Consider the following 112,383-nt stretch of genomic DNA (forward strand, 5'->3'; position numbering starts at 1 on the left):
ATAAGCCTTTCAGTCATAGTCTCCCCTACATGGGGTTAAACACAGGAAGCTCTGAAATGGGAAGTTAGAAGAGAAGACTGACAGAAACTTGGATCCTGGTGGAATATTTGTGCTTTGAAAAATGAGCTTTGGGATGAATAATTTTCTCGGTGGAGGTGGAGGATTGAGGGGGTGGGATGGGAATGGGCACCAAAGCCCTGGCCTTTTTGTAAGAGATCCTCCTCATTTCTCCTTTGGAGTAATATTGGTATTGGGCCCTGGGGGGAAAAAAAATAGCAGGACTCTAATTAACAGCTCAAAGGGAGTAATCAATTTACAATTGTGTGAAGTGCAAATTCTTTTGTGCACAAAACAAATAACAGTATTTGTAAATAATACAGCACTTTTGCCTGTAGTCCAAAGGCTTTGGGTGCTGACACAAAGAAGTCTGCAAAGCAAAATGTGAGAAAATGACCTATTGTCTCAAGAAATGGAATTTTAAAAAACAATTTAGTTTCAATTGAATCCTCATTTAGGAAACTAAATGTTATCCTCCCATTCTGAGGTCAGTAGAATGAAGATATCTAGAGAAGTAAACAACTTCAAATCCAAAAGTCACAGCCTGTTATTAACAGGGTAACTTCTTTCTAAAGTACTGAACATAAAAATTTGCCCCCAACCTTAGTTTGTGGCAAGAACTTTCATTTTATAAAAGAGAGAGCAGATCTGGGCCTTAATTACATTCAATGTCAGAGAGAGAATTGGTGACAGAAAAGGACATAAATCCAATCTCTCTGCTCCACAGCAATAGTGTGTGTGTGTGTGTTTAAACATCCAATTCACAAATATTGGGACCCTTTTATAAGATCCTGTAGTTATTATTAGAGATTCAAAAGTGATGCCCTAGAACCATGGTCAGCAAACCGCAGCCAATCAATTATTTTCTCTCATCATTGATGTTTCTCGCTCTCTCTCTCTCTCTCTCCCTCTTCCTTCCTCTCTGAAATCAATAAAAAATATTTTTAAAAAATTTTCAAGTTGTTTTCAACATTGGTTCCAACTTTACTCATATCCCACATTCCTAAAGTTCTTTCTTGTTCAGACATACAAAATAACAAAAAGGGTGGAGTTTCTCTTTGCTCTGTGTGAAATCAAGAGAAGTGGCTTTTGTTTCATTCTCTCTTAACAGTAGGAGGAATAGAGTGAAGAAATAAAATGGAGTCACCATAACCAAGCTGCTGAATTACTAAAATGGAGTAGGTTGAGGTATGAGGAAAACAATTCTATTCTTGTTCTAACTAGCCTGGGAACTTAAACTTTTATGTTTTTCAGGATATACACCAAAGCTCCAGATAACCTTCTGATTACCGACTGAAGGACCCAGGAAAGAATGTTCGTGACACCAGTCACCTAGAAGATTACCATTTAGGACCAAGCCAGAGGCTTAGATTGCAGAACCGACTCTTCTTGAGAATGTACTTTTTACTTATAAAGAACCTCAGCTTTTCTTTCTTCTTTTAAGAACTCTGGGCATTGCCTAGTTGTGTTTCCCGTTTGCAAACCCTAAGACCCTTGATTAAATCTTTATCAGTATTTCTAGCAAAGCTTCCAAACATTTTTTCCATTCATTTGGCATATATGGCGCCAGTGTGATGGAATTTGAAGAACACTCCACTTTGATTCTTGTGCCACAAGTTGGGCTTGAGCCCTAGTGCTGTTACTTCCCCAGCAGCTTTGGGATTTCAGTGGAGAGTTCTCTCAGTTCTAAACCTCCCTGCTTCGGTTGAGATTCAGAGCTTTTATTCTTGGGTCCTTTGATACTGTTTTTTTGTTTCTTTGTTTGTTTGTTTGTTTTTAATGGGGTGCCCTATTTCTAAGGCTATGATGGAGGTCCATTCTGGTCCATTCTCTGCTGAGTATTTTTAGATGGGCTTCTGATATGAAGGACAATTTGGATTTACAGTGAGCACTCTGGGGATTTTTGGAGATCCCTAAATGAGTACATTTCTGTGCCAATTAGAGAATCTTAGAAATGTTAAACAAGCTGAATGAGAAGCATTTTTCAATTGCTACTTAGAGGCTTCTAAGAAATTAAATTATTCAAAAATGATCGCCTTAACTGCTCTTTCGTCTTTGTGTCCAGCCATGACAACTTTCAGGGACATTCACCTGTAGCGTGGGACCTTCACCCTTTAGTTGGGAACTCCAGCTAGTTATATATACAAACATTTTGGTTCCTTCTCTTGGGCTTTTTTAATCAAATGGACCAACTTAGACAAAATAATTTAAAACTCTAATGGCCATTCAGGAAATCCTTTAAGTCTACACCTCAAGGGCCCTCCTTAGAGAGAATTCCAAACTTCTTGGGAACAACAGAATGCATTCTTTCATTGACAGGCACAGATTCTAAAAGACAAATTGACTTTCAAAATAATTCTAAAAGGACCCTAAAAGAAACTTTGCAGGTGCTTTAAAATTTCTATTTCTCCCTCCTGAAACCTGATATTTCAAAAAATGTAGTAACTCTATAATCAGAAATTCGGCAAAATTAGAAAATAAAGATTCAAAGCCTAATAGAAAAATGTTTAAAGACTTCTCCCTTAAACTAAAATAAAACTATGTATCCAGAGGGAAAGAAGCAAACTAGGAAGATGTGCTTGGATGGGTAGATATCAAAACTACATGGTTAAGTTACAATCCAATTCTTTGGAGGAACTGAGAGCAACTATCATGATCTTATAAATTTTTGTGAAACCAGAAATGCAACTCTAAAAGCAGTTCAAAGCCCATCTATCTTTACCATCCTCAATTCCTCAGACTGAAGAAAAAAAGATAACAAGGGTTTTTAAAAACACTAACTGTTGATCTGGCTCCAAGATTTCTGGCCAAGGGCAAATACAAATCTTAATTGTCTTCTGCACAAACATTAATAAGAACAAAGCCTTAACCATCTGAATGAATAAATGTAACTGTTATAAATTAGTGGGTTTTGTCTTATTATACCTGTCTCATGGCTAAAATTTTAAAAACAAATCAGTTATGTGTTTACCTCTGTCTGTGTTGTGTGCTATCTTCTACTTTCAGATGATATTGCTAATTTGTAAAAGCTGTTTAATTAGATTAAATGAATTAAGTGCTTATATAAAAATTCTCAAAAATAACAGAAACTAACCCACATGCTTTTCAGAATCACTTGATCTGAGAAAATATTTCATGGTAAAGCTGTTTTGAGCTTGGTCTGCTAAATAAGAATGTCTTTAGAGTTATAAGAATTAAGTATAATACTTTTATTTTACCTGGGATTACAAAAAGAAGTTCATATGATCTCTACTATAAAATTTGTCAGCAGGAAAAATACCTTGGGATAATAACTACTCAATTATAATTATTGCTTGATATCTCCTGGAGTTTTAATGGGTAATCTAAACATAATTATTAAGAACTAATAATCTAAATAGATGTATGTAAGATAAAAAATTAGATAAAATGTTTTAGCAATAATTATGTTATATATACTTAAAATTGTTTCCCAAAATCTTTTGATAACTTGAAACTTTAGTTTTACTAAGTTAAGTTAAATAAGTTAAATTCATTGAATATCAAGATAGTTTTCAAGTAAGATAAAATACTGAATCATTAATTGTTGCGTTAAATAAGTATGTGTTTATCTACTTTTGACTTCTTATTAAGAGAAGCTGTAAGATAAATTTGGATTTGCTAATGAATATGTCTTGTGTTTTGTTGAGGAAGCATATGTTTCTAAAAATTAGGAAACATATTTGTCACTAAAAGAAACTTTGTTTCTAAAAGCTATGAAGTGTATTCATAAATTTGCCAATCTAAAGAATGCTAATTGCTTACTGTTTAGTTGTCATTAGAAATTAAGGTTTCTAAAGGTTAGGAGTTCTAATTAATATGGAATAATGCATTTTCAGCAGAATAAGGTAAAAAGTATGGAAATGCTGCCCAGCCTGCATGGCTCAGTGTTTGTGTGTCAATCCATGAAACAGGAGGTCACAGTTCAATTCCCAATCTAGGCACATGCCTGGGTTTCAGACTCCATCCCAAGTGGGTTCATGCAGGAGGCAGCCGATCAATGATTCTCTCTCATCATTGATGTTTCCATCTCTCTCTCCCTCTTCTGTTCTCTCTGAAATCAATAAAAATATTTTAAAACAATAAATAAAGTATGGAAATGCATTTTTGAGAGAATTAAAAGAAAATGGTTTATTCTAAAATAAATTGATTCTTTCTGAATGAGAAAGAAGAGACAAACTAAGAGAGACAAGGAAAGTTGTAGAAGATTTGGGAAAAGAAATCTTGGGGAAAAAATTTAATATGTGACCAAGATGAATAAGACTGAAGAAATTTTTTAAAAAGATTTTTTACAAATAAGCTTTAATATCAATAGTGTACTAAAATAATAGTCTTTCATCTGCTAAAAGGAAAATGTCTTCTTGGACTATTTGTCTGCTCTTATTAAGATATTGTGAAAAGTTTTCATCTAATAAAACAAAGTTTCTGTGTTCTATAAAAAAAAATCTGTGTTATGTTGCCTTAATCAAGTCTTTGATAAGTTAAGAAAACTGAATCTTCTCAACGATAAGAGCTAACATTCTGTATTTGTCTTTAAAATCTTTTATTGTTACTTTGGTTATATAGATAATTGTGTTATTTTGTAATAATTTGTGACTCTATTTAAGTGTATAAACATTAAGCCTTCTTTATGTTGTATCTGTATAGTGTATGTTATAATTGCTCCAGAAATTGTGTGAAAATCTGGAAGTCGGATATGTCCTGGCTTAAGATGTCTGTCACCAAAACTGAGGCTCACATTAAAGTGACTGAACCTAAGTATCAGGATAATGCCCTGGTTGACTTACATACAAAAGCAGCAGCAACAACATCTATAAAGACTGTGGCACATGTGGATGAAGTCTATTCTGCTTCTGCAGAAATGACCCCTCAGTGCCAGACTTTAGTCGTCTTGATGCCCTTGTACCATGGCAACAGTCTGCTCCTAAATCAGAGAAACTAAGATAGAGACACAGTGGCTGTACATGAAATGAACAGTTGGAGTTATGGGAAACCCAAGACAACCTATGGCATACCCCATTTTCAGTCTTTGCATTCCTTCATCCAGCATAGTGCGTGTAAGCTGGACTTCATCCAACTGCCACTCAGTATAGGTTATCAATATGAATGTTTTCCAGATGGTTTGAAGCCTCCCTCTGCTGTAAGGCCGATGTCCTCACAGTAGCAAAGAAACTATTAGAAAATGTATTTCCCACTTGTGGATATATCTTCCACAATTTCTAGTGTTCAAGGCACAGTTCACTGGGAAAATCATACAAGCCGTGATGGAAAGCCTTACAAACTTCCTGGAATTATCACTGACACTGACACCCTTAATCATGAGGCAAAGTTGAGAGAACAAATGGAAAAACTGGATTCATAAAACTGTTAACAAAAAGATCAAGATCAACAAGAATTAATAACATGGGACTGATAAGGATAATTATCACTTTTATGACTTTTTGTTTGAAATATTACTGGGTCTTTAATCTTCTGTTTACCAGATACAAGGAAACCTTTTCTCTTGTGCTACCTATGACTTAGAGCAATTTGGTAAACTTCCCTATGTGAGCAGATATGAAAGATTTGTCTTTTTATCCCTATTTAATACCTCCAGAATTCAGAAGCTCTCAGTGAGTCTTCTTATTTTTTATGGCAAATTTACATAAGTTCAATAAGAATCTGTTCTCCTTGTAATAGGACATAATTGGAAACTGGTTATATTACCAAGGCTTTGACTGAAATGTCATATTTGAAGAAGACATGCATAGACTCAGATATGAGCAGACAGCTTTAAGGAACTGTCTTACGAACGCCAATAAAACCTTTGGGTATATCAGCTTGGTACCTTGCTTACAAGATTCCCAGCAGCCTTACCAGGTGAGTCAGGTAGGTCAGTTCCTGGCAGTGCAGGAATCTTAAGATATTTGGGGGATATTGAGAAGAGAGAAACTCACCCAAGTATTGCAGGCAAATTTTCCTTATGAAAAATTCCAGAAAGATTTAATAGAGCCTATAAGGTTAATTATTATTTTTCTGCTCCTATGTAAATAACAGGCTGTTTATTGAAACTAGAGCCATTTTGCAAACAATTTAGTATTAATTTGGCTATCGGTGGTAAAAATGAGACTGATTTAGAGAGAAAAATTGTTTTAATCATATACTTTTGTGGATGTTAGAGTCTAATGCTGTTCATTATGTTTTAAGGTTTTGCTCCTACCCATAAACTGGACTGGATCTTGAATTCTTCTAGTTTCTCCCAACATCTGGCTTATTCTCCAAACTAAATTTCTAATTTTTCTCTCACCCTTCTGATATAGAATCATTGAGAACTAAAACTGCCCTTTTTCCAACACTGTGCAAGCTAAAATGGAACAACTTAATATAAACTTTTCATATAGAGATAATAATTTGCCTTTTGCAGGAAAATCACCAGGGCCATTCAAACTGCTAACCAGGAGAATCTATCAGATTGCCACTGCCTGCCTTCACTCCATCTGAAGTTGCTTCAACCAGACATCTCAAAATCTTCTCAACTAGCTACCTTTAACACTCAGAAACTAGAATTATAGTGTGCTTAAATTAGACATTGTTTTTATTTATTTTTTTTTTTTGCCAGATAACATAGTCATTTTTATTTATTTATTTATTTTATTTTTTGCTAAAAGTATTACAAAGGGTATTACATAAGTGTCCTTTTTTCCCCCCCACCCTTGACAAACCCCTGCCCTCCTTTACCCCCCAGTGTCTTATGTCCATTAGTTATGCTTATATGGATGCATACAAGTCCTTCGGTTGATCTCTTACTCCCCTCCCTCCTGTCCCCCAACCCTCCCTGGCCTTCCCACTGCAGTTTGACAATCAGTTTGAGGCAGCTCTGCCTCTGTATCTATTATTGTTCAAAAGTTTGTAATGGTCTTTATTATCCATGAATGAGTGAGATCATGTGGTATTTTTCCTTCATTGACTGGCTTGTTTCACTTAGCATAATGCTCTCCAGCTCCATAGACATTGTTTTTCTTTTGTTTTTATAGAGATGCCTCTTATTAAATACCTGATTGCTTGTACCATAGGCCTAACTTTGGGAGCCACCTGCATCGTTGACTCCTGAGATGAGAGACAACTGTTTAATTGAACTGACCTATTCTCAAAACTGAGACTGGTTTCTAAAACTGATATCCTAACATATAAAACCCAGGGTCCAAAACGCCCAAAATGACTGAAGGCTCAACCTACTGGAAATCAGTCCTGAGTTGCCATGGTGACCCAGCACTGACTGCCCCTGCTGCGGGCACAGCGACCCAGCACTGACTGCTGAGGGGGCTGTGGATCAGGCCCAGAGAGAGGCCTGGAGAGAGAAGCAGGGTCTGATCCATAGCCTCAGTGGCAGCTGTTGATCAGCTCTTGCCTCTCTCTTTCTCTCCGGGCCTGGCCAGCAGCTGCGCCTCTCTTTTCTCTCCAGGCCTCTGTTGGGGGCTTCTGATCAGCCCTGCCTCTCTGATCAGGTCCGAAGATAGGCCCATAGATGCTAACTGGCATAGAAACCAACCAATCAGAACTAAATCTAGGTGAAGTGTGAGGAGCCAATGGCTGCCTAGGAGGTGAAGCTTTTGACGCTGACTGGCATAGTAACCGACCAATCAGAACCTAATCTGGGTGAACTGCGAAGGCAAAACCTAAGGTGGGGGCTGAGGAGGGGTTTTAAGGGCAATAGCTGTTTGGTGTAAGGCGTAAGAAAGCGGTTCAATTTTTTAATGACCACTTTGACAGTATAGTGCATATGGCTGGTTATCAGTCCAGATATAAGGATTATGTATTTTTGTCTGCCAAGAGCATCTCCTCTTGCTGAAAAAAAAATCCCCCCACCCCATGTAAACAATCCTATCTTAGAGAGACCAAGATGGCGGCGTAGGTAATCACCGGAGACCGCTGCCGCAAACAACCATTTCAAAAATACAACTAAAAGACTGAACGGACATCACCCAGAACCACAGGAAGGCTGGCTGAAGAGAGACTCTACAACTAGAAGGAAAGAGAACAGCAAATCGAGGCTCAGAGGCGGCGCAGTGTGGAAAATACAAAGGTACCGAGGTGCGAGCGCAAAGCGGGCTGGTGGCTGAGGGCGCAGTTGTCGTTTTCTGCCAGGAGTGAGTCTCAGACTCTGGGCTCCAGATCCGGGCGAGTCTCTAGGGACCCAGACTCAAACGGGAGAAGCGGGATTATCCGGCATCAGTTGGGACCTGAGGGCAGCTTTCTCTCCGAGGTTTGCAGCGGCTGCCGGGGTTCTGAGAAGCAGAGCCTCTGGGAACGGGACTGAGCGTGGCCATAACTGCTCCCTCCGCCCGCCCTGTTGATCCCGCCCCGCCCAAAGCCTGCGCACAGCCATTTGCCGATTGCCTCAGGCAAAGGCTGGATTAGCGCCTCCCCAGAAGGCAGACGTTTTCCACACAGCTGATTTCCACAGCCAGCCGGCCTGGTGGTCAAACCCCTCTAGTGTTAACTACAACAATTAAGGCTTGGCTAGAACAAGACTGCGCACAGAGACCACAAGGGGGTGCACCAAGAAAGCATAAAAGATGCGGAGACAAAAAAACATGACAGAAATGGAGGATATGGAGCTAAGAATCGCAATTTTGAGGGCTTGCCATAAATTTGTGCAGAGCCTCACGAAAACTAATGAGACCCTCGATGCTACGATAAAGAAATTAGAAAGTAAGCATACACGGACTGAAATAAAGAATATTATACCCAATAGCAGACCAGAGGAGTACAATAATCAAACCAAAGATTCCACAAAAAACACCCAATTGGAAAAGCAAAATGAAAAAAGAATCCGAAAGTGTGAAGATAGTGTAAGGAGCCTCTGGGACAGCTTTAAGCGGTCTAATATCAGAGTCATTGGAGTGCCAGAAGATGAGAGACAGCAAGATATTGAAAACCTATTTCAAGAAATAATGGCAGAAAACTTCCCCCACCTGGTGAAAGAAATGGACTTACAGGTCCAAGAAGCGCAGAGAACCCCAAACAAAAGGAATCCAAAGAGGACCACACCAAGACACATCATCATTAAAATGCCAAGAGCAAAAGACAAAGAGAAAATCTTAAAAGCAGCAAGAGAAAGAGGCTCAATTACCTACAAGGGAATACCCATACGACTGTCAGCTGATTTCTCAACAGAAACTTTGCAGGCCAGAAGGGAATGGCAAGAAATATTCAAAGTGCTGAATACCAAGAACCTACAACCAAGATTACTTTATCCAGCAAAGCTATCATTCAGAATTGAAGGTCAGATAAAGAGCTTCACAGATAAGGAAAAGCTAAAGGAGTTCATCACCGCCAAACCAGTATTATATGAAATGCTGAAAGGTATCCTTTAAGAAGAGGAAGAAGAAGAAAAAGGTAAAGATACAAATTTTGAACAACAAACATGCATCTATCAACAAATGAATCTAAGAATCAAGTGAATAAATAACCTGATGTACAGAATGAACTGGTGATTATAATAGAATCAGGGACATAGAAAGGGAATAGACTGACTATTCTTGGGGGAAAAAGGGGTGTGGGAGATGCGGGAAGTGACTGGACAAAAATCATGCACCTATGGATGAACACAGTGGGTGGGGAGTGAGGGTGGAGGGTGGGGTGGGAGCTGGAAGGAGGGGAGTTATGGGGGGAAAAAAGAGGAACAAATGTAATAATCTGAACAATAAAGATTTAATTTAAAAAAAAAAACAAACAAAAAAAAACAATCCTATCTTATGTAATCTATCTATACTAATAAAAGGGTAATGTGCTAATTAGACCGGGTCGACCAGCCATCTTCTGGACGTCCGACTTCCTTCCGGAAAAAGCCATGGTGGTGGGGGCTGAGGCAGATGCAGTTAGGGGCAACCAGGCCGGCAGGGGGGTGGGCAGTTGGTTGTGAGATCAGGCCGGCAGAAGAGGGCAGTTAGGGGTGATCAGGCAGGCAGAGGGGTTAGGGGCAATCAGGCAGGCAGGCAGAGGCACTTAGGGGTGATCAGGCAGGCAGGCAGGTGAGCGGTTAGGAGCCAGTGGTCCCAGATTGCAAGAGGGATGTCTGACTGCCAGTTTAAACTGGCATTCAGACATCCCCCAAGGGGTCCCCCATTGGAGAGGGTGCAGGCGGGGCTTAGGGAACCAACCCCCGTGCATGAATTTCATGCACCGGGTCAGTAGTATAATCATAATGTCTCAATTGGTCCTTTCCCAATGACTCAAACTAAAGTACTGAGCTGACTATAAATTCATATATAGCAAGCATGTCTTTAATCCATATACCCCCTCTGATAAACCTAAGAAAGGCATTGCCATCTTGCCATCAGATGACTTCAAAATGTTTTGTTGGATCTATGATGTTTTCTGAGAGGAAAATCCTGATCAGAGGGGGAAAACGAGGAATAGAGAAAAGAAATAGAAGGGAGTACTATAGCAAACTGCTAAATTATTAAAATCAAGTAGATTAAGGTATGAGGAAACAATCTATTCTTGTTCTAATTAGCCTAGGAACTTAAACATTTTTTAACTTTCTTGTGCTGCATCAAGGTCTGAATTTATCCTATCTAATAAAAGAGAAACATGGTAATTAGCCGTACATCTGCTACCCTTCCCATTGGCTAATCAGGGCGATATGCAAATTAACTGCCAGCCAAGATGGCGGCCGGCAGCCATGCACTGAAGCGAACAGGGAGGCTTGCTTGCTCCAGTGACAGCGGACTCCAACGTTCCCCGCCTGACTTGCCGGCCTCTCAGCTGCAACTCTAAACAACTATGTTGCAAATATAGAAGCTAAACAAAACCCCAGAAACCTGCTTTAGTCAGCCGGGCTTCAGCCAGCCGGATCGCAACATTGTATCAAATACAGAACGTAAACAAAGGCCAGAAACCTGTTTTCAGCAGCCGAGGCCTCAGAGCTAAAGCTGGCCCAGAATAAAAAAAAAAAAGAAAAAAAAGGAACAGTTGGGAGCTTCAGTCACCCACCAGCCTGAAAATGGCCCTCAGCCCCTCAGCCAGACTGGCCAGGCATCCCAGTGGGGACCCCCACCCTGATCCAGGACACCCTTCAGGGCAAACCAGCCAGCCCCCACCCGTGCACCAGGCCTCTATTCTATATAGTAAAAGGGTAATATGCCTCCCAGCACTGGGATCAGCGTGACAGGGGGCAGTGCCCAAACCCCCTGATCGCCCTGCAGCTCTGTGTGTGACAGGGGGCGGGGCCACAACCTCCCTATCCACCTTGCTCTGTTCCTGACAGGGGAAGGTGCCCCAACCCCCTGATCAGCCCTGCTCTGTGCCTGATAGGGGGGAGCTCCCCAACCACCTGATCGCCCTGCGGCTCTGTGTGTGACAGGGTGCAGTGCCCCAACCCCCTGATCGGCCCTGCTCTGTGGGTGATAGAGGGCGGCACCCCAACCCCCTGATCCACCTTGCTCTGTGTGTGACAGGGGGCGGTGCCCCAACTCCCCTATTGACCCTACTCTGTGAGTGACAGAGGGGAGCTCCTCAATCCCCTGATTGACCCTGCTCTGTGTGTGACAGGGGGAAGCTCCTCAACCCCCTGATCGGCCCTGCTCTGTGTGTGACAGGGTACGGAACCCCACCCCCCCTGATGGGCCCTGCTCTGTGCATGACAGGGGGTGGCGCTGCAACCTCCCCATCGACCCTGCCTTGAGTGTGACAGGGGGTGGTGCCCCAACCCCCGAATCGGCTGTACCCTGAGCGTGACTAGGGGTGGCATCGCAACCTCCTGATCCGCCCTGCTCTGTGCATGACAGGGGGCGGCGCCCCAACTCCCCCATTGGCCCTGCTCTGAGCCCGACCAGGGGCTGCACCTAGGGACTGGGCGTGCCCTCTGCCACCCGGGAGCAGGCCTAAGCCAGCAGGTCGTTATCTCCCGAGGGGTCCCAGACTGCGAGAGGGCACAGGACGGGCTGAGGGACCCCCTCTCCCCGCCGAGTGCACAAATTTTTGTGCACCGGGCCTCTAGTATATATATTTCAAACCTCCAGATGACCCTCCGATTATGCCCTGAAGGACTAAAGAAAGAATGTTCATGGATCCAGACCACTTGATGTCCAGTGTCCAGACCATGGGCCATGGAGAGGATTACCATTTCCCCCCCAATCCAGAGGCTAGGATTGCAGGACTGATTCTTCTCAAGAATGTACTCTTTACTATAAGAACCTCAGCTTTTCTTTCTTCTTTGGAGAACTCTGGCTATTGCCTGGTTGTGTTGCCAGTTTGCAAACTCAGAACTTTTAATAAATCATTATCAGTTATTTCTAGCAAAGCCCCAGACTCTTTTTGAGTTGGATCGACAAGTGTGATCCAGGATTTATTTGCAAGTTGCTTATTTTCTAAGTCCCACTCTCTCGATGATATCCAGGCTAGCTAGGAAAAGAAGGGAGGCCAAGTGAGGAATGGATGAGACAGAAAGGGTCCAGACGCTGAAAATTACCACAGAGTGGAGAAGAATGTATGGTAGGGCTGAGGTGTGAGAATCAGAAGAAAGGATGGTTGCTGTGCATTGAGAATGAGTTACCAGATTGAAATTTTCAGGCGTGGTACATAAACACATATGTAACAGTTCAACATAAGAAATGTCACAATACAGTACATGGTTAACTGTCAATAAATGGCATTATAGACAATTAATGTTATAAAAACTTGGGGAAGTTTGGTGGAGAGAGCCATCATTAGGTCACATACATGTATCTGGCCATGGATTAGTTTCGATATTCCTTTAAAACTTCCCTTTAACAATCTTTGTTAGAGGGAATAACTGTGCAGGGATGAACTCTTCTGCCATTCTTTCTGGGAAATTTAGTTACTGAAGAAGTTTAAGGGCTTCATTGTTAAAGAATTTTATTTATTAAGTAAAAAGAAATGTTATAAAAAGAATATGCTAGAAAATAATTAGGGCTCAGTTGGTTAGAGCATCTTCCTGATGTGGCAAAGTTGCAGATTCCATCCCTGGTCAGGGCACACATAAGAATCAACTAATGAATACATAAATAAGTGCAACAACAAATTGATGTTTCTCCCTCTCTGTCTTTCTGTCTCTTCTCTCTCTCTCTCTCTCTCCAAAAATCAATCAATAAATAAAACTTGTGAAGTGTTTATTTCTAAAACAACCAAAAAATAAAATAATTAGAAGCTAATATGCTATTTGAGGAATTTCAATCTCTGCACAAAAACTGACTTCATCTTTCCATTTCTTCTTTCCTTTAAAATGTATTCATATAAATCTTCTTTATAAGACAGAACCAGTTAGGAGTGTAGTCCAAGAAATTTACCACTAAATTGAGACACATACATATTTTAATTCTGGGAAAACAGGGCCTTGCTAACTTTCCTCCCGAATTTCTTAGTTGTTTTTTTTTGTCTTTTTTTTTTTTTTTTTTTGCATTGGAAAATATTTGGTAATTTCCCCCGTTGCTGAACTTTCTTGCTTTTACAGTTTCTCCTACCTGAATTTTAAGCACCTTGTCCACTCTATTGCTATTCTAAGCTATATTCTAGTCTACATAGCATTAAGACTAGTTAGCTATCACTAGTTAGCTAAATGGATCAACACATTTACCCAACCACATAACTTAGATCCTTTGGGGGTTTTCCAGTCTATTTAAACCCAACACTGGCAGATTTCCACTTCCTTTGTTCCTTGTGTAGACTTTGGTTTATGCCTGTTGGTCTCTAAAAAGGGCAGAGAGGAGGCAGCTGTTGAAAAAATGAGATTGGCAGTTTTAACCACACAGTTTGGTCTGATAGCTTTGATATGCTAAATTTGCTAGCTCCTCCCAGTGTACCTTTCTGATTTTGCATCACAACACCACACTGAATCCCAAAGGAAACCGGGGTAGTTTTTTAAATTAAAAAGAAAAGAAAGAAATGCAAACCAGCGAGACGGTTCTTCTCAATCATCACAGACTCAATCTGCTAACTGCAGGCCTTCACAAATCTGCGTGCACTAGCGACCTTTAAAACGGGAGAAGCCGAGAATACTGATCGTGCTCTAAAGAGGGAAAACAGGTGATGTCATAGCGCACAGTCCTGTCTGGCTGCAGCCCAGGTCGGGCGGGGAGTTGGGGACGCAGAGCTCCTCGTCAGTGGCTGAAACAAGTTATCTCCCGGGCCCCAGGACACCGGTGCGGACCCGGCACCAATCAGGTTTTTGCTCGGCGCCTGCCTTTGTTTTCACTGGGGAACAGGTTTCGGGATGTCTAGCCTCGGGAACCGCATTCGACCCGCACGCGCATTGCTGGCCTCCTTGGGCGATCTGGTTCTCCCATTGGCCTTGTCCCCCTCCCATCCGGTCAGCCAGAGCTTTCCCCAATTACATCTGCCTTCTCTCTCCAGGGCACGAACGCAAAAACCCTGACTCACCATTTTTTAGCTGTGGAAGAGGCCGGTACAAACCAATAGTTTTAAAAGGTAATTTGTTCTCTGCAAGTATTTGACCAGCTGCTTTAGAAAGGACTTTTGGGTGAGAAAATAAACCTGTCTCCTTGCCCCTTTAGTGCTAGACAAATAAAGGAACTTCCATTACCGAGAGGACTGCGAAAAGGGGCTCCAGATGCAGAGGAAACCGCGAAACCAGAGGTTTTGTGTCCTCCCCCACCTTAACTGATTAATGGTGTAAATATACCTCGAGCATCCCCTACTTTACGCTCTTGCCTCAGGTAACTGGTCTTTTGCAAACCGAGACTCACGATAAATGATGCATAAAGTTCTTAGAGCTCCCTGGATGCAAAGCGCTACGTGACTGCAGTCTTCTTTACAATTAAGCTAACATTTGGGCAGAGAGAAAGCCTACCCACTGACGTGATGGTATGAAAATTTTAGTTCCCCACCCCCACGCCACCTTGCAAACCTTTCTCAAGAAATCATGAAATATTTAGTTCAGTTTTAGATCAACTAGCAAGCTCTAGCTCCCAGCTATTTATCTCACTCACTATTCCTGCAGGGACCTAGAGAAGGGGGCGTGGCTTGGCTTCGGGGAGGGCCTGGACTTCCAGGGTTAATTTGCATATGACACACCTTCTTCCTCCTATTGGCGGAGCAGCACAAACTGTATCCCCTCCCACCTCACAGCCTAACTAACCCGCCTTCTCCCTTCAGTACTGAGCCGCCGGGATGAACTTAACTTGCCCAGAGATTCAAGGCATCCTCGGCCTCTGTGATTGGCCGGCGCCGCTCCCGACCGAGCTGTAGTTGCTCATAGGCGGCGGGCTAGCGCCCGGGGGCGTGGCCGGAGCTGTCCGATTGGTGGGAGGGGGCGGTACCGGAGCGTGAGGTGGTGAAGGTGGTGGGGAGGCAGGGGCGGGCCCGCACTGAGGCGCTGCGGCGGCGGCAGCGGCGGAGGCAGCGGTGGCGGCTGCTCGTCCTAGCCAGGCGGGGGCGGGGGTCTGGAGGATGGGGGCGGGTGGAACAACGGGCCGGTGAGGAGCAGCCGCCGCCGTCTCCGCCGTCGCTTCGGCAGCCGCCGCGGTGGTCGCCTCGGACGGCGCCGCCTGCTCTCGGGTCGTCTCGCCTCCTAGCCCGATATCCCGCCGGAAGAGCGCGGCCGGCGGCGCGGGGACCGTCCAGCTCCGCAGCGGCGCAGGCGGCCGCAGTGACAGCCCCGTCCCGGCCCGCCGCCCGCCCTCGGTGCCCACAGCCACGATGAACCGGGGCGGCAGCAGCCCGTCGGCCGCCACCAACTACCTGATCTGTACCAACTGCCGGAAAGTGCTGCGGAAGGTACGGGCTCGGCCTGGGGTCCGGCGCCGAGGGGCGCTCTCCGCCGGCCTGGGCTCGGGCTGCTCGGCCGGCCGGGAGCGCTCCTGCAGCGAGGCTCCGAGGGACCCCGGGCACCTTCCCCCGCCGAGGCCGGGAAAGGGGGCGTGGGTGGAGGGTGCGGGGTGGAGGCTGCTGCTTTGTGGCTCGGCGGGGACAGACTCTGGTCCCGAGGGGTTGGCGATTTTTTTTTAACTTTTTATTTTTTTGGTAAGGGGGTGCTGTGTCCTGTGTTCCGGCTCATCTTACCTAACCAGCCGGCTTCTCGGGCGCAGGGCAGGGAGCGGGGAGGACCTGTTCGATTCTCCTGCCGGTGCGGTTGATGGAGGCCGGAGTGAAGTCGGAACGGCCAGGTCTGGTCTGGAGGAACCTGGCTCCCTCCCTCTTCGCGGTGGCTCTCTCTCTTGCGGGTGTTTTTGTTGACTCGGTTCCCTTCTGCCTCCCTGGCGTGCGCTCTCTCCCCTTAACACCCCCCCCCTTTTTGTTTTTTTTTACATTTTTCTGATGGTCGTCTTGTGCCTATAACTCAATCATGCAAGGAATTGGTAAAGCAGCTTGAACTTTATGCCCATGGGAAATGCTATTCGACCTTACAGTTCCTCCGGCAGGGATGGGGCTGGGGGCTGGGGGCCGGGGGGGGGGGGGGCGGGAGGAGACAGGGGTGAACCGGAGTGATCCCTCTTTTAGCAGCCCCTCCCCCGCTCGCGTGTGTCCCGAAAAATCGGACGCACCACCAGTTTATTGCTTCCCGGAGTGACTGATGGAAAGTTTACTCCGGTATTGTTTGGCTTACTTGGCTTAATCGCTCCGTTAGAGGGGGGGGGGGGGGGGGGGGGCATGTCGCTTTAGACCGAGAAGAGCTTTTAATCAGACTTTAACACTGGCTACTGGGTAATATCATAATCAATCTATTCTTTCCCAAACCCTATTTTTTGCATGTCGTTAAGTGGGGACATTCGTGGCGGTGCTTCTGTTTACCCAGGACAAATGAATTAAAATTGCTGAGTTGTGCAAACGCGTCGGGACTGAAGGACTAAGATGAATAGGGCACCGTTTTTTAGTCCACTTCTCTAAATACAGTTCAGTTGGGATTGCTCTTTATATATTAAAAAAAAAAAAAAGAAAGAAAGGAAGCAAGCATATAAGTAAGCAAGCTCAAATATTTGCGCTCTTTGTCCAAAAACTGTTTTTCTTCCTCTGTGGGTCAGGCCAAGTGCCAATCAAAGTTGTTTTTCAAGCCTCTTTTCCCTGCAGTAGGGCTGCTGCTGCTCTCCGCCCCCCCCCCCCCCCCCATTTTATTGGAGAGCATGAAGAAGGCAAAGAGATTGCAGATCTGAAGTTAATCGAACAGTTAAATATGTCTTAAATTGTGTTTATTGAGTATGTTTTTCTTGAAACAGATTTTTATTCAATGTTCACGTTGAGTATGTGCAGTTATTTTTTTCCATAAACTCTGGGATCAAATTACAGTTGATACTTGTTCAGCTCATTGTAGGGCAGCTTGTGAGAAATGTAATGGATCAGAAGTGCAGATCTGCTTAGTTCAGTGTTAACTCTTTCGCTTCAGGGCCAGATGTCCTCTGAACTAAACTTTTTAAAAAATAATTATTTCCTAACTGTAAAAGTGGTAAGTTATGTCTTTAACGTGAAAAAAAAAAAAAGGTGTTGTTTAATACACATTTGATTAAACTCCAGCCTGGTTAAAATACCTTTTTTTTTTTTTTCAACTGAAGCAGCGGTTCTCAACCTGTGGGTCGCGACCCCTTTGGAGGTCGAACGACCCTTTCACAAGGGTCGCCTAAGACCATCCTGCATATCAGATATTTACATTACGATTCTTAACAGTAGCAACATCACAGTTACGAAGTAGCAACGAAAATAATTTTATGGTTGGGTCACAACATGAGGAACTGTATTTAAAGGGCCAGAAGGTTGAGAACCACTGATAGAGAACTGTATTGATTTTGATTTTTTTTTTTTTTTTTTTTAGTGGCTCTGTCAATTTGGTAGGCTAATAAAATGTTTGGAGGGGACTTTATTTTTGCTTTTGTGAGAAGTATGGCTATGGATTCATCTTACTTTGCTACTAGCATTCTTTATATCTTTCTCTTAGCTTTTAGGAAACCATTTCTGTTTACCTAGAAAGAACATCCTCATTTCTAGTCATTATTAAAAGAAAAAGGTAAATGGAAAATGGATATTCACCATTTTTATAGTTTAATTACTATGCATACCTCTGCCAATATTCCAGTTTTTAACAACTCCAAGAGATATTTAATATTGATTCATGCAGTAGCATGAAATAGCTTTAGATGGAAATGGAATTGTTTGAGCCAGTTATGACATGACTTGGCAACATAAGTAGCTTTTTAAGAGTAGTATTCTTAAGTGCTCTTTAAAAATATCAAGTATTTAGCATTTTAAATTCTTTATCATTCTAAAAGCATGTAAGAGTTTATTTCTAATAGAATGGTTTTCTTTTTGATACAAAGTATATATATAACTTTTTATACAAAGTATATAAAATTCATCTGCAACCCTCAAAATGTGATTCTCCACATTTATTCTGTTTTCTGTTTAATAATGTGTTTAGTAATAACCAAGTGAGTCATAGCATTTTGAATTTTTGTTGGGAAGAATGAAACTCATGCACACCCAGTGTAAATTACTCTTTGCAGTTATAATCCTCATTAATGATGGGGGAAGAGTCACCTTTATAGGTGGCATGATGCCTTTTTCTAAGTGGCTTAATTTGTTGAAGTGTGTTGATTTGGGGGTATCTTCAAAAGGAACTGGATTCACCTTCACATGAAATAATTTGGTTTAACTCTGTATCTGAAAATTGAATTGTATATTGTATGAGAATCACATTTATTCTTAGAAGTGCCTTTAAATTTTGATTCAGTGTCCTCCAAAATAAAGAGACTTTCACATTTTGTGAATTCCAGAATCACTACATTAGCAGTTATGTTTTAGCAATTTATTTGGTGATGGGGGAAGTGGGAAGAGCAGTGGAATCCCTTTTACAAATGAAATCTTATATTGAAACTGAACTATTCAGTAAATATACAAAACCATTATTTTTATGTGTTTTTGTGACAAAGTAACAACTACTGATAATAATAACTTTGTATCCTCACAAGTAAAAATTTAATATAAGTAGAGATGTACAGAATTGAATTTTAGCCCTGTACCAGAATAATCTTGTAGCAAAAGATAACTTTTTAAACAATGTTAAAATTTGATAAAACTTATTTTGGGATAGCAATATTTTTAAATTATAATTTTAAAATAATTTAAAATATACTTGAAAATTTAATCCAACTCAAGCATTTTTTAACACAAGCATTTTAGGGCTCTATAAAAAACAGCTTGCAAACCATTGCATATTGGATTGCTATAAATTCACTGCTTAATTTCTGCTTAGTTCATCCTATATAATAAAAGCATAATATGCAAATCGACTGAACAGTGGGATGACTGGTTACTATGACATGCACTGACCACCAGGGGGGCAGATGCTCAATGTACCAGCTGCCCCCTGGTGGTCAGTGCGCTCCCACAGGGGGAGCACCGCTCAGCCAGAAGCCTGGGTGCTGGAGTTCACAGTGAGCATAGCCTCTCCTGCCTCCCCTGTAGGCGAGGGGGGGAGGGGAAGGAGCGAAAGGTCTTGGACTGCGAGAGGGTGCAGGCGTGGCTGAGGGTCTCCTTACCCCTCACTCCAGTGCAAGAATCTTGTGCACTGGGCCTCTAGTTTAAAATAAAACTGTAAAAAACTGCTTTTGACAATCAAAATTATGTACATAAGAAACCTGATTAACCAAGGTAGAATACAACCACTAATCCACAGTCATAGCAATTCTATTCTATTGGTTCAACCATATAAAATTGCTATTAACTGACAAATTTGACTAGAAAAATGAGGTCCATATAGCTTAACCCAATATTTCTCATTTCACAGTCTCTTCATTTATAAACCCATAAAAAAAGGTGTCAAAATAAGTTACTATATAAGCAAAGTGGAAAAATGCAACAAACCAACAAACATATACCACTGGAACTACTAAACATACTAAGAATTTTTAAATGTTTAAACCTTTAACTTATGGTGCAGAGTTTTATTTACTTCAATAGCACTAACTGCTTAATAGCCTACTGTAATAGGCCACCTTTTATTTATTGGAAAATGAGTAGACTGACAGTGATCTACCTTTCTTAATGTAGTTTAGCACTCCACTTTAAAATATATCTAGTTGTTCCTGGAATTTCTTAAAGTAAAATGTATTACTCTTCAACAATTCATTAACTTTTCCTTAATAAATACAGGCATTTCCTCTTTTGCCTATAAATGAGAGGTAAAAATATGCGTTTAGTTAGAATGATCAAAACTTTAAAATTTGTATCCAACTCCCACTTAAATAATAATTCATTGAGTACCTTTTGGTTTTTCAAATAATTAAATAAAATTGCCTTTTGGACACTTTTAACAGTTGAGGGAAATTGGTACTCAATTTGAAAAGACTAATAGTTAAGGATGATTGTGTTTAATAGAAGTTGGGGCAAATCAAGGGTAAAGCAAATAATTTTTAATTATTTTAATTTGGGAAAAAAGTTATGGAAGTAAAAGTCTCTGTCTTTTCCCCCCATCTCTTCATCCCTTCCTTTTTTGCTCTTTTGAAGGGACTGGGTTATGTTTGTCAGACCATTGGTTCTCAACCTTCCTTAATGCCGCAACCCTTTAATACAGTTCCTCATGTTGTGGGGACCCCCAAACATAAAATTATTTTTGTTGCTACTTTAACTGTAATTTTGCTACTTTTATGAATCATAATGTAAATATCTGATATGCAGTATGTATTTTCATTGTTACAAATTGAGCATAATTAAAGCATAGTGATTAATCACAAAAGCAATATGTAATTATATATGTGTTTTCCAATGGTCTTAAGCGACCCCTGTGAAAGGGTCGTTCGACCCCCAAAGGGGTCGCGACCCACAGGTTGAGAGCCACTGGTCTAGCCAGTGGTTGGCAAACTGCGGCTCTTGAGCCACATGCGGCTCTTTGGCCCCTTGAGTGTGGCTCTTTCACAAAATACCGACTTCTGCGTATGGGCCGCGAAGTTTCAATCGCACTGTACGTGCACGCCCACACATGGTATTTTGTAAAAGAGCCACACTCAAGGGGCCAAAGAGCCGCATGTGGCTCAAGAGCCGCAGTTTGGGGACCACGGGTCTAGACCATTACAATTTTTAGAGTGTTTTCACGTAGTCTTAATTGATTGTCACAAACTGAGAAAATTCAAGTGGCGTGGACTTTGCCATATAACTAGTAAGATGCCCATTTAATTCTCATTACTGCTTCTATAGTAACTAAACCGTATTTCCATACTTCTATTGTCTCTTTCAGTGTTGAGGTTTTCAGGGAATATCCCCACTCACAGCGTTACATCTGGAAAATGTCTATAGGTACCTAAAACTCTTCAGGTAATATTGGTTGGAAGTATGAATTTTAGCTACCCTAACACATTATTGCAGATAACTGGAGGGAAAGGAGAGGATATAGCTGGCTATTTTTATTATCTCTATAACAGTTGTTTGTTATATTCCTTAATAAGATAAAGTAGCACTTGTCAAATATGATCTTCAGATCCTGGGGGGATGTCCAATACCCTTTGGGGATCAAGAGGTCAAACTATTTTTATAATCATACCAAGACTTTATTGCCTTTTTCACTGTGTGCAAAAGCATTAGAAGTAAAACTGTTCTGGCCCCATAGTGTAAGTTAACCCTTTGAGTGCCAACCAATATCCTAGGAACTATGCTAAAATTGCCAAGGCATTTTTGCTGATTTTACAGCAGTTTAGGGAAAAAATTATGAATCGCAAGTAAATGAAGTTACATATTCAAAAACTTAAGGAAACCTTTACTACATTTGTTTTCTGCACTTAGGTGCCATCTGTCAATAAAGAGTGAACTATACTAGCATCTAATAGTGACACTGCAGGAGGAACGAGATAGCGCTCCCGGCACTTTTGGTGAAAGACCGGAGGAGCGTGATTGCGCTCCCCAGCACTCTAGGGGTTAAGGTAGTGGCACCAAGCAGTTATCATTGTATTCTTCACTACCATATATTCAGTGAAAAAAATGCCAGTTATATTTAAGAGTGTCCTTGAAGAAGCAGTAAAAATTTAAAATGTTAATTAATACCTTAATCCTTGATTGTCCATCTTTTTAAAATATCCTGTGTGACAAAATGAGAAGGATATAAAGCACTTCTATTGCATAGCATACTCCTCATTTCTATAGAAAAAAACCTTGAGCAGTTGTTTTAGTTACAAGCTAAACTAACCACTTTTTAAATGTAACCACATTTTTAAAAATGTTTATAGCAGTTTTATTCAAAACTAGAGGCCTGATGCACGAAATTCGTGCAAGGGGCTTGGCCCTCGCAGCGCTGGCTTCATCCGGAAGGACATCCAGAAGGTTGGTCCGCTGCCCAGTCTAATTAGCATATTACACTTTTATTATTATAGATTGCCCAAAACTGGAAACACAGATATCCTTCAGTGGGTGAATGTAAAACAAACTACATCCATACAATGGAAACTTGTCCATAAAAAGCAAATATATATGAATCTCAAAGATGTTACGCACTGAAAGAAGCCAGTCTCCGATGTTGCATCCTCAATGATTCTATGTACATGACATTCTGGAAAAAGCCAATCTAAAGGGACAGATTGGTGGTGAAGGTTTGACTAGAAAAGGGCAGTGTAAGGGGATTTTCTGGGGCTATGGAACTGCTATGTCGTGACTGTGGAGATAGGGAGACAAATATGTTAAGACACACAAAACTGCACATACGAAAAAGTTAATTTTATGGCATGTTAATTTTAAAGTTTTCAAACTGTAACCCCATTTTTATTTAAAAAAACAAACTTTGGATATTTGATTAAAATTTTCAAAAAACACATGGGCACGGACAGTGTGGTGATTGCCCAGGGAAGTTCAGGTGGGGGAAGGTGCAGAAGGGTTTGAGGGGATGAATGGTGATAGATGGAGACTTGACTTGGTGTGGTGATCACACAATATACAGTGTACAGATGATATGCTGTAGAATTGTGTACCTGAAATCTGTATAATTTCATTACCTGGTGTCACCCCAATAAATTCAATAAAAAGGAAAAAAATCTTAAAAAAGAATAACGTGACGCTAAAAATTCAAAGAAAAAACTGACAATATTCATTGCCTTGAAGAAATTCAAACTTTCAAGGAAATAGTAGAATTTTGGAAAATGTGTATCTGCCATCCTTAGCCTGAAAGCTTCCCAGTTCTTAAAGGCTTTCTCTTCGGTGATGTTAATGGATATGCTTTTTTGATGCTGTATAACAAAATGTGTCAACATTATGAAGATCTGCATAATTTAATAATCAATATCTTCCAGATGATCAATATATAAAGCCATTGCTACTCAGAACCTTTCTTTTACAGCTAAGAACCAGCCAAGTAAGCACTATGAGCATAATCTTTGCCATCTGACCATTCTTCTTTATCCCAGGAAATAAATACTGTCAGTTGTTTTTCTTGAATTTTCAGGATCACTTGACTCATTTTTGAGAAAATGTTTATCAAAATCATACACGGATCAAATAAAAGATCCATTCAACATACAAGACAGACAAGTGGATTTTAATAAAACAGGATAGAAAGTTAAGTTTACTGGTGGAGTTTCAGATTCAACATGGCAGCTAACCTTCAAGAAGCTACTTGTCACGTTTCAGTGTGGTATCAAAGAATATTCACAGTTGTCTTTTTTGTTTTCCAACTACATATCTGTGGGAGGCCATATTTTCTGCACTTGAAAGCATATCACCAGAGATTGAATGAAGAAGCAAATATGAAATTCAGCTGTCTTCTATTAAACAGAGATTTGCAAAAAATGTAAACGCCATTCTTTACTGTTTTTGTTTTGGAAAATTTATTTGTATAAAAATATGTGACTTTAGTTAACATTAATGGATTATTTAAATGAATCAAACATTTACATTTTTCTCAGTTTTAATTTATAATAAAATAAATATTGGCAGTTATAACCCACACATAACCAAAAGCTCTTTGGGGTCTTCAATACTTCTTAAGAGTGTGAAGGAGTTTCAAAGCCAAAGTATTTAAGAACTGTTCAGCCAGAGTTCCTCACAGCACTGAGTGGTACATATAAATTCTTTAAAACTCTGTGACAGCTCCAGACAGTCTTCTCTAATCTTCAAACTCTGCCTTCTCCCTCTGTTCGCAGGACTGCCATGCTACCCAAGTATACTGCATTTATTGCACTTAGCACATTGAATTAGAATGAACAATTTGCAAATATCGTTCCCCTTTGAGGTTGCCTCTTATTTGGGATCTCGTTAATGGAAAATTTATTTTTAGCAAAATAGGATTTTGATTTAAATATATATTGCACTTACATATATTAGCAGTATATTTACATTGGATACAATATAATCCAATAAAATGAAATTTTTCTCATTTTCCAAAATATGTCAGATATGGTATGTCTGTTCTTTACAGCCATATTTTGTTCTCTTTATTCATAAGGAACACTTTCAGAAGTTCAGTAGCAAGGATTATTGTGTCATATTTGTGACCATGGGAATGTTTGACTTAAATATTATACCACATTTTGGACAGAGTTCTGATAGGGAGCAAGAATGTTAGTCCATTAAGAGGGTCAGGATACTGGCATTGGCTGTTGATTCTTCTCAGAAATGTAAAATGGCCATTGCTTTGGTATGGACATACGCTCTGCCTCATGGAATCTTCCAGTATTCTGTAAGGGATGGCTGTTTCAGAGTAGTTCAAGGCATACCTTCAAACTTCCAAGATTTTCTATAGGCCATCTCCTAAGGTTCACTTCCCCATGGAATTCTGTCTAAACCATTTCCTCTTCCACCTCCCCTCCTCCTCACCCCCCAAGTCCTTTACTTTGGAAGTATCCCAAGCCAGCTGTGATATCCTTGGCCAGCAGGCACTCCCTTGGTAACTGAACCAGAGAATTGTTCATAGGCCTGGACTACCCCTTAGCCAGCCTTTACTTTTTAAATCCACCCAGAAGTGAGTCATTCATTGGTCTGTGGGCCAGAATATTGACTGCCTCCTGAGGGACACGTGAATATTATGGGTTATTCAATGATGATTTGTAATACCTTGTATTTTGCTGCTCAAAGCTTCTGAAAGGAATGGCAGGCATTTAGCTTTATGTTTCATAACAAATGTATTAAGTATATATTTGAATAAGTATGACCAATTATAAAAATGGCTGGTTTGGGGTGATATTTCTTGAACCAGAGATTTCTTAACAAGTATAAAGTATATATTTGTGTAAGACTTATTTTCTCTACTAATTAATAGCTACTTGTAATGGAAGTATATGTTCTTGTTTCCAGATATTTTATTTTTACATCTTCCTCTATTGAAAAGATGGAACTAGTCAGTAGAAGAAATGAAATGCCTTTCCAAATAATGGAGATGCGTAAGACGTACCTCATGGCTAACTAAAGCTAGACTTTGTGGCATATTATTGTAATTCTCTGGTACTGTAACTCTTAGCTTTGAAATGCATTTTATAATATCAATAACAACAGTTGCTTCCCTACTCCTTATGTGCCATAGACTGTGTTAAGTATTTAAGCCCTACTTGTGTATCACATTTACTTATTATGAACCTATGAAGAATTACTACGTTTTATGGATGAAGAAACTAGGGCCAGAGAACTTCAGTTACTTGCTTAAGGTCAGAGTACCAATAAGTGGCAGAACTTTGAAACCTGAGTTTCAAAGCCCGGCTCATTTTACAGGTATAAACACTGTATTGCCTTACATTATATATGTTTTTCTTTTATACAAAAGATATAAAATGTAAAATTAACTAAACTTAATAGGACCTAATTGAGAGAATAATAGGAGTGATTTCAAATTGAGATATTTTCTACTTTATTTTTTCATTAGAAATGCAAATTTTTCTAGCTATAATAAGTTAATTGAGAAACAAATTGAAGTTCTCATTGCACAATTTGACCCCTCTAGCTAGCTTTTATCTCTGTAAGTCTGTTGTTAATTATGTGGCCATTCTTTCCTAATACCAGATGTCTCAAAAGACTATAGATCATACTCCATTAGAAAATAAAACAACACAAATAGGTATTCTATACCCAAATTAAATATTCACTAATTTGCCTAATTTCCCAGCAAATTTTGGCTTCCTCTTTTTGCCAATCAGTCATTTATTAGTTCATAGCATTGAACTAATAGTGTTGCTATAGTATCTGTGATATAAGACACTGTCTGGAAACATTTTAAATTTAATATTGTCTTTTGAATGGGACCTCTAAGAAAAGCCTTCGCTTTCTAGTAAAGTTTTTGCAGTAAAGACGATTTATTTATGAAGATAAGCAATATGAATGCTCATTTCCACCATTCATTTTTGCTTTCTGTGTTAAGGCAAAAATAGTGGTAAAGGAAGGAAATCCTGGGACTGGTATCCTTCCATAGGCCTTTTTCTACTTACAGCTCCTATAATAATTACTACAACTAGAGAAGAATTTCTAGTCTTACAAAGGGTTTATGTTGTTGGGAGATGTGGTTCTGCTACATGTAAATGAGAACTCCTGAGAGTTTTCCATGGAAACACAGTGAAATAGCTAGTTAAATTCCAGAGAATTATTAATATGGCAGGTAATAGTCAATAGGCATTTACTGATTAGCCTGGAAACCTAACCACTAGGTACAACATTGTTTCCAGGGGAAAATGCATCTTGAAATCTAAGTAATTGATTCACTGGAGGCTATCTTTCTTAATTTGTTATATTTAACACTATAAAAAGGGTGGTGATTTTGTCAAAAACATTTTTAATATAATCACTCTGAGGATATGTTTGGTTATTGTTGTGTCTAATAGGAAAATTGTTAATGCAGTTGCATTCAGTATTCAAAGAGGAGTTGAAATGAAGAAAGGGATAAAAATTGGGTGATAATCAGGGTGTTGGGATAATCCAGGGCCATCATTAAGCTGGCTTATCCTTGTTCACTTTGTACTAAGGCTCTGGCCCAGCATTTTAAACTAGATGCCGAATTTTTTGCTACCTATCATTGTCTTTAAGGTAATATAAATGAAAAAAATAATCAATTTTAACTTTGCAGGAAGTTTTCTTTTTATATGAAGTAAGGAATTTAACATGCATAACTTAATTTTGGGTATAAATTAATAAAGGAAAACAAGCCCAGCAAATTTATTCCACTAAAAAAAGAATGAAAACAAAGCAAAATTGCCTAACTTAAAGGTACCTTAGCACTGAGCCCCAAGTAATGTGAAAACTATTTTATCAAAACCTTTTGTATAATATATTACATAAAATTAGTGAATATTTAGTTTGGGTATAGAATACCTATTTGTGTTGTTTTATTTTCTAATGGAGTATGATCTATAGTCTTTTGAGACATCTATTTATATAAAACCCTAATATGCAAATAGACCGAATGGCAGAACAACCGGCCCTATGACATGCACTGACCACCAGGGGGCGCGCATGGAACATGGCTGGCATCGGCTGTGGTGGGATGGTGGAGCAGGTGAGTGGAAGCTCCAAATCAGGGTGAGGTGCCAGTCGCTGTAATCAGGGCGAGCCTCTGGTGGTTACTAAAAATTCTTTGCTCCCACGCACTGCGGTCCCGCCTGGCGCTCACACCTGCTGCCAGTGCCAGAGCTGCTGCTCACATCCACTGCCAGTGCCTGGTGCTGGCCCTGATGGCTCAGCACTGTCAGCGGGTGCGAGCAGCGGCTGCAGGCCTCAATCGCTCCTTGGGGCTTCTCCACCTCTCCTGCCTCCTGAGGGGCGATCGGGGCAGCAGCTGCTGCTTGCACCCGCTGCTGCCGCCAGCCCCAATCGCTCCATGCTGTCAGTGGGTGCGAGTGGGACCGGCGCCCCCTGTCAGCGCATGGGAGTGGTGGCAGCGGGAGTGGGGCTGCGGGCAGACAAGGGGGAGGGGCCACGTGGGGGTGTGGAGGATGGGCAGAGACCCGCCCCTGTGCCCACCGCATCCTCATGACCCAGTTCCTTTGAAGGTGCATGAATTTTTTGCACTGGGCCCCTGCTTTTTTTATAATGTGTAGCTTTAAAATAACTACAAGGTACAGTTTCTAATATTCTTTAGGCAAAGTGCATTGGTTGTTGAACACCCAAGATTAGCATGAACTCATAAGTAGTCTTTTGATTATGCAAGATACCTATTTAGTATTTAGTGCCCTTAAAAACAAAGGAAAATATATGTTTTGGTAAATGAGAATGTAGAAACAGTTCTCTCTCTTTTTGGTAAAAATATATAGATTGCCATTACATGCCTATTCTATGTCTCAATGCTCTTACCCTTTAATGGCCTTCATATTCTTAAGCAATCAAGAAATGTAAAGGCTGTACACATTTATAAACCAGCCACGCATACACTATGTGAATATGTTTTATTCATTTATTTAGTCATTCAACAAACATTAATGTTAGGCACTGAAAGAACACAGACAGTGAGGACATCAGGGTTCTTGCCCAAGCAGTGTGGTGAGTTGCAGCATACACCTGGATCTCACAAAGAGATCTTCAAGATTATGCCCCTCACTTAACAAAACGTAGAGAATAGGATTTGGCAAACTTTCTCTGTAAAGAGCTAGATAGTAAATAATTTCAGGGTTCAGGCCTGAAGTACGGCCTAAACAGTTGTTTCTGTGGCACCTACTCGAGTTTGCCTTTGTATATGAAACCAGCCATAACCAGTTCATTAAAGAAGAGATGTGACTTTGTTCCAATAAAACTTTATTTATGGACACTGAAAATTTCATATAGTTTTCATGAACATTCTCCTCATTTTTTTCAATCACTTAAAAATATAAAATCCAATCTTAGCTCTCAGGTAGTATAAAAAGAGGCTGGATTTGGCCAGCAGTCCATAGTTTGCTGACCTCCTGGAATAAAAGAAAGTGCAATGAATTTGGCGTGAGAGGCCTAGGGTACGTGATGTTCCTAAATTGTGTTTTGCTCATTATTAAAATATAGATAGTTATAGTACCTATTTTTAAAAAAGGTTTCCTGTATCATTCTAATTATACTTTTATTGGTGTGCAAAATTAATCAAAAGGCAACTATATGATAAACACTGTCATTTGTTAAAACTTTTCATTTGAGTGACCTATCTACATAGTACCTGGATAAATACCATATAATTTGGATGGAAAGTTACATTTGTACTCTTTCCCAAACCTAATTTATATGAAGGGTTTGGATTGATATGTCCTAGTACAAAATGAATCCCTCAAGAATCAGACTGTTTTATGCTGGTCAGAGTCCCCATGTTAGGATTACAGAACTCTGTTATCCATGTTGTTTTTGAGGTCTTTGGTGAAAATAATATGCAGTAGTTCTATAGACATTCTGTGACTACAGATAGGCAGAGTAGTTTTTCTACAGTAAATAATTGTCTTATTCCCTTGAAGGCCTAATTCCATAACTGACTTCCTCAACCAATATTAATGTAGTGGCACTCAAGAAATGCCACTATGTAATAAGTGAACCAAACACATACTTAGGAGCTATCAAGGGTAGGATATACCTGAAGACAGAGATATATGAATGTCGGTGTTGGGTCGTGTGCATGAGGGGAGGGTATAATTCAGTAGAAGCAGACATCTCTAATGAGCAGAAGTGATGGCTGTCAGTAATTTTAAAATGGGAAATCGATAGTTACTCGAAATATTTTTATGGAGATGAGCTTTAAAAATTTCACACTGAGCACTTAATCAGTAAGTATAATATGGGACCATTTATCTGGGTTGCACATTTGTAAAAGTATCAGTATATGATGTTTCCATGGTTGAGATCTAATGACACCCAGAGCAGTGACACAGGCAGTGCATTGTGCAAGGTTCAAACCCTGTTCAATCGGAATTTTCGTTGAAATGAAGATTGACAACTATGCATTTTCATAATGTGTGGTTCAAACTAGATCTGTAGGGAGTATTTTTGACCAACTCCTGTTATGATTGTATATTATCTATATATATAAAAGCCTAAGCAACCTTAAAGACTGGACAACCAGATGACCGGCCGGTAGCTATGATGCACACTGACCACCAGGGGGCAGATGCTCAACACAGGAGCCGCCCCCTGGTGGTCAGTGCGCTCCCACAGCTAACCTCCTGTGACTGGCCAAACTCCTGCAGTCCCTCCCCTGGCTGGCCATGGTCCTTCCGCCCAGCTGGCCGGCCCCACCTGGCCGTCCCAATCACCAGCCAGGCTGAGGGAAGCTGTGCATGAATTTGTACACCGGGCCTCTAGTGATTATATACGGGAGAATTAAGAGTATATAATACATTCATTGATAGAGATGATCATTCTTCTTTTATGAAGTAATCACTAATCTGATGCACTATATTTTAAAAAGCAAATTCCCATGATGTATAAGCAGCCATTAGTATAAATTATTATAAAATATCTTACTTTTCATTGATATGTTTTTTTCTCTTGTGTATCTGCCACAATGGCAAATGGAAAAAATGGATCATTAATGATTATCTTTATGAAAACTCCATTTAACTTCAGATATTTTTAGAAACAATTGGATTTTGAAAAATACCAAGTAAGAAATTAACTTAGGATCCTGCCACCAATGAGTTACAGAATGTTACTTCTTTAATATTAGTGCCTCTAAGATTTGAACCTGTTGTGGCAGTGTGCATTTGTTAATTCTAGCTTTTACTAAGACACTGTTACCATTCATGAATGTTACTCTGATGTCATAAAAACAAAGTAATTTGTCCTCTAGAACTCCTCCATTACTTTTCCAGTGGCAGGTATGCATTTCATGACTATAAAAGAAGAGTGCTTGTTCTACAAAGCTATTTCCTTTTATTCTATCTTTATAGTCATTTTAATGCATTTTAGTGTTTATGGTTAATTAACTATTTGATGAGTTGTAGAGCACTTGAAAACTAAAATATAATGTGATGTTTCCCATGGTTGTAGATGAATTTAAGATAAGGAATTTCTAAAATAAAGATGTAAGTCAGTTGGAAGTTAGACTGGACTCACAGAAATTTGGTACATGCCTTTTTCTGGAACACATATAATGCATAATTGCTTTACAGTTGTTTCTAAGAAAAATTTACATTCAAAGACTAAATTCCTCCTCAAAATTTTATAGTAGGTACTTGCTTTTCAAGGCCAGTTGAATTCACAGGCGACACAGGCATTTACTGCTGGTCAGGGGTTTATTTCCCTGAATATCATTGTAACTCACAGCAGTTCTCCAACCACTGGATAGCAATTTTTAGGAATTAACTTGGTTTTTTTTATTGAATTAATATTCTTTTCAAATTGGCTGTTTGTTCCCCCAGAGACTAGAGCTATTGTTTAATTGAAAGTGGTTCATTTTGGGAAAAATTGAAGTAATTTATTAACCGGGAATAACAATTCTATAGACTAATAAGCTTGTTTAATGCCTGGGACAGTGATTCTTGAAGTGTGGTCCTGGAACCAGCAGCATTAGCACAACGTGGGTGTTTGTTAGAAATGCAGAATTTTGGACTCACCCCAAACCTGCTGAATCAGAAATTCTGGAAGCGGGGCCCATTAATTGGTACTTTAATAAGCTCTCAAGTGAGAAAGTAGAACCACTGTTCCAGGATTGTTAACCAAATGCTTCTTCAAATCAAAATTATATATATTCATTGTATTTTCAGTATGCATTGTCAATTATTTGAGCAATATAGTGAAAAAAGGAAATTAAATCAATATAGTACTCTTTATAGATAATAATGGCAGTACCAGCTCTAGAATCAGCGAGATTCAAGATTCCTTTAGCCTGTTTTTAAAAAAATAATTATAAATTGGGACCTTCAGGTATAATATGTTCTAACCTTAAGAAAAATATGTCTTATTGTTGCTAGATTCTAAACTTTAGCTTAAGGAAAAAGAAGAGAGATGGGCTTTGAAAGCTTGGTTATGACTGAAATCAAGTGACAGTTTTTCTTGGAATTGCTTGTTTACATAAAAGTGTTTTCGTGCTAGTACCCATCTGACACCATACATATTATTACAATATTACTGACTATACTAGAGGCCTGGTGCATGAATTTGTGCACAGGTGGGGTCCCTTGGCCTGGCTAGTGATCAGGGCCATCGGGGCTATCTCACCCAGTCCTGATCGTCAGCCGGCCAGGGGGAGGGACCGCAGGAGGTTGGCTGTGGGAATGCATTGACCACCGGGGGCAGCTCCTGCATTGAGCATCTCTCCCTGGTGGTCAGTGCACATCATAGCAACCGGTCCACCTGTTGTGACAGTCGCTTAGGCATAGATAGATAGATAGATAGATAGATAGATAGATAGATAGATAGATTTACTATGCTGTGCTTTAATTTACTAGTACATCCCAGTGGCTATTTATCTAACTGGCAATTTATTCCTCTCAAGGATTTTTTTCTTAAACAGAATAAACGATAATGTCTCTCCTAAAGATAGTTTTAGTATTGATACATTGTGGGGTCTTTTTTATTGTACTGAGTCTCTTAGACATGTAAATTATGGATATTCTTTTTCACCTGAAAACTGGTAGCTTACTCTTCAGTTACAATTACAAATGGAGTGTCAGGCACATCAGGAAGCCTGAAAATTAAAACAGAACAAACCTAAGGAATGAATATCATATGGACCTTAGATAAAGCAAAGGGATAAAAGATTGCTCTTGAAAAGGAGAGATTATTTCAGTTTGTTGCAGTTCTATCTAGGATACTGAATATAAGTAATTTCTTTTTACTATTTGGTTGCATGTAATTTTGAGGTAATGAGAGTTTTCCTCATATTGCTTCTAGCTTAATATTAAAATTTAACCTCCATTGGTCTTACTCATGAAAGGTAAGGGACTTTATTAAATTATGCCCCCAACCCCACTTTCAAATTCCTTATATGTCAGCTGCCCCAGAAGCATATATACTACTGAATTCTAAACCCGGGAGAGTGATGTTTTTCTATTGACCACTTTCCTATCCTTTTTCTGTGAGGAGAGAACTAATATAGTACCTTAAATAGAACTGTCTCCATGGCAATGGGCAGTCAGCTTTTGACTTTGAGAGTCATAAAAAAGGAAATTTTAAAAAGCATTTTCATGGTCTAAAATAGCAGTATGGCAAAGTAAGGCATACGAATATTTCCTGTCAGTTTTTGCTTGACTGATTAAGCTAGTATAATATGGGGTTGTGTGTGGGATTTTTTTTTAACAGCACTTTTTATCTTGAGTATTTCAAAAATGCTATACAATTCCTTCCCTTAATTAATAAGTGGTAATATCTTTAGATTAATAGAAAACTTGAGAAGCTCAGGTATATTTTTAGGGGAAAAGGTTGCCTAGTGCTGGTTGCAATTCTCTCATAAAAAAATAAAAATACTGACAAAATTATGGGTCATTCTTGCTTATATTTAAACAATTATTTCTGGCACACTGGGAGCAATAACAAGATTAAAAACAAAACCACAATTTGTGCCATTTTTTTCCCTAGCTGGTAACTGCAATTTGGGGTCTAAGGACCACTTAAAGACTCTGGGGGCAGCCTGCCGCCTTGCTCCCTATTGCAGCCACACCCACTGCAGAGGCACAGCCCATTGCTTCTCACTGTGGGGCCACCCAGCCTTCAGTGAAGGTCAGGGCCAGTGCTGCATTAAGAACTAAAATATGATACATTATCCTTTGTAATCTTCTTCTGTTCTCTTCTATATTTATTTTCTCCTTGAATAAGCCTTATCTCAGAATAGGGTTAATTTCCAGTTGAATCATCTCATACCTTTAAAGTATCAGTAAATGCTTAATACTTGGAGGTTACTGTTAAAGAAGGAATTTGGTTAAATGAATGATTTGACATAAATACAATGGAGTACTGGATGCCTCTTAAGATGTAGATCTACATATTGAAGAGAACAGAGGTCCATAATGGGTATTTTTTTCCCTAAAGGTGTGAAGTTTTTATTTGCACTTAAAAAAGTAAAAAGAGCCGGGACCGGTTTGGCTCAGTGGATAGAGCGTCGGCCTGCGGACTGAGGGGTCCTGGGTTCGATTCCGGTCGGGGGCGTGTACCTGGGTTTCGGGCACATCCCCCAGTGGGGGATGTGCAGGAGGCAGCTGATCGATGTTACTCTCTCGTTGATGTTTCTAGCTCTCTATCTCTCTCCCTTCCTCTCTGTGAAAAATCAATAAAATATATTTAAAAAAAAAAAAAGTAAAAAGATATCGACAGAAGGATGTACTCCAAAATTAAAGTATTAATTTCTAGTAGTGGATATTCTGGAAATTATTATTACCATCTACTTCTCTTCATTGTCTTTTGTTTGTTTTAATAGTAAACATGTATTTGATAAAAATTCAAGAATTCTATTTTGACATAATAAGAGTAGAACAAATAATTTAAGTGAAGGATAGTGCACAGAGGAAATTCAAATGAGATGGTAAATTAAATGGGATTAGATTAAAGGTACATTGAGATAAAAACAAAAGCTCATAGATTTAATAGCTACCCATAGAAGCTGTGGCTAACCTGCCAAGGGAATAATAATGTCTGGGTAGGGGGCTAATAAGAACTTAGATGTGTAGACATAGATATATACCATCTGGAAATGAATGGAGATAGTATAGCTGTCTCTATAGCATATTCCTTCATGCTATAGCAGTCATTCCAGGGTTTCTTTATAGGACAGAGGGTACTTCATAATATTTAATCAGGAAATTCCTTTTTTCTCTTTAATATTGAATTTAAAAGATAGCTACAATATTTTTTGCTCTACTCTTTATGATAAGACTTGCTATATACAGCAACGTAGTATTCCAATGAGTAGGTGTACCACAGTTTTCTAAGCCACTCATCTGCTGATGGGCACTTAGGCTGTTTCCAAATCTTAGCTATTGTAAATTGTGCTGCTATGAACATAGGGATGTATATATCCTTTCTTATTGGTGTTTCTGTTTTCTTAAAAGAAGGAATTCTTACCATTTGCAACAGCATGGATGGAACTGGGGAGCATTATGCTAAGTGAAATAAGCCAGTCAGAGAAAGATAAATATCACATGATCTCACTTATTTGTGGAATATAATGAACAACATAAACTGATGAACAAAAATAGAACCAGAGACAGAGAAACATCGATAAGACCGTCAAACGTCAGAGGCAAGGTTGTGTGTGAGGGGGTAAGAGATCAACCAAAGGACTTGTATGCATACATATGAGCATAACCAATGGACACAGACAGAGGGTGGGGGTTGTGAGGGCATGTGCTGGGGAATGGGGGCAGCTGGGGAGAGGTCAATGGGGGGAAAAGGAGACTTATGTAATACTTTAAACAATAAAAATTTTAAATTAACAAAAAAGACTGTATAAATTTAATGAATTTATCAAATATATAACTTGAACATTGCATGTTAACCTACAGGTGTTATCAATTAGAACGTGCACATAAGACAGGATGGTTATTTTATGAAATTATTTTATTTTACAGTTAATATTTACTTTCTAGGGGTCTTTGTAATCTTTACCCGAGGATATGTTTATTCTTATTGATTCTTTTTCTTTTCTTTTAAATATATTTTTATTGATTTCAGAGAGGAAGGGAGAGGGAAAGAAAGAGAGAAATATCAATGATGAAAGAAAATCATTAATTGGCTGCCTCCTGCATGCCTCCTACGGGGGACCAAGTCCATACCCCGGGCATGTGCCCTGACCAGGAATCGAACTATGACCTCCTGGTTCATAGGTTGACACTCAACCACTGAGTCACACCAGTTGGGCTGATTTTTTGTTTTAGAGAGAGGCAGAGAGAGAGAGAAACATCGATAAGCTTCCTCTTGTACATGCCCTGACCAAGGGTCTAACCCTCAACCTATGTGCCCTGAGCAGGAATCAAACTTGAGACCTTTTAGTGTATAGGATGATGCTCCAAGTAACAGCCACTCTGCCAGGGCTACCTTCTAGGATTTTTGAACAATAAAAAGGTATACAGCATGGCTGGTGTAGCTCAGTGGTTGAGCATCAACCCATGAACCAAGAAGAGATTGGCTTAATTCCTGGTTAGGTCACATGCCTGGGTTGCAGGCTGGATTCCCAGTAAGGAGAGTGGAGAGTACAGGAGGCGGCTGATCAGTGTTTCTCTCTCGTCCATGTTTCTATCTCTCAATTCCTCTCCCTTCCTCTATTTCAAAAAAATCAATAAAGTCATACTTTTTAAAAAAGGTATACAGAATATGCCCTAGTTTTTAGAGAGCTTAATGTGTGGTTGGAGAGAAAGATGTTTTCTAAATAATTGTGAAGGGGGGGTAAAAATGAAAAATATATACCCTTTTGACTTTTTATAAGGATTCATAGGTTATTATTTGTCTTTAACAACTATGAAGGCATGAAAAAAATTTCAGTCATCCAAATAAATATGCTACTATATAGAAAAGAATAGTAGTTAAATATTAAATACTTATTTTTAAGGTCAAGAGATGTAATCTTCATGACTTTCTACATTTTAATGATTTTTTAAATTTAAATTTTAATTATTGAAAATGATTATCTGCTCATTAGAGTATATATAATCAATTATTTTATAAATGTGTGTTTCTCACTTAAATGGCTTTATTTTCCAAATTGGTTTTCTATTTAAAATTTTCAGCATCATTTGTTGAGCAAAATACTGAATTAAGAGACTTCTGTGAGCCAACTAATAGTTTTCTTACATCTAATGTACTATATAAATCTTTTCTTTAACTTGGTAGATAATGTTTAAGCATTTTTACTAGTTACATTTATGAACTAGTTTACATTTTATGAATTCAGTGTTATGTAATTCTAATAATAGCAAATACCTATGTAGTAAATAATACACTCCTGTTTTAAGAGCTTTACAGGTATTAACTTATATAATAGTCTCACTAGCCTCTTGTTTACCCCATTGGTAAGCTCCCTCTTTCTAACTTTGGGCCATGAGGTGGTCAAACACAACATTCAACACTGAACAGATAAGATCCACAGTTTATTAGTTACATAGACTCACAGGAAAAGAAAACACGCAGGGCTATATTGAGGTTGCACTCAGGAATGAACAATTGGGGCTGTGGGAGAGAGGCTTTGTAGCATGATGAGTTGTTTGAATAATTTCATGGGCTGGTAGGGAACCAAAACCTGCTACTTGAGGATAAACAGGAATTTTATCTGGTCCTTCTGATGATAAGGAGGATTGTTTGGTCAGGGGGCCTTCTCTGCATGAGCAGATTGGGGAGGGGAACTTACAATTAGATATTTTGAGATTCTCCCAATTTTATAAGATGTCAAGGCAGCACATGATAATGACATTAACAAAATAAAAAAATTATTGGCTATCTGGAATGCAGAAGTCTGTTGGTACATTAAATGTATTATTTGCCAACTAAATTCTGCTGATTAAATAGTCACATGTCTATTCAAACTGTTATTTTAAATAATCTTATTTACATTATGGGTACGAGTGATAACTTTGGTAGGTTCACTTCTGCTCTTGATCATAGCGTGCAGTCACCCTTGGATTAGTCTTTAAATTCTCTAAAAACCATCACTTGGACTGGTTTTATTGATTTGGAAATGTACCTTGTCATGTGAACTTAGTCACTTAGGTCTTGAACCACTCATATAATTGTGCTGAAAGCACTCAGAGTTGTTCCCACTGTAACACACTCATCTTAGTGGAAAGATAGTTTGGAGTGCAACTAGAGAAACTAAAATGCTTTGCTTTAGAAAGTAAAATTAGGCTTTGAAGGGCTGGTGATGAAAACTCATGGGGAAGAGCTAGAGCTTTAACCTTTGCTATTTGGATACTTCCTTCGGGAGTCCAGCTGCCATACTTAGAGGAAGCAAAAGCGGCCCACATGGAGAAGCGAGGCATGCCAGTCAACAACCAGCACCAAGTGCCAGTATTTGAGTGAGGCATCTTGACCCAGCAGCCAACTCCTATGCTCTGATCATTGTATACATGTTTGGTATACTGATGATCATATGGCTCTTCTTTTAGAAGAGAAAATTGTATTTTTTGGAGATTGCATTCTAGTGAAGAAGGAGTTGTATTTGAAAACCTACTTGAACCCCCTAAAAAGAGTTATTGAAAATTGAAACTTGGTAATATATACAGGCCTAGTACTCCTTAATGCTGAAGCTAAAATTCTATAATACATTTTTAATAGAACTATCTGAGAACAATAGTCCATACATTATTTTGTGAGGACTTTGAAAAATTATTTACAATAATAGATTATAACGATTTCTATTCTTATAAAGATTATTAACAAGACTACTCATTATTTTCATAAAATCGTTTATCATTATCCCTTGATTTATTTGGGGGATAAAAACTAGAGAAGGAAGAAAATCATTAAGTAACAGATCCTTAAAAGAAATGTTTATTGTTAATTTATTTACTTTTTTAGAATATTATGTTTTCTTAACTAGATCATTTATAGAGGACATATAGTATACAACATTGAAAAGAACCTTAAATATATTTAAAATTAAAGTCATTCAGTTCTAAAAATTATATAATAGATATCTATAATATGGGTTATTTTTTAATCTTGGTTTTATAACATTTTACCAAAAATTCAAATCTAAGTTTATCAATTTACTAATAGACTAAGTAAAGTGGTTATTTAAAAATAATATTTTAAACTAGTATAATTAATGAGAAAATTAAAGCATTTTAGTTATTTTGCTTTGAAAAACTTTTCTACCAGCATTTAGAAACTCACAGCATTTCACATTAACCAGAAAATGTTAATCTACTTATATAAAAACCATGGGTGGGGTTCATCATGACCACAACCGCCTGGACCAAGTGGAAGGAAGTCAGTCCTGCAGAGGTTGTCTTGGCAATGGCTGCGCCCTCCCCCGAGCTGTTTCCCAGAGCTATTTCCTGTAAGGGTGGGGTTTGAGGCAGGAACCCACCCTGAGAGTGTGGAGGCATATCTTTATTAAAGTGTGCCGCGCCAGCACGGCCAGGGGTGAACCTGAGTGGGGGCGGCTGAAAGGCTTAGAAAATACAGACAAGAGAATGAAAGCCAGGTCTCGGTGGGACACTGCTTCTCTGAGAGACAGCGACCACGCCCACAGCCATGCCTTTATTTTATAACAGATGCTATGTGACAAAGTAAGGGCGTGACCAAAATGTTTACAACATTCTCCTGGATTTCAGTCCTACTCAACTACATGCACCTGAACTCTATCAAGCCTATCACTCAGGCACGTGGAGCCACATGTTCAGACCATAGGTTCAAGCTTACAACTACAGCTGTTGGCTATCATTGTGCTGGGAGGGCCCTGCCCTCCAAGCTGGGACTTGCATGTGGCAATGAGAGGACTGTGCCCTCTCATCAGTCCAAGGCTTGAACCTGTCCAAAACACTGTAAAGTTTTAATTCTGTTTCTTTGTTACTAATGTTGTGGCCTCACCCCATAACAAAGAAACAATTTCTGGAGAATGAGGCCCAGGAATCAGGATTTTAAAAAGATTCCCAGGTGATTCTAATGTGCAGCCAAGGTTGAGAACCACTGCTATAGATAATATTAAAAATATATCTAAACGTGCAATTCTTTGTCCAAAAAATGAGCATGTTCAAAAATTAAATGAAGAAAATTTGGATATACTCGATGGAGATTTTCACACATATTTGAGTGATAATTCCATTGATTCCACAGATGATGCTGAAAAGGAAAATGTTCCCATCAAATTTCTTAATAGTATTACTCTTTCAGGAATGCCGTGTCATAAATTAAAATTGAAAGTGGGTGCAATCATCATGCTATTGAGAAATCTCAATAATAAATGGGGTCTTTGTAATGGTACCAGATTTATCAAAAGATTTCTACCTAACATTATTGAAGCTGAAGTATTAACAGGATCTGCAGAGGGAGAGGCTGTTCTGATTCCAAGAATTAATTTGTCCCCATCTGACACTGGCCTTCCACTTAAATTGATTTAACAATGGCTTCCCGTGATGCCAGCATTTGTGATGACTATTAATAAATCACAAGGACAAACTCTAGACAGAGTAGGCATATTCCTACCTGAACCCGTTTTTGCACATGGTCAGTTATATGTTGCTTTCTCTCGAGTTTGAAGAGCATGTGATGTTGCAATTAAAGTTCTAAGTACTTCATCACAAGGGAAATTAGTCAAGCACTCTGAAAGTGTTTTCACTCTTAATGTGGTGTACAGGGAGATATTAGAAAAAGTTTAATCACTTTATCAGTCATTGTTTGCATCACTGTTGTTTTCATATCATGTTTTTGTTGTTTTTCATGCCTCTGTTGTTGTTATATCCTTGTTACTGTTTATTAATAAATTTATATATTATTTTCATATACATTTTACTAATTTCCTTTCATCTCTCACACTTCTATTATAGAGAAAGGGCAAATAGCAATATTAAAATATCTCTGCTAATTAATTCCCTTTTAAAAAATATATATTTTATTGATTTTTTACAGAGAGGAAGGGAGAGGGATAGAGAGTTAGAAACATCAATGAGAGAGAAACATCGATCAGCTGCCTCCTGCACACTCCCCACTGGGGATGTGCCTGCAACCAAGGTACATGCCTTTGATTGGAATCGAACCTGGGACCCTTGAGTCTGCAGGCCGATGCTCTATCCACTGAGCCAAACCGGTTAGGGCAATTAATTCCCTTTTAATGCGCACGAATTTCATGCACCAGGCTACTAGTAAATTCATAAGCTTTGATATTTTAATGAATAGAATGTATTTTTTACTTTTCCATTTTTAATGAAATAAACTGAAGAAAAGTAAAATTAAGTTTAATAATTTATTTGAAAGTATTTAGTAGCTTTAAATGCAGTAATTATTTTTGGCATTCAGCATTTTCAGGGCAAGTAATTTACTAATTACATCTAAAGACATAATTTTAAGAATTTGTAACTTGTAAGTTTCTTAATTTTCTATTGAGATTAATTTATATAAAGTGATCTGGTAAATTGTTTAGCTGTTAAGTGTCAAAATAAGCAATTTTCTAAATATAATTTATCTTTATCCTTTTAGTGATTTGGTTTCCAGCAGATAATTAGGCATACTCTCAACTGATGTATTTCAAGCGTAACTTCTTTCAGCTATAACGTATCTGAAAAAAGATACTTCCCTTATGGTAGCATTCTTGAGATCACCCTTGAAAAATATCTCTTAGAACATATAGAACTGACATGTAGAAAGTAACAGTTCCTATTATATAGTTACAATTTTTTCTTGATTGAAATTATGAGATTTCTTACTTATTTGAATTTTTAGTTATTTGAACATTGTCATCAAATTAAGACAAGATCCCAGCCGGTGTGCTCAGTGGTTGAGCATCAACCCATGAACCAGGGACCATGCTCAGGTTTTGAGCTCAATCCTCAGTCAATCAATGGAAGCAGCCAATCAATGATTATCTCTCATTATTGATGTTTTTATCTCTCTCTCTCTCTCCCTCTTCCTTCCTCTCTCTGAAACCAATAAAAACATATTTTAAAAAATTAAGACTGAAGAATAGTATCTTCTCCAACTTGCCTTTGTAGTTCATTTATTTTACTGTGGTTTTTTTTCAGTTTTAGTATTCAAATCAATTTTTATATCTGTGAAATAAGCTTAGTACATGTTTATTGTGCTTATTTTACTCCTGAATTTTTAGCCATTTTGTATCTTTTCATCAGCCCAGTAACTAGAATCAGGACTGATGATGCTATGGAGCAATGCTGTACCATAGAACCTTTGGCGATGATGGAAAAATTTTAGATTTGCATTGTCCATCATGGTACTCAGCAGCCACATGTGACTATGGCACCTTTGAAATGTAACTAGTGCAATTGAGACACTAAATTTTTAACTTTAATGTTAATCATCTTAAATTTAAATAGCTACATGTGACTAGTAGCTACTGTAAATGGACTCTGCATCTAAAACAGCCTCAAGGGCTTACTTGTTAGTTTTGGATTTTCATAGAAACAAAACAAGGCTTATGATTCAAAAGCCGTTGTACAAGATTTAGCACTAGTATGATCAAAGTCATTTGTTCCCCAGAATAAGATATTAGCTTTATACTAAACTAAGAGAGGAGGATATGGCAGTGTTGTTTTTCAGAACCAGTGCAGCAGCAGGTTATTTCACTTACAAACAACCCTTCAATTATTCTATTAGAGTGGCATCTGCAGAGAAAATATAGCTATTCCAGTTTGGGGTGTTTTGTTTTACATTAGGGAAAATTAGCAGGAGAAAAATAAAAATAAGACCTTATTTGTTTTGTGCTTTGGATTTTTTACATTTTTTATGTGTTGTCTTCTCAAAGCCTCCAAATGAGGGAAAGCCAAGACCTAATACTGATATTATTCTCAGTTGTGAGAGGAAAACTCTTACGGTTGAAGGGTCTGTTGAAAGGATGACAGAGATTTAGTTAGGGAAGAGCAATGATAGGATTTGGCAACTGTTTGAATGCAGACTCCTAGGATAAAGAGTCAAGGATAGCTGTAAATTGGAGCCAGGGTAACTGAGGTGGTGGTGGTGGGGGGGTTGAGGGGAGTGGTTTTATAACTTATAGAGGAGAGTAAGCAGGAATAGCTGGTTTGGGGTAGCAGATTAGTTTTAGATATGTTGATTTGAAGGTGCTAGTATTAGAAACAGACGATGTCACAGGCAGTTCAGAATGCCCAAAGCCAGACCAAAAGGCTAAGCTCCTAGATGGATGTAAAAGATGCAGGGGTCAGCTGTATGGCTTGCTCATTTTCATATCACACATCCCTTTTTTCTACTCTCTTCTCCCAATATAGTGACTGTCACACAATTCAGTAGAATTTTGTTTGTGCAATAAAAGATGTAAGCCATGGAAGAAACACTTGAGAGAATGACTCTTTAAAGAAACATAGGGAACGACTAGGAAAAGTGTGAAAGTGGGCAAAGAAGTGGAGTGGGTGGTTCGGTTCTGTGGAAGCCTGGCAAGGGGAGAGTTGCACAGGAAGAGGCAGATCTGAATTGTGTTGGGTAGTAAGGAAGGCTGGTGATTACACAGCATCTCAGCTGGGATCTGAAGAGTGTGCTTACATGAAAAGCAGGAAGTAGTGGTTGTCCAGGGCTGAGGAGTGAGGGAAATGAGGAGTTGTTCAGTGGTGTAAAATTGCAGTTAGGAAGATGAAAAAATCCTAAACATCTGTTGTACAATACTGTTTACAGTAAAGAATACTGTACTGTACACTAAATTGTTAAGAAGGTAGACCTCATGTGTTTTTTACCATCATAGTTTAAAAGGGACAAAAGAGGGGAGAAACCCCTTGATATTTTTCTGGAGACTGTAATGTGAGCAGAAATTGAGACAAGGATTCTTTGGAACTGATTTTTTTTTTGTCTTTGCCCCCTGCATTGCTCCTGTCTGGATTCACTCTTAGTTTGGTTGAGAGGATTTCTGCAATTACATTAAAATGCTTGGTTATGGGATTGAGTAGGAGTAACCATCAAAGCAATAACTCTGCAGAGCAGTCATTTAACATTTCAGAAAGGCATTAAAATGCCTGAAGATGTGAATTTAAAAATAAGTGTCTTAGAGCAGCCCTCGCTGGTAGAAACTTCTGCGATGCCAGATGGAATCATCTGCACTCTCCTGTACAGTAGCCATAGCCACATGTGGCTGTTGGGCACTTGAATTGTGACTAGCGTGATTGAGAAACTGCATTTTTAACTTTATTTAATTTTAATTCATTTAAATTTAGTCACATGTGGCTGATTACTGCCACATAAAGCAACACAGGTCAAGAGACTTCAGACAAGCTAGTTGGGGTATGAATGAAGTAGAAATTCAGTCCTTTTATTTCATTTTGGATTTGAAATAAAAGCTGAAGAAAGGAGACCAGAACTTCAGCTTATGGTTTTAAAGTGAATCTTTTGGATATGATGCAATCCTATTTCTTTTGTGTTTGATCTTATCAGCTTTAAAAAGTTGTTAGAAAGTATGTGGAGAAAAGAAACTTTCAGTAAAATGAGTTTACAGTGGAATTTATTAGCTGCTTTGGTCATTTTTAAAATTTTGTTTTTCACCTTCATATAAATATCCAAAGCAACCAACTGACACGATTGTAGAGTCCTCACCAGAAAAGGTGCTCCTTATGCAGAAGCAGGAGCTAGACTGATCTTTCCAGTAGTGATGCCATTTCAAAAATGCAACTGAGGAGAAGGGTACTGATGGTGAAACTTAAAAATGTTAGCTTTTCCTTCTCTTCAGTGTCTAAACAACTCTTAGGTCAGGCACATTCTCTCTCCCTGGGCTATTGCAGTAACTTCCCAGCTGTTTTTGTGCCTGTGTGTATGTGTGTGTGTGGGGGGGGCATTGTGTGTGTGTGTGTGTGTGTGTGTGTGTGTGTGTGTGTCAGACCCAGGGGCTACATCACCCCCAGAATTATATTATTGAAAACAGATCTCGTCCACAGATATGCTTAAGAAATTTTACCTCAAATCAGTTTATAATAAAAAGTTTCGCAGACATTTTTGGATATTTTTCACTTTTGTAGTTAACGGGTTAAGTGGACATTTACTCAGCTGAAGGAAATAAACTTGGTAAAAAAATTTTTTTAAATTTTTATTTATTGATTTGAGAGAGAGATCAATTTGTTGCTCTACTGATTGAACCTGTAACCTTGGCATATCTGGATGACACTAACCAACTGAGCTACCCAGGCAGGGCGGTAAAACATTTTTCGTTAGTATATTGGCAACAAGAACTTTAACTATATTTTACAGTCCAAACCCCAAAAAATTCACATCTGGGAATCTTCCTAAAGAAACTGGCCTAAATACCACAAAATATGCCCCCCAAAACTCTTTGTACAGAGATATTTAGGATAGCATTATTTATAATAGTGAAAACTGTACACAACTTTGATATTCAACAATAGGGAAATAAAGTAAGTTGTAAATGCTAAAGTTAATGTCTTCCCACATCACTTTGTGCATGCATCCACTGTGGAACATATCATATGCTATATGCAGTTAGTTGCATGCAGTTCTGCCGATCTAACCATTCTTTGTGTCCCTATTGTGCCTAGCACAGTGTAAATGTTTAATAGTTTGCTGAATAAATGAATGCTGACACAAATGAAATTTTGTTTCAGTTGCTTATTAATTGGTTAAAACTAAGAGATGTTATATTCTTTTGAGTGCAGTAACTTTCAGTAAGCTGAAAATGAATTTCAGATGCAAACATCTCTTATTCCAGAAAATATTATTATAAGCAAAATAACAATTTCAAACATTTAAAGGTAAGTTTAAATGTGTGTGTATCAAATAGTGATTTTTTTAATAAACAAATCATCTTAGTAGTAAATCATTCTGCATCTCCAAATTCCCTTTGTACACTTTTATTTCTTCTCCCTGTATTTTTATAAATGTAATTAAAAGAGTCCACTTACCTTCCCATTGGCATTTTTCTCCTCAAACCTATGATTTGTCCTCAGAATCAGTTTCTCTGACTTCATTGTTTATTTGAAATGATCAGTTGTAAGGGAAATTGCTTTTTACATACTAGTGCATTAGGCTATATTAAATGGAGAGTATTTAAGTTTTTACTTTCTATAACTTCCAGAGAGTAGCAAAGGGAAGAAATCTGTTATTTTCTTTGAAGTTATTTTTCTGGGTAAATCTTGATTATGGTTGATGTAGGCAAGAAATACCAATATTTAAAATTTGAAATTATTTATTTTTACATGGAGTCCTTTAATGTACTTGACCAGTAAATTGAGATATATTTGTCATCACTTTATAAATATAACATAGATGATGCCTAGTTCTGAGTATGTAGCAGTTTAAGATTATCATTATTAAATATATTTATTTCTATAGAACCCTGAAATTTGATGATGAATTTGTGCCAAACTCATCAGGTCAGGGACCATATCTGTTGTGTTCATCACCCTGTGATTAAAGATCTGATTAAGCTCTTTAAAAAAAATCATTGAATGCCTGCCTGCCTACTTTTGCCAACTTGTATGGTGACTGCTTCCTAATAAAGTAAGGGATTGAAGCCACTAGTTTGTGTTTGGTAGGCTGTTTGTAAGGAACAAAAAGACTCAGATTACTTTGTGCAGAGCTCAAGAAGGAGGGAGGAAGGGAGAAAAGAGAGCTATGATTAGGCTTTGCTTTCTCTAGTGAATCCATGGAAACTAGTGGTTTTCTCCTTAGAAGCAGGCATGGTTGATGCTTACTCTGGTGCCTCTTCATTATTCTCTCTTTGCTCCTGCTTCTGAGTGCTATTTGTTCCTCTTCTCCATCAGGTTACATTGCTTTCCTACAACTCCAGTACTCTAGAGTGACTTCTAGTGTTCTGGAATCCTACTGCTCCAGCTAATTACCCTCAGCTATTTAGGCAGAACTCTTTCACCAAGGCACCCATGGGCTGCAGGTCAGCTTCCATGTTTATTGGTCTAGTCCAACAATTTTCAACCGCTGTGCCGCAAGAATTCTTAAAACATATAATACCTGACTATTTCATCCAGGACACTGACGTCTTTTCCACAGATTGTCAGAAAAAAAATGACAATAGCCATCCAATGTGAATGAAATCAATATACCTTTCTTTTGTTGTCAGATCAGCAAAATACATTTTTTGGTGTGCTGCAGAATTTTAGTAATTAGTTTATGTGTGCCAAAAGATAAAAAAGGTTGAAAATCGCTGCTTAGTCAGCTGTGGCCATGGGAAAGAGATATTGCCATCCTCAGATAAGAAATATCACCTGGAGCTACCTCCTCAATTTAGATGCTTCCTGAGGAGGGCTTAGTGACAGCGAAAGCTTAATTTACTCTTTTCCGGTTCCCATGCTCTGTAATTTCCCACTCAGTGTTTATAATCTTTATAAACCATGGCACAGTCCCTATTTTTATATTACGGTTTTGGAGGACTTCTTTTTCAGAACTTTAAAATGTTATTTGTATTATAGAAAATTAAGTGGGCATTTCTCCAGTCTCTTCTCCTGCCTAAGAAGAACTTCAAAGCCAGAGGGCCTCCCTTGACTATTCCTGCTCTTCCACATGTCTATGGAGAAGGAAGTTAGTCCCTGATTGGAATTTTTGTGGCTTACAGATAATCACACTTAAATGGGGATCTAACAGATCAACATGTCATTGGCAATCTACCAGTTGTTAATACTAAATAGAATAGCAAGTGTCACAATAAGCATTGTTGTGTTCTCCTGTTTCTTAGGTTAAATTAACTTCTACTTCTCCAAGTTTTACATTTTTCTTACTTAAACCCTCAAAACTTTATCTTTGATATAATTATTCCTATTTTATTTTTTAAAACCACGTAGGTCAAGTCATTTATTGCTTTGGGGAGTTGCATGGAATTCTTTGAATTTAAACTTTCCTTTAGCTTTCTATTTGAGGTACTGTTAGGCAGGTTTTTATTATAGAGGCTGATAGTTTTCATTCATGTCAGTTATGGACTAAAAGTCTATGGCGCTGTAGAATGTGCCTGAGGAAGTGACATTTTAGGAGCCTACTGTGCATGCAGCATTGGTTAGGAGCTGGCCCCATTATCTTATTCATACAGTGGCCCTATGGTTTTTGTTGATCTGAGACCTAATACTGATTTTACATAATTCTGTTTCAGTACTTTAGCAATAAGCATGCACCAGTATAACTTTCTTAAAAAGTCGCCACTAATACATACAACTTCTCTTTTAACAACAGGATAAAAGGATCAGAGTGTCTCAGCCCTTGACAAGAGGACCAAGTGCCTTTATTCCAGAGAAGGAAGTAAGTTTATTTGTCATAAAATACATGACAGTCTGATAAATAGTAATTATATCAAAGAATATCTCCATTTTTTAATATGGAAATAAACATGTGTTTTGCTCGTTTCTTATTTACATGTCAGAAAACTACAGAGATATTTTCTTTTCAAGTTCACTTAAAATATTGTATGTGTAATAATCTGCCTAAAACAATCGTTATTATTAGTAAGATTAGAAACAAATTTTAACATTTTTTATTTTGAATATAACTTTTCTGAGCAAAGCAGCTAACAGTCATAAAATTTAATAGTAATCTGAAGGTTTTAAGTTTTAAAATGGCCACTGTCATGTTCATTATAGGTTACATAAATGTTAAGAAAGGATATTTTGAAATGAAAAAGTAAGTTTCCCAACTAAACCTGTTTTTCCTTATTAAACCAGTTATTAAACAAAACATGGTATTACATCACTAGTAGTTATTCTTTTCATTTGTTTCTAAGTCTTGATTGTACAAAATGCTGGAGTCTCTGATAAAATCTGTACCTTTGGTGAGGGTGGGGAGTCAAGGTGGGGAATGCAAGAAGGAAAGATTGTAAAATGATACAAAGGAGATTAAAATCAGGACAGGATTTGTGCCTGTTGTGTGGGTGTGCATCTCTATGAGGATCACAGCAATGTGCAGGACCTTCTAGATTCCTAGATGCCTCTCAGATACACATAGGCTAAGAAACGTTTGGGAACCACTAATAAAGGAGTTTTTCTCTGCTTCAAGGGGTTATTAACTCATATTGAATATGGTTATATATACTGATTCACTATGTATTGCAAAGATAGCATTTATCTCAAAGCATCAGCATAATTCCCATATTGTTCTGAAATTAGTCAACAAATATTTATAGAGCATCTATTTTGTGCCAGGCATTGTCTTAATGGATGAGTAGAATTCAAATAAGACAGTCTAGGTCATTGCCAAAGTCAGCAGTTCCTTTACCTTCATTTCACTTTTTTAGTGACCTTGCAATTTAAATAAAAGATAGCAGTAATGTTTTAGGGGCTCAGTGACCTAGGAGGTGGCCATGCATTAAGAAACTGCTGTGCTAGCACTTAGTTCCCTCATATAGCATAGGTGTTACATATAAAGACTTCCTGAAAGAATCACTTTCACAGTATATATTCAAAGATAATCTGATCTGCAAAAGCTGTCACTGTTTTCAGGATCTATTGCATCATATCAATCATTTGTTAATGTATGTTAGACATCATTTAACAGAAGAAACTTCTACTGGGGAAAACAGAACAAAAACAACAAATACCTGGTATGCTATCCCTAACTGTATGTAGTTTATCAGGATCCTATTATTTTTAACAATCATCGTGGTCCTTATAGTTAACAAAATGGGGGAAATGGGTAAATGAACATATATTTGGGCTTTCCAGCGAGCTAAAGTGAAATTGCTTTTTTACACCATTGTAATTAGCATTTCTTTGCAATTTACACTTTTCAAACATTATATTTCCTTTGGGATTAAATTTTTCTGTAAGTAGTGCCTTTTATGTGACTTACTTTAAGAAGAGACTATGGAGCCAGCCCTGTAAGTTAACAGGGTTTCTTACGGGCAGTGTGAGTCTTTGGAAAGACTGTTAGTTTGGCCTTTAAGAGATCTGTTTCCAGATCAGGCTCTGCTAATAACAAGGTGCATGAGCTTAAATATAATCTTGAATTTAATACAAGGAATACATTCTTCTTAAGTCTAGAACTCTAACTCTAAAATCAGTAAGTAATGAACCAGTACTAGAAATAGCATCTCATGCCTATTCATTCCCACAGAGCTGGGTCCTTCTACAAGGTGCTAATAAGCTCTTTACACCTTCCAAGCCAATTCTTGGTGTGATGCCCAACCTGTCATTGTGTATAAAATTATAATACAAAAAACCTATTTTTGAGTAAGCTCTATCGATTCCCTAGCTTGGAGGATGTCCATTTTAATAACTTACCTTGATTTGATAATTAACATCATAGTTTCAAAATAGGAATGACAGTATTCTCATGTTATTAATTTTTCAATTAACACTTTTCCATAAATTATCATATTTTCCTTTGTCCCTAAAAAGGATTTCAGAAGGCCCCTTTATAATTTTGAAAAACAAAAACAAAGGATCAGACTGAAAATATTTGTCTAAAGATAATGTGATTAAATAACTTCATAGGCTATTGGCATAAAATTATAGATGTATATAATCAAATGCCACTATTTTGCCTCAGCACAAATTGGTGTGACAATGGCCACGCATGTGGGCCCTGAAATGTTTGCCTTATGTTCCTGGCAAAGCAGATGGAAGCTTCTTTTCTCCGATTTCATAGCTGTGTGTGCAATGTTTGATAATTTGACATTTGTTGTTTAATAAATGATGGTACCAGAGCCAAAAATGAGTGGTGCTTTCTTTTTACTTCTGTTCCCCATATGAGCAACAGTGTAATTCCAGCATCTGTTAATATCAAAAGAACATTCATTTGCTTCAATAGTGGCATAATTTATGTAAACCAAGGATGTGTTTACTTTTCAATAATTATCTTGTTTTGGGTTTCTTGGTTGTAAGGTTGCTCAAGCAAACACAGCGGATGAACGAACTAACTTTCTTGTGGAAGAATACTCTACATCCGGTCGTCTGGACAACATCACCCAGGTCATGAGTCTGCACACTCAGTACCTGGAGTCTTTCCTGCGGAGCCAGTTCTACATGCTGCGCATGGACGGCCCCCTTCCTCTACCACACAGGCACTACATCGCAATAATGGTGACGCTGCGCTCACTTCTTTCTTCTTCCCTCTAGCATTATGAGTGTGGGTGTGTAGAACGAAGTATAATTGTAAGGACTTAAGAATTCAAGAAGGCTGTGGCCTTTTGGATACCAGGTCTCTTGGGTACATTCTGAATGCTTTAAACCACTTAATGTACTGAAAATTTCTCATTTAATTTTCACTAAAATCATTTTCTATACTTACTCTCTTACGATTAAAGATGCTTGTAGGGGCCAAAGTAATATTCCACAGGTTTTGTTTTTGCTCTTAATATCTTGTTTTTATTATTAGTATAAAACCAGTTTGTGACATTTTATTTAGTCATTTTGTACATGAAAATAATTACTATTTTGGCTAAGAGGAAAGTACCAGTCTGCACCAATGGAGACTCTGGAGAAGAGAAGAATTCTTAAGTGAATGATAATACTTTTAAGTATAGTACTTGGCACTAGTTAACTAGTTAATGTTTGTAGGAGAGAATTATAAATTGGGGTGTTAGGCAGCAGGAATGAGAAGGGTAGAAAGAAGCAGTGCTACAGTTGAACTATTACCAGAGAAAAAGAGGAATGAATGTGATGCAAGTGCTTTATATTTGGAGATTTAGACCAGCTGGGCTGGCAGAGCTAGCAGAGATGGCCAGGACTTAGCAGATTGGTTTTACCAGGTTTACTTTGATTATCTTGTTTATGCTCTCACTGAAGTTTGAAACAAACACAAAAGGCAGCATTCTGTGTTTTATTGAATGATGAACTTGATTAAGAATATAATTTTAGCTTAAGGTTTTGATGACAGTAAGGCTGAAAACAGACCTAGAATGGTCATAAACTAAGAAAGAAATAAGATATAGACAACAGAAAGAATAAAACAACACTGTTTTACTGAGTAGCTCTGAGGAAAGGAACTGCAGTAGTTTGCTGTGTGTGGGTTTATCTAGTTTTCAGTATCATGGCTGATTTTGGCTGCATAGGAGGGAAATGGTCAGTGATCTTCAGTGTCTGCTCAGTGGTGTGCACAGATATACCAAAGGCAATAAGACAGTGGTTCTCAACCTTCTGGCCCTTTAACTACAGTTCCTCATGTTGTGACCCAACCATAAAATTATTTTCGTTGCTACTTCATAACTGTAATGTTGCTACTGTTATGAATCGTAATGTAAATATCTGATATGCAGGATGGTCTTAGGTGACCCCTGTGAAAGGGTCATTGGACCTCCAAAGAGGTCGAGACCCACAGGTTGAGAACCACTGCAATAAGAGAATTACCCAAATTAGAATGCATTCTGAATTGGTAGAATACAAGTTAATGAGATTTTATTGTTTTAAATAGACTACAGTTGATGTAATTTACCATAATGAAACAAACATGTACTTTCTTCACAAAATAAGAAAGTGGCTTTTAAGTTGACTGGCACCAACTTCTAGATGAGGAAGTAATTGGCTTTGTGTGACAATTCATGTGCTTATACAAGTGTCAGTTTCCTGTATTGATTCAAGAATCTGGCCTCATTGTGATGAAAGTTTTAGAAGGAGGAATATTCTGTAAGACAAGAATTACTGGCTATAAAAATGATTAATTCCATCTAGATTTTTGTTTAGAAATAGTAGAATAAGACTCTACCATGACTGTTTATCAACTAACTCTTTGTGTTTTAGGCTGCAGCTAGACATCAGTGTTCTTACCTAATAAACATGCATGTGGATGAATTCCTAAAGACAGGAGGTATCGCTGAGTGGTTGAATGGTTTGAAATATGTACCACAAAGACTGAAAAACCTTAATGAAATAAATAAGCTGCTAGCACACCGACCCTGGCTGATCACGAAAGAGCACATTCAGGTACTGGATGTTTCTTTAAAATAAAAAAGATATTTACTAATGATTCCAACTGAGTAATTTTCTAGTTAAATATTTTGCTTAAGACTCAATTTTTAAAACTTGCATATGTTAGGAACTTGAAAAATAAAATATTAATATATGTAGAAAAATAAATTTAGGAAGTCAGTGGGTTTACTATAAGTATGAATGACTGCTTCTCTTTGAGTAATCAATAATTAGCTTGCACAAGTGCTTTGAGTGGCTATGAGAAAAGCAGTGGGCAGAAGAAAGAAAATACACAGGCATGATAGGATACCTGGGGTCTAGACTCTCCTCTGCTCCTCACAAGGTTGTGACCTTCAGTAAATTAACTTCTGTGGGCCTCAGTAGTTCCCCTGCTATAAAATAAGGGGCCTAGATTCCATGAGTTCTAAGCTCTTTTCAAGTTCTAACATTTAATCATTTTAAGATTTTCACAGAATGGTTTTGCAAATAAGAAGTGATTTGCCAGCTAGTGTGTGAATGTTTAAGTGCTTGTGATGGCATTTAGAGTTGTGATGGACTAAGCACTTGTACTTTAAAAGGACCTTTCATCAAAGGCCAGCAGGGTGAGGTGGTTAGAGAATATTCTTAACACTGTGTGGGGCACTTAGTAACTAATAAATAGGAGGAATCATCTAAATTATTGTCAATACAAGCCTAGGGCATTTAAAATCTTTGCTTCTAATGCATTGAGATGTCCTTTTTAAAAAATATTACTAGATTACATTTTTGTTAGTTATTTGCCCAATTATACTCACTTAGTTTTTGTCAATCTGTATACGCTCAGATTTCAATTACATGTTTGGGAATCTCTGAAGAACAATGTTGTCCTGATGCTTATGTTCTGGTTTTGCAATATGTTCGTTAGATAAAGGAGTCACTCATTATTTTTATGTCATATGTTAATTACTTTGTGTCAGAAACTGGTGGGTCTAAAAGGATGACAGTACCCTTGGGCCTGCTTAGAGTCTAGAGGAAGAGAGACAGTGATGGCAGCATTAATAGCATATGAATGTGTGAGTAAAGAGAATTGATCCCCAGGTTTCATGAAAGAGGTCACATTTGAGCTACATCTTGAAGAATAAGGGGGAGTTTTGGAATAGAAGAGGGACATTCCAGACCGAGAGCAGAGTATCTACACTAATAAAAGACAAAGATGCTAATTGACTGTACCTTCGCTACACCCATTAGCCAATCAGAAGAGTATGCAAATTAACCCAACAAAGAGGCCATTAAATTTGCATACTGCAGGCGGGGCGGGACAGCGCAATCCGCCGCCCACCCGCCGCCATCTGGGCCTCCTGTGTGCGACCCGGGGTGGCAGGGCGGGACAGCGCAATCGGCCACCTGGCCCGCCACCATCTGGGCCTGCCATCTGCAACCCAGCGCAGGATCTGGGCCTGCCATCTGCGACCAGGGGAGGCGGGGCAGGCACCGCGGGATTGGGCCTGCCATCTGCTACCTGTGGAGCAGGCCTAAGCCAGCAGGTTGTTATCTCCCGAGGGGTCCCAGACTGTGGGAGGGCACAAGTCGGGCTGAGGGATACCCCCCTCCCCCCGCCAGTGCACAAATTTTTGTGCACTGGGCCTCTAGTGGAATATTATGATATGCTGAAAAAGTACTTAGCAGCTTTAGGTTACTGAAGTGGAGGAGTGGTTATGTGCAGTGGGGACAGGGGATGGAAAGAATTGGGATCCTATTGTATGACCCAATGAATACTGTGTTAAAGAATTTGTGTTTTACCCTCAGAAAGGTATGGTACCTCACAGAGTGCACAAGACAGTCCTTCAAAATGTTAGAAAATGTATATGTGTATTCATATGTCATTCTTTTATAATTTTTGTTTCATAACATTATTATAGTACATGTATATAACTATAAAATTTTGTAAATATATATTAGTTTGTAAATAAATGTATTATCAGAGGTAGGCTTCCAATTGTTGTTACTGATAGAAATATATGTGCTCAAAAGAGCCTAGAAATCACTATGATAGAGAGTCAAGAATCATTACGGTTTTGAGCTGAGTTGCAATATGAGTATATTTGTTGATGCAGAAGATAAACTATAGATGGTACAGACTAGAAGCAGGGAGGCCAGTCATAAAACAGTTGCAGTAATCCACCTGAGACATTACCTTTTTTAAATTCATAGGCAGATGAAGAGGAGGGATCAGTATACAGTTATTCTGCATAAGAATAAGCAGGACTTAGTGACTGGCAGAATGTGAGGATGAAAAAGGAAGTGGGGTAGGAGAACCATTTTAAGGTTCTACCTTCCTGACTGGGCAAAAGGCAATGACTTGAGCAGGTGATAACACACAGGCCTGAGAACAGGAGATTGTGGCATCCATGTGGTGATATCCAGCTACTGTGGAGGAACTGCAGGTCTGTAACTCAAGATAAAGGATAGAGAAGAAATAAAATTGGATAGTTATTTACAGACTAGAGGCCCGGTGCACGAATTCGTGTACAGGTGGGGTCCCTCGGCCTACCCGGGGATCGAGGCAGATCGGCCGGCCAGCTGGGGGGAGGGACTGTGGGAAGTTGGCCAGCCGTGGGAGGTTGGCTGTGGGAGTGCACTGACCACCAGGGGGCTGCTCCTGCATTGAGCATCTGCCCTCTGGTGGTCAGTGCGCATCATAGATACCGGCCGGTCGTCCGGTCATAACAGTCACTTAGGCTTTTATATATATAGATAAGCAGAGGTCAGGTTGAAGGAATGAATGATCCATTCAGGGAGAAATTGCACAAAAGAAGATCATGGGCAGAATAGAGAAGCCAACATTCTGGAGACAAGTAGAAAAAGGAGGAGTCTGCTTGGGAGATGGAGTCAAGGGAGATGAATTCCAAGAAGGAAGCGAGGAAAATGTAAATTCTACAGAGATCAAATAGGATAAGGACTAAAAAGAAATAGAAAATAGCTTCAGGAGTTTGTTTGAAAAAGAAATCAGATTACATTACAATAAATTAAAAAAGAAGTGACTATGAGGTGAGAAATTTGAAATGATGAATATTGGCTATCCTTTCACATCCCTTCTCGGCCGTGATCGTGCATTGGTGGGGTTCCTTGGCCTGGCCTGCCCCCTCTCGCAATCTGGGCTGAGGGACCCACCCCCACCCCCACCCCGACTACACGAATTTCATGTGCTGGGCCTCTACTATATATATATATATGAATTTAGGTGAAGCCACAACAAAATCATAGTTAGGTTTGATAGTGTAATGTAATATTATTTGACTAGAGCCACATCTTTAATATAGGAAACATTTTTAAAAGAGAATTTTAAGTTTTATTAATATAAATGAATATATATGAAATTTAATAGATTTTTCTATGCTTTCTATTGCTTTGTAGCAGTCTGTGATTTTCATTTTCACTCTGATTTTGCTTTCTCATTTTAGAAACTTGTCAAAACTGGAGAAAATAATTGGTCTCTGCCCGAACTGGTACACGCTGTGGTCCTACTGACACATTATCATGCTTTGGCAAGCTTTGTTTATGGTAGTGGCATCAATCCGGAGAGAGATCCAGAAATCTCCAATGGATTCAGGCTAATATCAGTCAACAATTTCTGTGTTTGTGACCTCGCTAATGACAACAACATAGAGAATGCATCCCTTACAGGCAACAACTTCGGGGTCAGTTTTCTCCTTTCATTATTATTTTGCCTTTGTAATTTCTAAAATTAAAAATATCTAGAGGGCCCAGCTGGTGTTGCTCAGTGGTTGTGTGTTGCCATGAACCAAGAGATCACTGGTTCAATTCCCAGTCAGAACATATGCCTGGGTTGTGGGCTAGATTCCCAGTAGACGGCATGCAGGAGGCAGCCAATTGATACTGTTTCCCTCTCATCAATGTTTCTAACTCTATCCCTATCCCTTCCTTTCTCTCTAAAAATCAATAAAAACATTTAAAAAATATCTACAGAGCACTTATTCTCTGATTAAATAGGATATATATATCCAAATATATTTATATTTGACATATTTTAGCATAATTTTTACTATAAAAATGTATCCTGTACCTGAAATTCTGAATTGTCTTGAAGAGGCTTTTACAGCAGATAGATATTATTACAAATCATAAAGGCTAAAAAACAAGGCTGCATTCCAGTGATCCTAGGCTTTTAATGTTAGACCCTTTGAACAGCAGCTCCTAGAACAGTTTATCTTTGGTCCATAAGATGCTGGACCAACGAATAGAAAATATATCTTATGACAGAAAAATTAGAAATTTGAAGCGGCCTCACTTTAAAAAATAAACCATAATATGATTTAATATATACCAAATGCTAGAATTCTAGATCAAATATATCTCTAAACTTTCTACTGGTATATTTTATAACTGAAAATGTTTAAAGCTGTGATATGATTTTTCTTTGGAGTTGGTGGAAATCCCACTCAGGAACTTAATAATAGTACTGATGCCTCTGTACATCACAAGGTGACTGTGGGAGGTAGAGATGTTTACTGGAACCACTTCAAATATTAATAACATCATCATCTTCCCTGTCTCCAGATTGTAGGTTCCCTAAGTGAGCTGGAGGCCTTAATGGAAAGAATGAAAAGGCTTCAAGAAGAAAGGGAAGATGGAGACACATCTCAGGAAGAAATGACCACTCGTTTTGAGAAGGAGTCGAAAGAAAGTCTTTTCGTTGTCTCTGGAGATACTTTTCATTCATTTCCTCATTCAGGTGCCTTTTTTTCACTATCTTTTGGTTGTTCTTGGAACCCTGACAGACCACCTTCAGTGTTTTCCATGTGGATTTGTAAAAATGATTGTGCTACCACATTCCTTTTATTTCTTTCTCGTCCTCTGTGTTAATAGATGGTATACCTGACACTATTGCTTCCTCTATTATGTTGGTTCATCTCTGAATATATTTTAGATCCAGTTGGGAGGAACGCCCAACTTTGTACTTCATACTCTATCTTGGATAGAATGTATTTCAAAGCAGACCAGTTGCTTATAAAATTAGATAGAAATATTTAATTCATCCTATTTTTGTTAATTTTTTTTCATGATCAGTGAAATCCTGTTTCAATAGATATAATTTTTTTAAAATATCTCTGCCTTTTTTGTGGGTGGAGAGTATGTAGGAGGACTATTCTCACACTGCTGCTTTTCCAGGTTAGTTTAAAATTACATTGTACCTGCATTTGCATTTCTTTGGAGAAATCTTTGGAATTTATAAAAACATATTATTTGGGTTATTTTCTTAGGTTGAATTTGGAGGAATTTATTCCATACTTAAAGCTAGGCTTCTTTGCTGTAGTCTTAAAAATACGTTTTTATCTAATACTCTTAAGAGACTTTGAAAAAGGAGGGAAACTTTTAAATTATGACTAAAAAAGATATTAAACACCATGTAGTAAGTGTTATTAAAATAGCAAAGACTCAGTAGAAAGCGTAAATCCTTCAAAGTCATCCATCTACATAACATTTATTTTTAAACAGAGTTCCATTTTGGTTTAAAAGGGGGCTTCAAAATGACTAGTCTTAAGACTAGTCAGTCTCATAATTTCTGAGAGTAATTGATTTGGCCATACTTATTTGTTAACTTTAAACATAGCATCAACCAGTAGCTCTCAGAAATTTTACCAGGAAAAATAAGAATTCCTTTTATCATTTCTCATGATGATCTTTTTTTAAAATGAAGATTTTATCCTCAAAATTGAGTATATTAAGTACTAGTTTCTCAGAGCTTCTAATCAGTATGAAATCCCCCCCAAAAAGGAAACCTGGTGTTTTAGTTATTTGTTTAATATTCTCTCTACAAACATTTACTGAGTCCCCCATATGCTCTCAGCACTGTGGCAGATAGATTTTCAGCCTACATGAGGCATGGTTCCTGCTTCCAGGGAGCTGTCATTGCTGGTGGGAAAGGGAAGTAATGACAATGCAGAGTGGAATGGGGAAGGTTTGTGAGCCCAGAAGAGGACCCTGAACCCAGCCTTAGTGGGGGAGGAGTGTGGACAGAAGGGGTGCCCAGAGGATGACTTTCTCCAACCATTTGGCTCTAAGCTGAGTCTTAGATCTTGAGTGCAGGGATGTCAGACAGTGGCTGGGGGACAGGGGAGTTGGTGTAAACAGCTTCCACGCCTGAGCCAAGGCATGATGGTAAGGAAATAGGATGCTTGCTTCAGGAACAAATGGCCGTGTTGTTAGGACATAAATCATGAGATAGGTAATGTGACAAGGAGCTGGGTAGATGGACAGGGTCTTATCATGGTGATTGATCTTTCTAACCTGAAGGAACAGATAAGCTGCCTTAGTTTGGACATGTGGAGTTCCTCTGTGTATACAACATCCAGTCCAGGGATGTCTGCCCAGTGCTTCTCAAGCTTTGCTGTGCATGTGAGTCACTGGGGAATCTGGCTGGAGCACAGTCAGTCTGGGCTAGGACGGAATAGGCCACACTTTCTGTCACAGCTCCAAGTGGGACTAATGCTAGTCTGCAAACACACTTGGAGTAGTAGTGTGACAATCAGGAGAGGGCTTTTAGCTCAAGATAAAGTTTTGGAAGTTTTCAGCATATAATTAGGGGTTAAAATAAAAATAATTATAAAAATCATCCAGGTAGAACAAATGGGACAATGAACAATAATGAGCCTAGGGCCCTGGCTGGGTGGCTCAGCTGGTTGGAGCGTAGTCTCATACACCAAAAGATGGCGAGTCAACCCGTGGATGTCTCTCTCTCCCTCTTTCTCCTCCTCCTCCCTACCCCCATCCTTCCTTCCTCCCTTGCTCTCTCTCTCAAATCAATTAAAAAATAATTATTATAATAGTAATAATGAGCCTAGAGTTAACCTTCTAGGTAAGCCAATATTTTTAAATGTAAACATTTTTATTAAAGTTACTAATATCTATTTGCTTTTAGACATTACTTTCTAAGATCACTAGAGTTTAAAAGATAGGTTTTTGTTTTTATTTTTTACTACTGAAAATCTTTCCTGGATCCCAGTTTCTATCTTCCTGGACCCTTGAGCAGGACTACTACCGTCTAAAGTGAATTTTTGACTAGCAAGTCTTATACCCTAGCCAAAAAATTGTGTTCTGATTTTTTAACAGAAGAGGCTGTATCATTTGTAAATCATTCAAGGAAATAAATCACTTCATTATTTACTCTTAAACATTCCCAGTACTAAATGTGCTGGTCACACAAAGATAAGTTAGAAAAATAACTTCATACACTGGCTAATTGAGTCATTTTTATAAAGTTAGCAAACTTTTAAAATAGAAATTTATTTTGTTCTTGGTTTAAAAAAAACTAAAAAGTAAAAAATTTCTTGGTTTAACCAGTGTGATAAAGCATTTCAGATTCTATGGAGAGATTCTAACCATAGATTTCAAGTCTTTTGAAGAAAATAAATATTTAAAGTGTTATATGGGGGTGATATTCTGTAGCTTGGTAACAGAGTTAACTAGCTTTTATTGGGTTTTTTTTTTTCAAGTTAGAAAGGTGTTTCGTTATTATGGCATAATGTTTTCTGTATTTTATTAATAGTTACTTCTTAGGGGTAGAAGAGTGCAGACAAAGTGCAAAATACTATTTGTTTTCAGTTCAGACTTTGAAATATTTATTTAGGTAGAATTAAAGTGAGAGCTTTAGATTTGTTAATCACAGTACTAATTTTAATTTTTTTTAAACTTTAACATCTTAAGATAAATTTAGGAAAAAGATATGTGTAGTTTGAGAGATCTTTGTATATTTTTTTTCTGTAGACAAAACTGTCTAGAAAACAGGTCTCAATTGACTCCTAATTTAAAAATAAATGAATGGATAGTATTCATATGATAAATTTTTATGTTATTTGGTTACTCTTCATTGTTTAAAGATGTTTAAAAGTCATATAACAATCCAAATATGTATATGAGCAAGACAAAAACTGACATTAAAGTCAAAAGAACCAGCAAAGTAATAGTCAACTCCAGTATTGATTTTTGTCAACTGAAACCACCAGTCTGTACAGTGTGAGCGGAAAATCACTTCAAGAGAGAAACTGTTTTACAGAGTTTAGTTATCACTTACTGTGCTTGGTTTAATTTTACTCTGTACTCCACAAAACTCCTAACTTCCATTGTGGCCTCGGCAATTGCATTTTTTTGCTTTATTTTATTGATTATTATGGGATGGACAAGCTTAAACTCATTGGTAAATGTTAAGAGATAATGCATTGAAAACGCCATTTATAAAGCATTTCTATTTACCTGGAATAGAGAACTGGAGCATAAGGAGGAGGCAGCAGAGTGGTTGAGGAGTGGTCCAGGGGAGCCTGAGATTTCTTTTTAGAGCTGAAAGTCACTTTGAAGCTTTAGACCAATTTCAGTGATTTAATGTTTACAAGTTATCCATGTCATCTTAAACTAATCCACATTGTATTTCTTTCTGACACTCAGTACCAACAATAGTATTCCTAACTTACACTTGGTTTACTTATGTCTTAAGTAGATATTTCTTTTACTATTAATGAAACAAAGAAAAAATAAATAACAGGTACGTAGCATAGTACCTGCTATAGAGTAAGTACTCAACAATGCCAGTCTCATTGGTGTAATTAAGGAGTTAGGTAAGAATTTCAGTAAAATATTTCCTAGGTTGGGTAGTCTGGGCACTTGATCTTTCTTGCCTTATTATCAAGCACTCTAATTAGTCCCTGCTAATGACCCAAGGAAGGTCAAAACTTGTTGGAAAAGAATACTTATTGCCGAACCGGTTTGGCTCAGTGGATAGAGCGTCGGCCTGCGGACTCAAGGGTCCCGGGTTCGATTCCGGTCAAGGGCATGTACCTTGGTTGCGGGTGCATCCCCACTGGGAGGCATGCAGGAGGCAGCTGATCGATGTTTCTCTCTCATTGATGTTTCTGGCTCTCTATCCCTCTCCCTTCTTCTCTGTAAAAAATCAATAAAATATATTTTTTTAAAAAGAATACTTATTGTGAGGCTTTTCATGAAATAACAAAGATTAAATAAAGATAATGAAGGTACTACTAGTTTACCAGATCTGCAGATGAATTACTATAATTGCACTTATTTTTTAAGCCTATCAACACTGTCCATTACGAGTTACAGTTTTTATTATGCCATAAAATTGTTTTAACTATTTAATATATATTTATTTATTAAATATTTAATATATTTAATATTAATTAAAATACTAAGAAAATATTGTTCTTTGTGTGGAAGGAGCTAGTTTTTTCATTTATTTTTTAAAATATATGTTTATTTTTTATAACAGAAGGTAGTAAATAAAGGTTGTTCATTTCCTTTTAGTGGTTGAAATCAGGGAAAAATGATTATAAAGATTAACCTAAAAAAGTTAGTTAAAAGATAATTATCTTTAAATTAAATTAACATGCATTGGGTTTTTACAATTTCTCAGTGGTGAATTTTTAATATTATCAAGAATGCAGAAATTATTGTAGTCTTCCTATCTTCCTTAATGCTACTTTGATAGTATTCCATTCACAGTCTCATTAGCATATTGTTTACGCCATATGTTGTATACCTTTTCTTTTCATGTGCACAGAAAAGCACAATGTCTTAGGTGTAGAACTCAATGAATTTTCCCAAACAGAACCCTCCTGTTTAACTGACAGCAAATCAACTAAGAATAATAGTGACTCCTGAAAGTCCACTTTCCTCACTGTTCCCAGTCCTTCTCCTTATTATGCCTCTTGGTAAACTAAAAATGAACTCATTTTCCCTGTGAATCCAGATGAAACACCATCTATCTAATTTTAATAAAATCTCGCTTAACATTCCGCTCACGTAAAGTGCTCTTTACCTTCACCTCTTCTCTTTCCCCACATCCCACTTCATCCCCAGAAAGATCAAAAGTTTAAGCATTTTAACCAGAGACCTGGCTATCTTCCTTGTCTAAATGTACTACTACTATTTAGGTATTTTAATTTCATCAATTTTTTGACTGAGTAATAACTATAGTTAAATGCTAAGATGGCCAAGATTTGGTAATGAAATTGTATTCGAAACTTCAGTAGTAGATACTTTATTTGAATTTAAGCCAGGTAGTCAATATTGTCACTTTGGAAATCCATGGAGAAGCTAAAAAGTGGAGGAAAATGGAGGGGTTTCATTGTTCTAACTAAGTGGTTTCCCTAACACTAGATTGTTATTGTTCTTAGATTTTGAGGATGACATGATTATAACATCTAATTGTTATTGTTCTTAGATTTTGAGGATGACATGATTATAACAACTGATGTCTCCCGATATATTGAAGACCCCGGTTTTGGGTATGAAGACTTTGCTAGACGAGGAGAAGAGCATTTGCCAACATTCCGAGCTCAGGTATGAGATATCTGTATTTCAGATAAAATAGAGAATAGATACTGTTATTTTTAACTGTGACATGTTGAAATGTAAATAATTTGACTTCTAAAGATATTAACAGGTCATTTTGATAGAGTCTGTAAATCATTTTATTTAATCTTATCTTCTGCCTAGTTTAATTTGATGTCTTAATAGGTAGATTATTATTTCAACACTAGAGGCCCGGTGCATGAAATTCATGAATGGGAGGTCCCTCAGCCCGGCCTGTAATGACACCAGCGTCCCTCGCCCCGGCCTCTGGCCCGAGGCCCCTCCTCTCCCTCTGCGCGGCCAGGGTGTGGACGCTGGGCTCGCATTGCCGGGGCGACACGGCCAGCGTCCCACCCCGGCCACTATGAGTGCCGCCATCTTTGTTGTGGCATGATAGTTAATTTACATATTACTCTTTTATTAGATAGGATTTTCCCAGCTAAGAAGGCAAAAGGAAAAGGTTTTCTTCAATTACCGCATTATTACATTTTAGTTGTATAATATTCATACCATTTTGGGGGGAGGGGCATAGCAGAGAAGAAACCCAGGGATGTATTATATCACATTTATAATAAAAAGACATTTTGTAATACTATCCTAAATCAGTAGCTAATGGCTTCAGAGTTATCCCCTCCCCACCCCTAGGAAAAACAGTCACAATAATGATGTGACTCCTAAAGTGAGTGCAAATTTGAATTAAGACAAACTCCATTGTGCCTATTTCAGATGATCTGCTAACTGTCCATGTCATTGAATAGGTTTGGTCACATAGGAATAGTCCAAGATCTTCTGGGGTTCTTTCAGATAAGGGTGTAGTTTGCATAGCATTTGACCACAGGAAGTAGCCAGTTTATCACCGACATGCTACACCCTGAACCCCACTGAGGAAATAGCATGGCACTCCAATCTACAAACTGATGTGAAGGCTTTTTAGCAAAGCTACAAACTTAGAAATAAATTTGAATATCTTCATTTACTTGCTGAAGTAGTTATAGTTATAAAAACCTAGAGTTTACTTAGATGAAGAATGCCTATTTTGTAAGTGTATACATTTTACTCTTTTAGGACTATACCTGGGAAAACCATGGGTTCTCCCTGGTGAACAGACTTTATTCTGACATTGGACATCTTCTTGATGAAAAGTTTCGCATGGTCTACAGTCTCACCTATAACACTATGGCCACCCATGAAGATGTCGACACAACCATGCTGCGCAGAGCTTTATTTAACTATGTCCACTGTATGTTTGGAATCAGGTATGCTCATTGTGGACACTGGTTTACACATTTCTAAAAGAAAATTCTGACACTAGCCTTACTCCTGTCCTGTTTAGGAGTATGTATTTTGGGGAGAAAATATTACATGTGGACTTCTGATTTTGGAAAATTAATTCCATTTTATAGAAAAGCAATTTTTCTATGGTTAACTGTTGTGAATATTAATATGCATATGTAAATACAGTAGTAACAATTTACTAACAAGGGAAGAAAATATCAGGAATCATTGAAGATAGGACAAAATCAGACTCAGTTTGAGAATCATTCCTGGAAGAAATAGCAGTTAAAAACCATATATTGTATTCCTTTAGGTCACTTTAATAAATGCTGGTTGGTTAGTTAGTTAGTTAGTTAGCTAGCTTGAATGAATGATAATTAGGGTATAAATAAAACTAGAATAGATTCTTCTTTCATAAAGCTTGCATAAGTTCACATAAAAACACTGAAAGAAAACTGTCAGTCAATGTAAATTAATAGCCTCTAAATTTTTTAAAGATTAGCATTGAGAGGACAGTGAATAAATGAGATTGAATAGTCTAATCATGGTGTAATCAGGAAAGCTTTTTTTTTTTTTTAATGTGCCCTTTTGAGCTGTTTTTTGAGCCTTTATGGAGATAGATCTGTAGAAAAAGAAATCCCCAGATGTGGATGCATTCAGTTTGACTCTGTACTATGTTCTTTCAGATATAGTATCAGAAAGTCTCTGTGAAGTGGGATTAGAATTTAAGTGAAGTAGTTTCTATAATTTTAATGTAAAAAAAATTTTTTTCTGAAAAATCAACATTCTACCTAGAAGACACTATTATGATGATAAATAGTAATTGCTATTTACCCACTTACCATCCTAGACAATAAGTTATCACAGAATCATTACATTTTAAAACAGATATTATACCTACCTAATTAAGAAAAATAAACAGCAATAGAATTTAATTCAGTTGTGATAAATGTTCATTCATGACAATAAATAACAAATGTTATGGTGACTTTATCTCTGAGATGCTACTAAATAAAGCTTATATAAAATCCTTGAGATACTATTTTTTAAGCATTGTGTTTGGGTTAAATATTAACTGAAAATATAGACCAGAAATTCTACAAACCCCCACTACTGCATTTACCCTCCTGTCTGCTTCCGTGCCTACTTCTTCTGGCTCCTCTTATTGTGGATGAACTATCTATGCTTCTGTGCCCTTGGTCACAAAGTCCCATCTCCTCTCTTCTTCTAAAGATCCTTATTCTAGCAATCTCCCCTCTCCTGCGTGATCACCTTTACTCTTGCTATTGGGTCTTTCCCTTCTGTATATAAACATGCATTTCTCTCATCTGTAAACAGATTCTTTTTTAAAATATGATTTTATTGATTTTTAGAGAGAGATGAAGGGAGAGGGATAGAGATAGAAACTTGGATGAGAGAGGAACAGCATTGATCTGCTGCCTTCTGCACACCACCTACCGACGATCAAGCTTGCAAACTAGGCATGTGCTCTGATGGGGAATTGAACCAGAAACTTCTTGGTTCCTGGGTCTATGCTCAACCACTGAACCACACTGGCTGGGCTGAACAGATTCTTTTTCTTCATCATGCTTTTCCCTCTGACTATTGCCTCATTTTTCTGCTCCTGTGCACAGCAAATCTCTTTGGTAGTATATTTACTATCACCAATTTCTTAACTCTCATTCTCTCTTGAAACCACTATCTAATTGAGGTTGCCAGTGACCTCTGTACATGCTACTTTGGTGGTCAGTTTCCAGTTATTATCTTATTTGAGTCGTTACTCCTTCTTCCTTGAAACACTTGACTCCTACTTAGGGCTTTATACTTGCTCCTGGCCTTTGCTCAGATGTTGACCTCTCAGAGAGGCCTTCCTGTCTAAAACCACAGTTCCTCTCCTCCTAGCCCCCAGTTTCACTTTATCTTCATAGCAGTTCTCACCAACTGACATACTATGTTTATCTTTTTAATATTTTTTTGCTTCAGTAGAATTTAAATTCTACAAGACTGTGGGTTTTTGTCTATTTTGTTCATTTGCGTATCACCAGTGCCTAGAAGAGTACATGGAAAGCACATGGCACATAATGGGCACTCAATAAATATTTTTAGATGAATTTAATTAATGAGCTTTTGGTATTTAAATTACTGGACAATAAATGTCTCTGTTACAGCTTTAGAAATCAGAAATTGTGATTTTGTCATTATAAAGCTGTTGTCATTACTCATAGGTATGATGACTATGATTACGGAGAAGTTAATCAATTACTTGAACGAAGCCTGAAGGTTTACATTAAGACAGTGACCTGCTATCCTGAGAGAACTACCAAGCGCATGTATGATAGTTACTGGCGTCAGTTCAAACACTCAGAAAAGGTGTGTTTCATGACTAAACATTATACCATAGATAGATGTTCAATATAAGAAGTAATGATTATGAAAATATTAATAAATTAGTGCCATTATAGAAATGGAAGTGGCATAATCTAGCCAACTTTTTTTAAAATATACTTTTAGCCTTAGTCTGTTTGCTCAGTGGATAGTGTGATGGCCTGCAGACTGAAGAGTCCCAGGTTCGATTACAGTCAAGGGCACATACCCAGGTTGGGAGCTTGATCCCTGAGGAAGGGAGAGGGAGAGAGAGAAAAAAACATCAATGATGGGAGAGAATCATTGATTGGCTGCCCCCTGCACGCCCTCTACTGGGGATCCAGCCCGCAACCTGGGCATGTGCCCTGACCGGAAATCAAGCTGGTGACCTCTTGGTGGATAGGATTGTACTGTACTCAATCCACTAAGTAACACCAGCCGGGCACAAGAGCCATTTTTTATAAACAGTTTTCTTGTGAGTTTCACATCATGTGCATGTATAGCAATGCCCAGGCCTGTATGTTTGTATATGAGTCTTTATACACAAGAAAACCTTTGTGAATGTCTGCTCTATGAAAAAAGTTTAAAGTTTATCAGTTGTTTATAATTGTCATTAAATTGATAACATTTTCATTTCCAGGTTCACGTCAATTTACTATTAATGGAAGCACGGATGCAAGCTGAACTTCTGTATGCTCTTCGTGCCATAACTCGGCATTTGACCTGAAGCCTCACCCAGGGAAAATGTCAGATGTGTGTAAAGACCTTTTCACATAAGATATATACATCAGAAGCTGTTTGTGATGTAGCATCAAAAGTTATTCAATTCTCTGTGTCAAAGTTTAGCCGTTTTTGGGGGCGGCTGTAATGTGCAATGATGTGTTTTCTTTTTCTTGATGCTTAACATTACTAACAATTGCGAAAATAATACTGAAGAGCACTACTTTGCATTGTTTATAGTTGGAGTTTTGGAAACTGATCATAAATCATGAACCTGGTTTGTTAATGCTTAACTTCAGCGCTTTGGGGTTTGTGTGTATGTGTATTTCTCTCCCCACCTTTTTTTGTTGTCGTTAAATAAGGAAAAGCGCTTACAATCTGCTCAAGCAATTGTTTATTCAGATATTGGAATTCAGCAAAGAATAACCTCCTCTGGCCACTCCACTTTTCATGGTGTGTCCTAAATCTGGCAGAGGAAAAGCATGCGCCGTTGAACTAAGCTGCTCACAGGACACAGCCCTGTGTCCCCAGGAGATTATTGTCAGGCACTGTTTGGTTTTTTTGTTTGTTTTTGTTTTTTTTTACTGCTATTGGCGATAACGTGAAATGTGATACAGCCATTGTCCATAATTTAATGTGAAATTAATCATGATGAATTCTATAGCATGCTACTGAAATGCCAAATTCAGCTATTTCCTTTCTCTTCTGAAACAGAAGTTTCAGTTTTCCATATCAGATGTGTATATTAAAGGTGGAATTATACACAATCCTTCCTATCACTGACAGTAATCCTCCGTCATCTTCAGTTATGAGTCCTCACAGTGCTGCTTATAGTTCATTTAGTTGGCACATGTAATCTTGTACCCACACTAGGCTGACCAAAAATTTTGTTTGCACATTTTTCTTTTCTCATAGTGTTTTCTATATTGCAGTACGCAGAAGAAGGTTACTATACCTATATTTTTTCCTGTTAGGCTTTTGGAACTTATTTTCCATGATTTTTCTTATAATAGGTTAAACGGTTTATTATTCAAAGGTAAAAATTGTGTTTCTATGCATTAATGTGAATGAACAACAACAACAGAAAGAGTGCAATATGTTAAAGAAACATGCTAAACTTCCCCCCTATTATGTCACTGCAGAAGTGTCCTTTAAGACAGAGCCATAAAGAAATTTGGTTCAGATTTCTTTATTGCACAAGGCTTTCCCCTTACTGGGGTTGACAGTGTTCCTTTCATAAAGCCAAAGCACCCCCTTCCCCAGAAAAATCTCTTTGGACGACGAGTTTAAAAATAATGAACAAGTCTTAGGGGAGGAATATAAGCATCCAAAAAGTCACATTGTTGCATTGGTTTATGTTGCTTGATTAGACTATCTTCACAGAGCACAACATTATGTGTTTATAGCTTTAATTTGTGTTACGTTAATGAACCAGCGAAGTGCCTAAAGAGATGCTTACAGCCATCTGGTGGGACACAACTGCACGGCTTAAACACTTTGTGGTTAATTAATGGTGACTTGAATTGTACACCAACATGCTAATTTTTAAAGGCAGATCAATTTTTTCCTAGTAAATAATAGTAAATAGTTAAAATTTTTGTTAGATTTCCCACAAAGATTTCATTTTAGCCTTATTTGTTATATAGGACTTACTTTTTTCCCCCTCTCTCATGAAAGAATAGTGGGCTAGTGTTTTGTTTAATAATCCTCCCCCCTTCCATTTATCATCCTTTTTCTGGTACAATGCAGTAGGTTGCTTTCTTTTCGATTTTGTTCCAGATGAGAAAATAGAAAGATGACTGTGAGCCCAGTAACATAAAGCAGTTCTGCATTTTTGTATTCCAGGATCTTCTTTGAAAACTTCCATGTGAGGAAAAAATAACGAATTTTTTAAAGATGGGGGTGGTTTATTTAAAGAGATTACTCAAAGAACTTGTGCCAGGTTTCTTCTGTTTTGTTTATTGCTATACCATATATTGGCTTTATTCAATATCACATTATATAGATATGTATTCTAAAAGTATATAGGAGAATGGCAAAACCTAGATGACAACATTAATGTCCATTTAACTTTCCAAACTTTAGAAAACTTTCAAGTTGAGGATCTCTTTTATTCTTGACATTTGTTTTTTTTAATAAGAGTCCTTCAGTTAATAGCCCTATGTTTGTGCAGGGGACCTCTATTACAGGAGGAAGATGATTGTTATGTATTGAAAAGGAAGAGAAATTCTCACAGAACACCATATGAGCTTTAGACCAAAAGAGGAAACAAGGCTTAAGTAACTAAAATGGCCATTTCATTTTTGTTTTTTGCTTTTTCCCCCTCAGAAATGTAAGTAGTTGGAGTTTGGATTACGGAAATTTAGTGCCTTTCCTAGATCTCTTTCCTAGCAAGGTTTCTTTTCTCAGCATTGATCCATCTCGTCAGTAATCAGGAAAATAAGTTGGCTTGGAACTATAAACAGAAACAAAATCATCTATTTATGAACCTCAGTGAACCAGCCTAGAGAAGGTGACCTCTGGAGGTGCTTGATTAAGCACCTACTCAGACGCATGCGCAGCATTCCAGGTTATGGATACCATTTTACAGCGAGCTTGCTGTGGACTTTATCTAATGCAGACTTGAAATTCCGATGCGGTTTTCCAGGGTGGTATTTTTTCAGAGTATTGAATTTACTATGTAGTAATTTATAGTATAGCTTTTTATATTAAAATGTGATATTTTTAAAAGAGCTATCTGGTTCAATTGGTGAAGTGATGTGGTTATACGAGACTCTAATCTATCCCATGGGCTCACATCGTGCCAAACTTTAATGTACAAGTGTACGTGGGAAAAAAAGCACATGCGAATGTGAATTCTCTACCTTCGTAGCTTATTATGTTAAAGTTAGTTTAGTCACCCACTGATGTAAATGCTTGATCAATGTCGACTTACTTTGAATTTCAAGTTTTCCAGCTTCCCTTGCAATTCTTCCTTTCTCAGATCCCCTTAAGAAATATCTAAATACTCTGCCATCTGAAAGTGAATCTGTCCTTTAGCCTGATCCCTTGACCACAGCAGTGGCCTCATGGGATTCTTGAGATTAGGCCTTCTCGGCCAGACTCATAATATGTAGAGGAAAAGAGGCTTTTACCTTCCTTACCTTTTTGAACTAAGTATATTGTCTTAGTCTGGGGAAGGATCTTTGTCTCATTTGGGGTACTTTTAAAATAAAAGATGGCCAGTGTGGAATCTGGGGCATGGCCTTGGCCTTTAATCATGGCTTCAAACCCAAATAATAGTCAAGCTTCACAGGGCTGTTTTAGAACAGAAAACTCAGCCCTAACCGGTTTGGCTCAGTGGATAGAACAGAAAACTCAGTGTAAGCTTTATATCAAAATTCTATTTGAACCAGAACCCCTATTTTAATTGTGTTACAGTCTCCTAAAATTTTTCAGTGCTTCTAAAAGCTAACTAACATTATTTCAGAACTGTTTTTCCTTTTCCACCTTACAGAGTTTTTTTTAATCCAAAAACTTAGGTTTTTATGCCACAGCAAAACAAAATTAATCAACAAAGATCTGTGCTTAAAAATAGTTCTCCACTGTAGTGCAGAGTGCATGCATATATGATGGTAACATTCTTTTAAACTCTAAGGAAATTCATCAGGGAGAAATAAATAAGTTTCAGTGCATATTATAAAAATGATCTGCACTGTACTAGTAGAATGAGGTTTTTGTGTTGTTTTATGTTGTGTTTAAAGACAATTCTGATTTATTCCTCCAGAAAGCAAGACCTTAAACTCTTTATGTAGTAGGACTTTTTCTTTTTATGCAAATAGATGGTCTTACACAGAATAAACTTATGCAACCATAATGTTATATAAATAGTATATGAAATGTTCTTAGGATAATTGAACAGCAAATGGAAACACATATGGCTATACTGTTCAGATCAAGTTTTAAGTTAGCTAATCTGTACAATCAGAGCCTATTCTAGGTGGACGTCATCATAAACTGTGTTTCCCTATAATATCCCTCTGGAGACTGAGAATCAAAATATGTAGTCTTTCCTCGAAGCAGTACTGTAACATGAATGTATTCATCTCAGTCAACAGAACTTACATGCCCCCTGTATGTGGAGCTTATTTTCATGCTAATGTGGCTTAGATAGCAGTGTCTGCTCAGGTGAGACCTAGAACAAAAATAGCAGGGATGAAATGGATCATCAGAGGTAGAGGTATATGTCAAGGCAGAGCCTGGTGAGGAAGGAAAAGGTTTTCAAAGAACACATGGAACATAATTCCGAGACAGTGGCTGTCCTCAGCAACATACACTTATTATAAAGGACATTTCCCATGGTGGGAGCTCCTGCCTGCATTCCATCCACCCTTCCCGCCTGCTTTCTCTTCCTCCAAGTGCCTCAACCTCTACCCGCTCCCTCTCCTCCCCTTCCCTCAGCCCATCTTGATCTGAATGCCTTGTCACACTACAAACCAAACATCACCAGCCACCTGCTGATAGTCACCAGCATTTACTTTACCGAGTCATTTTTTTCTCCATTGTCCCAACTCCCTTTAAATTCCACAGCCATCCAGCTATATTTTGGCTAATCCTTGCCCCAGATGCCCTACCAGATATTACGCAGCACCAAGTGTAATCCTGTCCATCCCAGACTGTTCCACCTTTCCCAGCTGCCAAAATGTCTTGCTCTCCTCTACCTCATCCCCAAAGAGCCTGTAAATTCAGAGTATCCAACCTTTTCATGGATTCACTCTCTGTTGTTCAGTAATACTACTTCCATAGTTTAAATAAATCATAGAAGATTTTTGCCTTCTAACAAAGTAGGAATCTTTATATTTATACATGATACAGAAAGTGAACTATTTCTACCATGCAGAATTTAGCACTTAACAGGACTTTAAAGTGATTGAATTGCCATTCTACCCTGGATCTGTATTAGGTAGTTAATACTGATATTAGTCCAAGCTATTTGAATGTGAAGTTAAAGTTCCCCAGGAGTCCAGACGGATCTGTACCCCTTCCGTGAAACGGGGTTTCTGGCATACAGATGGGCGGTGTTTCAGATCACTGGTTTTATTTGGTGGTACCTGAGCCTTGCAACACATGTCTGGCAGGAGGATATCTGATAAAAGATGGTTAGGTGGTCCTGTTGGATCCCGGAAGCCCACTTGATCATAATATGTTTAAAATGCCACAAAATAGGCTGCATGAGGGTTTGGTGAAGCTTTCCTGGGTTAGACTAAGCTTCTCACCCCCATGCCGACCCTGTTGTTCTCTTGGGGGGGACCTCCTCTGGGATGGAGAGGGAATGCATTGCCTTTGTCATCTGTATTTTCTGGCTGCACTTCGGTACATCCAGACAGTGTCTGTGAGGAGCAGGAAATGCAGAGGAGGAAGACGCAACAGTTCTTCCTCTCCCGCCAGTGTATACTCGTGTCCTCACAGAGGAAAACTTGTCAGGTTTCTAACATGGGGCGGGTTTGTCTATCGATGGTTGTCTGGTCTGGGGACGAACGAACCACCTGTTTGAAAGTATCGATTATTAAGATCAATGGTGGCATCTGGATGCTGTCCACTCCCATTCATGAGCAACCCAGCCTGACAGCAGAGTCTAGTCAATGCCTTTAAGGGCCCAGGAATGAATCAATGCCTAGCTAAAGAATGAGACAGTAAGGGAGACTTAAGGAATGGTTTTTATTAAATCGTATGCCATGAAGTATTTGTTCCAGCTTTAAATTCATCATGGCTGCACCACCATGAAGTATAGAATTGAAAAAAGGAGATAAGAAGTGGGGGGAAGGAAGACTATCTGATTTTTTGCAGTGCTTGTGGAAATTTTTGGGAAAATGAAATGCATACTATAAAATAGCCTTTAGAACAAACACCCCATTTTATAGCTCATAGGACAGTATCAAACATTAGTAAGTTTAAATGTGACAAATATAACTCTTGGTATATAAGTTTGCAAAAACAGTCTCTTCTCTTCCACCCCGCAGTTTAACCTCTTAAAAGCGAATGTATGAATCCTGGTTAGCTAGATGTATCCAACATGACACCGAATGAAATGGATTGTACATCTCTTTCTTAATCAGTCTTCACAAATTTTCCAACTGGCTTCTAAGTCTGATATGGAAGGATCAAAATGTAGGCTAAAGGAAACATATCAATTTGTAATATGGAGGCTGTTTTCTCCTGTCTGAATTTTACTGCTTCTCTAAAATAAAATGCAAGAGTTAAATGGTACCCTTGTTCCTCAAGGAACATTATCCAAACTCTATCTAATGCAGATATTTCCTTTGCATTGATATATCTTCCCTGGAAAGAAAATACAATTTTTTCCCTCCCTCTTCCTCTTCACATTTACTCTTCTCAACCTAAGACAGGAGAGACAGAAAAAGCAAACCACAGCCAGTGTGGCATCTTTGTGCTACTAGAACAGTGACATCACAGGCACAGTCTGAGCAAGGTCAAAAAGGACCCTGTCAGGTCGACGTGGAACATGGCCTTGCTACTTGGATTAGCTCCTTCAAACCTGAAAATACCTTTTCTGGTCATGGAAGAACTGGATGTATCCTTTAGCTTATGAAATAGGATTTGAACTTGAAATCTTTTTTTAAAAATCCTGATTTTGCAGGGCAGCTACATGATGAATGTATATATTAAGACTTTGTAGCTGAATTGCACATGAAATCAGATTGCCAACTTCTTGACTTTCAAATTTAGACTTCATTTTATCCTTAAGTTGTGAGCGATATATGTAGCATGCTGTGAAATGTCTATTATAGTTCTTTAATTCATCAGTATTAATACAGAATTATCTTTTGCGTTCCTTGGTACTTTTTATTCAGTGTAATCAGAAGCTGTGATGTTTTGCCTTTGTAGTCCTGTGCTTTGTTACTGTAATGTTTTTTTACGAAGCACGTGACTTTGGACTATTGTGAGGCAGATGATCTTAAGACTGCTATATATATATCAGTCTCTTACTATATAAGGTTTTCCATTAGAATAAGCTTTTATCAAATAGATCATTGATGAAATTTAGGATTTACACAATTTGCATTGTCAAATGACAGTCTTATATTTATAGTTTCAATTCCAAAAATAGCAAACTTGATAAACAGCCACTTTAAACGTGTTCTGGTGAACCGGACCCTGCTGTAGATGTAGTCTGAGGTAGTTACCCATATAAGCCTTCTCCACTGTTATACCCTCCACATGAGTCAGCAGTTAAGGAGATTATAGAACCCATGAAAGCTTTTTGTATGTATAACTAGGTTTTATTTTTCTTATGTTGCTGATTTTACAACTCTGACTAAAGCTGACCTGAATGGATCAGTGTATGTGTAATATTCTAGTGCTTTAAATGCCTTTTTTTTTTGGAGGGATGGGTAATATTATTTGAACAGATGCAGAAGGAACTGTTAGTGAGTCAAGACAAACACATTTGAAATAAAGGAACTGTATTAACATGTTAACAATTCATAACTGCACTTTTTATGACATTTTGAAAATCTATTTATAGGTACAGAACAATGGGTTTTGTTAAACTGTATCACATTTATACTTGCAAAAATTTATTTCATTGTTATTAGTAGGAATTTTATTGGTTCAATAAAATTGGCAAAACTGAACCCCGATTATTTGCTCTTTCTTATATATTTATGTACATATTTATACTTACTCTGGAGTAGCATTCTTGACCAGGTTTGTTTCTGCTTGAGTATAGACACATGTATTCTAAAAAACATCAGAATCATAAGAGTCACTTTTCACCTTATTTCTTTCTGACCCACAATTTTCTCATGACATTTCTTACATTCACTCAATATTACATTAGTAGACTATTGCAGTAGTATAAATTGGGCAAAATATAGTTATTGTTACCTTTTAAAATATCAGGTGTGAACTCAGCAAAAGACAGATTAATTTCAGTATTATCTCGTTACTGAAATAGTAAAGAAGTGATAGCATTTTATAAGAAATTGAGACATAGAGAGAGAGAAAATGGCGGAGGCTTAGACAGACGTGTTGGTGCTTTGTCCCGGACCAGATAGGGGCGAGCAGCTGAAACGGGTAACAATCGGCCCGATCAAGCTGGGGAGGTTCAGCTGAGAGAGAGTCTGCAGCCAGGAAAGACAGAAAACTCCTAAAAAATGCGGATGGTTAGAGATTGAGGCTGAAACCTCCCTCTGGGCGCCAGCGCAGCGGCGAGACCGCGCCATCTCAGGCAGCGTTCACCGGCATCCAGAGATCGGCTACTGACCCGGAGGCAACGATTCGCAAACAGCGCGACTGCAAGAGCCAAGGGGAGACCTGCACCCCTCCACGGAAAGATTCAAGCAACAGCGGCCTCCTGATCACCACACGCTCTGCCTGGGGAACAGTTGCTGCGTCTGAAGCCACCCTCCACCAGCCAGAAGAGCCACCACAACTGTGAACAGCACCCATCAGAGGCTCTGCTATCAACAGAGGAGCCGCTGCTACCACAACCGCCCAAGGAGCAACCACAGACCGAGGAGCCACTGCCACCCAGGGAGCAGCCACTGCCACCCAGGGTCCAGCCACTGAACGATTCAACAACAAGTAATGTCAGTGAGATCAAACATGGGTAGACAAAGAAACCCCCAAAGGAAAGAAAAGGAGGACTCGCCAGAAAAGCAGCTAAGTGAGACAGAGATATGCAACATGACGGAAAAAGAATTCAGAATAAGGTTCCTAGAGTACATGCACCGGATGTTCAAGAAGCAAGAAGAAACAGATGAAAAACTCAACTACGTATGCAAGAAGCTAGAAGAAACAGATGAAAAAATCAACAACTTAAGTAAGTCCCAAGAAGAAATGAAGAGCGACATAGCTGCAATAAAAAACACCATTGAAAGTATCAACAGTAGACTGGGAGAAGCGGAGGACCGAATCAGTGAATTAGAAGACAAGGAAGCAAAACACACTCAAACTGTACTGCAAATGGAGAAAAAAATTAAAAGACAGGAGGAGAGCCTAAGGGAACTTTGGGACAACATGAAACGAAGCAACATACGAATAATAGGGGTGCCAGAACAACAGAAAGATGAACATGGATTAGAAAACCTATTCGAAGAAATAATATCAGAAAACTTCCCTGAGGTGGGGAAGAAAAAAGTCACACAAGCCCAGAGAGTCCCAAACAAGGTGAACCCGAAAAGACCCACACCAAGACACATCATAATTACCATGGCAAATGTTCAGGATAAAGAGAGAATCTTACAGGCTGCAAGAGAGAGGCGGAAAGTAACATACAAGGGATCTCCCATTCGATTATCAAATGATTTCTCAACAGAAACACATCAGGCCAGAAAAGAATGGACGGAAATCTACAAAGTGATGCAAAGCAAAGGACTGAATCCAAGAATACTCTATCCAGCAAGGCTATCATTCAAAATTGAAGGGGAAATAAGAAGCTTCACAGACAAAAAAGGGCTAAGGGAGTTTATCACCACCAAGCCAGCCATGCAAGAAATGCTAAAGGGACTGGTGTAAAAGAAGAAATATCAAGCTCAGAAAGAAATCAGCCACACACACACACAAAAAAAGAAATGGCTACAAACAAGTACCTTTCAATAATAACTTTAAATGTAAATGGACTAAATGCTCCAAATAAAAGACATCGAGTGGCTGAATGGATAAAAAAACATGACCCATACATCTGCTGTCTACAAGAGACCCACCTCATTGGAAAGGACTCACACAGACTGAAAGTGAAGGGATGGAAAAATATCTTTCACGCAAATGGAAAGGAAAAGAAAGCTGGGGTAGCAATACTTATATCTGACAAAATACATCTCAAAGTGAAGGCCATAACCAGAGATAAGGAAGGCCACTTCATAATACTAAAGGGATCAATACAACAAGAAGATATAACCCTGGTAAACATATATGCACCCAATGCAGGAGCACCCACATACATAAGAAAACTTCTGGAAGATATCAGGGGAGATATCGACAATAACACAATCATAGTAGGGGACTTTAATACACCACTGACATCACTGGATAAATCCGCTAGACAAACAATCAGCAAAGAAACAGCAATCCTAAATGACTCACTAGATCAGATGGACTTAATTGACATCTTCAGAACTCTACACCCCACAGCTGCGGAATATACATTCCTCTCAGGTGCTCATGGGACATATTCAAAAATAGACCACATATTGGGTCACAAGCAAAGTCTCCACAAATTCAAGAAGATTGAGATCATAAAAAGCATCTTCTCAGACCACGATGGCATAATGTTAGAAATAAACTACAAAAAAAACAACCCAAAATACTCAAACACTTGGAAGCTGAATAGCATGTTATTAAATATTGATTGGGTTACCGATGACATCAAAGAAGAAATTAAAAACATCCTGGACACTAATGACAATGAAAACACAACAATCCAAAACCTCTGGGACACAATGAAAGCAGTCCTGAGAGGAAAGTTTATAGCTCTACAGGCCTATCTCAAAAAACAAGAAAAAATGGTAGTTAATCATCTAACTCTACAACTCAAAGAATTAGAAAGAGAGCAACAAGAAAACCCCAGAGTGAGCAGAAGGAAGGAGATAATAAAGATTAGAGCAGAAATCAATGACATAGAAACCAAAAAAACAATACAGAAAATCAATGAAACCAAGAGCTGGTTCTTTGAAAGGATAAACAAGATTGACAAACCCCTCGCCAGGCTCACCAAGAAGCAAAGAGAAAGGTCCCAAATAAACCAAATCAGAAATGATAGAGGCGAAATAACAACAGACCCCACAGAAATACAAATGATTGTTAAACAATACTACGGGCAACTCTACTCCAACAAATTAGACAACCTGGAGGAAATGGACAAATTCCTAGAAAAATACAACATTCCAAAACTCAATCAGGAAGAATCTAAAAACCTCAATAGGCCAATAACTATGGAAGAAATTGAAGCAGTCATCAGAAAGCTTCCAGCAAACAAAAGCCCAGGGCCAGACGGCTTCACAGGGGAGTTCTACCAAACATTCAAGGAAGAACTAAAACCTACCCTCCTCAGACTACTACAAAAAATTCAAGAGGAAGGAACACTTCCAAGCTCATTCTATGAAGCCAGCATCACCCTAATACCAAAACCAGGTAAAGACATCACAATGAAAGAGAATTACAGGCCAATATCCCTCATGAACATAGATGCCAAAATCCTCAACAAAATCTTAGCAAATCGGATCCAGCAGTACATCAGAAGGATCATACACCATGACCAAGTAGGATTTATCCCAGAGATGCAAGGATGGTACAACATCCGTAAATCAATAAATGTGATACATCACATAAACAAATTGAAAGAAAAAAACCACATGGTCATATCAATTGATGCAGAAAAAGCATTTGACAAAATCCAACACCCATTTTTGATAAAAACTCTCAGAAAGGTGGGAATAGAAGGATCATACCTCAACATAATAAAAGCCATATATGACAAGCCCACAGCCAACATCATACTCAATGGACAAAAACTAACACCATTTCCCCTAAGAACAGGAACAAGACAGGGATGCCCACTCTCACCACTCCTGTTCAACATAGTACTGGAAGTATTAGCCATTGCAATTAGGCAAGAAGAAGAAATAAAAGGCATCCAAATTGGAAAAGAGGAAGTAAAACTGTCCTTATTTGCAGATGACATGATATTATACATACAAAACCCTAGAGACTCCATCAAAAAGCTACTAGACTTAATACATGAATTTGGCAATGTAGCAGGATACAAAATTAACCCCAAGAAATCTGAGGCATTTCTATACACCAATAGTGAACTTTCAGAAAGAGAGATCAGAAAAACAATCCCATTTACCTTCGCACCAAAAAAATTAAGATACCTAGGAATAAACTTAACTAAAGAGGTTAAAGACCTCTACTCAGAAAACTACAGGACGTTGAAAAAAGAGATAGAGGAAGACATAAACAGATGGAAGAACATACCATGTTCTTGGATTGGTAGAATCAACATCATTAAAATGTCCATACTACCCAAAGCAATCTATACATTCAACGCACTTCCCATTAAAATACCAATGGCCTTCTTCAAAGATCTAGAACGAACTCTCCAAAAATTCATCTGGAATAAAAAAAGACCCCGAATAGCTGCAGCGATCCTGAGAAAGAACAAAGTAGGTGGGATCTCAATGCCAGATATCAAACTGTATTACAAAGCCACTGTTCTCAAAACTGCCTGGTACTGGCACAAGAACAGACATATAGACCAGTGGAATAGAATAGAGAGTCCAGAAATTAGCCCGAACCAATATGCTCAATTAATTTTTGACAAAGGAGGCATGAACATACAATGGAGCCAAGATAGTCTCTTCAATAAATGGTGTTGGGAAAATTGGATAGATATATGCAAGAAAATGAAACTAGACCACCAACTTACACCATACACAAGAATAAACTCAAAATGGATAAAGGACTTAAATGTACGACAGGAAACCATAAAAAGTCTAGAAGAATACAAAGGCAACAAAATCTCAGACTTATGCCAAAACAATTTCTTCACTGATACAGCTCCTAGGGCAGTTGAAACTAAAGAGAAACTGAACAAATGGGACTACATCAAAATAAAAAGCTTCTGCACAGCAAAAGAAACCATCAACAAAACAACAAGAAAACCCACCTCTTGGGAAAACATATTTGCCAACGTCATATCTGATAAGGGCTTAATCTCCAAAATTTATAGGGAACTCATACAACTTAACAAAAAGAAGATAAACAATCCAATCAAAAAATGGGCAAAGGATCTAAATAGACACCTTTCAAAAGAGGACATTCAGAAAGCCAAGAGGCATATGAAAACATGCTCAAAGTCACTAATCATCCGAGAGATGCAAATCAAAACAACAATGAGGTACCATCTCACACCTGTCAGAATGGCCATCATCAACAAATCAACAAACGACAAGTGCTGGAGAGGATGTGGAGAAAAAGGAACACTTGTGCACTGCTGGTGGGAATGCAGACTGGTGCAGCCACTATGGAAGGCAGTATGGAGGTTCCTCAAAAAATTGGAAATGGAACTCCCATTTGACCCTGTGATCCCACTACTAGGAATATATCCCAAGAAACCAGAAACACCAATCAGAAAGGATATATGTAACCAGATGTTCATAGCAGCACAATTCACCATAGCTAAGATCTGGAAACAGCCTAAGTGCCCATCAGTAGATGAATGGATTAGAAAACTGTGGTACATCTACACGATGGAATACTATGCTGCTGTTAAAAAGAAGGAACTCCTACCATTTGCAACATCATGGATGGAACTGGAGAGCATAATGCTAAGTGAAACAAGCCAGTCAATGAAGGAAAAATACCACATGATCTCACTCATTCATGGATAATAAAGACCATTACAAACTTTTGAACAATAATAGATACAGAGGCAGAGCTGCCTCAAACTGATTGTCAAACTGCAGTGGGAAGGCCAGAGAGAGTTGGGGGGCAGGAGGGAGGGGAGTAAGAGATCAACCGAAGGACTTGTATGCATGCATATAAGCATAACTAATGGACATAAGACACTGGGGGGTAAGGGAAGGTAGGGGTTTGTCAAGGGCGGGGGGGGGGGGGAAAAGGACACTTATGTAATACCCTTTGTAATACTTTAAGCGAAAAAAAAAATAATAATAATAATAATAATTTCATCTCCAAAAAAATAAAAAAACAGAATAAATGTAGAATACACCCCGGGGACAAGAGAGGCATTGGGTTGTGTAGCTAAGTCCCACATGAAAGCCATGGACTGGGACTGCCCATTGGCAGGGAAGACTTAAAAACATATATAAGAAGGTTCAGCCTGGTAATCATTTTTGGAAATAATGCCCAGGTCTGGCACTCTGGTCCACAGTACCTTTTACTATACACCTGTCCCCCAAGGGATTGAAACACTGGTCATGGATCAAATAACTTCTGCTTCCTTTAGTTGTATATGAGACTATGAAACACTAGGCAAACGCAGAAATAAGTAAAAAACTGTAACCTAAGCCATGGTACGTTGTTCTAAATTTAGCAGTCAGTTTTGTAATTGTGCAGATAATCTGTGTTAATTACTTAACTTTTGAGATGTTTTAAAGAATCTGAAATATAATAGTGCCTTCAAGTTTTAATTTGAAGTGCATAATTGATATAAGCTATGGTTTTTTAAATAAAAGAACTGTATTACTTTTAATGTTAAAAAAAAAAAAAAAAAAAAAAAGAAATTGAGACATAAGAGAACTTTGTTTGCCCGAGAGCTGGCACCTGGAATGGGCTCGGGGAAGATTTGTGCTCCGGTCTTTGTGTTACCGCCTTTCACACTGAACTTCATTACCTCAGGTCAGCCCAAGTGGCTTGCTTAATGATCTAAATGACCATGCTGTCAGCATGACATTTTACTGCCAGCCAGAAGATAGATAACTTTCCTCTCTGGATAACATGCAACATTTACAGTTTTAGACTATTTATTTTTTCCCCTCCAGTCCCGAATGGGCCCTTTGACTTAGAACAGCGGTTCTCAACCTGTGGGTCGCAACCCCTCTGGGGGTTGAACGACCCTTTCACAGGGGTCGCCTAAGACCATTGGAAAACACATATATAATTACATATTTTTGTGATTAATCACTATGCTTTAATTATGTTCAATTTGTAACAATGAAAATACATCCTGCATATCAGATATTTACAATTCATAACAATAGCAAAATTAGTTATGAAGTAGCAACGAAAATAATTTTATGGTTGGGGTTCACCACAACATGAGGAACTGTATTAAAGGGTCGTGGCATTAGGAAGGTTGAGAACCACTGGTTTAGAAGAAGGTACCACAGGGGAAGGTGCACAGACCAATGTAGACAAGCGGTACCTGTCCATTTAAAGGTTGACCATTTCTCCCAACACAAAGCCTGATGCTAAGAAGACTCGGGAAAGCTTGCAACTACTGCGTGTTATTTTTAGGACATTCTGCTGTGTGGTGGAAGTTACAATTCCAAGTCGTAGTTTCCTATGCATGTAACTTTCTGTGAGTTGAGAAGAAAGTTAGCCTCAGAGACTGTCTCTTCTCCCAGGATCTCACATACTTCACATTTTAAAATGCAGGTAAGCCCAAGCCTTTCCATAGAACTCTTTAAAAGGACAGTGAGGCAAGAATTCTTAATACTCCCTTCTACACTGGCCTGCTCCCAAAATAAACGTAAAGAAATCATCCATCTTTACATCAAGGTGAAATTCAGCGAAGCCTCCTGGTTGCAGTGCTTTTCACCTTCGTTTTGTGGAAGTGGTGCATGCCTCTCATACCCCACTTTGCAGTCACCATGGCCCCTCTAACTCCCTCCGGTCCTGCTGCTGCGGCCACCAGGCCCATGCCAGCTGCGGCCAGGTGTTCACAGTTTCAGTGGGAAAGTACCTTCGGTGGCCCTGGACTGCTGTCTGGTTTCCTGCCCCGGGGCTGCTGGAGCCTGGCAGGATGCCAGAGGGAACTGCCTCTGAGCTGAGTGCACACCCAGAAGTGCAGAGAGTTCATGGTTAACCCAGGAGCAGTGATGACTGGAGACAATGCGTGAATGCTCCCTCCTTTCATTTCTCCAGGCCACTATTTAGAGACTGTGAGGGCCTGGTGTAGTTGAGTACCAGGCCAGCTCTATTGGTCTTCCCTCCTTTCCTATTTCAGCCCCCCTGTCCTGCAGTCCTGCCCCCTAGATCTCAAATCAGCCTTGGTCTTGGTCTTTGCTCCCGTGGGAGCCCAGGCCAAGATAAGGCAGTAGGGGGTTAGAAAGCAGATCCTGGAATGAATTCAAATCTAAGCGCCACCATTGATAACTACCTGACCTTGAGCAAGTCACTGGATATTGTGGTTCCTTTGTTTCCTCATCTGTAAAATGCAGGTAACAGTAATAAGAAAGAAGGCAGCCCTTGTCCTTAAGAAGGGGAAGTGTGGGTAAGAAGAGGATAAGATAGGTGACATCTGCCAACATAGGAAAGAATAAGGTAATAGCTTGTAAAATGGGGTCATAAAATAGCCATCATTTATCAAGAACCTTCTCAATATTAGAAACTTTAAACACATTATTTTTATTATAATCATCCTGCAAGTGGGTATTATCCCGGTTTTAGACAGTTAAAAGTATAGGCTTAGCAAAATTAAGCAACTGTCTAAGATCAAACAAGTTGATGGTTGCACTGTTCTCAGATTTGTGTGACTTTAATACTCTTTCCTCACTGCCAAGTAAATAGGGAAGTAGTGCACTGTATATGCTGTTATCAGTGGCAGCTTTTAAAACGGGTAATAAACAGAGACCTACAGAATAAGATTTGGATTTGCAGAGACTGAAAAACAAGACATTTAGGTAGAGAGGACAGATGGAGAAAACCCCACTGTAATAGTGCAGATGTGTAGGACTTAACATTAGGACGTGACTTTGGAAAGTGTTGTTTGGTCAGACTGTGCAGGGTCTGGAAGGTTAGGCTAAACCACTTGTATCTATTCATTTGGAAAAGATGGAAGCCACTTTCAATGGGTTTTTTGCCACTGGGGTGGATGTGCCCCTTGCTAACCAGAGTCTGGCTAGAATTCCAGGGCAGGAATTCTACACACACCCTTGAGGATATACACCAGGCTCTGCTTGGTAAAGCAGACTAGTAACATACAAGGCCTTCCCTTCCCACTATGTGCACACAGACCCCGCCCCCCCCCCACCCCCCCCCATGCCCAGGGCCAGAGGAGGGCCTTCAGAACATTGTGCTGTCTAACTACACTTTACCTAAACGAATGACAGTTAGGTGATGGATATGGTCAATTGTTTGCATAAGAGGCATCAATTACTGTCCTCCCTGCAGCCACACCCTTTGGACTGTAACGTAAACAACTTCCCTCATCCAAAGGTGAGTCTGTTTCTCCACTTTTTGAACATGGGTTTGTCCTGTGACTCGCCTTGCAAACCTGCGCTTTAAGAGCCCTCGCAAGCTTCCACTCTCTCTAGCATTCTGTCACACCGGGCTAGCCTGCTGCAGGACCAGCCAACTGGTTAACCTGAGTTGCCCCAGGTATTCTGGCCAAGGCCTCAGGGAAAGTCCACCCAAGATTGATCAATTCAGCAGACCTGCAACAGATGCTGACTCAAGGGAGTGCCTCTCCAAGCCCAGATCAGAGCAGCAGAATCACCCAGCCCACCCACAGACTGCTGAGCAAAGCTCCCTGTTTATTGTGCACCACTGAGGTTTTATGGTTGTACGTTACACAGCGTTATTGTGGCAATAGATAACTGACATGATGTAAATGCTCCAGGTGGCTGGCACTTCATAAGAATCGGGATTGGGAAATTTCTTCCTTATATCACAATCTATTAAGGATAGCCTTGGAGGGGGAGGTAGAAGATAAATAGAAGGATAAATAGAAGGAGACTTGAATTGGGGTGATGAACACACAATACAATATACAGATGATGTAATATAGAATTGTACACCTGAAACCTATACAATTTTATTAACCAACTGGAGGCCCGATGCATGAAATGCATGCAAGAGTAGGCCTTCCCAGCCATGGCTGCCTGGATCCCTCCCTCACAGCCGCAATGGCTGCCTTGATCCCACAGCTGCAGACTCGGCTTTGTCCCAGAAGGACGTCCAGTTTAATTAGCATATTAGGCTTTTATTATTATTACTAGAGGCCCAGTGCACAAAAATTTGTGCACTCAGAGGGGTGTGTGTGTGTGGGGGGGGGGTCCCTCAGCCCTGTCTGTGCCCTCTCGCAGTCTGGGACCCCTCGGGAGATAATGACCTGCTGGCTTAGGCCTGCTCCCGGGTGGCAGAGGGCAGGCCCAATCCCTAGGTGCAGCCCCTGGTTGGGCTCAGAGCAGGGCCAATTGGGGAGTTGGGGCGCCGCACCCTGTCATGCACAGAGCAGGGCGGATCGGGAGGTTGCGATGCCACCCCTAGTCACGCTCAGGGTATGGCCGATTGGGGGGTTGGGGCACCGCCCCCTGCCACTCAAGGCAGGGTCGATGGGGAGGTTGCGGCGCCACCCCCTGTCATGCACAGAGCAGGGCCAATCAGGGGGTTGGGGTGCTGCCCCCTGTCACTCACAGAGTAGGGCCGATAGGGGAGTTGGGGCACCGCTTCCTGTCATGCACAAAGCAGGGCAGATCAGGGGGTTGTGGCGCCACACCCTGTCACACTCAGGGCAGGGCCGATCAGGGGGTTGGGGCGCCACACCCTGTCACACACAGAGCCGCAGGGTGATCCGGGGTTTGGGGAGCTCCCCCCATCAGGCACAGAGCAGGGCTGATCAGGGGGTTGGGGCGCCTTCCCCTGTCACAAACAGAGCAGGGCGGATAGGGAGGTTGTGGCCCCGCCCCCTGTCACACACAGAGCCACAGGGCGATCAGGGGGTTTGGGCACTGTCCCCCTGTCACGCTGATCCCGGTGCCAGGAGACATATTACCCTTTTACTATATAGGATAGAGGCCTGTCATTAACCAGTGGGGACCCCCACCCTGATCCAGGACAGCCTTCAGGGCAAACCAGCCGGCCCCCATTTCAGGCTGGTGACTGAAGCTCCCAACCGCTCCTTTTTTTCTTTCTTTTTTTTTAATTCTGGGCCAGCTTTAGCTCTGAGGCTTGGCTCCAGCTCTTAGGCCTCAGCAACTGAAAGCAGGTATCTGGTTTGTTTGGGTGCTATAAATGAAACAATGTTGCGGTCCTGCTGGCTGAAGCCGGGCAAGCTGAAAGCAGGTTTCTGGGATTTTGTTTAGCTTCTATATTTGTAACAATGTTTCAAACTGCAAGCTCAGAGGCTGGCAGCAGCAGGTGGGGAACGTTGGAGTCCTCCATCACTGAAGCAAGCAAGCCTCATGTTCGCTTCAAGCTGCCTGGCTGCTGGCCGCCATCTTGGCTGGCAGTTAATTTGCATATCGCCCTGATTAACCAATGGGAAGGGTAGCGGAGGTATGGCTAATTACCATGTTTCTCTATTATTAGATAGGATAGATGGAATCCCAATAAATTCAATAAAAGAAAAAATAAGGTGGCCTTGGAAATAGTCTCAGGGATTTTTATTTATATCTCTAAAGTAGAGTCAAAGTAGTTGGTAAATTAATATTCAGCCCTTTGATCATCCTTCTTTGTCCCCTCTTTGTGGGGTAAAATATATAATATTCCTGTTAAGCTTGTTCTTAAGTCTTCATCCACAATATTTTAGACCCTAAGCATGACTGTACCCATAACTAGACTAGTGAGTTTAGGACCTAAACCATAGAGTATATAAGAATCATTGAGGATCATGTAAAAAATCCAGATTTATGGAACTACCCTCAGAGATTCTGATTCATTGAGTATGGAGCAGAGACCAGGAACTTCCACTGATATCCTATATAATAAAGAGCTAATATGCTAATTAAACCAGGCGATGGAACAACCTTCCAGAATGACCTTCGAAACGACCAGTGCATAGGGAGCGGGGATGAGGGGCTGTGAGGCAGCCAGGGCTGCGAGGGCCTACCCTTGCACAAATTTCATTCATCGGGCCTCTAATACATATATATATATCTTGGGTACCTGGGAGCCACACAGAAAGTAATACTTTAAGGCTGTGAAGAGAGAGAAAAGAACAAGAAAAATAAACAAAACAAACCACAGGAAGACAGTGGACACAGAAAGTCACCATGGAGTCAGAAATGTAGGGGGCATGGAAAAGAAGTATTTTTATCCTGATTTTCAATGAAAGTTCTTGCTATGGTTCTATTCCTATCTCAGAGGGCATTTAGACCCAATGAATAATTCTCAACCTGCACCTAGAATCCCCTGAAGACTTTAAAAATACTGATATCTGAGAACCAGTGCCCCACCCTGAGGTTCTGATAGGATCAGTCTAAGGCAGTGGTCCGAAAACTCATTAGTCAACAGAGCCAAATATCAACAGTACAACGACTGAAATTTCTTTTGAGAGTCAGATGTTTTAAACTTAAACTATATAGGTAGGTCCATTGCTATTAACTTAATTAGGGTACTCCTAAGCTGGCCTTTTGCTAAAAACGTCCTCAATCTGAGGGGTCGACCTCAGCGAACGTACCCCCACTTCTTCTAACGCCACTTCTTCAAAATAGACTCACCCAGGCTGAAAACCGACTTCTGTGCATGGGCCACAAAGTTTCAATTGCAATGTACATGTGTGCCCGCACGTGGTATTTTGTAGAAGAGCCACACTCAAGGGCCCAAAGAGCTGCATGTGGCTTTCGAGCCGCAGTTTGCCTACCACTGGTCTAAGGCGCATACAGGCCATTTTGGTTTTGAAAAGCTTTCCTAGTGATTCCAAACCACAGCACATTTTGAGAATCAGTGGGCAAAATTCATAACACCTCCCACCAAATAGCTATCTGCCTAACGGTGGGGAGAACTGCAGCTCTGATTCACCAAACTGACCTGCAGGCCGAACGCAGAGAAGACCGCTGGATGAGGCAGATACAAAAAGGAATTCCCAGCGGCTTCTAAAATCACATTATGGTGGAATCTTAGTGCCGGGAAGGTGATCATGGGAACGCGGACCCATTTTCCACGACCGTGACCACCCCAGGAAAAGAAGTCAAGTGTCCACGCTTGCTTGTGAGCAGAACACGTTTGCGTAAGGAAGTCATCCTAGATTTCTCTGTATCTAGTAGCGTGTGCACTTAAAAATGGTATATGGGTTACATAATGTCTTTTGAAACTACTCTTCTCCCAATAATTGTGTGGTAAGAATGCTTGTCTGGTATTTCCGATAGTTCTTGAATGCAAGGATCCTATGTGACATACCATATTCCCATGACAATAAGACCTAGGGGATTTCTTTAAAAACGAAATGGACTAGGGTAGATTTTGGTCTGTGCTGTGGTTCTCAGAACCCTTTCTCTGTGCATCAAAATCTGCAGGGAAGCTTCTTAAAAATAGATGTTCCTGGAAACCACCCAAACTTCCTGAATCAGAGTGGGAGGTGCGGACTCATGCAGTTTCCCTTTTTACAGGCTCCCCACACGAATTTTTGTGCACTCAGCACCGCAGCAATCTCCTTTTCAGACCCAGATGTCATTTGGAAGCAGACCCCCTTGACAACGTTTTCTGCATGAACTTGGATCCTCATTGACTGCCTCACCCTCTCTGTTCAGTCTATGACCGAAACCAAAGAAGGTTCACATCTTATTACAGCAGCAAATCAAATGGAATCTAGAAGAAGTTCCCTCAAAGTTGGATTCCCACACTGGCCAGTGTGCTCAGTGGTTATAGCACAGAAGGGTCTCAGATTCAATTCCCAATCAAGGGCATGTATCTGGTTGCAGATTCAATCCCTGGTCCTGGTCGGGGCCCATGCAGGAGGCAACCAATCGATGTGTCTCTCTCACATCAATGTTTCTCTCTCTCTCTCTCCCGCCCTCCTTTCCACTCTCTTTAAAAAAATCAATGGGGGGAAAAATATCCTCCAGAAAGGATTAACAAACCAAAAAATAAAAATAAAAAGATGGATTTCCCATGGGGAAAATGAACTCCTCATAATAAACCTGTTATAAACTACTCCTGAATTGGAAACTACTAAAATGAAATTACTCAATCAAAAGGCAAAAACACTCAATGCTCTTAGTACACATTTCTAGATTGCTATCTGGGGTTGGTGGATAATCCTTACAGAGCCATCTCCAAAAGAAACCCATCTGGGCTGAGACAGGGGCTGGAGTCCAGATGGGGTACAGGGGCTGACTGAGTGGGAAGGAGGTCAACAGAGGTGGGTGAGGGTGAGGCCCTCAGATACCCTGAGCTCTAACGTCAGGCAGCAGGCATGGTGGAGAGGAGCCAAGTTAGCCCGTATCTCCTCTCTTTCAGCTTCTTGGTGCCCTCATGGGGTGCTAGCTGCTCAGGGCTTTGCCTACCCAAGTTCTCCAAAAGGAACATGTTCCTTCTTATATAACAGTAGTTTCTAACCAACTGCTTTCATTGAGCACCTTCTATATAAAACAGGATTCTGTAACTGGTACTTTTTCTGCTCAGTTCTGCCTGTGGTCCCAAAAGGATTCAGAATGTGGCAAAGTGCTCCCATGCCCCAAAGTGAAATGATGGTCCATGTGCTCAAGACAAGCAAAACCAAAAACAACACAACCTGTTGTGAGCCCTTCCTCAACCCTATCCCTGGCGATAAAAGACTTGAGGTTGAGCCCTTGCAGGATGCTCAGTGGTTAGACCATCTACCTGCAGACTGATGGGTCTCAGGTTCGATTCTGGTCAAGAGTATGGACCTTGGTTGCAGGCTCAATCCCCGGCCCCAGTCGGGGCGCATGGGTCTCTATCATGTCGATGTTTCTCTCTCTCTGTCTCTCCCACTCCTTTCTAATCTCTCTAAAAAAAAAAGTCAACAGAAAAATTATATTCTTAGGTGAGGATTTTTTTAAAAAAAGACTTGAAGTAGAAGAGACAGGAAGAGATGATTTAATTAGGAAGAACTGTGGCTTGAACTGCCCTCACTGGCAGGCCAGCCTGGTGGGGAGGGCGCAGGGGGTCAGCAAAAACAAGTCTTCCAGCCTTCATCCTGGCAAGGCCGTGCAAGCTCCCTGTAGACCAAGCAAAGAATGGAAAGGTAACCAGGATGGCGATATCTTGAAGGGACACTGTCTAAGTGAGATGCCCCCAGTACACGGGCCAGAGAACACACTCCTGAGACAGTCCACTTGTGGTCTGGGCTGTGGCTGAGCAATGGAAGCTCTAGCAAGAGTTTTCAAGTGAGTGGAGGAGGGAGGAAGGATACTGACATGATCAGATTTGCATTTCAAGAACGTTCTGGCTGGAGCATGAAGAGTGAAGGCGACCAGAATAGAAGTGGGGAGGCTAGTTAATAAGCCAGTCAGGCGAAAGGAGCAGGTGGCGAGGACCAGGATGGGAACTGCAGAGATGGTGAGAAGTAGATGGGCTGGGGAGATAAGTAAGAGATAACAGTGACTGGATTCGGGGGGAGGGTAAACAATAAGGAGGTGTCAGGGTGACTTCTAGGCGCCTGGCCCGCTCTTGTGGCTGCCAGATGGAGCCATTTACTCTGAGAACAATGGAAAGGGGCCAGGGGCTAGGAAAGAAAACCTGTGTTTGCCTTGGTCACTGAGAACTTGGGGTGATGCTAAGACGTACAAAGATATCAAGTAGGTGAAATGAAGCAATGAGCCAGCCTTGAAGAACTTGCCAAGTAAGGCCAGAAGGAGGAGAAGGCACCAGAGCAGGGAAGGAGGGAGAGAAGGAATGACAGAAATGCAGACAAAAGAGCCATGGGCCCCATCTGGCTGCACAACAGGGAATAAAACAGGCATGTTCCCTGCCTGCATGGAGTTTACAGTCAGGTGGAAGAGCAGGGACATTAAGCAAGAACGCCATAACATTATAGAACTATAAACTGGAATGAATGTTGCAAAGGGAAAGAGCTAGAATAAGAGTGAAGTGTGGGGCGGGCAGGGTTCTCCGAGTGACATTTCTTCAGAGCAGCTCGTCTGCACTGGGATGCCAATGCGGGGCCCCTGTCCCAGGGTAAATGCCTTGGGACCTGTGGTGACTTCTTTCTTTTCTTTTTTTGCTGTTGGATATAAATACATTAGAAATAGATCTTTAACAAAGGGACATCTAGGTTCTCATGGGCTTCTGCTCTCTGTTCATCCAGCCATGAGGTTAGAAAACCAACTTGGAGGATGAAAGGGCCAAGTATCATCTTAGTTTCAGTTTTTCAACCCAGACATTCTGCAAAGGCTCTCTGGGCCTCCTAGGTCCAGGACCTCGTCGTCTTAATAGTCCTGCCCAGGCTCGGGGCCTGCTGTAGTTCCTTACCAAGTCCCAGGGGCACCTGGCCATGGCACATTCATTCTACTCGCCCACCAGTTCCTAATGCAGATCTGGGGCTGTGCCTGAGAATGCGCATTTCTGTCCTCCTCTTCCCTTTTTCACTCCGAAGGGCAGTTACTTATCCTCCCAAAATAGTGCCATCACTGTACCAACTCTCCCTGTCAAATAGAGGACCCGGGAAGCACTGCCCGCTGCCCAAAAGGAAGGTGAGGTTCCTCTCTCTCCCCAAATCAAGTTATTTGGAATTTTGATTGAAGGCAAACACCACAAACACAGAGCAAAGGTTCCCCCCACCCCGTCCCCTGCCCCCCCCCCCCCCCTACAAAAAGCCCCTGGTGATTCCTTAAACCCCTGGCACTAAAGACACTAGTCAGTACACAGAGAACAGGGAAGTGGAGGAGGGGAACTCCCTGGTGCCTGCTGCCTGCTTCCCCCCTGGAGAACCTTCTTCCCTCCCCAGCTGCTTCCCGGCAGGTGCTGGGGGCCTGCTGACTCAGTGCCTTCCACCAATGAGTGTCTCCCAAAAGAAGGGAGTAGACCTACAGAATTGACCCAGGGCACAAGTGCCCAGCCAGCCAGGAGAGGGTGGAAGAGAAGGTATCCCAGGCCCTGATCCAATCGGAAGATGTTTGGGCTCTTGTCCAAGACCTGGAGACCTGCACACCCTGGTCTGTGCTGACCCCTAAGGGAGCCAAGTCCTTGCTCAAAACGAAGTGACCCCAGAGGGTATCAGGTACCGCTGGGCCCTTCCAAGTAGTCTGCAAAGAAATGCTCATTGGGGCTGCCATGGTGGTCTTTGTGCTGAGGGCACCAGGGGGTCAAACAGCTCTCCTCCGGGGCCTGAGCCTTGGAGATACAGCCCGAGAGTTCCCCATCCAGGCTGCCGGACACACACCCAGGCTGAGGGTACATGTATTCACCCAAGGTCCCTGTCAGACAGCTTCATTGGATTCCTTTAATTTATATCTTTCAAAGTAAACAGTATAGTATTCTCAAACAATCCCATTTAACTAGGCAAATGGGAAGCACTGTTCTAAGGCAGCAGTGAGAACACTGTGAGAAAGCACCAAGGCATGGTTGAGAGCTTAGGCTCTGGACTCAGAATCAGGTTCAAATTCCAGCTCTACTACCTGCTGGCTCCGCCCCCTACTGGCTCAGTGAGGCTGGGCCAATTATGTAACTTCCCTAAGCCTTCCTTCTCTGTCTTATAGAATGGGAACCACAGAACCTACTTCCCAGGGCTGATGCTCTCATCCCCCTGTTGTTCGTAAAGAACTTGATAATAAAAGTAGTAATAACAGTGCTAACATTTAAGCTCTCGATTCGTTTGTCAGATACAGTTGAGGTGACTTACATGAATGAATGAATGACCTAGTACAAGGCACTCAAGGCCTTTCCCAGTCTAGCCTGACTCCACCTCTCCAGACTCCTTTGTGCTTTTACTCCCTCCCCAACCCAGATACAATCCTTGGCTGCGGCCACACTGGCCTCTGCTCCTGCTACAGCCACCGCCTTCCCTCCTGCCTCTGACCAGCTCCCTCCCCTACCCCCACTCGGCCAGGTTCACTGGCATCAGCTGTGTCTGCCGAACTTCTACTCATCTTTCAGGGTACAAATCAGCTGTCACCTGCTCTTTGCAGCCTCCCCTGCCACATGCAGGCAGTCAGCTGCCCCTCCTCTGTGCTCCCACACACTTCCTCCACACCTCCTACCCGAGAGTAATAAACACAAGCGCCAAGCACTGTGCTTCAAAGTACTTTTAACTATTTTAACTCTTTATATTCTCACAGGAGCCCTATAATGTAGGGTTTAGAATAAACCCCGTTTAAGGATGCAAAGAAATTTAAGACACAGAGAAGCTAAGTAACTTGCCTGATGCCACACAGCCCCTAAGCAAGCAGCAGAGCCAATGCACAAGCCAGGCCTTCTGACTCTGCGTCAGTGCCCCTAACCACTGCACTGCACTGCTTCTCCTGGGCACACGGCACCTATGTCCGGTTCCTCCATCAGGCACGGAAAGCCAGGGACTGTTTCATTCATTCCTGCATCTGCACCCCCAGCTGCCAGCACAGTACCTGGCACACACCCACATGGACACTCCCTCCCCCTCCACCCAGACAATAAAGTATTTAAGGAAAAACCACTGATCCAGTAAATGTCACTCATGTGTCCTGGTCTCCTTTTCTCTCTGTTCCTGATTTTTTTATTATGAAATTCTGTTCCGAGTCCTGCCCATGAGCCTAGTATAGTCACTTTGAAGTTGATGAAGAGAAAGAACTTCTTCAAGTTTATTTAATTTTTTAAAAGCATTTCCCCACCCCCCGTGGAGAAGTGTGGAGCCTACTAATAAAAAAGAGACATATTATTTGTCATGACAACCTTTTCCATTGAAAGGAAGGGACTCCGTTTAAAAAGAAAAAGAGGAATAAAAAATTCCAAAGGCAATTTTGCAACAGCGTGGATGGAACTGGAGAGCATTATGCTAAGTGAAATTAGCCAGTCAGAGAAAGATAAATACCACATGATCTGACTCATTTGTGGAATATAGAGAACAACATAGACTGATGAACAGGGACAGATCCAAAGACAGAGAAACAGCAATCAGACTATAATTCCCCAGAGGGAAAGTAGGGGAGGGAGGAGGCAAGGGGAAGAGATCAACCAAAGGACTTGTATGCATGCATATAAGCCAAACCAATGGACATGGACAACAGGGGGATGAGAGCATGAGTGGGGGGAGGGGAGGATGGGGATTTAATGGGGGGGGTGGGGGAGGATGAGGACATATTTGTAATACCTTAACTAATAAAGAATTTAAAAAAAAATTCCAAAGGCAAGGGGCCTTCCAGAAGTTTCCTGCCCTGCCTGGGCAGCTCCTGGGGGCCACCGTGCATCAGGAGGAAGTCTTGAAGAGGGAGCCCCAGGAAGGCACCGCTGGCTATAAAGCAGACCCTGAGTGGCAGCCCCGCCAGCCCAGCCGACCTGCACTCAGCACATCACAGCCGCAGGAGTAGCTGGGGAGGCCAGGAATCATGCGGAGGGCGGGGAATATTTGAAAAATCTTTGGAGTTAGCAAAACTGAAAGATTGCCTGGCTGGCACTTGTCCCTTTCTTTTTCCAAGCTTCAAGTCTAATTCATATATTTCCAGGATCCGTGCCCTTTCCCCGCAGAATCGGATCACATCTGGGGCCAACTGGTCCTTTGCTCTGAGTCATCTGTGTTCCTCCAGCCTTTCCCCCCCTTGGAAACAAAAGGTGGGGCTCGGCCAAGATTAGCTGGTATTCCTTTCAAAGCTCCAAATCTGGCTCAGTTCAACACGCACAAGAGGAGGCCTTTGAAGGTGCTACAGCTCATTTTCCAATAGAACAATACTTTTTTGAATTAGGGCCAATACAGAACCAGCATCTTCCAAATTTAGGTGCTAATCAGTTCTGTAAAAAAAAAAAAAAAAAAAAGGATTTTTAAGCCAAGGTTTAAATTGTGCTAAAGGCTTCAGATTAAAAAAAAAAAAAAAAGCCTGTAACTAGCATTGGGAGGTGTGGGAGGCTGGTAAGGAAATGTGGGGGCGGGGGAAGCACTACTGGGTGATTTGCTCCAATCTGCAGTCACTAAGTTCATGCATTTGCAGGATCTTGGCCCTCTTGGTAAATATACACTGAACACATCTTTACACCACAACTTAATACAGAATTGGGGGGTATGTGGCCCACGGTTGCTACCAGAGAGTGATTCACCATCTCACCAAGAAGAGATCAACAATAAGGAAATATCTGCATAGAAAGGGCCTGGCACCTGGTAGGGGCCTCTCAAAGTCACTTCCCATCTTCCCCGTGGACTGTTGGAGAGGAAAATGATGTGCCCTAGAGTGCTGTCCCCGGGCAGTGAGGAACATCTGACCACGGAAAGGGAAAGATCGCTATGGACCTGAGTGGCCAGCAGGTCTGGCATAGTGGAAGATGGCCAGGGGTGAGATAGGCCACGGTGAGAGAATTTGCTGGGGTGGGGAAGGGAGGGGTCTCTTCAGGGACTCCCAAGCCAGTCCAGTGCTTTGGCTTAGCCTGGGTTTCAGATAGGAAGTCAATTCCGAAAGCCATGTATGGGTGTGTGTGTGTGTGTGTGTGTGTGTGTGTGTGTGTGTGTTTTGCTTTCATGGGGACTTATTATATATTTTTTAATAGTTTCTATTGATTTCAAAGAGGAAAGGAGAGGGAGAGAGAAATAGAAACATCAATGATGAGAGAGAATCATTGATCAGCTGCCTCCTGCACACCCTCTACTGGGGATTGAGCCGGCAAGCCGGGCATGTGCCCTTGACAGAAATTGAACTCGGGACCTTTCAGTCCACAGGCTGACACTCTATCCACTGAGTCAAACTGGCCAGGGCTATTATATATTTTTAAAACCTGAATTTGAATGTCTGGGGTGGGGAAAAAATTGCTCTTGGATTTTCAGTTTAGCTCCAAGCCCTCCTAGTGATCACCCAACTTATACATTTATATCACCTGCCCGGGCCCTGTAGGAATTTGAGTTTGTGGCCCCAGCCCTATAGGTCATGGGGACATTGATCATTTTCAGAATAATGAAATAATGTTTCAGAACTAACACTTGTATGTAGGATTGTCAGATAAAGTACAGATAAACAAAAAATTTTAAATATACTATATCCCATACAGTACAAATTATTCATTATTTTTTAAATTTCAAACTTAGTGAAACATCCTGTTTTGTTTTTTAACCCAACGCTACTCATGTTGCTTATATCAAATTAATGGGAGGCAAGAGAGGAGGAGATGGAACGTGGAGGTTGTGCAATAGCCAGAAAGAGATGGAGACTATGCCCCTGTGGCAGGGCTGATGGCTGGGCTGCAGGTGAGACACGGTCTGAAGAAAGAATGAGCAGAACATGCAGCCTGCGTGGAGATGTGACCAAAAGCAGAGAAGTAGCCCAGGAGTGACAGAAACGCTATAGCTCGGCCACTGAATCACGTAAGATACTCCCAGCCTCAGCTTCCCCATTACCAACTCACAGTGTGTCGTGAGGAGTAAAGAGAGCATGGAGATGCCCTATAAGTGCTACGCAAACATGAGTTGTGACATAAGGGCCCCAGCCCTGTTCTTTTCCATATACACGACCGCGGAAGCCAGGCCTCTGGCATGATGACTTTGCCCAATTATTTGTTCCATTCCCCCATACCGCATGGATTTGTACAGTTGCCCACCCTTTCGCATGGGCACTTTTAAGTTCTCAGTGTCCTGTCCTTGGCAATCTCGATGGCCTTTCCTCTGCTGTTTAAATGAGCCATGGCTATGGAACTGGCCATGGAACTATTATACTAAGTGAAATAAGCCAGCCAATGAAGGAAAAACACCACATGATCTCACTCACTCATGGATAATAAAGACCATTACAAACTTTTGAACAATAATAGATACAGAGGCAGAGCTGCCTCAAACTGATTGTCAAACTGCAGTGGGAAGGCCAGGGAGGGTTGGGGGGCAGGAGGGAGGGGGGTAGGAGATCAACTGAAGGACTTGTATGCATCTATATAAGCATAACTAATGGACATAAGACACTGGGGGGTAAGGGAGGGCAGGGGTTTGTCAAGGGTCGGGGGGATAAAAAGGGCACTTATGTAATACCCTTTGTAATACTTTTAGCAAAAATAAATAAATAAAAAAATAAAATAAAATAAAATAAAATAAATGAGCCATGGCTAAACATGTTCGTTAGGGCAGAGCTGGGGACAGAGCCCCACAAGCCAGAAGCTTTGACCCTCCAGGGGCCATCAGTCCATGACCACACACCCTCTGGGGCCCATCTAATGTACCTGGACCTACACCTGATTTCTCTGCTCAACCATCAGGTGGAGACCTGCTCTGCAAGTGACATGAGGCAAAGGGCCCTGGGGCCACCCCCCCTCCCCCCGCCCCCGGCTCTGCCACTTTCTAACTCTCTGGCTTGAGACAGATTGTTTGGCTTTTCCATCCAAATGTAAGGTTTCACTTTGTTAGCTGATGTCCTTTTATTTTACTGCTTTGCCTTTTCTTCACTGCAACTTTATAACGAGTGTTTTATGCTGAAAGTGGCAACAATTCCTCTCCGAGTTACAATGATGGGGACATGAGATATTTTTCCTTTGCCTGGGTTTTTTGGCCACCATGCCCCTGCCCTCAGGGAGCTCTGCCTTCCTGCACACACACCCAGACCGGGGCTCCCGCCCAGACGCTGCACCTTTTCTTGGCCTCTGTTGCCACCTACAGGATCATTTGGGGCGAGTTCAAGGACCCGGGTGGCAGCAGATGAAGAGGGTAATAGCAGCAAGTCCTTGCGCTTCGCCGGTTGTCAAGAGACTTCATGAGGCACGACCTCATCACCTCTCTGGAGCCCAGACTCCAATATTGAATGGGCTGAGTGACTTTGGGCGAGTCACTTCTTTGAGCCTATTTCCTCATCTCTAAAACAGTACTCGTACCCATAAGAGTGCCTTGATAGCGATTATGGATGGGTCATTCATTCACTTAGATGTTCACGAAGCACACACCATGTCCAATACAAAGACATGAAAACAATAAGAAGCTCTCTTACAGTGGAGCCACTCAAATCCATAGGAAACTGTCAATTTGTTGTGACACTTGCTACCACAGAAGTATGAACAAAGTGTCATGTGAACTAAGTGGTGACTAGCTCTGGTGCAAGCACAGAAGGCTTCACAGTAGAAGTGACATCTCAGCTGGCTTTAGAAAAACACACTGTAGTTCACCAGAATGTGGAAGCACACACAGGAGTTGTTCACTGTGTAGACAGGAGGGAAAGGACACTCCAGAGAGAGGAAGCAATGGGTCAAGTGCTTTGGTCTAGCTGGCTCTAGCTGGTTCTCAAGGAGCGCCTGAGCTTTCAGATCCGAAGGCGGGCTTGGTAGGAGAGGAATGTGAGAAGAGAATTTTGCCAACTTCAAAGTTAGTAGGCAGCCACTCACTTTCCTTATAGGAAGGCCCAGCCCTGGCAGCAGTCTAGGATATGAACGTGAAAAAGAGGCGCTACACGGTTGAAAAAAGAACATTCAAGTCAGGATCAGGATGTTGGCTTCATGACCCAGGCTCTGCTACCCACTCACCGCGTGACCTTGACTAAGTTAATCACCCTCTCTAGGTTTCAGGTTCCTCATTTGCAAACGAGGAGAATAATACCCACCTCCGAGTGTTGCGAGATACAAGCAAAATCATCAATACAGTGCCTGATGCAGACGTGCTCAGATACATCAGTCACTGGTATTACTGTGAGATGGGCGCCTTTAGGAAGTTACTTTCCCTCACCACGCCTTCTTTCCTCACCTACAAATTGAGAACGCTGTAGCAGTGTTTGCCCTGCCTGCACCAGGAATTCATTGTGAAGCTACCATTGTGATGTGAGCTATAAAGTTCTTTTAAACCTGAGTTATAAATAAGAGTAGAGAATGAGATCATCAAAACTACAGTTTTAAAATATGCTGTCTATTATTTGTAAGCCATTTTCACTCTCATCACCTCGTTTAACTTTTCCTGACAACAAACTTATAAGGTAGGTATCATGTTTATGTTCATTTCACATGTGTTGACAGGGAGAGTCAGAGAAGTGAGCCTCGTTAGCTTAATAGATGTTCTCTGAGCAGGTGCTGTGCATGGAGCCATGAGCAAGAGAGGATCGTGGGAGTTACAGCTGAGCAGAGGGAACAGATGTGATGCGCATGTTGGCAGCCCCAGGCTCTGTCCCATTCACTCTCTCCAGGCTCTTATATATCCTGACGACCCCACATTTCTTATCTCCAGCCCAGCCCCCTCTAGACACAAGGGTCACCCTAGTCTACCTCTTTCCTAGTTCTTCTAATAGAAACCTCAGGTCCAAAGTTAAGCTCTTCTCTACCTTTGCTCCACCGCCCTCCAGTCTTAGTCAGCAGCAGCTCTATTCTTCCATTCCCCTTTCTCTCATACCCCACAACTGAACAGGAATCTTTTTTTTATCTCCTTTGGAATAAATATCCAGGATCTGACCACTTCTATCCACCTCCAGCACTGCGCCCGCCTGACAGAGCACCCTCTCTCACCTGGATCACTACCTGGGCCTCCATTTTCCTCAATGACCTCCCCAGTCTATTCTCAACACAGCAGCCAGTGTGATCCCGAGAAAGGCCATCTGCTGCTCACAACCCATGAATGGCTTCCCGTTTCTTTATGAAGACCGAAGTCCGTAAATGTCTGCAAAGCCCTATACAATTGGTCCCCTTCCAACGGATATGATATAGTTATTCTATTGATTGCTTGTTGTCTGACTACAAGCTTGGCAAGGGGTCATTTATTGGCACATAGTGGGCACTTTATAAATATGTACTCAATGCCTAAAATGATTATACAAGAGTTTCGCTGCGTAGTGGTAAGTGCTATGAACAAGATGTACTACTGTAAGAGTAAATCCGTGGAAAGAGAACTCCAGCTGGATCTCACAGCTTCAAACACGGAGCTTGCTCCAGTAAGACAGTGTGCAATGCAGTGCCTGGCACAGAGTTGGCGCTTTCACATGCTAACTGAACTGGAATCTGAGGTGATTTCCAGCAACTGGGAAATCCTCCCCTCGTGCGCATGCTCTCTCTCTCTCTCTAAAAAAATATTTTATTGATTTTTTACATAGAGAAAGGGAGAGGGATAGAGAGTTAGAAACATCGATGAGAGAGAAACATTGATCACCTGCCTCCTGCACACCTCCTACTGGGGATGTACCCGCAACCAAGATACATGCCCTTGACTGGAATCGAACCTGGGACCCCTCAGTGACGCTCTATCCACTGAGCCAAACCGGTTAGGGCCTCCCCTCGCTCACTTTCAGAGACTGCCCAGCTCTCTCTCTCTCTCTCTCTCTTTCTCTACCCCCCCTCCCCCCCCCTTTGTGCCCTTGCACACACACCCCACACCCTGCTTCCAGGGCCTAAAGAATAAAAAGACAAGTCATCTGGACACAGCCAGTTCAAACTGGCTCTGCTAGAGACAAGATGGGCTGGGACCCTCTCCCCTAAGCCTCACTGCGGGAGGGAGAGGCCAGACCTCCTAGATCCACTGGAGGACGCCGATGCCAGCCGGAGAGGAGGAGGAAAGAGCCCCGCGGGAAGGAAAGGGCTGTAAACAGGGAAGTACCAGTCCCACCTCCCAGGTAGGTAGGCCTAGGAGACGGGCGTAGAGAACCTGGGGAGAGGTTGCCCTCTGCCGGTGAACCTATAACACCAGCTCGCGGTGGAAGAGCGCGGAGATATTTGTGCAAAGAACGGCTCGACTAAATTGTCATATCTTGGAGGCGGGACATCACAGAAAAGGGGGCACGGGTCTAGGTAAGGTTGGGCCCCTTGGGCTCACGGAAGAATCCGGTCACGCTGAGATGGGTCGGCCGACTGAGCCTGACGCCACCGTGCGGTCCATTCACCGGCCTCCGCTCCGAGTTCACGGTCCCGGCACCTTCGCCCGCTCCGGCCTCCGCTGGCTTGACTCCAGGGACCAGCCGCACCCCCAGGTGGACGCCCAGGTGTGGGCCCCGCAGCCTGTTCTCGGTGTAAATTAATGGTTAATTTACCTCCCTGGTTAGCACCGCGCAGCCCTTCCCAGCCGGGCGGGGTGAGACCTCCGGAGTCCAGGCGCCCACCCCCGGGTGGGGACCCGAGAGGGCGAGAGATGTCCGGACCCAGAGCCCCGCGCCGGCCTCCGCGGGGCAGCCGCCCTTCCCAGGGCGGGATCAGGGCGCACGGGGTGCTCCCGGGGTTCGGGGCGGCGCAGGGGTATGGGGACTCGGGTAGAGGAGGCCGCCCTTTTCTGGGAGGCGTCGGGGCTTCCTTCCCGGCCCGAGGAAGGGAAGACCCGGCGCCCAGAGCGGGGACGCGAGGCGGGACCCGTAGGAAGGACCGGCAGTCCCTCCGGCCTCCGCGGGCCACTCCAGGCGCATTCTCCCCGCAGCGCGAGTGCGGCCGAAGGTGCTGGGAGCGGGGAGGGTGCGGGGCAGGGGTGGGGGCCGCCGCCGTGGGACTCTGCACCGCCCGCCCTCGCGGGGCGGACCCCGGGGATCGGCGGGGCGGGCAGCCATCGTAGTGAGGACTCTTTCACGCCCGGATCCCCTCCTCCTCCTCCTCCTCCTCCTCCTCCTCCTCCTCCTCCTCCGAGCCCGAGCCCGAGAAGGGGCGCCGAGGCAGCGGACAACCGCAAGCAGAGCCCTCCCGCACCCAGCGGCCCGGCTCCCATAGAGAACCTCCCCGCCGCGCCGTCGTGGGGCTGGGCCTGGTCGAAGGAGGTGCGGGTTGCCTTGCGTATAGGCCCGATACATAGAATTTTTTTTTCTGCAATCGGAGCTGCAGGGTCGCCAGCTTTTAGGACTGAGCCCCGCTCAGTCTCCAGGGTCTGAAGAGGGTAGGAGGGGGGTCAAGTGTATCCCTGCTGGGGGCCTGAGCGTCCCCCCGGTGGGGCGGGGGCGGGGGGGCGCTGTGCATCTGGCATCAGCACCTCCTTTCTGCGCGGGAGGAATCGGCTAAGCGCAGCCGCCGAGACCCTGGGGCGGCGCATTCACCTGGCCGCCTCCCTGGGGACCTTGGGACTGGGTGCAACCACCCCACAGGCGGGCAGGCGCAATGCAGTCCACGAGGATCGGCGGCTTTCTCCCCTACCTGTCCCAGGGGAAGACAAACGGCCCCTGGTCACGTTCCCGAATTCCTGCCTGACATTTCACAAAACTTGTTGGAGGTTGGCCGTGGTGGGCTGGGCTGGAGGAGGTCCCCTGGGGGAGCGGGGGGGGGCGGGGGGGGGGGAGGGGGGGGCGGAGCAGACTGCCCACTCCCAAGCCAGCAGCCCAGGCAGCGCCTGGCCACCCAGCCCTTCCCAAACAAAGCCCCTTTGTCCCCCAACCCCCTCCCCTACACACGCACACACACACACACACACACACACACACACACACACACACCATGGTCCTGGTGCTGTCCCTCCACATTCAGGGCTCCCTGGAGCCAAAGACAGCCAGGAGCCTCACTGGCTGGAGGTCAGCAGGAAGGAAGCTAAGCGCCCTTCACAGTCCTTGGGAGGGAGTGCAGGGGAAGGGCACCTTCCTGTGCTCTGAGCAGGTGCCGGCCCTGAACTGCCTGACAGCTGGTCCAGAGCAACCATTACCTGCAGTGAGGTGTGTGCCTGGTGAAGGTCCCAGGATTGGTAAATGACAGAGGGGACATCAAGCCCAGCGCTGTTTTAGAGAAATTACAGATGCATTTGTACATACCATAGAGACATGAACACATATTTTCTCTCCATTGCCCAGGGTTGAGGATTAATGACGCTTTGACACAGTTCCTAGACCATCCAAAACTTGTCCCACCTCCTCCTTCTCCCCCACATCCTTGGTTGCATGGTAACACTTAGGGCCACAGGATGACTGTTTGGGGGGCCCTGACTTATATGGCCCTTGCCTCATTATTTGGTTCAGAGTGGACAGTGCCTTCTACTTGGGTGTACCTCCAAAATTAATCTCTCTCTCTCTCTCTCTCTCTCTCTCTCTCTCTCTCACACACACACACACACACACACACACACACACACACACACACACCAGGCTGGGCTTTGGCTTGCCAGCCCTCCCTCAATGCACTGCCAGAACCTGGGAGGAGGACCTGTGCCCTCCCCTCCACTCTGCAGAAAGTCAGGGCCTCAGGGTGCAGTGAATAATGGTCACCCCCCCCCCCCCCCCCCCCAGGGAACTATTGGCAGCATCTATAGTTGTCCACACAGGCTAGAGCCAGTCCCAGACCAACAATGATTGCCAAGTGCACAGGCTGTGGGGTCACTATGGAACCACAGACCAAAAGTACAGACTGAATGACTCCTTGGGGGTGCTGGTTATTTAGGGGGTGGGGAGGCAAAATGAGGAGCTTGCACTCAGAGCTCCACACATTACAATATTCTCTCACCCCTCCCCTTTCCTGGACTCCTCCTCTATTTGCATTGGCTGTGACCACTTCTTCCTGCCAAAGACTCAGGACAGGTGGGAGGTTTAATTTATTTGAGGGAGGCCTGTATGCTATGTAAGTACCAAGAATCATCAAATACATTGAGTTAACTAAACAAAAATAAAATGCCCAGGACTGGGTAACTGGTCCATGCAAAATTTGCAAGCCCTGATGGACCCTGAATGTTTGGATAAACCAAAGGCAAAGCCAGGGCAATATTCATACAACTCACAGACCTTAGTAACCTTGAGGCAGGAGGGTCAGGTGAAAAGTGTGGTCTCCAGCCTGGCTTAGAGTCCTGGTTCTTACACCATTTGTTACTCAACCTCTCTGAACTTCAGATTCACCCTCCATAAACAGAAGAAATCATCACTATTTGTCTTGACAGGGTTGTTGTGAAGAGTAAATGAAATAACATATTTGAAAGTTCCTGATGCATAAGAAGTACTCAGTAAGTGTTCGTTTCTTGTTGAAAATTGTATTAGAAATAAAGTGAAAAGTGATCCCTGTCATCACATGTCAATACCTCTGGAAAGACAGTTTATCAAAGGTCGATGGGCACCTCCAGCAGAGTCAGGAGATATTTAGACAGGAGAAAGGGAGGTAGAATGAGGACTAAGGGTTCAGGGACTGATTTGCCTTTTGGTTTCTCAGTTTGGGTGCAGGTAGAGGAAGCATGGTTCTGTCAGCATGAATATGTTTTAGTGACATTTTAAAAATTGTCCCCTAGGCCCTGACCAGGTAGATCAGTTGGCTAGAGGATCTTTCCGATACGCCAAGGTTGTGAGTTCGATCCCCAGTCAGGACACACACAAGGAGCAACCAATGAATGCATAAATAAGTGGAACAACAAATCGATGCTTCTCTGTTTCTCTCGTTTCTCTCTCTCTCTCTCTCTCTCTCATCTCTACCCCCCACTCCCTCTCAAAATCAATTTTTAAAATGTACCCTTTTCTGATAAATGTACCCAACTCTAGTTTCCTCCTTTCTCCCTTCACCCCTTTCTTCTTCTCTCTCCTGTTTCTTCCCATAGTCATGGTATCTCAATTAGTCCTTTTGAATCTCAATTTCATCATCTGAAAAGCTTATAATTGGAGTAATTTATAGGGTTGTGATAAGGATTAAGTGAAATAAACATAGTCAATACATCAGTCCTATTTCCCTTAAGTCATCTCATCTTTTCCTCTTCCCTGTGGACTTCCAATTCTCCCTGCTTCTCCTTCCTCCCGTTCTCCACAGAGACTGAAGGCGAGGCTGGATCAGGCCCAGACCTGTGGAATGGGTGTGGGAAACGTGCAGTTCTTTGATTCATTTCTCCCTCTTTGGACACCACCCCTTGAAGATGACTGTTGTGATGATTGGCTCTTAACATCTTTCGGCTGATAATACCCCACCACGGGCCTCTATGAGTGAATAGCTCTTGAATTACTTACTTTAAGGAACTCCTCATTGGGTATGTGATCACACTTTGAATCCTAGAGCAAATAAATTCAATACTGTAAGGTGATTCCTTTTGCAGCCATGCCTAAACTAAACAACATTAAAAATGTACCAGCCTGAGCTGAGGGCTCCTTGGGCAGGTCATAGAGTGGACTCACAGTGTTCATCTAGCTCTTTGTTTGAGCTTAGAGATCTGGCTTCTTCTGAGGACTACCTGGGAGTCAGGGCCCCGCAGAGTCTAGCATTCTTCAGGAAAGCCACTCCTGGGCCAGAGCTAGGCTGGCTGCCTTTAGGCAGAAGCCATCCCTCCCCCTGCAATGCTGCCTCCCTTAACACTTCCATTTGGATGGATTGCTTGGTCCATTTGTTTATATGGCAACTATTGACTGTGATGCCTGCTGAGGGCACGGGGTTTGAGTAATAAAGTTCCAGACCCCTTCCTCTATTCCCGCCAACTCTGAAGGGTTACTCCAGCTCCAAAGCTCTCATGGGCCTGGTGAGCTCTTTGTTCTGACTGTATCACAGCCCACCCTCTGCTTTGCCTAGTGCTGTCTTTCACTTCCCCCACAGGTGCTGCCCCTGAGCCCTCCTTATTAACTTCCTTCATGTCAATCTCATCCCAGAGTCTGCTTCTGAGCCTGACCTACAGCATGGAGCAGCCTGGAACGTGGACTGAGACATACCTGTGGTAAAATCCTGGCTCTAGCATGTAGTGGTTGAGTGACTTTGAGCAAGTTATTTAACCTCTCTAAGTCTCACTTTTCATCTGGGAGAAAAATATTATTGTGAGGATTAAATGGGTCTCTATATAGTGTGTAACTACCTGGGCCACTGAAGCAGCTCAGCCAATGGTAGTCATGCAGCAATAGAAACCAAAACACTGCCTCCGGGTGTCATTGTGAACATTAAATCAGATAATGCATGCACATTGATTGACATAGTCCTCGGTAAATATTACTGCATTTGCAGAAAAGGATGCGCTAATTATATGTGGAGATAAAACCTGGGTACAAATAACCCCAATACTTCACAGGCATCACGTGCCAGGCTCTTGTCACGTGTCAGGCTCTCTATACGATCATAAAATCTCTGAGTAGAAAAGAATCCTGGAATTCTCCTAGCTCAACCTTCTACCCAGTGAGGACATTCCTTCTTGAATGTTTGTTTATTCCAACAATTATTTATTAATCCTGCTCTGTGCCAGGAAGTGTAGTGAATGAAAAAGCTGATGGAGATGATTACGATGCCGTCCAGTGCTGGGGCAAACACAGGGATGGTTTCCGCACAGCGTAATATCTTCAGAGGAGAGGGACACATTTTCCCCGCATTGAATGGGGTGAGTTATTTCACTGTCGGCCAACTCTGGTATGTATTTTCTGTGTATCGACTTGTATTTTGAGTGGCAGTCTTTGGGTTCTTTTCCTTCTTGCTCCATATCCTGCAGCCAGCTGTCTGCACATCCACTTACCCATCTCTGCTCAAGCTGACTCTGGTCCCGGAAGGCGGGCTTCACCTGGCACTTGAACCCCAGCCTGCAGGCGCTTTGAGGGCAGCAGCTGGATCTTATTCATCACCGGGGCCCCACCCCAGAGCAGGGGTGGGCAAACTTTTTGACTCGAGGGCCACAATGGGTTCTTAAACTGGACTGGCGGGCCGGAACAAAAGCATGGATGGAGTGTTTGTGTGAACTAATATAAATTCAAAGTAAACATCATTACATAAAAGGGTATGGTCTTTTTTTTTTAGTTTTATTCATTTCAAACGGGCCGTAGTTTGCCCACGGCTGTCCTAGAGCAACCAAAAGAAGAAAAAGAAAACAACAATCCAAAACGCATCCCATTATGTGTGGGTTCAAAAAAAAAATGACAAAGATGCCTTTAATTCAAGTTTGTTATAAACAATGGCAGCAGAGAAAATGACCAGCATAAGCTTCCCCAAGCTTCACACGCAACCCTGCATTTTTAATAGGCTGGGTTTTTAATAAGTGGGTGAAACCAGTTTTTGAAAACCCCAGAAGAGTTCACTTTGAGTTCACTACAGTCAAGTAGTTCAGGAGCCAATTGATGGTTCCTACAAATAGCCGTTTTATGGCTTCTGAAGATTACCTTTAGAGCTGTTTCATATACCATGAGCTTCACACAAAGCTAGGGGGGAGAGTGTTATTTTATATGGAACACCTAAGTTCTGTATCACATTTGAGAAAGCTCTTGATGTCTACTCTTGAGAAACAGAAGGACAGGATGACCCACCAGAGAGAGTACCAGCCTCCTGAATGGGACCCCTTTCTCCCAGCCCCACTCTCCTGCTGAGGAGCAAGGCCCATTCCCCACAGGTATTGGGGGGCAGGAGCAATTTGCATGAAGAGACTGAAGTTTGTTTCATTGCCTTAAGTTTGCCTTTAACCATAAGTCAGATCCTTCCTCCTCTTTCTCTTCCTCCTTGCTTGAAAATGTTATCACTTATTCATCTGTATTGTTTCTCTGCATGACTGCAATTGTAGTTCATATAAAACACAGCAAAGGAATCTTTTATTTAGCAATTTATCATATTTGTGTTGCTACAAGGTATTCATACAATGGGAAAGGGGAGAGACTCTGTTTAATCAGCTGTAAGGAGAGGGCTATACAAATTCACTGAGACGTTCCTCTGGAGGAAAATACAGGAAGTCAGAAGAAAAAGAAACATTGATGGGGAAAGGCAGAGCTTTACAATTGGCAGAGAGAGGAATGGTTCCAGGAACTTCAGAAGCAACGGGGACCTCTCTTGGGGGAGTTAGGGAGGATTTGTCTACTCTTGGGACAGAGGGATAAACTCTTTGACTAAGATACTCAAGGGAAAGAATATGTGTGTGATGAATGGTAGGAATAAAATAGTTTTCAGGGATAAGATCTGCTTACATTTTTCAGTAATTTAAATAAATCAGCCCAGCCAGTGTGGTTTAGTGTTTGAGCATCGACCTGTGAAACAAGAGGTCAGGGCACATGCCCAGGTTGCTGGCTAAATCACCAGTAGGGAGCGTGCAGGAGGCAGCCGATCTATGTTCCTCTCTGATCGATGTTTCTATCCCTCTATTCCTCTCTCTTCCTCTTGCTCTAAAAAAAAAAAAATCAATACAAAACATACTTTAAAAAACAATCAAGCCGAAACTGGTTTGGCTCAGTGGATAGAGCATTGGCCTGCGGACTGAAAGGTTCCAGGTTCCATTCTGGTCAAGGGCATGTACCTGGGTTGCAGGCACATCCCCAGTAGGAGATGTGCAGGAGGCAGCTGATTGATGTTTCTCTCTCATCAATGTTTCTAACTCTCTATCTCTCTCCCTTCCTCTCTGTAAAAAATCAATAAAATATATTTAAAAAAACCAATCAAAATAGATCCTGGAGTTTCTTTACTGACTGGCTGCATTTTTGTTACATTCAAAACACTTCCTCCCCCAGTGGGGGTGGATAGACATAGTTTCTCATTATTGAACAGTTGATTTGTGTGTTTTTTTTCTCTTTTCACTGACTTGGTTAAAATCAACCACCTAACTTTGATTTTTTTTTTTAAATATATTTTATTGATTTTTTACAGAGAGGAAGGGAGAGAGATAGAGAGTTAGAAACATCGATGAGAGAGAAACATCGACCAGCTGCCTCCTGCACACCCCCTACTGGGGATGTGCCCGCAACCAAGGTACATGCCCCTGACCGGAATCGAACCTGGGACCTTTCAGTCCACAGGCCGACGCTCTATCCACTGAGCCAAACCGGTTTCGGCTAACTTTGATTTTTTACTCATACTTCTTAAAAAAAAAAAAAAAAAAAGCAATATCATGCCTTTACATAATGTTAGCATTTGGAGAGATGCCTGAACAATGTCTAACTTCTCACAGTGAGTAATTCATTCCTTATGTAAATGTGTTAGAGACAGATGTGTGTGAATCTTCTTTGTCCAGGCCAACGGATTGGAGGTGAAGCCCTGGGTAGGGTAGAGCCAACATTTCTCTGGGCAGGAACATGGCTCAAGGGGCTGTGGCATGTGAGCATTTGCAACAGCATCACACCCTCCTCCCAGCAGCCTGCCAGGGGAGTCGGGAAGCAGGCAGGATGCTCACACACTGCTGCATAACAGAGGTGACTTAGAAAGCTCTTTCTCTGTGCCCAGCAATGGGCTAAGCACTTTTCATCCATCTTCTCATTCTTCACAACACAACAGTAACTGGTAATAAATGAATAATTCTCCAGGGTCACATTGTTCTGGGACTGTGTAAGCAAACAAGGACACTTGGATGAGCTGATGGATCAGAGAGTCAACTTGACCCTGAGTTCCTTGAGTATAGGTTCTTCAGCTGACTCAATTTTATCTCTGCAGAGCAATACACTAGAAAACTAAATAGACAGTTTCTGGACCGTGGCTCAACGGGCCTCAAGGTTGAACGGAACAAGAGAGATTGGGTTACTGATAGAGCAAGGAAAATTACAAGGCACAAAATCACCCTTAAACGGTTGTGGCCATCAGGCTGCTGCTGACAGCATGACAATATCGGGTATGGGGACAGAGGAGCTGACATCTAAGGGACCTCGGATATTTAGACGCCCTTGAGACCTCCCAGTGTGGTAAGGCCTCCACATAGTGGCTCACCTGGCCTGAGCCCTTCTATGTGCAACGTTCCCCAGGCAGCCTAGGAGAGCAGCCAGAGAGCCTTCAGTTGCTCTTCCGAAGCTTTTGAACCCCTTGCCGAGTGTCTCTGCAAAAGCTTACTGCTGGGCTCTTCCTGTCCCCAGCGTCCAACACAGGTCCCTCCATCACGTCCCAAGCTGGTACGGCTCGGGTACCGCTGTAAGCCCCGACTGGCAGTCTCAGGAAGAACACCAGGCCTTCCCAGTGTGCAAACACATCTTCTTTTGCTCTGAAGGGGGGATAATTGTAGATAAAAAGAATGGCCAGTGCTGCAAGCTTCAAGTGAAGCTGTTTTTTTTCTCATGACTATAGATCAGCGGTTCTCAACCTGTGGGTCGCGACCCCTTTGGCGGTCGAACGACCCTTTCATAGGGGTCGCCTAAGGCCATCGTGCATATCAGATATTTACATTACGATTCATAACAGTAGCAACATTACAGTTATGAAGTAGCAATGAAAATAATTTTATGGTTGGGTCACAACATGAGGAACTGTATTTAAAGGGCCAGAAGGTTGAGAACCACTGCTACAGATGGACTTGACAAATTTCCAAGGAAGCAGCCACTTTAGCCACAAGCTCCTCGCTGACTTGAATCTCCTTCCCGGGGTGTCATGCCAACAGCCGGACATCAGGTACTATGAGTTTAAGCTGGTGTCTGTGATGCCCAGTGACCATCTGCGCACTGTTGTGCACATTGGTCACTCCTCTTTTGCTGATCTGGATGAAGTTGCTCTCAAACATGGGAATGCACTTGAACATGGCAAACTCGCCCTTGCACAGTTGCCGCTGAGCTTTCCCATGGAACCACGGAACGTGTGCAGCACGTGGCTGCCCTTGGTGCTGCCCTGCGATACCACCCTGTTGCTGCCCGCCTCTTTCTTTTGTTTTATTTTTTTTAATATGTTTTTATTGATTTCAGAGAGAGGGATAAAATATCAATGATGAGAGAGAATCTTTGATCAGCTGCCTCCTGCACACCCACACTAGGGATCAAGCCTGCAATCCGAGCATGTGCCCTTGCTGGAATCAAACCTGGGACCCTCCAGTTTGCAGGGTGACGCTCTATCCATTGAGCAAAACCAGCTAGGGCTTTCCTATAACATTTTAAAAGAGACAAAGCAGACCAGCCTAGGCTCTCCTGTTGTGTCTTTCTTGTTTCACTGTCCACAGCTTTAAATGTTTTGTTTGTTTGCTTGCTTGTTTGTGTGTGTGTGTGTTTATTGATTTTAGAGAGAAAGGGAGAGGGAGAGATTGAAACATGGGTGAGAGAGAAATATCAATAGGCTGCCTCCTGCATGCCCCTCTCTGGGAACTGACACCCCAAGCTGGGCATGTGCTCTGACAGGGAATAGAACTGGCAACCTCTCGGTGCATGGGTCGACTCTCAACCATTGGGCCACATCAGCCGGACCAGCACGACACTTTTAATGTTTGAACCAGGGTGATCCATTAAGTGGGTCAAGTCAGGACACATAAAATAGGTAGACCCCTTATTATTTCTTAATAATCAAAATCATCTTTCAGTTCATCTGATTAGTATGGGTTCTTCATTGTAAAAATAATTACTTATTTTTAAAAAATTATTATGCAGTTTTCAGGATAGCAGGCAGTTTTATGTTATACTCATGTCTGCAAAGGCAAAATGTATTGTCAGCATCTGCTTTGGATGTAGGTATTACAGATCGGATGAGCTCATCCACAGATGGCACCGAGGACAGCAGGCAGGGCCTCCTGGAGGCTGAACCTAGTGAGCATGTGGTAGGTGGCTCATCAGTCTAGTACAGGCCCTAGGGGTCAACCATGGGTTCCAACAATTCTACCTTGTCAATACCCAGAATCAATTCGTCTTTGGACACTAATTCGTAATGCCTTAATTCATTAAAGGCTGAAGAATAAAGAAAAATGACTATTTATAGTAGGGCCCATAATTCTTTTCAGCAGCTAAAATGTAAATACTCTGTCTAGTTCACTCTTTCCAAGTAATAGGATTGTTAGGAAGCTGAATCTGTTGTAAGGCTGTGAACTCAGCAAGGAAGAAGCCTGGAGGGAAAAAGCGCTCTATTTGAGAGACCGGAAATGTTCATGCCTTCCTTCGTAAATGGTGCTGGAAACAGGTTGAGGTCCTGTTCTCACAGCCTCATTTTTCTAGAGTCTAGGGCCAAACCCTCACCTATTTCTTCAATATGTTGACACCACTGATGAGGCGCTAGATTCCTTCATTTTCATTCATGGCCTCAACTCCCAGACTGTACCTTAACCTTGAACCTTCCCAGCTCTAATCTAGAAACATCCTGCAATCCAAGGACGGCCAATTTCATCCAAGATGTGTGGATATTATTACCAACAACAGCTACAGCAACAATAATTAACATTCACTGAGCACTTACCATGTGACAAGCATGGCACTACATGCTTTATCTTCATTAACTTATTGAATTCTTATAACCCTCTGAAGTAGGTGCTAATAATTAGCCCCATTTTACAGATGGAGAAACAAAGGCTTTGGGTGGTAACTTGCCCAAGTTAGTAAGTTGCCCACTTCGCCACAGTTAGTAACAGGCAAAGCCAGGATTCAGGCCTAAGTGCTTTTGACTCCAGAGCCTGGGTCTTGAGCATTAGGCGATACTGCCTCCAGGAGAAACCTCCAGGAGCCCACCTCCTGAGAGCATCTTACTGTGGACTCAACACAAAAAAACAATGACAAGTGGTTGTCAGCACTCTTGAAATTTAAGCTTAAAAATACAGTTGACCTAAGCAGTTGAGAAGCCATGTATAACTTTTGACTCCCCCAAAACTTAAGTTGTCCCTTGGTATTTGGAGGAGATTGGTCCCAAAATTCCCTGCGAATACTAAAACCTGTGGAGGTTCAAGTCCCCTATATAAAACGGTGTATACAATGCATACATTCAGCTCTCCACATCCTCAGATTCCTGACTGCAGACCATACACAGTACAGGTATTTATTGAAAAAAGTGTTCAAGGATCAACTGTAATTGATTTGGACGTAATTGTTAGAAATCAAGCCATTAGCTTGCGGGGGGGGGGGGGGGGGGGGGGGGCGGGGGCAGAGGGGGGATATCTACAAAAAGAGATAATGTGAAATCTGAGAACCCATTTGTGACAGTCAAGGAGCCCACACTGTATTGCTCATCATGTAACTCTAAAACCTGCCTATTGTGTGGTGAGCTTGAGGGAAATGCTGAATGGGACAGAGTCACACATAAGACCCTGCCCTCACTGGAAAGGCAGCCACGAACTACTGCCACCTCCCCCCAGAGCGGGGGCCCTACCAAAGGCCACAGAGAAGACAGCGCCCCCTGCAGAGATTGTTATTTCTAACGCTGTGGGAGTGTCCTAATGAATAAAGAAATAATTGAGTGTTTCTATCATGTCCCTTGTGAT

At 41.0% G+C, this 112,383-nt stretch overlaps 1 protein-coding gene and 1 long non-coding RNA gene across 5 annotated transcripts; both read left to right on the forward strand.

The window, feature by feature from the left end:
* Positions 1-15,492: 15,492 nt before the first annotated feature.
* On the forward strand, positions 15,493-74,659 carry SESN3 (sestrin 3). Of its 2 annotated transcripts, none has more exons than XM_070425944.1 (10): positions 15,493-15,813; positions 47,641-47,706; positions 50,283-50,480; positions 52,137-52,319; positions 55,745-55,981; positions 56,862-57,036; positions 62,536-62,654; positions 63,732-63,922; positions 66,167-66,311; positions 66,946-74,659. In XM_070425944.1, exons 1-10 carry the CDS (start codon positions 15,736-15,738, stop codon positions 67,030-67,032), a joined length of 1,479 nt encoding a protein of 492 aa, XP_070282045.1. In that variant the 5' UTR covers positions 15,493-15,735; the 3' UTR covers positions 67,033-74,659. The 2 variants fall into 2 exon arrangements, with proteins under 2 accessions (XP_070282045.1, XP_070282046.1); XM_070425945.1 differs by lacking the exon at positions 15,493-15,813 and adding an exon at positions 46,949-46,998.
* Positions 74,660-100,151: 25,492 nt separating this feature from the next.
* LOC139018269 (uncharacterized) lies at positions 100,152-106,569 on the forward strand. 3 transcript variants are annotated; one of them, XR_011472903.1, is made up of 4 exons: positions 100,152-100,235; positions 104,945-105,009; positions 105,526-105,657; positions 105,766-106,569. It is a non-coding gene; the product is annotated as an uncharacterized lncRNA (long non-coding RNA). The 3 variants fall into 3 exon arrangements; XR_011472901.1 differs by having other exon boundaries at positions 100,153-100,235; positions 104,892-105,009; XR_011472902.1 differs by lacking the exon at positions 100,152-100,235 and adding an exon at positions 103,897-104,334.
* The last annotated feature ends 5,814 nt before the right edge of the window (positions 106,570-112,383 follow it).

Source organism: Myotis yumanensis, unplaced genomic scaffold (assembly GCF_028538775.1).
Source record: "Myotis yumanensis isolate MYYU_CA2020_CCGP unplaced genomic scaffold, mMyoYum1.0.hap1 SCAF_10, whole genome shotgun sequence".
In the NCBI taxonomy this organism is placed as follows: Eukaryota; Metazoa; Chordata; class Mammalia; order Chiroptera; family Vespertilionidae; genus Myotis; species Myotis yumanensis.

Excerpts from the sequence above, each read along its gene's own strand:
- SESN3 (XM_070425944.1), top strand. The coding sequence starts at position 15,736 with ATGAACCGGGGCGGCAGCAGCCCGTCGGCCGCCACCAACTACCTGATC. Across the intron at positions 55,982-56,861 it reads TTACAGGCAACAACTTCGGG|ATTGTAGGTTCCCTAAGTGA; the intron begins GTCAGTTTTCTC and ends CCCTGTCTCCAG. Across the intron at positions 63,923-66,166 it reads CACTGTATGTTTGGAATCAG|GTATGATGACTATGATTACG; the intron begins GTATGCTCATTG and ends CATTACTCATAG.